Raw genomic sequence first — 144179 nt, forward strand, 5'->3', positions numbered from 1 at the left:
AGATCCTCATGACTAACAAAAACCTTTTTGTAAAATGAGTGCTTCATGGCATTGACTCCCCCTTCACCAAAACCTTATATATTGACCTTCCCCCACTGCCTGTTTGGAGTAGTCTCTCAGAGCTATCTGAGATGCTGCCTCCCAGGCTGCAGTCCTTATTTTGCCCCAAATAAAACTTAACTCACAATTCTCAAGCTGTACATCTTTTTTAGTCAACACAATAAATAAATAAAAGAGAGCCAGAAGGAAAGCAGTGGAAAATACTGAGTAAAAAGTAAAGAGGCCTAGATGACCAGTCAAGGAAACCCTGTATTTGACTATTAGGATTTCCAGGGAGAATTTAGAGAATGAAGAAGGAAATGATGATAGAAATCAAAGAACTTTTATCAAAACTGAGAAAAAAACTTACTTCAAATAGATCCTATTAAGTGCCTAACAAGATGGATTTTTTAAAAAAGGTATAAATACTGAGGATAAAGAAGAAAATCTTAAAACTTCTCTAAAAGGAAAATAAGTCACTCAGAAGGACCAGGAATGAGCCCTAACATCACATTTCTGATCAATTTCACTGATTCCTAGAGAAGTGGAACAAGGCCTTCCAAGTTGTGGGAGAAAATGGTTTTATCCAGTTGTGTATTTTTTAGCCAAACTATGAACTATGGTATGGACCTAATAGAAGCATAAGATATTAAGAAGAGGTGGCAAGAATACACAGAAGAACTGTACAAAAAAAGACCTTCATGACCTAGATAACCACGATGGTGTGATCACTCACCAAGAGCCAGAAATCCTGGAATGTGAAGTCAAGTGGGCCTTAGGAAGCACCACTACGAACAAAGCTAGTGGAAGTGATGGAATTCCAGTAGACCTATTTCAAATCCTGAAAGATGATGCTGTGAAAGTGCTGCACTCAATATGTCAGCAACTTTGGAAAACTCAGCAGTGGCCACAGGACTGGAAAAGGTCAGTTTCCATTCTAATCCCAAAGAAAGGCAATGCCAAAGAATGCTCAAACTACCACACAATTGCACTCATCTCACACGCTAGTAAAGTAATGCTCAAAATTCTCCAAGCCAGGCTTCAGCAATATGTGAACGTGAACTTCCTGATGTTCAAGCTGGTTTTAGAAAAGTCAGAGGAACCAGAGATCAAATTGCCAACATCCGCTGGATCATGGAAAAAGCAAGAAAGTTCCAGAAAAACATCTATTTCTGCTTTATTGACTATGCCAAAGATTTGACTGTGTGGAGCACAATAAACTGTGGAAAATTCTGAAAGAGATGGGAATACCAGACCACCTGACCTGCCTCTTGAGAAACCTGTATGCAGGTCAGGAAGTAACAGTTAGAACTGGACATGGTACAACAGACTGGTTCCAAGTAGGAAAAGGAGTACATCAAGGCTGTATATTGTCACCCTGTTTATGTAACTTATATGCAGAGTACATCATGAGAAACGCTGGGCTGGAAGAAGCACAAGCTGGAATCAAGAGTGCCGGGAGAAATATCAATAACCTCAGATATGCAGATGACACCACCCTTATGGCAGAAAGTAAGGAAGAACTAAAGAGCCTTTTGATGAAAGTGAAAGAGGAGAGTGAAAAAGTTGGCTTAAAGCTCAACATTCAGAAAACTAAGATCATGGCATCTGGTCCCATCACTTCATGGCAAATAGATGGGGAAACGGTGGAAACAGTGGCTGACTTTATTTTTCTGGGCTCCAAAATCAGTGCAGATGGTGACTGCAGCTATGAAATTAAAAGATGCTTACTCCTTGGAAGGAAAGTTATGACCAACCTAGACAGCATATTAAAAAGCAGAGACGTTACTTTGTCAACAAAGGTCCGTCTAGTCAAGGCTATGGTTTTTCCTGTGGTCATGTATGGATGTGAGAGTTGGACTATAAAGAAAGCTGAGCACTTAAGAATGGATGCTTTTGAACTGTGGTTTTGGAGAAGACTCTTGAGAGTCCCTTGGCCTGAAAGGAGGTCCCATCAGTCCATCCTAAAGGAGTTTAGTCCTGGGTGTTCATTGGAAGGACTGATGTTGAAACTGAAACTCCAATACTTTGGCCACCTCATGCGAAGAGTTGACTCATTGGAAAAGACTCTGATGCTGGGAGGGATTGGGGTCAGGAGAAGAAGGGGATGACAGATGGCTGGATGGCATCACCGACTCGATGTCCGACTCAATGGACATGAGTTTGAGTAAACTCCGGGAGTTGGTGATGGACAGGGAAGCCTGGCGTGCTGCAATTCATGGGGCCGCAAAGAGTCAGACACGACTGAGCGACTGAACTGAACTGAACTGAACAGATGAACTATGAGGCTAAACTTAGGATCTTTTTACTCAGATGAGTTTACCTCCCACCGTTTTCTCTGCAAGCTACTTGAAGGTATATTCCAGAGCCCAGGGAAATAAACCCCAAAAGTAGAAGATCTGGAGAACCAAAAGCAGTGGTTTCTGCCCAGGAGAGCAGTGAAATCTCAGAGTGAGTGCTATGCTGCAGAGCTAAAGATTAACCAGCCCAGTATGGAGTAAGAGAACCAGAGCTGAAGAAATACACTATCACCAACACAACATATAATTGAAAGAATGAGGAAACTCTTATTAAAAAAAAAAATCTGATGCAAGAGACAAGGGCAATTTAAAGCTCAAAGATAAACTATAACCATAGGAGAAAAAAAAATCTTGGTCCATACAGAAAGCCAACCAAAGTGTGGCATGATTTTAAGCAGTCGATGGAGCATAAGAAAAGAAAACCAACTGTAAGGGTTGACATCCTTAACCCTGATATTGTTCAGGGGCCAACTGTACAGACTAATCCTGTAAAAAAAATCTTCTATAAAATATGAATAAATTGAATCTGGTATCATCAATAAATATCTTTCCCCATGAAGACAAAGATGTTTTAGCATTAGAAAATCTATTAATGTAACTCACACTTTTAACAGATTAAAACTCTAGCTTTTATCTTAAAAGTTAGGAAGAAAAGATGACATTCTAACTTGATAAACACTATCTAGCAAAATTAAAAAGTCATACTTGACACGTGAGAAAAATACTCTCATTTATGCCTAGAGCAAGTCAAGGTTTCCTGCTCTGCACCATTGTATTAAAAGTTAACAACTACAACCACAAAAGTGTAAGAAATAAGAAAGATTCTAGTGAAAAAAGAATTGACAATTGCTGTTTATAGATGGAATAATTATCACCTAAAACAAAGAATATCTTCACGACCCAGATAATCATGATGGTGTGATCACTCACCTAGAGCCAGACATCCTGGAATGTGAAGTCAAGTGGGCCATAGGAAGTATCACTACCAACAAAGCTAGTGGAGGTGATGGAATTCCAGTTGAGCTATTTCAAATCCTAAAGGATGATGCTGTGAAAGTGCTACACTCAATATGTCAGCAACTTTGGAAAACTCAGCAGTGGCCACAGGACTGGAAAAGGTCAGTTTCCATTCTAATCCCAAAGAAAGGCAATGCCAAAGAATTCTCAAACTACCATACAATTGCACTCATCTCACACACTAGTAAAGTAATGCTCAAAATTCTCCAAGCCAAGCTTCAGCAACACGTGAACCATGAATTTCCAGATGTTCAAGCTGGTTTTAAAAAAGGCAGAGGAACCAGAGATCAAATTGCCAACATCTGCTGGATCATTGAAAAAGCAAGACATTTCCAGAAAAACATCTATTTCTGCTTTATTGACTATGCCAAAACCTTTCACTATGTGGATCACAATAAACTGTGGAAAATTCTGAAAGAGATAGGGATACCATACCACCTGACCTGCCTCTTGAGAAACCTATATGCAGGTCAGGAAGCCACAATTAGAACTGGACACGGAACAACAGACTGGTTCCAAGTAGGAAAAGGAGTACGTCAAGGCTGTATATTGTCACCCTGCTTATTTAACTTATATGCAGAGTACATCATGAGAAACGCTGGGCTGGAAGAAGCACAAGCTGGAATCAAGATTGCCGGGAGAAATATCAATAACCTCAGATATGCAGATGACACCACCCTTATGGCAGAAAGTGAAGAGGAACTAAAGAACCTCTTGATGAAAGTGAAAGAGGAGAGTGAAAAAGTTGGCTTAAAGCTCAACATTCAGAAAACTAAGATCATGGCATCTGGTCCCATCACTTCATGGCAAATAGATGGGGAAACGGTGGAAACAGTGGCTGACTTTATTTTTCTGGGCTCCAAAATCAGTGCAGATGGTGACTGCAGCCATGAAATTAAAAGATGCTTACTCCTTGGAAGGAAAGTTATGACCAACCTAGATAGCATTTTAAAAAGCAGAGACATTACTTTGTCAACAAAGGTCTGTCTAGTCAAGGCTATGGTTTTTCCAGTGGTCATGTATGGGTGTGAGAGTTGGACTGTGAAGAAGGCTGAGCAGTGAAGAATGGATGCTTTGGAAATGTGGTGTTGGAGAAGACTCATGAGAGTCCCTTGGACTGCAAGGAGATCCAACCAGTCCATCCTAAAGGAAATCAGTCCTGGGTGTTCATTGGAAGGACTGATGTTGAAGCTGAAACTCCAATACTTTGGCCACCTGATGTGAAGAGCTGACTCATTTGAAAAGACCCTCATTCTGGGAAAGATTGAGGGCAGGAGGAGAAGGGGACGACAGAGGATGAGATGGCTGGACGGCATCACCGACTCATGGATATGGGTTTGGGTGGACTCTAGGAGTTGGTGTTGGACATGGAGGCCTGGTGTGCTGCAGTTCGTGGGGTCACAAAGAGTCGGACATGACTGAGTGACTGAACTGAACTGAAAATAAAATCCATTAAAACCAAAAATGCAAAAACGTGAGAACTAAAGAATAGTAAGGAGACTGGATACAAGATCAACAATCAAAATTTTAGAAGTGAATAGGACCCTTTGGGGTTCCTGGGCCAGGGAGCCTTTCTGTGTCTCCCATTTCTTGTTTGTGGGGAACAGACTCCTGCCTCTTTGACCTTCCTGAGGGCGGATTGAAACAGTTGTTAATCAGGGAAAGGAGGGATGCAGTGACAAGTGAGAAGCAGCCAAGAAACAATAGTACAGCCTTGGGGCAGGATCCTGGTTCTGCCTCAATATGCATAGCAATATCTCTGAGCTCTTCTGCAGAACTCAAATCCCCCCAAAATGGAAAATGTTAGCATCCTTCATTCCAGTTTAAAGGAACTGGAGAAGCTCATTAGAAGACCACCTGGTGCCAAATTAAAGAAACCACAGAACTTCATTAGATCACCTGAGGCCAGATTAAAGGAGTGCAGGTTCTAACACACCCTAAACCTTGAACCTTGCTATAAGACTTCTCACCAAATCCCTCTAGATTGGGAACATGTGGTTTTGAGAGGAATGAGCTTGCTGTGCTCCCCTTTGCCTGGCAAAGCAATAAAGCGGTTCTTTTCCATTTCATCCAATACCCTGTCTCCAAGATTCGATTTGGCAGGTGCAAAGAGGCTGAGTTTCCAGCCTCATTATGCATCAACAAAAACCTAACTGAAAATACCATTGAAACAAGCTTCTATTCTTGTTATCAATAAAAACTGTTACATACCTAAAGATGAATGGAATATCCATATGAAGAAAATCATAAAGTTTTAGAGAAGAATATTTTTTAAATAGCCAAATAAATGGGAATGTATGTCATGTCTCCAAATGAGAAGAATAAATAGTACAAAGATATCACTTGTAAATATTACTGCTGCATTGACAGCCGTGACTTATGTGAATGCAACTTAAATAGTCCTAGAAGGATGGTTTGAATAGAAAGATTAACTTTAGGGTTGCTTGGAATTGAAAGATAGCAAAATTACAAATGAAATGCAGGGAATGATAAACACTAATTTCAAAATAGTGGTCAATTCTGAGGGAAGGCAAAGAAGGGACTATAGCTAACGGGGTACCCTGCCAGAGGATTCAGTGCTATTGTGAATGTTTTAGTTTTTAAGGTGGGTGCTCAGGACTGTTCTTCTGTGTCTAAAATAGAATAAGGAAGGAGGATTCAAGAGCCCGATGTAAGACCCATCTCCTACCACAGACACAATAAAGCTACAGCTATATATGGAATAATTTCCTTGGAAAGGGACCTGAAAACCAGATGTAGAGCCTCTACAACAAAGTGTAAAAGGACAGAACTGATATGGCAGGAGAGGCAGAGATATACTCTCACCAAGGAAAAACCCACCCCAGCCATGGTGACCCAAGATTGAGAGGGGTTACAAAGATATGGATCTTTCCCCTGAGAAATGGGGTATTGCAATTCTACATTAGATACCTCAGCCCCTAGACCTACACAGGAGAAACAAATCCCCCAAACACGTAACTCTGAAAACCAGTGAGGAATATGACCTGAAAATCTATAGAAGAATAGGGAATGGAAAGCCCACTGATAAAAGGTCCAGGCACAGACTCACCCAACCTCAAAACCAATGCAAAAGCACCATTATTACAGAATGAATTAAAATCAGGTAGGCTGCATGCACTGTAATGCAACAGGTTGTGGTTGGTGGAATACAATATTCAGAAAAAGTAATCTGGGGGACTTCCTTGGTGGTCCCGTGGCTAAGGCTCTGAGCTGCCAGTGCAGGAGGCCTGGGTTCAATCTCCGGTCACAGAGCTAGATCCCACATGCCGCAGCTAAGAGTTTGCATGCCACAACTAAAGATCCTGTATACTGTGACTAAGACCTGGTATAGCCAAATCAAAAAAAAAAGAAAGATATATATATATATATATATCTGTGTTTTGTCAATGTAATGTAAAGGGACTTATCCCTTTATACACAAATATTTTAAATTTATTTGTTATATATATAGCCTATAGATATAAAATTATCTCATGGAAAAAACTAAATTCTGTTAATAATATTTCTGTTCATTGTTAATAATGCTAAAACATGTGGGGAAAATATTCTTATGATGCATCCTATTTAAGCTTCTTATGACAGAAGTAAAGTCTCTGTCAATAGGTTGGTTTGAAAGCCTGGCGTGTGAATGTCTGTAATAGTCAGCAGTGCTGATTAGAGAGCATGGGGCTGGTATGATTTCTGCTTCAGATCTCTCCTCCTCATTTCTTCACATCTCCAGTTAACTTTTGTTAGAGAAAATCCCTAATCCATTATTAAAAGCTGAATGCCAAAACCTGATAGAAGTCTTGAATATGCATTTTTCGGGGATGAAAGATGGCTAAATACGACTCCTGAAAGCATTATAAACACACTGAAGTCACGGTGATTCGCCAAATATTCATGTTTCTATATAAATTCTCTCTGTTAACTCTGTAGGGAAATATACACATTGGGATGATTGTTATTGTCTCTTTATGGGCAATTAAAAATAGTATGTCAGCTCTAACTTATTATATTGATTTACTGCAAAAAGTTTTCCAGGGTTCACTACTTTTTCCCTTAGAAAATCTCTTTGTAAGTGAAGCCAATGCATGTAGTGATGTGAATTTTAAGTATTTTCAATGATGCCTTGTTGGAATATGCCAGTTTTGTTACGCTGGCATGAAAAAAAAAGAAGACTCACTGACAGTTGAGACTAACGCTCAACACAGTTGATTCCTAAAAAGGGAATATAATCCCTTGCTTTTCATGAAAGTGTCTAACTTCATGTACAAAATGTTTTGCAACTATAATTTCACAAATGACAAATTTCCCCTTATAAACTCAACATCAAGTTTCCATGGCAATATTTCCGTGTGTAATCACTAGTATAGTCATTCTTCATTACATGGCCTAGCTGACCACAGGGTATATTCATAGCATTTCAAATTGTGTAAAAGGAATTCCCAAACTGGATAAAATATAAAGAAAGGGTGGGGGAATACTATCTTTGTTCTCCTTTAACTCTAGAAAGAGTTGTCACCCTGCTTATTTAACTTACTTTGCCACCTCATGCGAAGAGTTGACTCATTGGAAAAGACTCTGATGCTGGGATGGATTGCGGGCAGGAGGAGAAGGGGACGACAGAGGATGAGATGGCTGGATGGCATCACCGACTCGATGAACATGAGTTTGAGTGAACTCCGGGAGTTGGTGATGGACAGGGAGGCCTGGCGTGCTGCAATTCATGGGGTCATAAAGAGTCGGACACGACTGAGCGACTGAACTGAACTGAACTGAACTCTAGAAAAGCAAAGAAAGGAAAGGACTTAATTTTTTAAATTGAAGTATAGTTGATTTACAATGTTGTGTTAATTTTTGTTACATTTTTTTTAATATATATTCTTTTCCGTGGTTTATTATAAGATATTGAATGTACTTTATGCTACATGGTAAGACCTTGTTGTTTACCCACATTATATATAAAAGCTTACATCTGCTAACCCCAAACTCCTACTCCATCCCTACCCTCCCCACCTGCCTCCTGGCAACCACAAGTCTGTTCTCTTTGGAGAGGACAAAGTTTTTCATGTTTATTTACCACTTAAATCACTATGGGTGATTAGTTGATACAGAACAATAAGGTACGTTAATCATAGTTGGGTCAAGAATTTCTTCAGGGGGGGACTTCAGGGTTTTAGTTCATCTTTTCAGTTCTGTCTCAGTCTCTTTCCTCTTGGAAATAGCTCAAACAGCATGAGCTGGGTGGGGATGAGTATCAGCCTGAAAAATTAAGAGCTGAAGTGCAGAGAAAGCTCTTGGGATTTAGCGGTTACCTGCTTCAAAGAAAGAAGAAGAGACTGACCAAGGAGAAAAACCGAAGCTTTTATTTTTTTAAGGTTTCCATAGGAGAGTGTGAATCACAATGTAGGTTCTAACCATCTGATATTTTAGATAAATATTACTTTGAACCATATAAAATTGCTTCTATTTGACCATCATCTCATGCATAAAAACTGCAGTTTCATATGATTCAACTGAATGTCTTAAAGTGTAAAATGCTTACTAGAAAACCCAAGTAAATATTTGGGGTCATTACATGTTTATAAGGATTTATATACCAAATCCTTCATCTTAATCTGTTTTGCTTGAAGGCATGGACATTTGGGGCATTTTTACTTCTTATCATTCTGGACAAGTTTGTTTGCATAAGACTGAAAATTAGTTCAAAAATCTCTCCTTCCCTGATCTCCAAACACTTAAGTGCAGTGTCCATTCTGGATTGAAAGGCAGTCTGTCAGAATGATAAAAATCTTAGAAGCACTGAGGTCTATCAATGCTTATTTTTTTCCCAGCAACTATTTTGTGCTAACGAGACAGCAAAACATGCTCATTGTTTCCAATGCAGCCACCACCATTAATCATTTTCATCATTGATTATATGTCACTTTCACCTGCATTTATGTGTTTTTCAGCAAAGAATAAATATATTTCTCAGCGATTTAAAAAGTCCTTGAAAGATGACAAAGTATAGTGACAGGAAACTATTATTACCAAGTCCTTGGGTTTCATTTTTAAATATATCACAAAGCACATCACCATCATTTTATAGGCATGTTTCAGAGCAACCTTATAAACCATGCTCTCAGTTCAGTTCAGTTCAGTCGCTCAGTCGTGTCTGACTCTTTGTGACCCCATGAATCGCAGCACGCCAGGCCTCCCTGTCCATCACCAACTCCCGGAGTTCACTCAGACTCACGTCCATCGAGTCAGTGATGCCATCCAGCCATCTCATCCTCTGTCGTCCCCTTCTCCTCCTGCCCCCAATCCCTCCCAGCATCAGAGTCTTTTCCACTGAGTCAACTCTTTGCATGAGGTGGCCAAAGTACTGGAGTTTCAGCTTCAGCATCATTCCCTCCAAAGAAATCCCAGGGCTGACCGCCTTCAGAATAGACTGGTTGGATCTCCTTGCCGTCCAAGGGACTCTCAAGAGTCTTCTCCAACACCACAGTTCAAAAGCATCAATTCTTTGGCGCTCAGCCTTCTTCACAGTCCAACTCTCATATCCATACATGACCACAGGAAAAACTATAGCCTATGACATTGCAATTCAAAGCACAGGGCTCCTCTAGGACACTGAAAGAGTATGGACCAAAGATGCTCTTGAAAAAGCATTTTCCCTTATTCTTTATTTACTCATCAGTAAAAATTGGATAATAATGCCTTATGTACTTCTACAGATATTGTAATGAAATTCTTGTAATGAATGTATCTGATGAATGATCCATATGGAAATAATCTACAAACTTTATTTATTTATTTGCTTTTTGGCCATACCATGACATATGTGGGATCTCCCCTGACCAGGGATCGAACCCATGGCCCTTGCATTGGAAGTGTGGAATCGACCACTGGACCACCAGGGAAGCCTCTATCTACAAACTTTAAAGCAGGAAATAAAAGTGAAGTTATTTAGGGAAAAGGAAAAGGAAACGTGAAAGGTGTTTAAAAGAAAAAGTGCTCTGAAATTAAGTTAATGGCCAAGCGAGAATGAAAATATGTACTCTATTTTCAGAGAGGAGTAACAACGATGGGGCAAGGCTGGTGCTGGTTTCCTGTGACAACGTTTTCCAGGTTGACAGTGACTGAAACTTCCCTGGTGGTCCAGTGGTTAAGACTCCATGCTTCCACTCCAAGGGGCATGGGTTTGATTCCTGATCAAGGAACTAAGATCCTACATGCCCCTCAGCACAGCCAAAAAAAAATTTTTAATATTAATAGTAATAAAAGAAAGTGACTGTGTTCTTGCATCTGTGAGCAGTGGGGGAGGGGTAGAGGGTAATGGGAAGGTGAGCAGAAGCAGAAAGCAGTGCCTGGTGGCCAGGCTGACCACCAGCAGGACCAGCCAACCTTTGAGATTCAGTTGCACCTTCACCCAAGCTTCTTTGTACTAGTTTGGAAACCTTGAGATCAGTTAGTTCTCCTCTAACTGATTCTGTCAGTTAGAATAGATAGAATCCTCTAACTAGTTCTATCAGATGCAGTTCTCTATCTTCTTTGTCACCTTGCCAAATGTAGGCTCCTCTGTATGTCCTTCCTCTGCCCTGCTCTTACCTGTAGTAAGGGCTTCTTGCTGCAGGTAAGTCTGGGCTTCCTCTCCTGTAACTGCAGTGTGCACTGCTCCTCTCCGATGCAGAGTCCCCCACCTATCTTTTGGGATTTTCACCAAAGCCACTTCCCCTACTTCCTTATTCCAATCAGAGGACACCCTCTGCCTTCTTCCCTTCCTGAAGCCCAGACCTCTTGGTATATTCTTGACAGTCCTTGGCAGATGCTGCACATTCTACTACATCTCAGGGCTGGAGAAGGGATCAGTGTCATTCTTAAGTTCCTCGATCAATTTCCAATCCATTTCTCTCTTCAGAAAGAGGAATGAATGGCAGTTGGGGAGTCAGTCTTTATGGTGGTGCTTCTTCCTTTAATCATCATCTGTGCTATCTACTAACCTTCCACTCACTCCTGAAACTGGAGATTTCTGCTACTGGCACATACTCTCTTTCTTGACCCCCGTCCTGTCATTGTCTTGTCTGTCTTCAATGTCAGCATACACAATCCTAGACTTGAGGCTCATCAGTGACTTAAAAAAATTTTTTTGGTCACACTGAATGGTATGTAAGATATTAGATTCCTAACTAGAGATTGAACTTTTGCCCCTTGTATTAGAATCCTGGAGTCTTAACCATTGGACCACCAGGGAAGTCCCTACTCCAGTGACTTTCTTCCCTCCACTTTATCAATGGCCCTTGGACAGCAAGAGATCAAACCAATAAACCCTAAAGGAAATCAACCCTGTATATTCATTGAAAGGACTGATGCTTAAGCTCCAATACTTTGGCCACCTGATGCCAAGAGCCCATTCATTGGAAAACTCCCTGATGCTGGGAAAGATTGAGGGCAAGAGAAGAAGAGGGTGATAGGGAATGAGACATTTGGTGGCATCATTGATTCTGTGGGAATGAGTTTGAGCAAACTCCAGGAGATAGTGAGGGACAGGGAGGCCTGGTATGCTGCAGTCCATGGGGTCACAAATAGTTGGACATGACTTAGCAACTGAAAAAAAACAACAAGTTTTACAAATTGTCATCACCCAGAGCTTACTGCACCCTTCTGAAATAAATACCCTTCTCTGTAATTACAATGTCCGCCTCCTTTCATTCCTCACCGCCATGTTTCAACTATTTTCAGCCTTTTATCTTATGGAGACCGCTAGTTGCTCAATTCTTCCATTTACATCAGATTTTTAGCACTCTAATACCTTCATTTCCTTCCCTGTGAAAGTGAAAGTTGCTCAGTCATGTCCGACTCTTTGCAACCCCATGGACTGTACAGTCCACAGAAGTCTCCAGGCCGCAATATTGGAGTGGGTAGCCTTTCTCCTTTCCAGGGGATCTTCCCAACCCAGGGATTGAACCCAGGTCTCCCACATTGCAGGTGGATTCTTTACCAGCTGAGCCACAAGGGAAGCCCATTTCCTTCCCTCAGCAGCCTAGATATCATGGTTCATCTTTTAAACTGATCTACGTATGATTCTACTTTTGATCCTCTTGTTTCTTTACCCTTTCCTACAACTGGCAAAATCCTACTTCCACATCACTCAGGAAAAAGACTGCTGTAAAATAATGGCAAAACTGAATGCATTACTGCTGTTCCTGTAAAATCTCTTATCTCAATGGTATTCAAAAAAGGTCTCAATAGTCTCCTTGGCTTCTTCTTCTTTTTTTTTTCCTTTTTTGGATTTGAGACTTGTTTAATTATTATTTTGAGGGGCTTCTATAACTAATTTGCATGTCTTTATTTTTTCATATTCATTTTGTATTGGGGTATAGTTGATTAACAATGTTGTGTTAGTTCTGCTGTACAGCAAAATGATTCAGTTATACATATACATTTATCTATTCTTTTTCTAATTCTTTCTTCCTTGGCTTCTGTAATCAGTTTTCCTTCCTGTTTATTGTTCCCAAAACTCACTGCTCATCATCTTCCAAATCACACATAAACTATCTCACCTTCTACATGGCAGATAAAATAGAAGTCTCCTTCCACTTCCACTAGCTCTTTATGGTGGACATCGTTTATCTTTGCTGCCTAATATCTGTTTTTTATTCTTTTCATGAAAATATCTTGCCAGAGATCCTCAGCCAGGGGGAAGGGACCAAGAGACAAAAAGGTTCTATACAAGGTGAGAATCACAGTGCTGAATGAATGACTGCCCAGAGCATTATAGGAGTTGAAGGCAGAAACTTTAGACACCTAGAGAAGCCCTCCTGCAGGAGCTTGTCCTTAGACGGGGGATGAGAGACAGGAAGGACAGTCGTTTCGGGTAGAGGGATGGATCTGAGCAAAAAGAGGAAGAGTGGAAATGTGTGTGATGCTCCTGAAGGTAGTGAGACCACAGATAGGAAGAATTTGGCCAGGGAATGAAAGGTGCCACAGCCAGAGGGGAAGACAAAGCAAAGTCAGCGTTCCCGCCGAGCAGCCCCACCCCACCCCCAGCTCTGCCTTCCCAACCCATGGCCTCCTCCGGGAATCTCCACTCACTCATCCCACAAATGTTTCTTTCGTACCTACTCCCTGACAGGCACTACATAAGGTACGATTTTTCAGGCCTTCAGCAGTGAAAGTGCAGAGTTCTAACAACTGGATCGCCAGGGAATTCACTCTTACTCATTTCTAAATAGCCAGAATATTGCCTTCTATCTGAAATAGGATAGATATTTAATACAGCTTTTTCTGTTACTTTTGAAAATCATTACTGTGGCGTAATTCACACTTCACGATTCATATTTTTTAAGTGAACAGATCATAACTTTTGCAAAGTACACACCTGTGTAACCACCAATCCAATCAGGACATCAAATATTTCCCTCTCCCCAGAAAATTTCTCTTGACATTTTGCAGTCAATCTGTCTCCCACCACAGGCCATTATCAAGCTGATTACTACCTTAGATTACTTTTGCCTGCTAGCATTTCATATTTATGAAATCATATGGTACACGGTATTTTGTGTCTGACTTCTCCACAGAACATATTGTGTTAGATTCATCCCTGTTGTGTGTATCAGGAATTGATTTATTTTCATTATTTGTATATGTACGTTGTATGAATTTATACAATTTAAACAAGCTGAATAATGGATAAAGCTACAATAAACATTTGAAAACAAACATCGTGGTAATTGTTATCTTTTTCTTCTTTTTGAAGCTCTTTCTTGTTTTTTCAGTTTTATTAAGCTATAATCAACATATATATTATAAGATTTAAGGTATATAATGTATGATTTGATAAACAAATATATCGTGAATGGCTTCCCCCATCCAGTTAATTAACACATTCATCAATCACCTCATGTATTTACCCTTTTTTGGGTGAAAACATTTAAGTTCTGGTGTCTTAGAAAATTTCAACAATACAGTACAGTGTTATCAACTGTAGCTGATGACCATTTTCATCTCTCTTAGATACACTTAGAAAATGAATTGCTAGGTCACATGATAATTTACATGATTAACTTAATGAGAAAATACCATACTTTTGTCCAGCTATAAAGTTGTTTATGTTAGGAAGGCTAGTCTGGTAGTTATAACATCAGGGCTGGAAGTAGAATAGACTTACTACATCTTTGTGAATAAATTAATGAGTAAGTAAAAGAAAAGGAGAGTCCAGTAAAAGATAAGTCTCCTTTTTACAAGTTACCATATACACACACAAGTAAGGTGAGTGTTGATGAGTTTTGGAGGAAGGCTATAGATATTCTGAGCATATAGTTAACAAAACTTTAATTTCTTCATTTTATATGTGAAAAAAATCAAGACCCAGAGATGAGCGATTTTTTCAGGTATTCAGTGACCTGAGTCCATTAGGTCCAGTTCGGCAGAGTTGGGACTGACACCTAGGATGCTGGCGTTTTCGACCAGGTCTACTTCTGTGCTAAGCTGTACTCAACTGTGAATGCGTCCTTTAACAGGTGGGACCTTCTGGAACACGGGGAGTCACTTTTATTTCAGTCTTAGCCCACTGGTTTGAAGTTCTGGAATATTACCAGTCACCATACGACTGAAAAGATTTTACAGCTCTCAGTGACACAAGCACCCTCAGGGCCCACACACTGTGAGCTGTTCAGAACGTTTCCTGGGCTGTCTCTTCTTCCTGCCTAGATGTTCCAAATTGGAACTGTCTCAGCCAAACTGAGATATCCAGTCATTTAGCTGATTCAAACTTGGTAGCTGTGCATTGAATATAATATGTAGAACAGGAATATATTCTATCAGGAAGCTGAAGAGTTCCTTAATATTGTATTTTGTTAGAAGCTCTGAGTTTGGTCTTGTGAAAGATACAAAGATTGGAAAGTTACCTTCTCTGCCAACCAGAGACTTGACAATCAAAAAGAAGACAAATCATAAAACCAGACTGAAGCCTACAAAACCACAAAAATGTTGAAGTAATGTAATCAACTGTCCTTTAAAAACCAATGCAAAATTAAGAACAGAAAGCAAAAAATCCTTTAGATGATCAGAATCGATACAAATATACCTTAGCTTTATATTATAGCCTGTAAAGAGAAAGATCAGAGAGGAAAGAGGAGAGGAAAAAATAGGTTGGAGAAGAATTAAATAGAAAATGTGAAAGAAAGAGGCACTAAGGGAAAAAAATCTGTGTGTCTGGCTACACATAGCTGTGTGGGATTTTGTTTGTTTGGTTGGTTGGTTTTGGGCTGTGCTGGGTCTTCATGGGGGCACAGGGTTCTCTAATTGCTGCGATGCATGTGGGATCTTGGGCCTTCCCAGCTGGTGCCAGTGGTAAAGAATCCCCCGGCTAGTGCAGGAGACGCAAGAGACACAGGGGTGGGGAAGATCCCCTGGAGTAGGAAATGGCAACCCACTCCAGTATTCTTGCCTGGAGAATCCCATGGACAGAGGAGCCTAGCAGAGCACGCACGCACACATAAGGCATCTTAGTTCCCCAGCCATGGATCAAACCAACCTTCCCTGCATCGACAGGCAGATTGTTAACAACTGGACCACCAGAGGAGTCCATCTATTTGTTAAATAAAGCAATAGATCAATGAGTGAACAGTCTGGCACCCACTTTTCTCTTTTCCTGTGTTCACCTTCTATGCTATTGATCATAGTCACGCATGCTTCCTCGGGAACTATTCTTTATCCGTTGTCTCCCCTCTTTCCTCGTTTCTAATCCAGCTTCTCCACCAGCTCCTTCCCTGCAGTAACAATCATGTTCAAGTCTCAAACACACATGTCCACACCCATAACTACACACCCACACACACCCCTTCTACTCTATATGCCCATCAGTGGGCTTCCTTTCCTTCCGTGGAGTCACTTGAACTAATGTTCTGGGCTTATGGATTTCATGTCTCTGTCTCTTTCTCCTTAACTGCGCTAACTCTTGTACCCTTTAAAACCGCACTAGGTAAGGTTCTCAGCAGCTTCTTGGTTAACACTTTTTAAATTTTACTGAAGTATAGTTGATTATAATGCTTCAGGTATACAATAAAGTGATTGTTTTATATGTATATATACATGTATGTGTATGTGTGTATATATCTATGTATACTTTTTCAGATTTTTTTCCTTTAGCACAGTCTTGCTTTTTCTAGAATATATAAGAGGGTATTTTGCTTTGTTTTTCAAGGTTATGGGAGCAGGGAACTTTACTCAATATTCTGTAATAATCTATATAGAAAAGTAACCTGAAAAAGAATGGATATATGTATACATATAACTGAATCACTTTGCTGTGTGCCTGAAATTAACACAATATTGCATTGTTGATTTGCAAACCAAGTATACCCCAATATAAAATTTAAAAATTAAGCTTAAAAACTGATTAACTTGATGGGTAGGGCAGATATTCAAAATTAAAAGTCTAGTAGAGGATCTTTTGGAGAAGGCAATGGCACCCCACTCCAGTACTCTTGCCTGGAAAATCCCATGGACGGAGGAGCCTGGTAGGCTGCAGTCCATGGGGTCGCTAAGAGTCGGACACGACAGCGACTTCACTTTCACTTTTCACTTTCATGCATTGGAGGAGGAAATGGCAACCCACTCCAGTGTTCTTGCCTGGAGAATCCCATGGACAGAGGAGCCAGGTGGGCTGCCGTCTATGGGGTCGCACAGAGTCGGACATGACTGAAGCGACTTAGCAGCAGCAGCAGAGGATCTTTGCCTTCCATGGTAAAACAGCACCTGAAAACTCTTCTTTATATAAGGAAAAATCCTAGAATCCAATAGAACAAATTTACTCTCAAATAAATTACTGTCTAGGGCCCCTGGGGCAGGTCCTTGTGCTGAGAACCAGTTTCCTCACATTGAAAGCAATAACAGATATTTATTGTATAAACAAAGGGTGGTTGACCATCATTCTAAAAATATTTCCCTCTAAATAATATGCTGCCACCTGGGGAAAGTGTAATCACTGCATTTATTCATGAATCAAACAATCAAAGATGTTTGCTGTACATATATCATGTGAAAGAATTATCCTGAGTGCTAGCGAGGGCACAAAGAACTAAGAGACACAGGGATCCCTCCGAAGAAGGTACAGTCCTGCAGGGAGACAGAGTGTACTCATAAAATGAATGACAGTAGGAGGTAAATGTTAGGAATCCAGTGACTCATACAGCTAATGTCTGTAGCATGAATTCAGAGAGAGAGGGAGAGATGGGCTTTTGTGTGTTGAGGAAAGAGACCTGAAAGGAGGATTTGCATGAGGTGTTGAAATAGAGGAAGGTTTATGAGGAAGTGGCCTGGGATATGGAGGAAACTAAAGATTCTGGGATCTAGGGGAGGTCCGGACGCAGCAAACTCAGCAGTGTACCAGGGGAACATTTGTAGACTTCACCTGGAGTCCTAGCCCTAGCGTTCGGTGGGAGTAGGCAGGGAATATCAGTGCGCCCTGAAATTTTTCTGAGTAGATGGGTTCTTGAAAGGTAAAACAGGAAGCTTCAGCATGAAGCCACTCTGTGTGAAAAGCTTCCTGGACGCCAGTTGGCATCTGTGTCTCTGCTGATGACTTGTGTCACATGCAAACACAATAGTTTATGAGGGTATTATCCTGGGCTATCAAGGAGCTTGCAGCTTGAGTGTATCACCTTGGTAGAAATGGGACACAGCAGCCCCAGTGATGGCCAGCAACCTGGGCTGGACACTCCAGGAGGCAAAAAAGTTATTGTCCTGCTCTTTTTCTCTCTCTTTCTTACACTAGGGGCATAACCCCCACATGGTGTATAGGTCTGAAATCATGGACTAACTAAGCCTGGGGGAGTCTGTTTCAAGCTGCCGAGACAAATGACCGATTTTGGAAGGAGTGAATGAGGTGGCTAAAGGCTATTCCCAGCTCACCCACATGTGTGCGCTCTGGGACCCTGGGTGGAAAGTAAGGGGAGGCACTGCCTTCCATGCCGGTGGGACCCGCTTCCAACCTCATTTGGCAGCCAGATTCTTGGACATCATTATAATTTTTGCGTTGCTCTGTTCATTTTTTAAATTTTCTTAAACTTCACCTTCGCCTTGTTTTACTTTCTTACTTTTAAGAAAGTTCTTTCTTCCGGTCCTTTCCCTACTTACCTTTAGTACTTCTGGAAATGAAGTGAAAGAGTTAGTTGCAAAGGACCTTTGGTGACCCCATGGACTGTAGCCAGTCAAGCTCCTACATCCACGGAATTCTCTAGGCAAGTATACCAGAGTGGATTGCCAGTCCCTTCTCCAGGGGATCATCCAGACCCAGGGATCAAACCTGGGTCTCCAGCATTGCAGGTGGATTCTTTACTGTCTAAGCCACCAGGAAAGCCCTGTACTCCTGTAGGGCATGTTGAATAAGAGGTGAGCAGAGATTTGGAGGCACTGTTAGAAGACTGAGGGGAAGGCAGGAAAATTAGAAGCATTCCCCTCACCAAGGGTGGACAGACTCTCACAGGCTTGTGTGGCCTAACGGGACCTAACAAGGACCCTAACGGGAGTCATCTGTCACTTGCTACCCTTCCAGCAGACGCTGAGCCCTATCTGCTCTCTTCTCAGGATGGACGTCTCCCACCACAATGGGGGAGGGTGCAGGGAATGGCAACACCCTTTGCCAAAGATGACAGAGAAGCTCCCTGACACCTGGGCATGGCCCCACCTGGAGTTAGGTGCTCCAGGGCTGGAGCACTGTGGGCATACCTGGTTAGGGATCCATCAATTTTTAAGCTGCACCTTGGGGCATTTTTGTGCTTCATTTGCTTCACCACTTTCTCCCCATACCCTTGACCTTATAAATGCTGCAACCATAAATCTCAAACTTGGAAAGGGCCTTAAATGACACAAGGCTCCCCATTTTTCCTTTCGAATCTGTGATTGTTTGCTTTCTGCTTGAATAGTTATGGCAGGGACGTTTCTAGAAGCGTCTCATCCCATTGATAGTCTCATCATATGATTAGAATGTTCTCTCTTGCAGATGACACCACCTTTATGGCAGAAAGTAAAGAGGAACTTAAAAGCCTCTTGATGAAAGTGAAAGAGGAGAGTAAAAAGTTGGCTTAAAGCTCAACATTCAGAAAATTAAGATCATGGCATCTGGTCCCATCACTTCATGGGAAATAGATGGGGAAACAGTGGAAACAGTTTATTTTTGGGGGGCTCCAAAATTACTGCAGATGGTGACTGCAGCCATGAAATTAAAAGACGCTTACTCCTTGGAAGGAAAGTTATAACCAACCTAGATAGCATATTCAAAAGCAGAGACATTACTTTGCCAACAAAGGTCCATCTAGTCAAGGCTATGGTTTTTCCAGTGGTCATGTATGGATGTGAGAGTTGGACTGTGAAGAAAGCTGAGCACTGAAGAATTGATGCTTTAGAACTGTGGTGTTGGAGAAGACTCTTGAGAGTCCCTTGGACTGCAAGGAGATCCAACCAGTCTATTCTAAAGGAGATCAGTCCTGGGTGTTCTTTGGAAGGACTGATGCTAAAGCTGAAACTCCAGTACTTTGGCCACCTCATGTGAAGAGTTGACTCATTGGAAAAGACTCTGATGCTGGGAGGGATTGGGGGCAGGAGGAGAAGGGGACGACAGAGGATGAGATGGCTGGATGGCATCACCGACTCAATGGACATGGGTTTGGGTGATCTCCGGGAGTTGGTGATGGACAGGGAGGGCTGGTGTGCTGCGATTCATGGGGTCACAAAGAGTCGGACATGACTGAGCGACTGAACTGAACTGACCTCTTGCAATGATTTTAAAATCTTATGCCCTAAATCTTCCACCTGTTAGTCCTAGCTCTGCCATGTGAAGATGTACAAAATAAACTCACATACTGTTTTTTCTCTGCAGGCAGCGATCAGATCATCCTCAATTGTCTTTCCTCTGGGCAAATGACTGGAATATTCCTGCCGTTTCTCCAAGCTGAGTTTCCAGACCCATCACTAGTCAGGCAATCTCACCTGGCTATGTTCCAGGTCACTGAGGTCCTTGTGCTATGTCCCACCTGGACTGTCCAACACCCTCCAGAAGTGAAGGATGTCTACTTCTTCAAGGGCCCACATCAGGAATACAGCCTGGAGCTAGTTGGAGGATGGGGAAGCTTCAACCCATTCTTAAGGCCTGTACCCTGCTGTCAACTCAAATGGGGATTTTTTTTTTGATTGTGATAAAATACACATAACACAAAATTGACCATCTTAGCCAATTTTTTTTTGGCTGCGCCACAAGGCATACAAGATCCTAGTTCCCCATCAGGGATCACACCTGCACCCCCTGCATTTGGAAGTGTGGAGTCTTAACCACTGGGCTGCCAGGATAGTCCCCATCTTAGCCATTTTTGAGTGCAGAGTTCAGTGGCATTAAGTACATTCATATTGTTGTGCAACTGTCACCACCAGCCATCTCCAGAACTTTTTCATCTTGCAAAACTGAAACTCTGAACCCATCACACAGTACCTTGCCATTTCCCTCCCCAGCCCTACCTCCCTCCAGACCCTGACAACTATAAGATTCATTCTACTTTATGTCTCTATGAATTTAACCAGCCTAGGTATCTCACATAAGTGGGATCATATGTTATTTGCCTTTGTGTGATTGATTTATTTCACTTAATAAGTGAAAGTTATTCACTTTCACTGAAATGAAAGAACTTCAAAGTTCTTTTGTATTATACTGTGTGTATAATATAAAGAATTTCATCTCTTTTTAAGGCTGAAAAATATTCTGTTGCCTGTCCAACTACATTTTGCTTATCTGTTCATTCATTGATGAATTCTGCGGTTGCTTTCATCCCTTGGCTATTGTTAACAATGCTAGGAACAAGGGTGTACCTCTTTGAGTTCCTGCTTTTAACTCTTTTGAGTATAAACCCAAAGGTGGAATTGCAAATATTAACATTTTGTGTTTTTTGCTGCTGATTGATTGGGTTTTCCCAACCCTGTGTTTGTGAATTTCACTTTTTGATCCCCTGGTGAAAGACTTTCCTATAGAACTCCTGTCTCTACAAATGGTTCTCATCATCTCAACCTGCTGAGATAATTAAATCCATTCATGTGAACTGTTTGCCACTTATACCTAATTATCATACAGTACAATGATCTTTTGCATCATTTGCTCCTTGTAAGATTGACTTGCAAGCTCTGTACCAAGTGCCAAGTCAAGCTTGTCTCTCACAAAGCTTGCTCACCTGTTTCCAGATTATGTCAATTAACGGGAACACTGACGTAGAAAGCAACCTCCATATGGTGACATACTGCCTCTCTCATTTCCCACCCACTTCACTCTGCCTCCCTGCCCACTTCCCTTTCTACTTTTGCTTCCTTCTTGGGAATCTGCACTCTTCTCTGATGTTTCTTCCACATTCCTCCCACCTCCCTCTTTTTTCCTGCGAAATACTTGGGAGGGCCTCTGGCAGGCTGGGTGGGGGTAGCTCCAGCTTGTATGGTCCCAGGAGGAGGCCAGAAGGGAAAAGGCTTCTCAGCAGTGTGGTACCTAGAAATCATGTGGAGTAGAGGTTTAACAGAAGGGAAAATCCTAACATCACTAAGATCATTAACTAGCTCATCAACTCCAAGAGCCAGAACTATAGGAGCCAGTGCATCCCCTCACCCACCCCCAGCTCTAGGCTCCACCCAACAGATCTCACTCTTCAGGGAAGGTGTCATACCACATGTATGGTAATTTCATTTCTATATGTAGTGTGAAAGCAACAGGTAATTTTGTTTTTTTGGATTTTTTAATTTAACATTTATGTTATTTTAAAATATAGTGGATTTACAATGTGGTGTTAGTTTCAGCTGTCCAGCAAAGTGATTCAGGCTGCTGCTGCTGCTGCTGCTAAGTCGCTTCAGTCGTGTCCGACTCTGTGCGACCCCATAGACAGCAGCCCACCAGGCTCCCCCATCCCTGGGATTCTCCAGGCAAGAACACTGGAGTGGGTTGCCATTTCCTTCTCCAATGCATGAAAGTGAAAAGTGAAAGTGAAGTCGCTCAGTCATGTCCGACTCTAGCGACCCCATGGACTGCAGCCCACCAGGCTCCTCCGCCCATGGGATTTTCTAGGCAAAAGCACTGGAGTGGGGTGCCATTGCCTTCTCCGGTGATTCAGGCTAGCTCGCATAAAACTCAACATTCAAAAAATGAAGATCATAGCCATCCGGTCTCATCACTTCCTGGCAAATAGAAGGGGGAAAAAGTGGAAACTATGACAGATTTTATTTTGGGGGGCTCCAAAATCACTGCAGACAGTGACTGCAGCCACAAAATTAAAAGACACTTGCTCCTTGGAAGAAAAGCTATGACAAATATAGACAGTGTATTTAAAAGCAGAGACATTACTTTGCTGATAAAGGTCTGGTGGTCAAAGCTATGGTTTTTCCAATAGTCATGTATGGGTGTAAGAGCTGGACTATAAAGAAGGCTGAGAGTTGAAGAATTGATGCTTTTGAATTGTGGTGCTAGAGAAGACTCGTGAGAGTCTCCTGGGCTGCAAGGAGATCAAACCAGTCAATCCTAAAGGAAATCAACCCTGAATATTCATTGGAAGGACTGATGCTGAAACTGAAGCGCCAATATTTTGGCCACCTGATGCAAAGAGCCAACTCATTGGAAAAGACCTTGATACTGGGAAAGATTGAGGGCAGGAGAAGGGGGCAACAGAGAATGAGATGGTTGGATAGCATCACTGATTTAATGAACATGAGTTTGAGTAAACTTCAGGAGATAGTAAAGGACAGGGAAGTCTCATGTGCTGCAGTCCATGGGGCTGCAAAGAGTCTGACATGACTTAGCAATTGAACAATTCTTTTTCAGATTCTTTTCCCACATATGTTATTACATAATGTTAAGTAGAGTTCTCCGTGCAGCAAGTCCTTGCTCTTTATCTATTTTATATATGTAATAGTGTGTATCTGTTAACCCCTAAACTCCAGAAAAAAACATAATTTGAAAAGATACATGCACCCCAATGTTCATTGCAGTGAAGACATGGAAGCAATCTAAATGTTCATCGATGGAGAAATGGATAAAGAAGATGTGGTACATACATACAATGGAATATTAATCATAAAACAGGTAGCTTTAAAAATTTTTGTTGTTGATTTCTTTTTGATATGGATCATTTTTAAAGTCTTTATTGCATTTGTTACAACATCGCTTCTGTTTTATGCTTTGCTTTTTGGCCACAAGGGATGTCGGATCTTAGCTCCTGGACCAGGGATTGAACCCACACCCCGTGTACTGGAAGGAGAAGTCCCCACCACTGGACTGCCAGGGAAGTCCCCAGAGAGATGATTTTAAAGTATTAATATTTGGTATCCCGGGCCTGGTTGTTATATGAAACTAGGCAAGAGTCTCAGCCAGATTAGTGAAATATGGGAAAGGAACAGCCAACACATTGGCAGAAAACATCTAATGACAAGTTTTAAAGTTTGGTATCATCCAGATGCATGCTGTCCAGGGTTTTTTATCATTACGTGAAAAGCTCCCCCAAAACTTCATGGCTGAAAACAACACCCACTTCATTACAGCTCATGATTGAAACCAAATTAAGCTGGGGGACTTTTCTGTTGCTGGGGGCACTGACTCCCTGGGTGGTGTTCAGGCAGATGACCAGATCTGGAGGGCTGAGCCAGGCTGCACTCATGTCCCACGCCTCAGTGAGGATGGTGGAAAAGCTGGTTTAACTTGAACTGTCACCTGGAACACCTCCAGCTTGGCAGTTTACCTTGACTAACCTCAAGGTAACAAGACACTTTAAGTGGCGGCTTCAGGCTGCGAGAGAGGGGTGTTCCAGTGAATGATGTCTGAAGCTTGGGCCTTTTATGTGCCAACCTTGAAATCACCGAGCATCATCTTTGTTGATTGAGTCACAAGCCCACACAATTTCAAGAGTAGGAAACACAGAACTCTACCCTTTGACGAGAAAAGGGTCCAAGAATTTGCAACCATGTGTCAAAGCTGGCATACATGTGTGTGTATATTTGAGTGTGCGATGATCAAACCACACTTGTGTTATGCAGTTGTTAACCCCATGTATGCCACAAAATGTAGTGTTCCAAGGGTCCTAGGGACTTCCCTGGTGGTCCAGCTGCTCAGAAGCTCCCAGTGCAGGGGGCCTAGGTTTGATTCTTGGTCAGGGAACTAGATCCCACATGCCACAACTAAGAGTTTGCATGTTGCAACTAAAGATCCCGCATGTTGAAAGTAGGACTGAGGATCCCATGCACAGCAACTAAGACATGGTATGGCCAAATAAATATTTAACAACAACAAAAAAAGGATTCTGTGGATTGGGTTGTTGTTCACTCAGCTGTGTCCAACTCTTTGTGATCCCACGGATTGCAGCACACCAGGCTTCGCTGTCCATCACCATCTCCCAGAACTTGCTCAAACTCACATCCCTTGAGTTGGTGATGCCATCCAACCATCCCATCCTCTGTTGTCCCCTTCCCCACCCGCCTTGAGTCTTTCCCAGCATCAGGGACTTTTCTAATGAGTCAGCTTTTCACATAAGGTGGCCAAAGTATTGGAGCTTCAGCTTTAGCATCAGGCCTTCCAATGAATATTCAGAATTGATTTCCTTTAAGATTGACTGGTTTGATTTCCTTGCAGTCCAAGGGACTCTCAAAAGTCTTCTCCAACACCACAATTCAAAAGCCTCAATTCTCTGGTGCTCAGCCTTCTTTATGAGGAGGAAGAAATCACATCCCCTCGGGGCATTGGCAGTGTTGTGGATGAGGTATGGCATTTAAGCTGGGCACTGAAGGACAGGTACATGCAGTACGTTACAGATGGAGATTGGGGCAGGGACTGTGTGAAATACATGAGCAGAGACATTGAGGCCAAACAAGACAAAGAAACAAAAACCGAGAAAATAATGACACTGGGAGAAAAGCCATCATGATATACAGAAGGACAACGAGTGTGCTGCAGGAGAAGGTGACCTCAGGAGTAAGGAGGTCCCCTGACATGTCACACTGGCAGTGATCGAGAAGAATGGGGTAGGAAGAGCAAGCATTACAAAGCAAGTTGGAGAGCATGTTACAAGATAGTGTAGACTTGAGGTGATATTTTGCAGAGAAAGGAGCTAGCAGACCAGGAGGGAATCAGGTTCTGAAAGAGCAGGGGACTGACTAGGGAGGTCACAGTTCCTGGAGACTGAGGAGCTCAGAGTGGTGGGTTAAAGACTTCACCTTGAAAATAAGCAGGAGCTGTTTTCCTCAGGGGTAAGAGGACAGAGGAGCCTGGAGGACTACAGTCCATGGGGCCACAGAGTCAGACATGACTTAGTTTTTAAACAACAACAAGAGGAAAGAAAAGAAGTGGATTACTGATTAAGACATTTTGAAGTGCAAAGAAGTAAAGGGGAGAGATTGTTTCAATCCTCTGAGTAAAGTAGGAGGTAAAGCTCACTTATTGAAAGCAAAAAAACCAACAATAATAACAATTAAAAAAAACTGATGAGGATGTTAAAGATTTCCATGAAAATTTCTAAGTAAGTGAACACAAAATGTTTTTCATTTTGTTATTTTTTTAAATTTCTTAAAGTAGGCACATAGGAATTCTACTAAATAATTTTGTTTATTTTTAATGTTTCTTTGAATTATAAAAATAGGTTCACTGTCAGGAATTCCCTGGTGGTCCAGTGGTTAGGACTCTGTGCTTTCATTGTTGAGGGTGCAAGTTCAATCCCTGGTCAAGGAACTAAGATCCCGAAAGTCACATAGCACATAGCTTTAAAAAAAAAAAAGTTTTTCTAGAAAATTTGAAAAATAAAAAAATGTCAAAGAAATAAATGTCACCTATATACTCCACAGTTCCACTCATCTCACACGCTAGTAAAGTAATGCTCAAAATTCTCCAAGCCAGGCTTCAGCAATATGTGAACTGTGAACTTCCTGATGTTCAAGCTGGTTTTAGAAAAGGCAGAGGAACCAGAGATCAAATTTCCAACATCCACTGGATCATGGAAAAAGCAAGACAGTTCCAGAAAAACATCTATTTCTGCTTTATTGACTATGCCAAAGCCTTTGACTGTGTGGATCACAATAAACTGTGGAAAATTCTGAAAGAGATAGGGATACCATACCACCTGATCTGCCTCTTGAGAAATTTGTATGCAGGTCAGGAAGCAACAGTTAGAACTGGACATGGAACAACAGACCGGTTCCAAATAGGAAAAGGAGTACGTCAAGGCTGTATATTGTCACCCTGTTTATTTAACTTATATGCAGAGTACATCATGAGAAACGCTGGACTGGAAGAAACACAATCTGGAATCAAGATTGTCGGGAGAAATATCAATAACCTCAGATATGCAGATGACACCACCCTTATGGCAGAAAGTGAAGAGGAACTCAAAAGCCTCTTGATGAAGGTGAAAGTCGAGAGTGAAAAAGTTGGCTTAAAGCTCAACATTCAGAAAACGAAGATCATGGCATCCAGTCCCATCACTTCATGGGAAATAGATGGGGAAACAGTGGAAACAGTGTCAGACTTTATTTTTCTGGGCTCCAAAATCACTGCAGATGGTGATTGCAGCCATGAAATTAAAAGATGCTTACTCCTTGGAAGGAAAGTTATGACCAACCTAGATAGCATATTCAAAAGCAGAGACATTACTTTCCCAACAAAGGTTCGTCGAGTCAAGGCTATGGTTTTTCCTGTGGTCATGTATGGATGTGAGAGTTGGACTGTGAAGAAGGCTGAGCAGTGAAGAATGGATGCTTTGGAACTGTGGTGTTGGAGAAGACTCTTGAGAGTCCCTTGGACTGCAAGGAGATCCAACCAGTCTATTCTGAAGGAGATCAGCCCTGGGATTTCTTTGGAAGGAATGATGCTAAAGCTGAAACTCCAGTACTTTGGCCACCTCATGGGAAGAGTTGACTCATTGGAAAAGACTCTGATGCTGGGAGGGATTGGGGGCAAGAGGAGAAGGGGACGACAGAGGATGAGATGGCTGGATGGCATCACTGACTTGATGGACGTCAGTCTGAGTGAAGTCCGGGAGTTGGTGATGGACAGGGAGGCCTGGAGTGCTGCGGTTCATGGGGTCGCAGAGTCGGACACAACTGAGCAACTGATCTGATCTGATCTGATAATGTATTTAACCATTCCTCTATTTTGGAATAGTTCAGTTGTTCCTGACTCTTCATTACTTCATATATAATATAGATATACATTGTTTATGTATCTATATATAGCCTTGTCTATAAATCTTTGCCTCCCAGGTTATTTTTTTCTTAGGACACATCATGGAGTCAGAGCACATAATTGAAACCTATCTTCAAAGGGCCTTTGTAAAAACGGTACACGGACTTTGACTCTCACCCACAGTAAGGGCGTTCCCTTGAAAAGAAATGCCACTTGGGAAAGCTCAGTTGCTTCTGGTAGTTGGCATACTGGGACCTTTCTTCACTCTTCATGTTTTAAAGAATTAGGATTCAGAAGTGTGACGTCCAAAACTCTGCCGTACTCTTCAGGTTCAAGGTGCCTGCCAACCTTGAGATTCCAGGATGCCGGTATTTTCACCATCATCAGATCGCTCAATCCTTAGGCCAGTAAAAGAAGAGGCAAAGTATCCACCCCAGCACTTGCTTTGTTGTAACTGTGGCTTTGATTAAGAAGAAATAGGTGGGAAAGTGTGTAGCTGGGAACCAGGGGCCTGGGTCCACAGCGCACAGCCCAGAGGTGTACACGCACCCACACACACACCGACACCCACACTGACCTCCAACGCGGAGCCTATAAATGTACACCACCCACACTCCCTCCCTTCGTTCCTCCCACCCCGCCGCGTGCACTCTGGTGCGCCGGGGTGGGTGAACCCCGGCGGGTAGCTGGAGGAGCCCGGGGGCGGGGCGAGAAAGGGCGGGGCTCCTAGAGGCCCGGGGGGCGGAGCCCAGGGCGGACGCTGCCAGGCAGCGCGCGCAGCCCCCAGCTCAGCCTCCAAGTTTGCCCGGCGGTTTGGGGCGACTCTCTGATTACCTGAGCCCGTCACCACGTCAGCGCCACATCATCTGGGCCCTTTCTGTTTGCAAGGAAACAGGAAAAGAAGGGAGGAAAAGCTCTCCAGAGCGGCAAGCCAATCGCGGGCAGCAGGCGCTGCGGGCGGAGCGCGCGCGCGAGCAGCGGGGCGGGCCCGAGGGGGCGGCGGGCATCCGGCGAGCGGCGGTCCGGTGTGCAGCGCGGGCCTTGCGGCAGGGCGGCGGGGAAGATGCTGCAGTCCCTGGCCGGCAGCTCGTGCGTGCGCCTGGTGGAGCGGCACCGCTCGGCCTGGTGCTTCGGCTTCCTGGTGCTCGGCTACCTGCTGTACCTGGTCTTCGGCGCGGTGGTCTTCTCGTCGGTAGAGCTGCCCTATGAGGACCTGCTGCGCCAGGAGCTGCGCAAGCTGAAGCGGCGCTTCCTGGAGGAGCACGAGTGCCTGTCGGAGCCGCAGCTCGAGCAGTTCCTGGGCCGGGTGCTGGAGGCCAGCAACTACGGCGTGTCCGTGCTCAGCAACGCCTCGGGGAACTGGAACTGGGACTTCACCTCCGCGCTCTTCTTCGCCAGCACCGTGCTCTCCACCACAGGTAGGAGGCCCGCCCCGCGCCCCCGACCCCCGATCGGCCCTTCGATCCGCCTGCCCCTTTCCGCCCTCTGTCCCTGTGCTCCTCCGGCGCTGCTCGCGGGGGACCGGCTCCGCGGCGCCGGAAGCCGGCGAGGTGGCCTTAGAACTTGGGGGTGGCCTCCCGGAGCTCTTGGATCGTGGTCCCTAAACCTTCAGCCTGGGCAGCAGCAGGGGTCCCCTCCCTGGGCTGCCTTCTTTGGTTCGCGACACTCTACCTCGAACTGCCCTCTTGGAGTCGTGCAGTCCTGGCGGCCGCGCGGTGAGGCCGGGGCTGATGGAAACTCTCGGGTGCTCCGAGGGCGCTCACCTTCCTCCCGCCCGCGTCTCGGCGGCGGAAGGCTGCCGAACCTTTAACGCGCTGAAGGGTCACTTTCCTGAGGGAGCCTGTCTTTTCATGATACGGTGGTGTTTCGGCTCTTTCCTACGTGGGGGCCCTTTCAGGGTAAGCCGAGTGACATCATTCTGCTCTTCGCAGGTGACCTTTGAGCGCAAAGGCGTATCCGATTTCTTTTCGGAGCGGGAGGAGGGGTGAGGGAAAGGAGCATCCGATAGCCCGTGAGCAGGCAAAATGGGGGCACCCTGATTCAGCAGTTTTGGGGTTTTCCAACTTTTCGTGTCCGAGGCCACCCTTCAACTTCCAAGCACCACCTGGTTCACATGGCTCACCTGGCGGCACATTGGCGAATGGTGGGTGTCCTGGGGGCGGGCGAAGGCCGTCCCTACGCCTCAGGGCGTCGTAACTGTGCCACGTTGGGTGGAGAAGGCTGAGTTGTCCCAGCCATGGCTAAGTGGGGCACGGACACCTAAGGGGAGTTGTTATCCATTGGAATTTGGACCCCGGAAAGTGGTCTCGAGCATCCAGCGCAGATCAGTTCTTTGAACAGTCTGTCTTGGCTTCCACAAGGTCACCGGCTTCCTAGTTGCCAGCGACGTCCTGGAACCTAAAGCCTTGTGATTTCCCTGCCAGGGACGTGTGGTACCCCACCCCCACCTTTACAGGTGAATCAGCTTTCCGTTTCTCGGACTCTTCCTTCTCCCCACCCCCTCTCTGCCTCTCGCGGTTTATTTCTTTATAATCCCCTTGGGCTAAACCCAGCTGATTGTTCTGGTAGTTATTTGGTAATGAATAGTGGTAAGCCATCCAGGTATCCTGTGAAACAGTGATTCAGAAGTGTGGGGTGAATTACTAAACTGACTTGAATTTGCCCTGCAATAAAAAGAAGTAGAATTCTAGTTTGTATTGAGACACTTTTTAAAAGTAGCCTTAAGACAGACCTGTTATGTTACTTTTTAACTTTTCCAGCAGTCCTCTTGAGCTTTTTTTTTTCCCCTCCCCTCCTCGACCAGTTCTGCTTTCTTTGTCTTTCCTGGCTCTGTTCCCCAGAACTCAGGGTGCCTTTCCTTGGAGTATGTGCTAAATTGGGAATCGTTTTTTTCTGTGCAAAAGCAAGTGGTTTCACAGAGCTGCAGAAGATCTACAACTGGGTCACAATGTTGGGTAAATATTATGGAGAATGATGATAACTTTTAGAACTTTCTAAGTAACAGAGTAAGGACAGTGTTATGAGGAAAAGGACAGGTTTGCTGCTCCTGGGCAGCACACTTCATCACTGACACAGCCCATGTATAATCTCAACATCACGGGCACGTAGTTAAATGTCAAATATGTTAGTTTACATCTTGAACAGACTATTATTTCCCAGATTCCCTTCTGTCCCTTTTTTCAATTACTAAAACCCACAGTTCTTGTTAAAAAAAAAGATGGAGAAAGATGTCTTATTATTGGTATTCAAATTGCATTGTAGTTCCTAAGAAAGTATGTATTCAGACAAAACAAGAGTTCATTTAGGAAATCAGTGCAAGGAGCACTTAAGGATAAACTAGATGAAAAAGGATTGCCTCTTGGTTTGTAAAATTAGCAAAGCAATGAATTCTTGTTATTGATAAAATAGAAATTCTTGATTCAAATAGAATTCTATTAAAATGTAGAATTGTATTCTGAATCAGATACTCTTCTCTTGGCTTGTATTGACCCATCCCCTGGTTTTGTATTGACTCATCCTCTGCCATGTTTGATGTTCCATGTGTTTACTGGTTTTGTAGCAGAGGATCAGGTGATTTTTAGTCAATACATTATACTTCCTTACCAGCAAAGTGTTTTCCAGAAAAGTACCAGGCAACTCAAATCAATTGGAATTGTGGTTTATGCTTTTCTTCAGGTAGTTTTTTTTTTTTTTAATTTTTAAAATTTATTTTTTATTTTTGCTGTGCTAGGTCTTTTTTAAGGCACTTGGGCTTGGTTGCCTCATGCCATGTGGGATCTTAGTTCCCTAACCAGGGATTGAACCTGCATCTGCTGCATTGGAAGGCAGATTCTTAATGACTTGGCCATCCCCTAGACATGCTGTAATTTTTTTTTTTTTAACTCTTCCACCATAGTGGATGGCATCTCACAGAGATTATCATTGCCCAGTCAATCAGTGTGGTCAACTCTTGGCCTGGCCAGAATGATAACAATTCCTGTTACAAAAATGTGGTTCTTGGTAGTCATCGTCATAATATGGAACATGAACATTTTATGGCAGAACCTTCTCATCCCAGAAAGCACAAGCTTCCATTTATGGAAAGAAGTGGGTAAAGTCTTCATGGTCTGTTTGGAAGAAGCCTTGAGTTGATAATTCAGTCATGTTCTTTTCATTCTCTTCTCTGCCAAAGACTCTGAATAATTTCCAGAAAATCATTTAACATCTCTTTATTTTTTGATTTAGAAAAAAAAAAAGATATAGCAACGTCCACATAGAAATCATGAGGATGGAAAAAGTACAGTTTCACTTTTTCAAAGGGAAGGAGATGTGGACTTAAGAAATATTCACAATCTAAAAGTTGAGAGTTATGTTTCACTTGGTGGGAATTTTTAGGACTTCAAGCCCAGGAGACAGCATCTCAAGCAACCGTGAGATAACTGCTCTGAGGAGGCAAGAGGGGGAGCCAGGTTATGCAGAAGTTTTGCAACCAAGGGCCTTGAACATCAAAAGATTAATGCTATGAGTTAAAGGAAAACTAGATATCTCAGGTTAAAGAATTTAGTGCTTGTCTAGGTATGGGAAGATGCAAGAGTCTGGGCTCATGGAAATCATGACTTTGATATGTGCCTCATCTATCTCGGGCCAGTACCCTGTACTCCCATCCTGAGTTTCCTCACTAGCTCACGCTCCATGCTGGCTGCAGTGGCTGATGATGTCCTTCTTTACTGTTATAGCAGGGAAAATTCCATTTCTCAGAGGTTATTTTAGACTCAGCTATTTCCCACTTAGAACTTCCCAGGTGGTACAGTGTTAAAAAATCCGCCTGCCAGTGCAGGAGATGCAACAGACAGAGGTTCCATCCTTGGGTCAAGAAGATCCCCAGAAATAGGAAATGGCAACCCACTCCAGTATTCTTGTCTGGGAAATTCCATGGACAGAGGAGCCTGGCGGACTATAGTCCATGGGATCGCAAAGAGTTGAACACGACTGAGTGTGTGCATGCATGTGTTGAGGTGCACGCACCTTTGAGGTGATGCTTGGAGAGTGAGAAGTCACTTTTATTAAAGTTGTCTTTAGTAGCCAGATAAAATGATGATTGATCTCATTCGTTCTTAAGAAGAGTTTGTCATGTCAGTTACTATGATTTGCTTCTTTTTCTTCCAATTTTATTTGTTTATTTATTTGGATGTATCAGGTCTTAGCAGCACATGGGATCTTCTTTTCATCGTGCAGGATCTTTCCCTGCCACCCATGGACTCTCCAGTTGTGGTGTGTGGGTTCAGTAGTGCAGTATTTGGGTTTAGTTGCTCCTCATGTGGAATCTTAGTTCTTTGACCAGGGATCGAACCCCAGTCTCCTGCATGCAAGGCAACTTCTTACCCACTGGACCACCAGGAAAGTCCCACATTTGTTTCTTTATTCATTCCCCTAAACAGGGGTCTATCATGATGGTGGATGATGGAGATGCAGTTTACGACCTTTGCTGCTTTGTGAGCATGGGGCTCACACAATTGCTGAGTCCTCCTTTCTGCCATTGGTAGCATGCTGCCTTATCAGTGTTTACGAAGAGATGTTTTGAAACTTGTATTTAAAGAACTCAGAAAAGGAACTTAATTTACCTTGTTTTACAGTGGCCTTTGTTTTAGCCAGGGTGGTAGCATTGGTATTTTTCAAAAAGAGAAAGACGGAAAAGGTAATAGGAGATACCTGACGGATCCTTAGTCTTCAAATTATTTTCAGAAGGAGAAATGTATTATCACTAACAGCAAATACTTAATTGAGCTTTTAGAATAGAATCAGTTCAGTTCAGTTCAGTCACTCAGTTGTGTCCGACTCTTTGTGACCCCATGAATCGCAGCACGCCAGGCCTCCCTGTCCATCACCAACTCCTGGAGTTCACTCAAACTCATGTCCATCAAGTCGGTGATGCCATCCAGCCATCTCATCCTCTGTCGTCCCCTTCTCCTCCTGCCCCCAATCCCTCCCAGCATCAGAGTCTTTTCCAATGAGTCAACTCTTTGCATGAGGTGGCCAAAGTACTGGAGTTTCAGCTTTAGCATCATTCCTTCCAAATACTCCCAGGGCTGATCTCCTTCAGAACGGACTGGTTGGATCTCCTTGCAGTCCAAGGGACTCTCAAGAGTCTTCTCCAACGCCACAGTTCAAAAGCATCAGTTCTTCGGCGCTCAGCCTTCTTCACAGTCCAACTCTCACCTCCATAGGGATGGGTAAACTGTGACTTCTGGGCCAAGTCTGACCCATCACCTGTTTTTGTGTCTCCTAAGAATGGTTTTTACATTTTCAAACAGCTTTCTAAAAAGTCAAAAGGAAAAAAGTACTTCCTGATCTGCTAAAGTTCTATGAAAATCACATCTCAGTGTCCATAAACAAATTTTACAGATGCACAGGCACACACCCATTTTCTTCTGTATTACAGTTGTTTTCCACCTGCAGTGGCAGAGTTGAGTAGTTGTGACAGAAACCAGAGGGCTTCGGGACATGAAATATTTACTGTCCAACCTTTTGTAGAAAGTTTGCTGCTGCTGCTGCTGCTTAGTTGCTTCAGTCGTGTCCGACTCTGTGCGACCCCATAGACGGCAGCCCACCAGGCTCCCCTGTCCCTGGGATTCTCCAGGCAAGAACACTGGAGTGGGTTGCCATTTCCTTCTCCAGTGCATGAAAGTGAAAAGTGAAAGTGAAGTCACTCAGTCGTGTCTGACTCTTAGTGACCCCATGGACTGTAGCCTACCAGGCTCCTCCGTCCATGGGATTTTCCAGGCAAGAGTACTGGAGTGGGGTGCCATTGCCGAAAGTTTGCTAATACCTGCTTAAAATAATGCTTGGAAGAAACGGTTCAGTCAGAGGAGTTCTAAGTGCCTGACTTCTTTTTAGAAAACTTTCTAGAAGACAGTTTAGCTCTTCAGGTTTCTTTGTGGTTTTTTAAGTGGTTTGCTATATTTAAATTACGTACTGCCACCCACAGCTGCTTCTAGAACAAATGATTATTATAGGATGTCACTAGGTTTGGTCAAATTTGTGACACTTTTTTTAATGGTAACAAAGTTACACTTCCCATTGGGATTACCTTATTTAAAATGTGTGGTGAATCTATATATTTTGTCCAGAGAAGAAATGACAAGGACAGGAATTCCACCAGAAACAAGAAGTAAACTGGCAGTCAGAAGAGAGATCTGACATCCCACACACAGAAGTTTCTGTTCTTTCTTTGCAGGAAAGGCTTTGGCCTTGCTTCTGAGCCTTTACACTAATTCTAACAAGTTAAATGATCTGGTTTTCAAGCCTGTAACAGCTAAAGACAGGAAAGGCACAGCTCTAGGCAAACCTAAGTGAAAGGTCATGAAAAGGTATATACCTTAAAAACCAGGAAAATAAAAGGATCCTGTGTGCCAGGGAGTGTTTCCACGGATTACCTTCTGTGTATTGCCAGGAAGTGATGAGGTGTAGTCATTATACTCACTTTACAGAGGCTGAGGCAGAAGTTTTGCTTGAGTGACGTCTCTAACTAGGTCACAGAGCTAGAAGTGATTGGCCTTGATTTGAATCCAGTGTCCGACTCTTTGGACCCCATGGACTGTAGCCCACCAAGCTCCTCTGTCCATGGAATTCTCTAGGCAAGAATACGCTCACATTGCAGGCAGATTCTTTATCGTCTGAGCCACCAGGGAGGCCCTCTGAATCCAGACGTGTCTGAATTAAGAACTTGAGTTGCACCTGGTATCTGGGCATAGCAGGTTGTTTCCAGATGCATCCGGTTTCCCCAGATTTGGAAGTCGAAGTCATCATCCCCATAGTTCAACGTGTATGTTTAGAGGTAGGGCCTTTAAAGAGGTAATGAAGTTAAAATGAGGAGCCAGTGAGAAGGTGGCTATCTATAAGCCAAGGGAAGTGGCCTCAGAAGAAACCAACTTTGTAGACCCTTTGATCTTGGACTTCCAGCCCCCAGAACTGGGAGCAAATACATTTCTTGGTTTTAATCACCCAGTCTGTGGGACTTTGTTGTGGCGGCCCGAGCAAACTAACATAGAATTACTCAGGTAATTATTTTTTAGTTGCATAAACAGAAATAACACCCCTCCCACAAGGAAATCAACCTTGGATATTCACTGGGAGGACTAAAGCTGAAGCTCCAATACTTTGGCCACCTGTTGTGCAGAGCTGACTCATTGCAAAAGACCCTGATGCTGGGAAAGGTCAAGGGCAGGAGGAGAAGGGGACGACAGAGGATGAGATGGTTGGTCACCATCACCAACTCAATGGACATGAGTTTGAGCAAACTCTGGGAGATAGTGAAGGACAGGGAAGCCTGAAGTGCTACAGTCTATGGGATTGCAATGTGCTGGACATGACTTAGTGACTGAACAGTACAAATATATGAGTACAAAGATAAATAATTTTTAAACTTATTTTTTTATTGAAGGATAATTGCTCTACAGAATGTTGTTGTTTTCTATCAAGCCTCAACATGAATCAGCCATAGGTATACATATACCCACTCCCTTGAACTTCCCTCCCAATCCTACTCCTCTAGGTTGATACAGAGCCCCTGTTTGAGTTTCTTAGCCATACAACAAATTCCTGTTGGCTATCTATTTTACATATGGTAATGTAAGCTTCCAGGTTACTCCTTCCGTACATCTCACCCTCTCCTCCCCTCTCCCCATATCCATATGTCTATTCTCTATCTCTGTTTCTCCACTGCTGCCCTGTAAGTAAATTCTTCAGTACCATTTTTCTAGATTATGTATATATGCCTTAGAATACGATATTTATCTTTCTCTTTCTGACTCACTTCACTCTGTATAATAGGTTCTATGTTCATCCACCTCACTATAACTGACTCAAATGTGTTTCTTATGTGTACCACAACTTCTTTACCCATTCGTCTGTTGATGGGCATCTAGGTTGCTTCCATGTTATAGCTGATGGAAATAGTGGTGCAATGAACAATGGGATATATGTGTCTTTTTCAATTTTGGTTTCCTCAGGGTATATGCCTAGGAGTGGGATTGCTGGGTCATATGGTGGTTTTATCCCTAATTTTTTAAGGAATCTCCATACCATGGTCTTCCATAGTGGCTGTATCAATTTACTTTCCCACCAACAGTGCAAGAGCTTTCCCTTTTCTCCACACCCTCTCCAGCATTTATTGTTTGTAGACTTTTTGATGATGGCCATGCTGACCAGGGTGAGATGATATCTCATTGTAGTTTTGATTTGTATTTCTCTAATAATGAGCGATGTTGAGCATCTTTTCATGCATTTGTTAGCCATCTGTATGTCTTCTTTGGAGAAATGTCTGTTTAGGTCTTTTTCCCACTTTTTGATTGGGTTGTTTGTTTTTCTGTCATTGAGTTATATAAGCTGCTTGTATATTTTGGAAATTAATCCTTTGTCAGTTGTTTCATTTGCTATTATTTTCTCCCATTTTGAGGGTTGTCCTTCCACCTTGCTTATAGTTTCCTTTGTTATGCAAAAGCTTTTAAGTTAAATCAGGTCCCACTTGTTTACTTTTGTTAATGGCACCCCACTCCAGTACTCTTGCCTGGAAAATCCCATGGATGGAGGAGCCTGGTAGGCTGCAATCCATGGGGTCGCTAGGAGTCGGATACGACTGAGCAACTTCACTTTCACTTTTCACTTTCATGCATTGGAGAAGGAAATGGCAACCCACTCCAGTGTTCTTGCCTGGAGAATCCCAGGGACAGGGGAGCCTGGTAGGCTGCTGTCTATGGGGTCACACAGAGTCGGACACGACTGAAGTGACTTAGCAGTAGCAGCAGTAGGAGGTGGATCTTAGAGGATCTTACTTTGATTTGTGTCAGCAAGTGTATTCCTGCCTGCATATTCCTATTAAGAGTTTGTTTCTGGTCTTACATTTAGGTCTTTAATCCATTTTGAGTTTATCTTTGTGTATGGTATTAGGAAGTGTTCTAATTTCATTCTTTTACATGTAGCTGTTCAATTTTTCCAGCACCATTTATTGAAGAGGCTGTCTTTGCCCAAGAGGCTGCTCTTGCCTCCTTTATCAAATATAAGGTATCCATAGTTAAATGAGTTTATTTCTGGGTTTTCTGTCTGGTTCCATTGGTCTATGTTTCTATTTTTGTGCCAGTACCATACTGTCTTGATGACTGTAGCTTTGTAGTATAATCTGAAGTCAGGAAGGTTGATTCCTCCAGCTCCATTCTTCTTTCTCAAGACTGCTTTGGCTACTCCAGGTCTTCTGTGTTTCCATATGAATTGTGAAATTTTTTCTTCTAGTTCTGTGAAAAATGTCATTGGTAATTTGATAGGGGTCACATTGAATCTGTAGATTGTGTTTGGTAGTATAGTCATTTTCACAATATTGATTCTTTCTACCCAGAAACATGGAATATGTTTATGTCATCTTAGATTTCTTTCATTAGTGTTTTATAATTTTCTGTGTACAGTTCTTTTGTCTCTTTAGGTAAGTTTATTCCTATATATTTCTTTTTGTTGCAATGGTGAATGGGATTGATTCTTTAATTTTCCTAAAATCTTTCTGATATTTCTTTCTTAGTATATAGAAATGCAAGTGATTTCTGTGTATTGATTTTGCATCCTACAACTTTTTAAAATTCACTGATTAGCTCTAGTAATTTTCTGATACTATCTTTAGGGTTTTCTATGTACAGTATCATGTCATCTGCAAATAGTAAGAGCTTTACTTCTTTTCCAATCTGGATTCCTTTTATTTCTTTTTCTTCTCTGATGCTGTAGCTAGGACTTCCAGAACTATGTTGAATAATAGTGGTAATAAAATAATAATAAAAGTGGAAACCCTTGTCTTGTTCCTGATCTTAGGGGGAATGTGTTCAGTTTTTCACCATTGAGAATAATTGCTGTAGGCTTATCATCTATGGCCTTTATTATGTTGAGGTAGATTCCTTCTATGCCCATTTTTTGAAGAGTTAATCATAAATGGGTGCTGAATTTTGTCAAAGGCTTTTTCTGCATCTATTGAGATGATCATATGGTTTTTATCTTTCAATTTGTTAATATGGTGTATCACATTGATTGATTTGCATATGTTGAATAATCCTTGCATCCCAGGAATAAACCCAACTTGATCATGATGTATGAGCTTTTTGAAGTGTTGCTGAATTCTGTTTGCTAAAATTTTGATGAGGATTTTTGCATCTATGTTCAACAGTGATATTGGCCTGTAGTTTTCTTTGCTTGTGCTGTCTTTGTCTGGTTTTGGTATCAGGGTGATGGTGGCCTCGTATAATGAGTTTGGATATGTTTCTTCCTCTGTACTTTTTTGAAAGAGTTTTAGAAGGATGGGCATTAGTTCTTCTCTGAGTGTTTGATAGAATTCTCCTGTGAAGCCATCTAATCCTGGGCTTTTGTTTTTTGGGAGATTTTTTTAATCACAGCTTCAATTTCAGTGCTTATAATTAGGTTTTTCATAATTTCTATTTCTTCCTGGTTCAGTCTTGGAAGATTGAATTTTTCTAAGAATCTGTCCATTTCTTCCAGGTTATCCATTTTATTTCCATATAGTTGTTCATAACAGTCTCTCATAATCCTTTGTATTTCTGCATTGTCTGTTGTAACCTCTCCTTTTTCATTTCTAATTTTGTTGATTTGATTCTTCTTTCTTTTGTTCTTGATGACTCTGGTTAAAGGTTTGCCAATTTTGTTTATCTTCTCAAAGAACCAGCTTTTAGTTTTATTAATCTTTACTATTGTCTCTTTCATTTCTTTTCCATTTATTTCTGCTCGGATCTTTATGATTTCTTTCCTTCTACTAATTTTGGGTTTTTTTGTTCTTCTTCCAGTCGTTTTAGGCATAAAGTTAGGCTGTCTATTCAATGTTTTCTCTTGTTTCTTGAGGTAGGATTGTATTGCTATAAACTTCCCTCCTAGAACTGCTTTTGCTGCCTCCCATAGGTTTTGAGTTATCGTGTTTTCTTTGTCATTTGTTTCTAGAAATTTTTTGATTTCCCTTTTTGATTTCTTCAGTAACCTGTTGGTTATTTAGAAACGTATTGTTTAATCTCCATGAGTTTGTGTTTCTCACAGTTTTTTCTTGTAATTGATATCTAGTCTCAAAGCGTTGTGGTGAGAAGATGCTTGGTATGATTTCAACTTTGTTAAATTTACTGAAGTTTGATTTGTGACCCAAGATGTGGTCTATCCCGGAGAATGTTCTGTGTGCACTTGAGAAGAAGGTGTATTTTTCTGCATTTGGATGGAATGTCTTGAAGATATCAGTGAGAGCCATCTCATCTAATGTATCATTTAAGACTTGTGTTTCCTTATTCATTTTCTGTTTTGATGATCTGTCCGTTAGAGTGAGTGGGGTGTTAATGTTGCCTACTATTTTTGTGTTACTGTCAATTTCTCCCTTTATATCTCTTCGTGTCTGTCCTATGTATTGAGGTGCTCCTATGTGGGGTGCATAGATATTTACAATTGTTATGTCTTCCTCTTGGATTGATCCCTTGACCATTATGTAGTGTCTTTCCTTATCTCTGGTAATCTTTATTTTAAGGTCTATCTTGTCTGATATGAGGATTGCTACTCCAGCTTTCTTTTGCTTCCCATTTGCAGGGAATGTATTTTTCCATCCTGTCACTTTCAGTCTATACATGTCTTTAGGTCTGAAGTGGGTTTCTTGTAGACAGCATATATATGAGTCTTTTTTTTTTTTGTATCCATTCAACCAGTCTGTGTCTTTTGGTTGGAGCATTTAATCCATTTACATTTAAAGTAATTGTTGATATATATGTTCCTATTGGCATTTTCTCAATTGTTTGGGGTTGATTTTGTAGATCTTTTTCCTTCTTTTGTATTTCTTGGCTATATAAGTCCCTTTAACATTTGTTGTAAAGCTGGTTTGGTGGTACTGAATTCTCTTAACGTTTGTTTGTCTGGCAAGCTTTTGATTTCTCCATCAATTTCGAATGAGATCCTTGACGGGTACAGTAATCTTAGTTGTAGATTATTCCCTTTCAGGACTTTAAATATATCCTGTCATTCCCTTCTGGCCTGCAGCATTTCTGCTGAAAGATCAGCTGTTATACGTATGGAGTTTCCCTTATATGTTACTTGTTGCTTTTCCCTCTGCTTTTAGTATTCTTTCTTTGTGTTTAGCTTTTGTTAGTTTGGTTAGTATGTGCCTTGGCGTGTTCTCCTTGGACTTATTCTGTATGGGAGCCTTTGCACCTCTTGGACATGATTGGCTATTTTTTTCCATGTTGGGGAAATTTTCAACTATAATTTCTTCAAAAATTTTCTCATACCCTTTTTTTTTCCTCCTCTTCTTCTGGGACCCCTGTAATTGTCCCAGAGGTCTCTGTGACTATCCTCAGTTGTTTTCATTCTTTTTACTTTATTCTGCTCTTCAGAAGTTATTTCTACCATTTTATTTCCAGCTCACTGATTCCTTTTTCTGCTTCAGATATTCTGCTATTAATTCCTTCCAGAGTATTTTTAATTTCAGTAATTGTGTTGTTTGTCTTTGTATGTTTATTCTTTAATTCTTCTAGGTCTTTGTTAATTGATTCTTGTATATTTTCCATTTTGTTTTCAACGTTTTTGATCATCTTTACTACCATGATTCTGAATTTTTTTTCAGGTAGTTTGCCTATTTCCTCTTCGTTTATTTGGACTTCTGTGTTTCTAGTTTGTTCCTTCATTTGTGTAATATTTCTCTGCCTTTTCATTTTATATATATATATTTTTTTTTTTTTTTTTTTTTTAACTTATTGTGTTTGAGGTCTCCTTTTCCCAGGCTTCTAGGTTGAATTCTTACTTTCTTTTGGTATCTGCTGTCCTAAGATTGGTCCAGTGGTTTCGGTAAGCTTCCTATAGGGTGAGATTTGTGCTGAGTTTTTTTGTCTGTTTGTTTTCCCTCTGATGGGCAAGGCTGAGTGAGGGGTAATCCTGTCTGCTGATGACTGGGTTTGTATTTTTGTTTTGTTTGTTGTTTAGGCGAGGCGTCCTGCACAGGGTGATCCTGGTGGTTGGGTGGTGCCGGGTCTTGTATTCACGTGGTTTCCTTAGTGTGAGTTCTCACTATTTGATACTCCCTAGGGTTAGTTCTCTGGTAGTCTAGGGTCTTGGAGTCAGTGCTCCCACTCCAAGGGCTCAGGGCTTGATCTCTGGTCAGGATCAAAGATTCCACAAGTGGTTTGCTATGGCATTAAATGGGATTAAAACAAATACCCCAAAATGAGAAACTAAAGATGAACCTCAGACAAATGGCAGTTACAAAATCAGGCAAATAGTAATTAAAATAATGGAATATACGCATATACATATACACCCATAAGCAAAGTCAAAACAGTCCAACAAAAATAAAGTACAGTAGATTGATGCATTGAACAGAGAAATCAAAAATTATATCTATCAGTTAAGAATAAAACTAACTAAAGCACAAAATGGAAAACAAAACTAAAGCAAGGTGCCAAGTGGGGAATGAAAATAAAACTAACAAATATGTTAAGAGGAAAGGAAAGAAAGAAAAGAAAGAAAGAACAGATGTGCAAAGTTAAACAGAGGTAGATAAAGAAGATTTATATACATTAAAGGTTAACTGCACCAGAAAAGAATAGTAAGAAAAGCAAACAAAGGAATAAATATAGAAAAAATAATAAGAAGTTTAAAACTTTAAAAAGGAGAAAGAAAGAAAGAAAGAAAAAAAGGAAAACTCCACAGAGCTGCAAAAGCCCAACATATAGGCAAAGTTTTATAACTACAATAAAAAAAAAAATGTGACTGCGGGGGAAAAAAAAAAAGCTCAAAAGGTTAATTAGATTTCATAGTGCCAAGAAATTCGACAACTACAACAGAGGGGGAAAGAAAAAGAAAAAAAAAATCCAAAAGAATCTATAGAACACGTACAAACATAGGAATAATAAATGTTTTTCTTGAGTCACTGCTGTCAGAGTCCTTCCCTCGCTGGGAGTCACAGTCCGCCTCACCTCCCCAGGATGCTCGCCAACACTGTGCTGATCTCTGGACCTGCTGTGGGAGCAGCTCAGATTCTAGTCTGGTCCTACTTCTGTGTGTGCTTGCCTCCAGTGTCCACAGCTATCAGAACTAGTGCATTTTCTTTTGTGGGAGCTCTCAATGTCCTTTTATGTATTCCATAGACACAGAGTCTGCCTAGTTGATCGTGTGGATTTAATCTGCAGCTTGTGCAGCTGATGGGAAGGTTTTGGGTCTTCTTCCTTAGCCACACTGCCCCTGAGTTTCAATTGTGGTTTTATTTCCACCTCTACATGTGGGTCATCTACTGGGGTTTGCTTCTGAGGCTGCCCTGGAGGGCTTGGGTCTGCCCCTGTGAGGGCCAGGTGTGGAGGTGGTGCAGCTGCTTGGGTTGCAGGGGTTCTGGCAGCACCAAGTACTCAGGGCTGTTGGCAGCTACAGCAGCAGAAAATAATAGTGTTCTAGAAGGGTATAGGAACCAGTACTGGCCAATGCGCTCCAGTATTCTTGCCTGGAGAACCCCCCTGACAGAGAAGCCTGGCAGGCCACAGTCTACAGGATTGGAACAAGTTGGACACGACCGAAGCAATCCTGTGAGCACAGACTCAAGGGTTTTTTTTGTTGTTGTTGCCTGTGGCAGCTCTGCATGAAGGTGATACAGCTGCTTGGCTTGCAGGGACCCTGGTGGTGCAAAGTGTGCAGGGACATGGACTGCCTCCGCTGCAGGAGTTATGGCCCTTTTTTTGAGCCTCTTGTAGCTGGTGATCAGAAGGCCTCTTTGGCCAGTCTTTCTCTGTAGCTCCCCTCATTCAGACACTTAGAGGGCTCCCTTGCCTGGGGTCCTTCTCTATTGTTCGGCGCATCAGGCCCATAGAGGGGCCCCATGGCTGGGGTCCTACTTTGTAGTTTGGCGCATCAGGCACTTAAAGGGGCAGCCTGGGTGGGGTCCTACTCTGCAGTTCAGTGCTGGCGTGTGGGCTCTGAGAGGCTCTGGTGGTGGCTCATGACTCAGCAGTATTGCCTTGCTTCCATGGCTGCCTGGTTTTCCTCCACAGGCATTTCCCACCACAGTCTCCTCCCTCACATCCCCTTGATCTGTCTCTCTGTGGTCAACAGCAGCGCTAGCCCTGGGATTGCTCCACAATCCATAAACTCCAGCTCCCAGCCCTTGTGCCTTCCAGGGGATCTGCATCCCTATCCAGGGTACGTATGGCTGCGTCAAGGACTGTCTGATTCTCATTCCATTTAGGCTGCCACAGATCAGCTGTTTCACTCTCGGCCTTAAATGGTTCTCCTCTGACTCACACAGTTGCCCCGATGTGGGGATCAGACCCCTGCTTCAGTTCCCCCACCCGCCGAGGGCAGGTCCAGTCCTACTAACACTCCTGTTTCTCCCCCTAGATCCTTCATCCTACTGAGTTTTACATGGTTCTATATATTCTTTCCTCTGGTCAGGTACTCCTGTCTTCTCTCAGCTGGTTTCTGCATGCACTTCTGTGTCTGAAGATGTATTCCTGATGTATCCATGGAGAGATGTACTCCACATCCACCTACTCCTGCACCATCTTGTTCTCCCTCAGAAATAACTTTTAATGTCCTTAGTATTGTGGCCAACATTTTCATATGCTTGGTTTGGACATCCTTGTTTTATATAGAACACAGTCTTGTAATTGATAGAACTGAAATATATTGAATTGATTATTGAAATCTCAAGAGCAATACTATAACGTGCTTAAGAAAGCAGAGATGCGTGTGATAAATTTTAGAAACATTTCCACCCAGTGATGATCAGAGTAGATACCAATGTTTAATGTGTAAACTCAGACCTGTCTATATTACATCAGTCCTTTAGTATTTTTTTTCAAGACTATAAATATGCTGTTATCTGTACCTATTTTATGACATCTGGTTATAAATGACAGTATCTTCAAAGAAATGATGTGTTGCTTTTATGACATAACTGTACGTCTTGGGAAGGATACAATCTTCAATTGTCCCAGGAGCCTCGGCGGAAGTCTGATGCATGTTAGGGCAGGTAGTTTTATGGCACCGCTTGTCAGATGACAGTTGGGGCGGTGCACCTGTTGTGTGTGGAGGAGGAGTGTGCTGGAAGGTTGAAGCAAGTGGGACTGCTGATGCTGAGCTGTTTGGACCCATAACAACGTCCACTTCACATAGGTCGACTCACTACAGTGTGGTTTCAAGCATAGAGACGAATCACCCACAGTCTCTCTTTGGCTGAGTGTCTCTCCCCTGAGTGTCCCAGGGTAGATTTTGTCCTCAAGAGACATCATCTGATCCCAGCTGTGGCCAAATCCATGTCTGCTGTGTCATCACACTGCCTGTTACTGGCGGGAGACAAAGGCTCGCTCTCTCTTGAAAAGCATGCAACTTTGAAGGTGTCTTCTTCACCCTCTGATGTTTCTTTTTCTCTTTGGGACTCAGTTGGTGCTCTGACTTTCTTTGTTTCTTCGAGATGGATTCCTTGTCCTTAGAGTTGGTGGCCACTCTGTGTCAGGGCAGGGCCATGCCCCTAACCTGAGGCTAAAATGGAGAAGCGGGGGAGGTTGTCAGATTACCTGTTCCACATTTTCAACAAATAAAAACTATAGTTTTCCCCCCAAAAATACCATATTTTTGCTTGACTCTCCTGGGTTTCTACTTGCTCTTTTCTGATAAATTCCTTTATTTTTTTAAATTTAAATTTATTTATTCCGATAAATTTCTTTAATCATTTAAGTCAGGATAGTGGAGGTATAATTTATATATTGGAAAGTATATCCTTTTTTAAAAACTGGAGTATAATTGCTTTACAATGTTGTGTTAATTTCTGCTGTACAGCAAAGTGAATCAGCTATATGTATACATATATCCCCTCCCTCTTGGACCTCCATGCCATCCCTTTAGGTCATCACAGAGCACCCAGCTGAGCTTCCTGTGCTGTATATATAGCAGCTTCCCGCTAGCTATCTATTTTACAGACGGTAGTATGTATTTGTCATTTCCAGTCTTCCAGTTTGTCCCACCCTCCCTCTCCCCCCATGACAATATGTCTACATATGAGAAAATATATAAAGTATATACATAGGGCTTCCCTCATAGCTCAGTTGGTAAAGAATCTGCTTGCAATGCAGGAGACCCCGGTTTGATTCCTGAGTCAGGAAGATCCACTGGAGAATGGATAGACTACCCAGTCTAGTATTCTTGGGCTTCTCTGGTGGCTCAGCTGATAAAGAATCCACCTGCAATTCAGGAGACCTGGGTTTGATCCCTGGGTTGGGAAGATCCCCTGGAGAAGGGAAAGGCTACCCACTCCAGTATTCTGGCCTGGAGAATTCCATGAACTGTGGGGTCGCAAAGAGTCAGATATGACTAAGCAACTTTCACTTTCACTTTTAAGTATAGCTGTATGGTGGGAAAATGCATGCAGCTGTATACTTCAAAAGGATATATTTTCCCATTTGTATGGACATGTGACATGGGGGAAAGGGAGGTTGGGAAGAGCTGGAAGTTTAGGATTTTCCCACCAGGGCCTTCCCAAGTGGTGCTAGTAGTGAAGAACCTGCCTGCTATTGCAGGAGACATAAGAGACGTGGGTTCCATCCCTAGGTTGGGAAGATCCCCTGGAGAAGGAAATGGCAACTCACTCCAGTATTCTTGCCTGGGAAATTTCATGGACCAAGGAGCCTGGCGGGGCTACCGGCCACGGGGCCGCAAAGTGCTGGACACTGCTGAAGCAACTTAGCACATACGCATGCCTTTGTTATGCCCGTGTGTGTGAGAGAGAGATGATGATGATTTTCCCACCAACATGATCAAGATACAGAATACATCCATCACCCTACAATTTCTTTACGCCCTTTTGTAGTTTACATTCTCTTACCCTAAGTCAGAAACTGGCAACTGCTTTGCTTTATCTTTTCTAGAATGTCATATAGACGAAATTATATGGTATGCCAAAAAAAGTGCAGCAGCAAAAAAAAGTGCAGCAGGGGTTGGAGGTTTAGAGGGGTTGCATCTGAAAGGGTTGTATGATTTTTCTGCTTGAGCACAAGTCAGACCAGCAGGGCTTGTCTGTTATTTTTTTTAGCTGTGTTCATGTTTCCCTTCTTGATCCTATAAAACAGAATCAATTCTTATATTAAAGAGATTAATTGGGTTCTGTTAGACATGGGTAGTGTTTTTTAATTGGCTTCCATATGCTCAATCCCAGATCAGAGTCTCATTGTTTGCCTTAACTACTTGGGCTCAGGTTGACTTGTTCTGTGAAACCAAAGCCTGCCCTCTGAAGCCTGGGTGGATTGGTAGCCAGTGATGAGATTTAGGCAGAAAGCTTCTAGGGGGCTCAGAGACCCAATTCACACAGTGTCAGTAAAATCCTGACTGGTGGGTGCACAGCAGAGACAACAAAATCACACAGAATTTTAGAAAGTGCTAGTTTTCATTTCTCTTGCGTGTCATGCATAGATTACTCATGAGAATAAGAGTTGGAGTCTCTGATGATAAAGTCTGGCCCTTGATGCTGTGGTGCCTCCGTGAAGCAAGTTAAGCTGTTTAATCAGGTCAGTGCCTCAGCACCCCCTGGTTTATTTGGATCTTCTAAAGCCGAACATGCCTGATTGGTGAGCCCTCTGCTTCCTGGCTCCCAAAACGCCCTGTGTACCACCTGTGTGTGTGTGTGTGAGTGCGTGTACACGTGTAGTAACGTGTACCACCTTCTATCTGAATCTTCCATTCTTCTGTTACAGCACTTACCACCTGGTACTGACATCATTTGTTTTCCTATCTCACCTCCCCCAAGAGCCGTCTTGAGGATAAGCACATTCTCAGTCTCCTTTGCATCCCCAGCCTCAGCAGGTCCTCAGGAAATGGCAGCCCACTCCAGTATTCTTGCCTGGAGACTCCCATGGACAGAGGAGCCTGGCGGGCTACTGACTTAGCAGCAGCATGTGCAATTTAAGGCACACTTCACGCATCAGAGCCCATTTCCTCTTCTGGAAAATGAGGAAGCTTCTAAAGATGTTTCAGGAGACCTTAGATATAATCTTGTTGCCTTAATGGGGAAACAATAGTCCCAAAGTGCTTTAATAACTTTGAAATTATTCATATTATTGACTGTAAAGTTTTACACCATCTGAAAATTGAGAACTGGGTTTTATTCTGTGGTCATATTGAGGACTTCAAGCCTGGGGCACATCTCAGATAACTTTGAGAGACCACTCTGAAGGAGGAACCAGGATATAAGGGAGTTTTTGCAACAAAGACCAGGTGGTCAGAACATCAAGAAGTTACCGTTAATTAAGGAAAACCAGATACCTCAGGTTAAGGAATTTAGCGCTTTTCTTTGTATGGGAAGATGCACAAGTCTGGGCTCATTGAAATCATTCCTTTGATTATGATCTCAATTCTCTGGGGCCAGAATCCTGTGCTTCTCTCAAATCCTGAATCACCTCCAGGGTGCACGGTTGGGCGGCTGTAATTGATGGCTTGATGGCTGCAACAACCTTTGTTTACTGATATATAGCAGGCAACATTTTTTACCCACAATATAAAAGCAGTTGTATTATAATATTGTACCTATTATATTACTGTATCTTGTGTCTACTCAGTGCCCTGTGGAGGGCCTTAGCTTATCTATAGGAAAGACAAGGGGATTCTTCACCCAGAGTTTTTTGTTTCTTGGGTCTTTTTTTTTTTTGGCTGTGCTAGGTCTTTGTTGCAGCTCTCAAGCTTGCTCTAGTGGGAACACGGGTTTAGTTGCTCCGCTGCATGCAGGATCTTAGTTCCCCGACCAGGGATCAAACCCACATCTCCTGTGTGGGGATCTTGCCTTCTTAGATGTGTCCGTCTAGCAGCGGGAGAAATCCAGGAAACAAGATAACTAAAATACGTAGCACTTCTTGTGGGGAAATCCAAGGAGAGCCACCCTGCAGCAGAGGAGACCAGGGTGCATTAGTGTGTGCTCGAGGTGGAGCGGGGTCTAGGAAATGGGGTCTGTGATGAGGAAGCCAAAAAAAAGCCTTACGGAGGAGGTGGCATTTGAGTAAAGAGCCGAAGGAGGTGGGAGGGCATTATACAGCTATTTGGTGAACTGTGTTCCAGGACCAGGTCCCCATGTAGGAGGGGCTGGAAGCCACTGTGACTGGAGCCCAGTGTGCAGGGAGTGATGGGGCACATGATGAAGGATGTCATGTTATTGTTTAATTGCCAAGTCGTGTCCAGCTCTTTTGCATCCCCAGGGACTGGAGTCCGCCAGGCTCTTCTGTCCATGGGATTTCACAGGCAAGAATGCTGGAGTGAGTTGCCATTTCCTTCTCCAGGGGATCTTCCCGACCCATGGATCGGACCCATGTGTTCTGCATTGGCAGGTGGATTCTTGACCACCAAGACACCACAGAAGCCCTGGAGGATGGCACAGGCCACTGCCAAGCCTTGGGCTGTTCCCTCAGCGAGGTGGAGAGCCCTGGGAGATTTTGAGCAAAGGGCGGTGAAAGTTGGTGGTGAGAGTGGTTGGATTCTGTGTATCTATTGATAATAGAACCAAGTGGGTTTGCTGATGGATTGGACATGATTTGTGAGACAGAGTGGTCAAGCGGGACCCCAGGGTTTTGGGTCTGAGCCCCTGACCATATGGAGATGGAAGGAAAGCTGGGGAAGGATCAGGTGTTGGGTAGAGCTCAGATGTTGGCCTGCTGAACTTGAAATCTCTCCTGGTTGTCCAGGGGTCCCCAGGAAGCATGCTCTCACCCTAGCGTGGTGGTCCTAAGGAGAATGTAACTGTGTTTGCTCAGTGGGCTGAGATTTTAGGTTACGTTGGTTTATCTGATGGCAAGAGGTTGTAGACTTGGACGGGGTGGTATCTGAACTTGTCCTTGAAGGAGACAGAGTATCCTAAAATAGAAAAGAGGGAAAAGAACTCAGATTGAAAATGTGAATTCTTTGGGCTGAGTTATCCTTTGATGATTGCATTTAACCTTAGTTTAAACTGTGTACTTCAACCACCAGGCTAGGAAAGAGCATCTAAATTATCATATTGTTTGTTTTTTTAATTTATTTGTTTTCTACTTTAGTATTGCATGTGGGAAAATGAGGGGGAAAGGGCAGAAGGATTTGCTTCATATTTTCTTAAGTTTAACGATAGTATATTTAGTACTTGATAATAGCTCAATGGAAAATTTGTTATATATTTTCAAAGAAGCAACACATACAATGTACAATCTTTAGTACATTTAGTTTTCTTTTAGGAGCAGCTAACATCAAAGTTAGATGATGTTAACCAACGTCAAAGTTAAGATGGTGTTAACTAACATCAAAATTAGATTATGTTAACTAACAGTCAGCTCCCGGTCTTGTTTTTGCTAGTCAAGGCTATGGTTTTTCGAGTAGTCATGCATGGATGTGAGAGTTGGACTATAAAGAAAGCTGAGCATCAAAGAATTGATGCTTTTGAACTGTGGTGATGGAGAAGACTCCTGAGAGTCCCTTGGACTGCAAGGAGACCCAACCAGTCCATCCAAAAGGAAATCAGCCCTGAATATTCATTGGAAGGACTGATGTTGAAGCTGAAACTCCAGTACCTTGGCTACCTGCTGCAAAGAGCTGCTCATTTGAAAAGACCCTGATGCTGGGAAAGATTGAAGGCAGGAGGAGAAGGGGACAACAGAGGATGAGATGGTTGGATAGCATCACCGACTCAATGGACATGAATTTGAGTAAACTCCAGGAGTTGGTGATGGGCAGGGAGGCCTGGCGTGCTGCAGTCCATGGGTTTGCAAAGAGTCGACTGAGCTGAACTGAACTGAACATCAAAGTTACTGTTCTATCAAAGTTACTAGGTCATTTCTGTTTTTAGGAAGTAAATAAGAAAAAAGTGAATTTTTTTTTCCCCACAAGGGATCTAGACATTTTAGGAGTCTATCAGCTTCAAATAAACACATTTTCAGTTTGTAACAGATGGGAAAATTATCATGTGACTCTGAAAACCACAAGTAATTTTCACTTCTTCAGAGTATTTTGTTTTTATGTTTACTGAATTACCACTCCAAATGATCCCATTTGTATAATATAGCTCCCTGCTCATGGCTGATCCTGGTCTAAGTATCCTTTTCTTTTTCTAAAAAAAAAAAATTTTTTTTGATGTCTCCTTCACTTGTGCATAGCAGGAAGGGAAATGGAAAGTTTGAAACTAGAATTAAAAAGTTAAAGCAGTCTTGTAACTAAAATTCTTCAAATATTTGAATACCAGTTGCCAAGGCATTCAATTATTTAAAGACTGGTTAGGTGGATTATGTTAATTAAAGCAGCAGGAGAGGCTGTTCCACAGCTGCCTGGGTGTCAGACGCCCCACTGAGAAGTTCTGGAGCCCCCAGGTCACAACCTACCTGCCCCCAGTGCTGTGACATGAGCCAGGGCAGCAAGATGGAGCCCCGGGCGGTGACACATGCAGCGCCTGCTGGGGTATGCAGAGCCCGACCTCACCCCCACCAAGGGGACCGGAGTCTGCCACCTCCTGTGCCCCACCTCCATGATACATCTTGTGTTTAAAGATGGAGAGAAAGGACAAAACTGAAATTAACAACAGCAACAAAAGTGCAAACTCCTATTAGTTTATGGAACACGATCTACATCTGCATTTGTTCTCGCGGCTCTGGCTGAACACCTGTGACTCGAAAAAATCATCTGAAAGAGGCTAAAAAGACATATTTGGCCCTGAATTTCCTCTCTTACTTCAGTCACAGCTGTGTTTTGTGTGTTGATGATCGCTGGCCATCCCCTGCCCTCTCAGGGCTGTTTCATGCCACCTAGGGCTGGTGGGGGAGAAGGCAATGGCACCCCACTCCAGTACTCTTGCCTGGAAAATCCCATGGATGGAGGAGCCTGGTGGGCTGCAGTCCATGGGGTCGCTAAGAGTCGGACACGACTGAGCAACTTCACTTTCACTTTCCACTTTCACGCATTGGAGAAGGAAATGGCAACCCACTCCAGTGTTCTTGCCTGGAGAATCCCAGGGACGGGGCAGCCTGGTGGGCCGCCATCTATGGGGTCGCACAGAGTCGGTCACGACTGAAGTGACTTAGCAGCAGCAGCAGCAGGGCTGGTGGGGGGAGTATGTGTCCAGGAGTTTTTCTTGCTGACCCTGTGTGACCCTCTCCAGTGTCCACATGGCCACCCAAGGACAGGGGCACCTCTGGGCAGTGTCCCTCCTCGTCACAAGCAGGGCTGGCTTTCCCTTACTAGCCCGGGGAGTGGAGCTGTGGAATAGGATTCTCCTCGGTGATACCAGACTGAATGAATATGACAGAGTATTAGAGCAGTGAGTGAAAAAGTGAGAATCGCAAATTATTTAATACTTTTAGGATTTTTCAGATGTACTGAGTGACTCAATATAGACTTCAGTTCAGTGTTTCTTAAAGTGTTCTTTGAAGAACTTTAAAAAGTGAGCTCAGGGGCTTGAGTGAAAGGTGATGGGATGGGTGGTGCAAAAACCTTGATCCGGAGAACAGAAGGAGTCATCGTTAGCAGGAATCCATTGATGATTTCTCCAGAGGTCAGTTTGTTCTCTGTGCAATGAAGGGGCTAAGCTTCTCCTCCAGCTCTGAAGTCCTATATGGTCCTAGGTCTTGGGAGTGTCTACTGAATGCTTATATACTGCGCCCCACATGTGGAGCCACATACAAATGCTAAAAGTCGGGACTTCTCTGGTGGTCCAGTGGTTAAGACTGCCTTCCAGTGCACAGGGTGCAGCTTCAGTCCCTGGTTGGGCAGCTGAGATCCCACATGCCTTAGGGCCAAAAATCCGGAACATAAACAATAGAAGTCACATGGTAACAAATTCATTAAAGGCTTAAAAAAGATCTTAAATGGTCCACATCACACAAAAAATTCTGAAGAAACAAAAAAGACCTCAAAGGGACAACCACTGGTCTCACAAAGCCTGCAGCCCAGCTATAGAGGCAAAACTCAAACATAAAGTCCTCAGAGAGCCAGACTGGTGTAGACACCTGACTATTGAATTGGGTGGGCCCTGGGGGCATCTGGGCTTTTCCAGTGGCTCAGCTGCAAGGAATCGCCCTGCAATGCAGGAGCCACAGGAGGTGCTGGTTTGATCCCTGGGTTGGGAAGATCCCCTGGAGGAGGGCATGGCAACCTACTCCAGTATGCTGGCCTGGAGAGTTCCATGGACAGAGGCCTGGTGGGCTACAGTCCACAGGGTCACAAAGAGTCAGAGACGACTGAGCAACTTAGCATGCGTGCACAATGGGGGCAACTGCAAGATTTTGCGGAGAACAGGTTGGGCTTAGGTGTTCAGAGAAGCCTTATGTAGGTGACTGAGATGAACAAGCACGTTGTGTGGCCCAGAGGAAAGGGGATCAGAAGGAAAGGCGTTTGTGCTCATGCAGGTGCCCAAAGAGGAACTGAGCCTGGCCTTCAAGAGAGTGTGGGTGGCCAGTCTCTCCCAGTCCAGAGCCATCTGTGGGCAAGGGGCTGAGAAGGACCTGCAGGTGGAGGCAAGAGCCTCAAATGTGAGAAGCCGAGTTTGCTCTGGACTCTGGGGGTTAATAGGGAGCCACTGCGGGTTCCTGTGCCTGTGCTGTGATGAACAGCCTGGTCTGCAGATTGGCTTACAATGGGGGAAGCTAGATGTGGGGACCATGGCTCTGAGGCTTCTGCAGACATTCAGACATAGGTAGGTTGCACTGAAGCAGAGACAGAAGTGTCCAAAGGACCACCAGAGTATGGAGAGTTGCAGGCATGTTGTATCTTCCTGGACCATGGATCGAACTGATATCCCCTGCATTGGCAGGTGAATTCTGGACCCCTGGACCACCATGGAAGTCTGCTCATAAATGCTTGGAGGCAAATGCACCCCTTAGTATACGACTTTAAATTCATGATCTTACTCTGTTTTCTTCCTCATCAGATGTGAGATATATATATATATATATATATATTTTTTTTTTTTTTTTTTAACCACACACGTGATCACATTTGCCAAGTCTACTTTTTCTTGCTGCCGCCTTATTGGAAAGCTGTGAACTCAAGAAATGAGTTCCATGTTGTTCTCGTGGCCAAGATAGTTCCACAGTTCCTAGGTGAGTCTGAAAGAGATTCCCATACATGGAAATGTTAAAAACTAAAGCAAAGTTTATCACATTTTTTTATTCTTTTCAAAGTCTGCCAAGACAAAGTTATGGTTACTAAGGGGGAAAGGGATGGGCGGGGGGAGGATAAACTGAGAGTCTGGGATTAATCTATGCATGCTGCTGCTGCTGCTGCTGCTAAATCGCTTCAGTTGTGTCCGACTCTGTGCAACCCCATAGATGGCAGCCCACCAGGCTCCCCCGTCCCTGGGATTCTCCAGGCAAGAACACTGGAGTGGGTTGCCATTTCCTTCTCCAATGCATGAAAGTGAAAAGTGAAAGTGGAGTTGCTCAGTCGTGTCCGACTCTTCTCGACCCCGTCAACTGCAGCCTACCAGGCTCCTCCGCCCATGGGATTTTCCAGGCAAGAGTACTGGAGTGGGTTGCCATTGCCTTCTCCGCTATGCATGCTACTATATATAAAATAGATAAACAGCAAGGACCTACTGTATAGCACAGGGAATTCTACTCAGTACTCTGTAATGACCTATATGGGAAAAGAATCTAAAAAAGAGAGGATATATGTATATGTATAAACAATTCACTTTGCCAAACAGCAGAAGCTAATACAACATTGTAAACCAACTACAATAAAAATTAATTTTAAAAAAGAATCTGCCATTTAACCCCTGAGGATCCACCCTGGTGCATTTCAGGGTTAGACACCACTTCAGCTGCACCTCCCTACCCCACCCCCCACCCCCACCAGCTCTCCTTTGTCATATGTGCTCTCAGGGCAGTAAGAGCCCAATAGAAAGTCAGTACAGAGCTCTCCTGGGACTTCTCTGGCGGTCCAGTGGTTACAACTCCATGCTCCCAACACAGAGGGCTCGGGTTGGATCCCTGGTTGAGGAACTAAGATCCCACATGCCACGCAGCATGGCCGAAGCACACACACAAAAATAAAAGTCCAGAGCTCTCGTGCAGCAGGTGAGAGGCAAGGCTTGCTTGTTTCCAGAAGACTAAATTAGCATAGGTTAAATATTATTCTTACAATAATGTTACCCTTGCTGCTAAGTCACTTCAGTCGTGTCCGACTCTGTGCGACCCCATAGACGGCAGCCCACCCGGCTCCCCCATCCCCGGGATTCTCCAGGCAAGAACACCAGAGTGGGTTGCCATTTCCTTCTCCAGTGCATGAAAGTGAAAGCTGAAAGTGAAGTCTCTCAGTTGTGTCCAACTCTTAGCGACCCCATGGACTACAGCCCACCAGGCTCCTCCGTCCATGGGATTTTCCAGGCAAGAGTATTGGAGTGGGGTGCCATTGCCTTCTCCGAATGTTACCCTTACTTCCATTCTAATATGCTTTCTTGAATAGGAAAAAAAGTGTTACCTCTGGCCCGGAGAACTTTGCACCATCCAGAGTTTGTTTCGTTTATACTAGTGTTGAGAGTTCAAAATTCTAAAAGACACAATGCTTACTGATTATCAGTGCTTCCTTCCCTGTGTCACCAATTGGATATCACGTCAGGATGTATGCCCATGAGAGTGTGCTGTTCACTGGGTAGCTGATGTCTGTTTAGCTGTAGGGGAAAAGGAGAAGAATCATTGCTGGAAGACATGAAGTTTGATTAGCCCCACCTCATTATGTTTCTTCTTAATGCATAGGCTTTTAAACCCAAAAGTTATCAGCTCAAAAGCAGAAAATACTAACTCTAGCTTGTGCCCTGATACCTTAAAGAGGGTATGCAATGTGTTAACTCTGCGTGAATGTAATTGAATTCCCCCTTGCTTGTACACATGATGGTTTTCAAAGCTACTTTCTCTTTTACCAAAAAGTGCAATAAAGCCACCCATCTTCATCTACCCACTTGGCATGTTTTAGAAGGTGAGCACATTCAGGAACCCAGTGAGACAATTCCTTTGTTTCTGAGTATTTCCAGCCTCCTGTCTTTCCCCCTCACCTGTGCAATGAGTCTGGGCTGGGATCTAGCGATGTGTTCCTGTAGAAGCATCCTCACCCTTCTCACACAGCCTGCTTATTCCTATGTGTGGTCTCATCAAAGGCTGATGTTGTTCAGTTGCTAAGTTGTGTCCAACTCTTTGCCACCCCATGGACTGCAGCACACCAGGCTCCCCATCCTGCACTGTCTCCTAGAGTTTGTTCAAATTCATGTCCACTGAGTTGGTGATACCATCCAACCACCTCATCCTCTGCCACCCCCTTCTCCTGCCCTCAAACGTTCCCAGCATCAGAGTCTTTTCCAGTGAGTTGGCTCTTTGCATCAAGTGGCCAAAGTTTTGGACCTTCAGCTTTAGCATCAGTCCTTCCAGTGAATATTCAGGGTTGATTTCTTTTAGGATGACTGATTTGATCTTCCTACAGTCCAAGGGACTCTCGAGTCTTTTCCAGCACCACAGTTTGAAAGCATCACTTCTTTGGCATGCAGCCTTCTTTATGGTCCAACTCTTATATCCATACATGACTACTGGAAAAACCATGGCTTGGACTATACAGGTTTCATAAAAGGCTGATAGGTTCAGCCTTTTCCCTAGCAGGTAATCTGCATTTCCCCTTCAATGCAGAGGTAGTGAGAGTGTGTCTTCCAGAAGCTTCAGTGACTGATCCTGTCTTCTGGTTTGATGATCCCCTCAGATTCATGCAGAGCCCTGTCCTGGACCCTGGAGAGGGACTGTAGCTCAGCTTGTCTCTGCGCCTGAAGCCCACTCTGACTTCCAGTCCCACAGACCAGTGTCTGCCCCAGATGCCAGGACCCTCGAATCTTGGCACGTGTGCTGCTGTGCTCATTGCAGGAGGAAAGTCTAGCTTTGTGGACTAAGTAGGAACCAGACATTTGAAACAAACTTGAAACACTTAATATGTGTTTTGTCTCCTTAGTTCAGGCCAGGTTCTTTTCGTTCCCCTCAGGCCTCCTGCCAAAGTTAATGATTCCTCTCATGATACGTTCTGCATGAATTCACTTTTACATGGACATACTTGACCTGTTTCCTACTTTTTTCCCCTAAAAATACTATAATTTGAAGCTAATGAGTTTTGACATGCATACAACCCAGTCAGGATGATATCAGGAGAATGTTTTTTAGTGCTATTGACAAGGTAGGATGAGAAGGTCAATTCGTGGACGAGAAGCCTCAAGGGTCCATTTTTTCATAATCCTCCAGTACTGACACTCATCTTTTCTTTTTTAACTGCCTGCAGTCCCTGCTGAGATCCATTGGCAACATTGCTGTGGGCTCTCCTGGCAACGATTTGTCCTCTGTTTGCTGCTTGGACTTCACCAGTGGATCTGGTTTGATGGCCCCGGTAACTACTGCTGCTTGTTGACCACATTCTGCGGGCCGTACACAGAATGTGGCTTGTCTTGCACTTAACTGGGTCCTTCTGCTGTTCCACTTGGTGGTCTTGATCACCTTTCCTGATTATCCTGGGTTTATACCTCATCCCAGAAGCAACTCACTGTTTCATTGTCCTGACCTGCCTGCCAGTTGCTCTCTCTGTCCTCCAGGTTTTCTTCCACACCAGATTCCTTTGCCCTTCAGCTCTCAGAACTTAGCTGTTGGAAGCTTCTCATCTCTTAAAGGCAATGGCACCCCACTCCAGTACTCTTGCCTGGGAAATCCCATGGACGGAGGAGCCTGGTAGGCTGCAGTCCATGGGGTCACGAAGAGTCGGACACGACTGAGCGACTTCACTTTCACTTTTCCCTTTCATGCATTGGAGAAGGAAATGGCAACCCACTCCAGTGTTCTCGCCTGGAGAATCCCAGGGACGGGGGAGGGTCTATGGGGTCGCACAGAGTTGGACACGACTGAAGCGACCTAGCAGCAGCAGCATCTCTTAAAACAGTCTTTGCATTTGAAGATAAGAGCTGGGAGACCATACTGTCTGTTCTTAGAGATATTTTGAAACCTATCTTTCCAGGGTCCAGTGTCTGCCTGTAGCTCAGCGTCAGAGCTTCCTCCTTGGCCTTTACAGAGTTAGCTCTTTCTAACTTTGGTTTGATTCCATGTATCATTTCAGTGGAAAGTCTATTCCTTGCCAGTGAGTGAATTGTATGAAAATAGTTGTGGGATCCTTGAGACACGGGGGTGCAGGGTTGGCGGGTGGGAGGTAGAGAGAAGGTTGTAAGCAATTCAGGTTCATTTTGTGACTCTTAGAAAAATCTGCCCTGTGGTAGAGGGACTTGTCATTTGCATCCTCTGTCAAGTATGAAACAGTAAAAGCACTGTAATGAAAATTAACATTTTAAGAGGAAAACTCCATTTAGAGTATGTATTTTAGGGCTCTTCCCCAGGGCATTCTCATGTAGGTCAGTACATTTTAAAAAGCCAGATTAACATAATGTACTTGGGAAATGTTGATGGCTCATTAAACCTACTGTTTGGAATTCAGAAATATTCTTGAATCTAAGAATATTTACTGCTTTCCTTAAGCTGCCAATTTTATAAGACAATTTGGATGCCCATTTGATCCTTCTCTATAGAAGAACAAAAGTGTACTGCCAATTTATCTAAAATCTTGAATAATACCCTGTAAAATATTAAATTTCCTTAGTGTTTAGGGACAGTCTGAGAAGGAGACACATTTTGGTAGTTTCCAGTGTCTAAAATTCTGTGTTTTGTTTTTTGGGGCATACATTTTTTGTTTATTTTTGTTTGAGGGTGGGAAAGACAATTTGAAATGAAATGAAATCAGATGCACAAGATTTACAAAGAAAATACCCAGCCTCATTAATGGTAGGTGTCAAGGGAGAACCATTTTAGCTTTTTGTACCCGGAAGGAGTTTTAGAATAGTCCAGTACACAGCAAAACAATAGCTCCATTTATTCATTCATTTACTGAGTGTTTGCTGGTACAAGAAATTGTAAAGACCAGTGTTCAGCAGTGACAATGAATTAAATCTGGAGATAGCAAGAAACATAAACACTCAATAAGGATATTTACATTTTTTCCTTTGAAATTTGTATATTGTTTTTCAGTTTTCAGAATTGTTATCACTGTGTTGCCTCCTTAAACCTGGGTTCTGTAGACTTAAAGATGTGAATGTAAATATCCTGTTTAACTGGAAGCAGTTGGGAATGGAGTATGGGACTCAAACCCCAGTGCCCAGACAGTCCTGGGGGCTCTTTGAGAGTGAGGTGTGAGCGCCTGAGTGTCCAGAAGTAGGACTCATGGAATTGTTACGGCCATGCAGTACCTTGTGTATAGTGACTTCAAGTTCCTCCAGTTCTTCTTTGGAAACTTCTGCTAAAGATCCCGTGTTTACCCTTCCTTCAAATCCCTAGTGGCTCAGCTGGTAAAGAATCCACCTGCAATGCAGTGGAGACCCCGGTTCAAATCTTGAGTTGGGAAAATCTTCTGGAGAAGGGATAGGCTACCCACTCCAGTATTCTTGGGCTTCCTTGGTGGCTCAGCTGATAAAGAATTTGTCTGTAATTCGGGAGACCTGGGTTCGATGCCTGGGTTGGGAAGATCCCCCGGAGAAGGGAAAGGCTACCCACTCCATTATTCTGGCCTGGAGAATTTCATGGACTGTATAGTCCATGGAGTCACAAAGAGCTGGACACAACTGAGCAACTTTCACTTTCACACTTTCACTTTGGAATCACTTAATGCAAAGCTGAAAGAAAATCCAGACCATCTCTTGAGCATCTGAGTCTGAAGTGGTCACTTTGTCCAGATGGAACACTTTAAATATTGATAGAAAGAAAGAATTGTTTCTTTCCAAAGTTAAATTGATGTTTCATAACCCTTATTAGTACTTAAGACTCCTATCCTTTGTTCTAATGAGGAAGGAAGAGTGTTTAAATGGAAATGGTTCTCTGACCCAATCTATCCATTGTTTAGGCCAAGTCTTTAAAATGGAATTGTCTTTTGATAGGGGGAGGGGTGAATGCAGCAAAGCACAGAGGATTTTTAGGACAAATAAACTACTCTGTATGACCCTCTAACGATGGACTCATGCCCAAACCATAGAACGTACAGCGCCAAGAGTGAACCCTAATGTAAACCCTGGGTGTAATTTAATGTAAACCCTGGGTGGTGATTTTATGTGAGGGATGATGATGCTCCGGGAGGCTGTGCATGTGTCAGGGCAGGAGGTATGTGAGAATCTTTGTACCTTATGCTCAATTTTTGCTGTGAATCAAAAGCGAACAGCCTTTTAAAAAAATCTTTTTTAAAAAATGGAATTCTCAACAGCTGAAGTAGGTAAACACCCGTATTTTATTCTTTTTCAGGGACCACTTTAATATTCTGTTAATAGCAATTATCAATTTGTGAATGGAAAAATAATCACCTTTCCCATATAAATGGTTTACATATATACCTACTGCGTTGTATATAATATAATACCTACCTGAGGTTGTATTCACCCTGGCATAGCTCAATAAATAATGACACTGTATTGTAAAATAAAAGCCTTATTTAGTGTTCATTCAGGCCACAGATACCTTTTGAGTTCCTGCTGTGAGCCATCCTCTGCTAGGCTTGAAATATGGGGGAGAAACAGAGTAAATACAATCCTTGCCCAAAGGGAACCCAGAGTCTGTCTCCAGGACCGTTAAATTTTGTTGCTTTTCATATTTTTGAGTGGTTGAATAAAAATGGAAAATTTAAGCCAGTAGAACATCACAGCTATGTATTTTTTACTTGACATTTTGAAACATCACATATGATCTGGTTAATAATGTACTAATGAGCCAACAAAACCAGTACCTTGGTTTTTTGTTAAAGATTAATCTATAAATGTGCTTCTGCCAAGTGAAGTATTATTTCATTTGCTCATTTATTCATTCATATGGAACGAAATACCTTTTGGATACCTGCCATGTCCCAGGAACATATTTAGGTGCTGAGGGAACATCAGGGAACAATGTAGACTGAAATTCCTACTGTAGGGTATACAGTCCAGAAAGGATGAATGATAATAACTAATATAAGTGACTTACAAAATTATAAGATATTTTACATGAAATAAGTAAGAAGGAAAAATATAGTAGAGCAGAGAAGGAAGATACAAGGTTTTCATTGAGGAGAAGATTGATATTTTATTTTTTAAATATTCATTTAATTCATTTATTGTGGCTGCACTGGGTCTTGGTTGTGGCCGGCAGGATCTGGTTCCTTATCTAGGGATTGAACTAAGGCCTCCTGCATTGGGAACATGGAGTCTTATACTGGACCACCAGAGAATTCCCAGCATTATTTTACATAAGGTGCCTTGCTGAGGCTCCTCGAATAGGCCACTTTTGAATAAAGACCTGAAGTTGGTGACTACACCAGCCAAATGGATACTAGAGGAAAGACCATTCCAGACAGCCAGGACTGCACATGCAAAGGCCCTGAGTCGGGACTGAGCCTATCATGGAGCTAGGAGGCTGGTCTGGCTGGAGCTAAGTAAAAGTAGGGTGTAGTAGCAGATGAAATTGGAGAGATATGGGAGTCATATTAGGTAGGACCATATGGGCCATAATAAAGACTTGGGTTTTATTGTGAGAGAATGAGGCAAAGAACTGCTGGAGGATTGGAAGCAGGAAAAAACACCACGTGTCTCGTTTCCCAGAATCACCGTACTGCTGTTTGAAGAGCAGAGTGTATGGGGCTGGACAGAGCAGGGAGTCCAGTTGGTGGACCATTACTGTGATCATCAGGAAGATTTTGGTGACTTGGACCATAGTAGTAGAGTGGAGAATGGTGAGACGTGTCCAATCTGGGCATCCTTTAATGATAGAGACATATGTAAGATTTGCTATTAGACTGGATGCATGTGAAAGGGAACACGAAGAGATGAGCATGACTGTAGGGCTTTTGGCCTGGATACAGGGAAGTGGAGTTGCAGCTGCCACCGACAGAGCGGGTAAACCCATGTAGAAGCAAGATGGAGCTCAGCTGTGGAAGTGTTAAGTTTGGATGCCTGTGTAATGGCCACGTGGAGATACTAGTAGGTGGCTGGATGTATGAGTCTGGGCTGTTCCACATTAGAGGTCAGAAAGAGGAGGAATCGAATGAAAGACTCAGAGGTGGTCAGTGACGTCATAGGAAAACCAGGTGATTGCCGTGGCCTGGAGGTCAAGTGATCAGTGATAGAGTTGTTGTGAGGAGGTGAAGGCTGAGACTGGCTGTCGTATTTAGCAATGGCAAGGTCAGTGAGTCGGTGTGGAGCCCAACCTGAGTAAGACTGGAAAGAAAATGAGAGCGTGTCCTTCAGTGGGTGAATGGATAAATCGTGGAACCTCCAGACAATGGAACATGATTCATTACTAAAAAGAAATGAGCTATCGAGGCATGGAGAGACATAGAAGAACCTTCACTACATATTGCTAAGTGAAGGAAGCCAATCTGAAAAGGCCACATACTGTATGATTCCAGCTATAGGACATTTTGGAAAAGATGAAACTATAGAGACAGCAAAAATTAGTGTTCAGGGGATGGGAAAGAGGTGAATAGGTGAAACACAGGATTTTTAGGGCAAGGAGCAGCTATTCTGTATGGTACTATAATGATGGATACATTTATCAAACCCACAGAATGTGCAGCACCAAGAGTGAACCCCAGGGTAAACTCTGGATGTCTGATCATAATGATATGTCAGTGCAGGTCCATCAGTTGTAATAAATACATCACTCTGATAAGGGATGCTGATCACGGGGGAGCTGTGTGGAATCAGGGCATCTATGGGGACTCTCTGTACCTTCTGCTCAAATTTGCTGTGAATGGTCCTGCTCTACAAAGTAAAGTCTATTAAAGAGAGAGAGAACATAGGAATTGGAGGTAGGCGGTGGATAATGGTTTATAGTTTTGCTCCAGAGAGGAGCAGGAAACTGAGCAGTAGCTGGCAGGAAAGTGGAGGATCAGGTGAACGGTTACCTGCTTCTTTTGAGATGAGAGAGCAGCAATGTTTGTGGAAAGAAGGTCCACCTGCTGTGGTGGGTACTGGTAGGTGCATGGGCCTGGGACCTCCTACCTGGGTGGAAAGCTAGCCTCAAAAACAGAAAAATTGGCAGTCATTTTCCAGGTGGGGAAATATGCTTCTGGGTTTTTGTGGGAAGTCTTTTCTGTTGGCTTATGTTTGCTCAGTGGGATGAAAATGTAAGGAGAATGTGAAACAAAAGAACTTAAAAACTCATGCTTAACCAGTGTTTCTGCCTATCTCTCAGTTTTCACCAAGCTAGCCCCCTCAGGTCATTCAAATTAAAATTTCCATTTGGCAATGTTTGTTTATCTTTTCCTGAGCACAGAATTACCAAGCTTGCAAAGGGATCTCTGTGACTGTGGTGTATTTCCCAGGGCTGACCAGCGATGAGATTTCACCTTTCCAAAACCTGCACAGTAGGAATTCTGCTTTATCATTTAGTTAGGAATAGTTAGAATGTAATATTGCTTTGGGAAAATCTGGATTAAAAGTAAATCAATTCAGGACTTCCCTGGTGGTCCAGTGGTTAAGACTCCTCCTGCCAATGCAGAGGACATGGGTTCAATCCCTGCTTCGGGAAGATTCCACATGCTGTGCGACAACCAGGCCCATGTTTCACAACTGCAGAGCCCACGCTGTACAGCCCATGAGCCACAGCTACTGAAGCTCATGAGCCCTGGAGCCAGTGCTCTGCAAGAAGAGAAGCAACTGCAATGAAAAGCCTGTGCACTGCAACTAGAGAATAGCCTCCAATCACCAAAACTAGAAAAAGCCGCACGCAGCAAAGAAGACCCAGTGCAGCCAAAAAGAAAAAATATATATACACAAATACATATTAAATTCAGTCATTTGGGGAACAAGAAATTCATTTTGCATTTTAAATGGTTCTATTTATTGGACTGATTAGAAACAACATTTAAGGCCTTTAAGAGCAGAGATTCTCAGTGGCTACATAGGGAGAGAGAGATACAGTTTGAATACTATTGTATTTTATAATTATTATTTATCATGCTGTTAACCAACTCAAAGTTCATACTACTTACCACACAACAGGGCATTAAATTGAGAGAGAAGTTGTTGGGACAAGGAACATTGACTTTATTTGGAAAGTCAGCGGACTGAGAAGATGGTGACTAGTGTCCCAAAGAACCATGTTGATTAAGTTAGAATTCAGGCTTCCTTTATACCAAAAGGGGGTGAGGTGGCTGATTGGTGCAAACTTCTTGGTGTGGGAATCCTTTGTTCTTGCAGCTATCCACATAGGTCAGGTTGTGATGTTCCTGTAAATCTCCAGCAAGGCAAATTTTGTGTTCTACAACTTTTTATCTCTTTAGAAATGGGGAAGTATTAGCTTTTAAGGGTCAGAGCCTTGGGTTGTCCTGTGTATTTCAGGGTATGAGACAACATCCTTTAACTTGTAGCAAAAGCAGTAGAAGACAAAGGTGAAAGTAAAAAAAAAAAAAAAATCCAGGTCCAAATGGAGTCAGATTTGTTCTTCCCTATTACAATACAGATTACAGAAATTAATGTTTGAGGGAATATTCTGGGCTGTGGAAGAACACAGAGTTATCCCTTCCCTCCCCACCCCATCATGGATTTCTTATCCTAGTTTTGTTTATCCAAAGAGGGCATTGATTTTTCAAATTAATGAAGCCCTGATTTGGATATTCACTCTTACTGTCTTAAACAGTAAAACAAAGCCAAGTTAGCGTCAGATTTGAGGTGCTTAAAAGTGGGGGGACTGCAGACTGCGGTGAATGTGCCCACCCTAAAAGGGAGGCTCTCTGCTTCTCTTTAATGAGGTCATACAAAGATGTGGGTTAGGAAGACAAAGTGACTCTTTCTGTCTTTGTGTTTTATTTAATGGTGTTTCCAAAAAGAAATCTATTGCGGAAATGATGGCTTAGTAGAAGTGAGAATGTTTGCTAAGACAGATGGGCGGAAGCACTGCAGAAGGAACTCTGTGGCGCAGTGCTGTGAATGGTGACAGATTCTGGAGGCTGCTGTGCAGCGGGGCACCGAGACCACCCGCCTCCACCCGCTCCCGGCCTCCCGGGCCTCCTGGCCTCCTCTCCACGAGGCGCTCTGTGCGCTTTCTGGCCGAGCCGCCCTACTGCGCAGGTGCAGGCCGTGGGGACCCAGCTGGTGGGAAGCAGGACATGATGACTATCCCAGCTCTGCTCCGTCGGCTCCATGACTAAGTTGAACCACACTCGGGAAAGTGTTTTATGCCAGGAACTAATATTTTTAGAAAGGGAAGAATTCATGTGATTCTGTCAAGCAGCTTGTCCTTCCTACGTCTGGCTCTGTGCAGTAGCGTATGTGTCCACAGAAATGGCAGATACATCTTCCTGCTCCCTCAGGGTAATTGCCCATAAAACAAATGATGCTTTCATTTGTTTTATGGGAATAAAATAGAAACTTTTGGGGAAAATAAAATAGAAACCCAGTGATGATTAGTTTCCTCTGACCAAAGTCTTCCAAAGTCTTTATGTATTTCACCCAGGTATATATTCACTCAAGACCGTTGACTCTGGGATTGGGCTTCAATCCTGAGGCACCAAAAGCAGAGGTAAATGTGTAGGATTTGAGCTTTTCAGCCACATAACCCTAAATCGAGTTTCCCAGGTGGCACAGTGGTAAAGAATCCACACGCCGGTTCACGAGACGTGGGAGTCGAGGGTTCAATTCCTGGGTCAGGCAGATCCTCTGGAGGAGGAAATGGCAACCCACTCCGGTATTCTTGCCTGGAAAATCCCATGGACAGAGCATCCTGGTGGGCTACAGTCCATTGGGTTGCGGAGTCGGACACAACTGAACGACTGAGCGTGTCATGGGCTTCACGTGCCTACCTCTTTTTTCCTTATATAGAGCATTTCTAACCACTCACTTTTCCCCTAATAATAGTTTTTTGTTTTCAATGTTCTCTTTTGTTTCAATAACTATATCTTTCATAAGACAAGAAGAGTGTAGAGTCGTTCCTGTGTCTCTTTGAACAACCTGTAGCATCTCTGTGTGTTTGGTATATAACAGGTGTGTCATATAGAAAGAACATCACCACCAAAGCACGGTTCCTGACTTTTTTGAGCCATTTATGAGAAGGGTTGATTTTCCACCTTTTATGTTGCTTGGTTGAATCGCTCTCTCCCATTAGATAGCTATACCTTGTATTTTAACACCAAATTGCTTCTCATTTATCTGCCAAGAATATTTAAAGTAGGAGAATCTGAGAGATTATAATCATTCCCTGTGTGTTTGTGTTTAATACTTGATCCTTTTCCCGATAATATCTAGTGGGGGAATCAATGCTTTTTAGACTGTCCAGTGTTTAAAACGGAGAAGGCAATGGCACCCCACTCCAGTATTCTTGCCTGGAAAATCCCATGGGCGGAGGAGCCTAGTAGGCTGCAGTCCGTGGGGTCGCTAGGAGTCGAACACGACTGAGCAACTTCACTTTCACTTTTCACTTTCATGCATTGGAGAAGGAAATGGCAACCCACTCCAGTGTTCTTGCCTGGAGAATCCCAGGGACCGGGGAGCCTGGTGGGCTGCCGTCTATGGGGTCGTACAGAGTCGGACACGACTGAAGTGGCTTTGCAGTGTTTAAAAGAAGAGAGGCAGTCAACTCATGAACTTGGTATTGTGGTTTTGTTACTGACCAGGGGTCTTGGCCTCCTAATCAATAGAAGTTGATCAGAGACCAGACAAATTCAGGCAAGGCTTTATTGGGGCCCCTGCTGAAGCCGGTGGAGGGGGGGAGCAAGAAGAAACAACATGTTCTCTTGTTTGTTCACTCCCCAAAGGACGGTGAGGGTAGGGGTCTCCAGGAGTGTCCAGTGTCCAGGGGTGGAGCTGGAGGGTGACTTAGGTTGTTTGCCCACGCTTAGGTGGTGGTGTGTGCAGGGGGAATGAGAGATACCCAGCTTTTGCTCCCAACCCCTGCTTTTGCTCCTGGCTCCTCAGAAGTGGCAGTTGGGTTTTTGGCCTTTTTGTATCTTGTTGTCCCTGGTTCGCCCTTACTGTGCAGGGTGCAGGCAGCTATTTTTATTCACTTACAGTTTCTTTGTATTCTGTCTCTCGGGGAGCCCAGGAGGCATCTGTCCAGATGCAAGCACTGCACCAAGGCATCCCAGGTCCCAGCCGGTCTCAGTTTGTTCCTGTTCGCTGGGTCGTGGTTTGGGTTTAGTTTTAGTACTCCTAACTTTTATCCTGAAAAATCCTTCCTGAAAAGTACTGAATGCTGGTTCCTTCCTCTAGGTCGCACTCCCCTGACCAGATCCTCTGTGCCACTCTCCCTCTGCCTCATTCTTGCCCTCTGCAGCTGCTGACCTGGGGTTTCAGGGTGGTTGGGGAAAAACTGACTAGAAATTGAGCTCTGGCTGGGGAGGAGTAGGTGATGAGTCGTGCTATTTTTTCACTAGTCTCATTTTTTCAAGGAGGATTTGCAAAAGGGACTGTAAGCTCTCTTTCCAAAGAGAGATCTGAGATAAGAATTCTCTTGTCCAAACAGAAAAACAAGTCTCCCAGGTGTGTGGAAAGCAATAAGGAGAGAAAACCATATGATACTGGTTGGAAGAGTTTTTGATAACATTGGAAATATGCTCCTCTGATAACAAAAAACTTTTTTTGCATCATGAATAGTTTTGAAAAGGTGAGGAAACACTTATAAGAACTACCCATTGTGCAGTATTATCAGTGTGGGCTGAACTCTGAGCCTGATTTATTGGAGGTGAGCAGATAAAGGTGAGGAATAAAGGAGCAATTGGAATGCTCAGTGCTGAACTCTCAGGAACTGTGTGGAAGTCCAACTTGGCTTCTGACCTAGTAGACCCATTCTAGTTCTCATTTCTTCTCCATGGAAAGACAAAACAGGCTTGGAAATCATTAATTAGAGCTAATGAATTGGCTCCAAAAGTTGTTTTCTTATCCAGTGAACTAATATCCCTATGATGGAAATTTGGTAATAGTGTACATACATATTTTAAAATTTTATTTTATTGAACTATGATTGATTTACAATGTTGTGTTAATTTCTGTTGCAGCAAAGTGGTCTAGTTGTGCATATACATTCTTATTCTTTTCCATTACGTTTTATCACAGGATAGTGAGTATAACCTGTGCTGTATAGTAGGACCTGGTTGTTCATCCATCTTATATATAATAGTTTGCATCTGCTCACCCTGAAGTCCCAATTCATCCCTCCCCTACTTCCCTCCTCTGTTTTGGCAACCACAAGTCTGTTCTCTGCATATGTATTTTTAATCTCTGAAAGTACTCTTGTAAATTGCTCTGAAAGAGGTGATTTTCTGGGAAAATGTTGAGAATAAGTGTCAGTTCCATCTCGTGTCTGCCTGGAACAGCCTCTTCTAACTGCTTTCCCCATAAGCAACACCTCTGAAGTTTCAAAGCCTTCATTAGATTGCCTTATGCAAGGCATTGTGCTAGTATTTCAGAATTAGAAGAAATCAAACATATCTTAGAGAAACATGTAGACTGATTATTATAATACAAGTGACTATCAATTAAGATTGCTTTCAGCTTCAGTAAATAAAAATCCCAATTTATAGTGGCTTAAATTGGTGTGTTGGTGGGGGGCGGTGATTTTTCTCCTAGCGTCTGGCAGTGAGCAGTTGGTCTAGCTGGCACTGGTCTAAGCTGTTCAGCAAGGCGGATCCTTCCTGCCTGTCACCCATCACCCTCGGGCCAGGCCCTCAGCATCACAGGATGGCTACCCGCTATTGGTGATAAAGCAGGAACAAAGGTCAGCCAGACCAACTTCCCTCCAGCACATTTCCATGTGGATCTGATTATCCAGAACTATGCTGTGAGGTCACTCCTGGCTTGCAGGGTGATGAGGACAAGAACTGGGTGCCTCTGCCAGCCCCTGGTAGGGACAGTCACGGGGGAAGGGCTGTGTGCCTCGGGGGTTGGCACAGCAATGCTGCAAGCACAGAGCAGAGACAAGGCGTAAGGGGAGAGACCAGAAAGACGAAAGGGAGCAGCCATGTGAAATCAGGCAAGAGTGAAGGGCAGGAGATGTTCTGGGAGCATTTCCAGGTTCTCTTTGATCAGGCCTGAGCAGGCAGTGAGGCTGCACTGATGGGCCCCAGGCATTCACCCCGGGGTCTGAGCCTTCGCCTTTTGCAGTGAGAAATGGCAGCAAGAGGGGTGGCAGAGTGGGAGGAAAGCCACCGAGGGCTCTGGGCACAGAGCAGGGATGATAAGTCCTCCACCTAATGACGACAGAAAAAGCAAGGAGCCGGAGCACTTCTCCCAAAGCCAGGGGCTCTGGGTGCCCCCTGCATGGTGGTGGCAGGCCATGAGTTGGGGATTATTCTCAGGCAGCTGGTGGGTGGACAGTGGAGCCGTCCCCAAGCTGGTTTGAGGGGTGAGCTTTCTGGTTCATTCGTGCATTTGCTGGGTCACAGGTAGTCCAAATCTATTCGCCCCTGGGTGGTTGGGAACCGGCGACTGGTTTTGATGGGGGATATGTTGTTTCCCTATCTATTTGCCATAAAGTGATGAGACTGGATGCCACGATCTTCAGTTTTTGAATGCTGAGTTTTAAGCCAGCTTTTTCACTCTCCTCTCTCACCTTACCTTCATCAAGACTTGTACATTGATGGAATTCATGTCAACCTGAGTTCATAGTTTGACATTGCATTCTAGAGTATAAGGTTTTCTGATGAACTCCTGTTAGCAAACACTTTCCCCAGAGTGGGTTCCCTTTAAGCGCTGCACCTCTGCCCTAGCCGTGCTTCTCTTTCCTTACTGAGTATTCAGGCTGTGATACCTGTCATTCCTTGTTTACAGAATTCCTCTCTTACAGGGGAGGAGGCATGGAGACCCGGACTTTGTATCTCGGTTCGGGCTGCTCATGGGGTCTTGGACCAGCTTGGCAGGAACCGTCATGACTCCTCCACACCCCTCTGCATTGCATGATGTGATGTGGTCAAATTCATATACATCACAGCTCAATGTCAACCCACTCCAGTATTCTTGCCTGGAGAGTTCCATGGACAGAGGAGCCTGGTGGGCTGCAATCCGTAGGATCACAAAGAGTTGGACACAGCTGAGCAACTAGCACACACACATCGCTCACATCATCGTCTGAGTCCACCTGCTCTCCCCAGCCACTCTCAGTGTAGACTGTTTAGACTGCAGAGGGAGAGAATAAGACAACAGAATCATCTGTGCTGTCCCAGTCCCAAAGGAGCTTTCGCAGTTCGAATGTCTTGACAATAAAACTGCCGGCCATATCAGGGATATTCATGGTGCTTTTAAAACACATACGCTGTGAACTCCCATATATAGTCCACAAACGGTTATTCAGTGCTCCCATTCATGGTGCTTTTAAAACACATACGCTGTGAACTCCTATATATAGTCCACAAACGGTTATTCAGTGCTCCCTACTGATCAAGTGGCTCTTCTAGGCACTTAGGCTTGAAATAGTCGATAAGACATCTTAGTTAGTATGTAAATAAGTAAGATGATATTTGGTGCGACGGGAAACTGAGATGGGGTAGTGGCGTCAGAGTGATGAGAAGGGGTGGGACCACGTTAGCGAGGGTGCCCTGAAGCCCTTTCTTGAGGCAGTGGTATTGGTCTGAGACTTGAGTGAAGAAAAGGAGCCGCTCCTGTGATAGACCTTGGACTTTTTGAAGAGGAGACAAAGGCCGGTGTGTCTAGAGGGTAGGATGTTAGGGAAGTGTAGTAGGAAGTTTGATCAGAGAAGTACTCGGGGTTCACATCCCATACAGTCCTGTGAAAGTGTTAGTCGTTCAGTCGTGTCTCTTTGTGACCTCATGGACTATACAGCCTGCCAGGCTCCTCTGTCCATGGGATTCTCCAGGCAAGAATACTGGAGTGGGTTGCCATTTCCTTCTCTAGGGGATCTTCATGACCCAAAGATCTAACCCAGGTCTCCTGCATTGCAGGTGGACTCTACCATCTGGACCACCTGGGAAGTCCATGCAGTCCTATATATCATGGCCGTGAATTTAAGATTGCGCTATATTTCCAGTATTTGCACTGAAAAGTCGTTGGAGGAATTTAATCTGAGGAAAGATGGGATATGGTTTTCATTATAGAAAGGTAACCTTGGGCCTTCCCTCATGGTCCAGTGGCCGAGGCGCTGCACTCCCAATGCAGGGAGCCTGGGTTTGGTCCCTGGTCAGGGAACTAGATCGCACGTGTAGAAACAAAAAGATCCTGAGTGCCACAGCTAGGACCCAGCACAGCCAAATAAATAACCAATACTTTAAAAAAGACAACCTTATAGTACTGAAGTGGGATGAATGGTGGTCCCCAAGTGTACGTCAGCGTCCTCACCCTGGACCCTATCACCTTATTTGGAAGGAGTCCTTGCTGATGTCACTGGGTCACACACCTCACAGGGAGAGCACCTGGATGGGCCCTAACTGCCATGACAGGTGTGCTGATAATGACATAGAAGAGGGGATGAGGAGATGATGCTGAGGGAAGGCCCGATGGAGCTGTAGGCAGACATGGGAGCGACGTGGTCACAGACCTCCAGGAAGCTACCTTCCTGGAGCCCCAGGGCCACCAGAATCTGGGAGAGCAAGGAGGGAGCCTTCCCTGGAGGCTTTGGAGGCTGTACAACCCTGGCAGCATCTTGGTTCCAGACTTCCTGCTCCCAGAACTCTTAAAAAAAGTACTTTTCTGCCGTTTTAAGCCACCAAGTTGGTGGGAACTTGTGAAGGCAGCTACAGGAAAGTAACACAAGTGTCTCACAGCCTTGGCATACATCAGGGGCTGGAGGAGTGGAAGCGTGGGGAGGAGTGGGGGGTGGGTAAAGGGCTCCAGGAGAATAACCACGTGGCGTGCATCAGCAGCAGGGAGGATGATGGAGAGTGTTCTGATGTAGAACCCGTTTTGGAAGTAGAACCAATCAGATTTGCTGATAGATTAGAGGTTGGGGACACAGAAAAAAAGTTCTTAAAAAGATCTCCATGGTGTTTGGCCTGAAGAACCAGATGTCAGTCCTGTTACCTGAAACACGGAAGACTAGACCAGGGGAGGGACTCCCAGGTGGCACTAGCGGTAAAGAACCCCCCTGCAAACGCAAGAGACGAGAGAGACACAGGTTTTGTCCCTGGGCTGGGAAGATCCCCTGGAGGGGGGCATGGCAACCCACTCCAGTATTCTTCCCTGGAGAATCCAATCCCATGGACAGAGCAGCCTGGCGGGCCACAGTTCATAGCGTCACAAAGAGCTGGACACAACTGGAGCGGCTTGGCATGCATGCAGACTAGGGGAGGCACCAATTGGGGCTGGGTTTTTCCGAGTGAGAGGTGATGGTGGGGCAGAGGTGGTTCTGAGTATGACATAATGGAGACATCTTTTTGGATATATTAATTGAGATACCTGTGTCACGTCTCTAAAGATGGGACTTTGAATAGGATGTTAGGCATGAATTTAAAAGCTCAGAATAGATGGGCTAAGTCGCTTCAGTTGTGTCCGACTCTTTGCAACTCCATGAACTGTAGCCCTCCAGGCTCCTCTGTCCGTGGGATTCTCCAGGCAAGAATAACTGGAGTGGGTTGACGTGCCCTTCTCCAGGGGATCTTCCCAACATAGGGATTGAACCCACGTCTCTTATGTCTCCTGCATTAGCAGGTGTTAGCATCTTATGTCTCCTGCATTTCCAGGTGAATTCTTTACCACTGGTGCCACCTGGGAAGTGACCAGAATAGAGGGGAGAACAAGTAAACCTGGGAGTCATTACAATAGTAAAAAACATATACCAACATCTGCACTCCATCCCAGGCCAATTGAAATGAAATCTCTAAGGTATTTAAGAGTTCCCCAGGTGAGGCTAATGTGCAGCCAGGTCGAAGAGCCGTAGGTATAAAGATGGAACTTACAGCCTTGTGTCTGGATGAGCTCATCCAAGACAGAACTGCCTCAAAGATGAGATGCTGCTGATGAGTCATAAGCAGACTTGGCTTATGGCTCTTGGGTGCCCATAGTTTGGGGTTGGTAGTGAGTATAGTTGAGGGCTAAGTCCTGGAGGTCTCAAGTCAGGCAGGCTCACCACAGAAAAGGACCCTGAGGAGGGTCTGTGAGCTGGGAAACATTGAATGGAAGGGAGAAGCCAAGGGAAGAGAGTGTTTCAGGAGGGGTTAGTCAGGGAGTGGGGAGGGGGCTGTCAGCTTGATCCAATGGCAATTAGAGGTTGAGAAACGTGAGAATGAAGCTACTTGGGGATTTTCACAAAATGAAAGACACTGGCGACCTACCTCTTCAAAGGAGACAGACTCATTTGAACACAATGGTTTGGATGGAGCTCATGTTGAACCACAGTTCAAAAGCATCAATTCTTTGGCTTTCTGCCTTCTTTATGGTCCAAATACATCCATATGTAACTACTGGAAAGAATTGATGCTTTTGAACTGTGGTGCTGGAGAAGACTCTTGAGAGTCCCTTGGACTGCAAGGAGATCCAGCCAGTCCATCCCTAAAGGAAATCAGTCCTGAATATTCATTGGAAGGACTAATGCTGATGCTGAAGTTCCAATACTTTGGTTACCTGATGTGAAGAGCTAACTCATTGGAAAAGACCGTGATGCTGGGACAGATTGAAGACAGAAGGAGAAGAGGCTGACAGAGAATGAGACGGTTGCATGGTATCACCGGTTCGATGGACATGAACTTGTGCAGACTCCAGGAGATGATGAGAGACAGGGAGGCCTGGAGTGCTATGGTCCATGGCATCACAAAGAGTCAGATACAACTTGGCAACTGAACGACAACATATTGAACCAGTGGAAAGAAGTGCGTTTTTTTTGTTTCTTTCATGTTTATTTGGCTGCACCAGATCTCAGTTGCAGCATGTGAGATCTAGTTCCCTGACCAGGGATCGAACCCTGGCCCCCTGCATTGGGAGTGTGGAGTCTTAGCCATTGGGCCACCAGGGAAGTCCCAGGAGATCTTAGATTGGGCCCATAGATCTTCCCACTAAACCTGGAGGGAGTGAGGGAGCCTCTGATGGGCTTTTTCCTTCTGTTTTCCCCTCCTAAAATCCAGCTTATTATCTGTGAGCTAGAAAATTCTATTCAAAATGAGTCTGTTGAGCCAAGTATTTCATCATTGGGAATGTGGCACCTGAATCCCCTTATGAATATGTCATCTTTATAAACGGTATGTCATCTGTTTTCGTTCATTTATATCTTTGTATTTTCCATCTGCCTGAGCTACAGAGGGAGCCTCTTTTGGGCCTGGGGGATTGGTGAGCTTTGAGTGATTTCTTTTGAGTGAGATGGTTTGAGCTGAATGAATTCATACCTGAATGTAAATGGAGTTGTCAAACCTCACTGCCTGGAACACAGTCGGAGTTCAGCAAACATTAGTTGAAACTTAGAGCTAAAATCACCTTAAAGGCCATCACAGCTGCCCCACCTGAGGGTGCCCTGAGGGGAGGGCCTCCAAGCTGCCGTGGTGGGTGGGAGAGGCTGACCCTTCATATGCCCCCCACTCCCAATGCCCTTACCCCTCCTCTCCCCTGCTCTGCCCTCAGGGGTCCCACTCCCCTTGATGCTGAGTTGGGAGGGCTGCCATGCCTTTGGTTTCCGCCTTCAATTCCTCTTGTTTCCTTCTGGCACTCAGCGCCCCAAGAATCTGTTCTGCCTCCTGCCCGCACCCTGGTAGTCTCACAGGATGATGAAGTCAGGCCCAGCATGTGTGTTGGAGTGTATTGCGCTTCCTCCAGCCTCAAGGAGATAGCATTTTCCGGAACACTGCTCATCAGTGACAGGTTGGCAGGACCAGGAGGTGCTCCCTGGGCTGTGATCCACCCCCACCCCTGGCCTGGCAGATGGACCTGAGAATTGTGTCCCCCCATCTAGGAGCAGACAGTGGATGTACATGGACCCCTGGAAGCTCGCCTAAGGAAGCCCTAGAATTGAACCCTCCTCCTCATTTCAGCCCCTGCACATCTGAGTTGCCTACAGCCTGGGATTCTGTGCTCTCAAAGAACAATTGGAGGTGTTAACCCCTTTATCTGAGGGTATTAAGGAATTGTTGTTTAGTTGCTAAGTGGTGTCTGACTCTTTGCAAAGCTATGGAGTATAACCCACCAGGCCCCTTTGTCCATGGGATTCTCCAGGCAAGAATACTGGACTAGGTTGCCATTTCCTTCTCCAGGGAACCTTCCCGACCCAGGGATCGAACCTTCATCTCCTGCATTGCGGGCAGATTCTTTACCACTGTGCCACCTGGGAAGCCCAAGAAATTGTTACAGATCTGTTAGCAATTTAAAAAGTACATTTGGCTGTATCTTAACATTTGTGAGTGCCACACCTTGGTGTCATAATTCATCTTCTGGTTCATGTGCTAACTTCCTGCACTGTCCTGTACCAAAGCAAGATTTCAAGGAGTAAAGAAAGATCTAGAATATCCTTCTTGATGTTGTGTAGCTGGAAAACAGTTCTCACACCCACAAGTCAAAGCCCTAACTTTTAAGTGTGTTGTTCCAGGTTATTTTCAACTATTGACAGAATTAGAGTTGCATAATGCATCCTCCATGTGCCCACAAGCCAGCTGTCAGCACACTGACTCTTCCCATTCTTGTCTCCTCCATCCCACATGCCTCCCTCGCCTGCTTTTGAGTTTTCCCAGGCATATTGTGTTGGTAAATTTTGGCCAAGCAATGTTGTGGTGATGTGACTCCAATCTCTGTGGCTTCCAGTAACCAAGGCACATGTTCTTAGTGATCACACGTGGCTTTACTCTGCAACCAAAGCAGCAAGATGAGCCTCACCCTGTGGAAGAGTTCCTGAGGCAGATCCCACACCCACTGGGCCGTGACCCAGAGCTGAGAGAAGCGAGATTTCCTAGAAGGAAAAGTCAGTCATGTTGTCAGACCCTAAGAGGAGTAAAAAGATGTTTTATATTCCCATATCATGGTGTGGTAGTGTTCCTATAAGTTTATCTGTAGTCCAATGGCAGGGAGGTACCATATAAAGTTCCCTGGTTAGGAATGAAAGAAAACTTTGACAAACCTAGACAGCATATTAAAAAGTGAAGACATCACTTTGCCGACAAAGGTCCGTGTAGTCAAAGTTATGGTTTTTCCAGTAGTCCTGTGCAGATATGAGAGTCAGACCGTAAAGAATTCTTTGGCTGCGCACCAAAGAATTAATGCTTTCAAATAGTGGTGTTGGAGGAGACTCTTGAAGAGTCTCTTGGACTGCAAGGAGATCAAATCAGTCTATCCTGGAGAAAATCAACACTGAGTATTCATTGGAAGGACTGATTTTGAAGCTGAAGCGCCAGTATTTTGGCCAACTGATGCTAAGAGCCAACTCATTGGAAAAGACCCTGATGCTGGGAAAGATTGAAGGAGGAGACAACAGAGGATGAGACTGTTGAATGGCATCACCAACTCAGTGGACATGAATGAATTTGGGGAGACTCTAGGAGATAGTGAAGGACAGAGGAACCTGTCATGCTTCAATTCATGGGGTCACAAAGAGTGAGCCACCACTTAGCAACCGAACAACAGCAACAACAACCCCAGGGGAAGTTAGCATTTGAAAGACCCTAGCTTGGAATTCATTCTCCTGAAGAGGTAGCAGCAAGGGCCTAAATATAGACTAGAATCCATGAATCAGCATAAGGGAGACTAGGTGTATTTTCAGGGATAAGATGGATGGTTTTTCATTCTAGTTATGAAGATTGACAAGATGTTTTTTTGCTCTTGCGTGAAGAGGTATAAACATCTCTGTGAATCCAGCAAATGGATATCCTTCACTAAGGCATTCCAGCTCAAGGATTCTGCCCTGTTTAATGCTCTGCCACTTCACGAGGGATCCTGAGGATTCTGTCACCTGATTGGACTAGAAAGTGGTTGATATCTGGCTTCTAAAAGAGTGTGGCATCTACCTCCATGCAACCTTTCAACCTTACTGCTTGTTGCAGTACCTACAGGAAAGGGAACTTAAACTTCCCTAAGCTTGTAACAGGTTGTGTGACTATTTTGTGCCTTTTTTCATTGTAATATACCACCTAGTAGAGAAATTTCATGGGACCTACAGTTCTCACCAACCTTTTTTTCAATTAATTTTTATTGGGATATATTAGATGCTTTACAATGTTATGTTAGTTCCTACTGTACAGCAAAATGAATCAGCTATACATACATCCCTCTTTTTTGGATTTCCTTCCCATTTAGGTCACTACAGAGAAGTAATTCATTGTGGTATACAGTAGGTTCTCATTAGTGATCTGTTTTATGTGTAGTATCTTTAGTGTGTGTGTGTATATATCAATCCCAATCTCCTGATTCATCCCACCCTCTCCTTCTCCCTTAGTATCTTTAGTGTGTGTGTGTATGTATCAATCCCAATCTCCCGATTCATCCCACCCTCTCCTTCTCCCTTAGTATCCATATGTTTGTCTTCTATGTCTGTGTCTGTATTCTTGCTTTGCAAATAAGACCATCTGTACCATGTTTTGCGTTTCCCTGGTGGTTCAGACGGTCAAGAATCTGCCCGTGGTGCTGGAGACATGGGTCAGGAAGATCCCCTGGAGAAGGCAGTGGCAATCCACTCCAGTATTCTTGCCTGGAAAACTCCATGGACAGAGGAGCCTGGTGGGCTCTAGTCCATGGGGTCGTAAAAGAGCTGGACATGACTTGGTGACTCAGCAGCAATACTGTTTTCTAGATTCCATACATATACATTAATATACAATATTTGTTTTTCTGACTTACTTTACTCTGTAGGACAGTTTCTAGGTCCATCCACGACTCTACAAATGACCCAATTTCTTTCCTTTTAATGGCTGAATAGGATTCCATTATATATATGTGCCATCCCTCTTTATCCATCCCTCTGCTGATAGACATTTAGGTTGCTTCCATGTCCTGGCTGTTGTGAATCACATAGTTTTAATCATGGAAATCCAGTAGGATCTACCCGTAAGAATGCGACTGTGGTGAGTGGCCACCTTATTGGGTCTCTTTACAGTGAAGGGAGTGAAAAATTGAGAGGGGCCCTTTGGATTTTTCTGTTGGTGTTGGGGTAATCAGTGTTCTCCCCAGCCACAGAGAGGCCACAAAGTTCCTGTGTATCAGTTTGTTCCCTGAGTGCTCTTGTTAGGTCTTTGGATGTTACCCGGAACTGCTTTAACCACCAGTCTGTAAGATACCTTGAAGGATAGAGGGAAGATTAAAATGTGTGCAGAAGACAGAGGAGAGAATACACATCTTCTAACTAGGATGCCTGGTGGCCAGTCTGGAAGAGTGTACACATTGACAGGATAATTCAGCTAGTTCCTTCAACATGCATAGGAGAGTTTACTCTCTCTGCTTCTTGTATACTGGCAACTGTACTTTGATGTAACCCTCACAACACCTCCTGGAGGTAGGAAGTGTTATTCATATTTGACAAATGAGGAAATGAAGGCGTACAATTTTGCAGGGCCAAACAACTAGTAAGAAGCAAAGCCAGCAAGAATTTCACAGTGTAAAAAAGATATTTGTATTGTGACTCAAAGAAAATCTCAGGAAATTTAACTATATTAAAATAATGTAATTTACCCAGCTCAAATATGACGTGGTTCGACTCCTTGCGACCCCGTGGACTAGCCTGCTAGGCTCCTCTGTCCACAGGATTTCCCAGGCAAGAATAATTGAAGTGGGTTGCCATTTCCTTCTCCAGGGGATCTTCGTGACCCAGGGATTAACCTGCGTCTCCTGCATTGCAGGTGGATTCTTTACGATCTGAGCCACCTGGGAAGCCCAACTATTAAATGGTGTATTTGTCCAGTTTCTTTTATGATTGGATTCTGCATAAGGTGCAAAACATAGGGTACAAATAAAATTAATAATAAACTCCAATATTCTTTTTTTTTTAAGTAAAGCCAGGATTCAACTTTAGGACATCATATTCCTCCGCCCATTCGCTAAGCCCTGCCTTTAGTTTCAGTTCAGTTCAGTCGCTCAATCAGTCCAACTCTTTGCGACCCCATGGACTGCAGCACACCAGACTTCCCTGTCCATCACCAACTCCCAGAGCTTGCTCAAACTCATATCCATTGAGTCAGTCATGCCATCCAACCATCTCATCCTCTGTCGTCCCCTTCTCCTCCTGCCTTCAATCTTTCCCAACATCAGGGTCTTTTCCAATGAGTCATTTCTTTGCATCAGGTGGTCAAAATATTGGAGTTTAAGCTTCAGCATCAGTCCTTCCAATGAATATTCAGGACTGATTTCCTTTAGGATTGACTGGTTTGATCTCCTTGCAGTCCAAGGGACTCTCAAGAGTCTTCACTAAACCACAGTTCCAAAGCATCAATTCTTCGGCGCTCAGCTTTCTTTATGATCCAGCTCTCACATCTATACATGACTACTGAAAAAACCATGGCCTTTAGTTTACACGTGTGATATACCGTAAAGGACTTTTTGTTTGCACCTTCCTCCCTGTGTTCTCAATGTGCAAGAGCCTCTAAGTCTTTAAAGCCTGATGAAAGAGAAAAAGAAGTTTGTTCCAGGAACCTCTGCCTTTAAAAGGTACAGAGATTTTCCTATTAAGGGGAAGTGGACACCTGTGTTTTCCTTACATAAAACCTTAGGACATCACTGCTTAGTCGGATACGACTGAGTGATTAATTAACACTTTTTAGTTCTTCACTGGTAGCTCTGATGATAAAGAATCTGCCTGCAATGCAGGAGACCCTGGCTTGATCCCTGGGGGTCCCCTGAAGAAGAGAATGGTTACCCTCTCCGGTATTCTTGCCTGGCAAATCCCATGGACAGAGGAGTCTAGTGAGCTACATTCCATGGGATTGCAAGCAGTTGGACATGACTTAGGAATTAACACTTTCACACTTTTTTCAAAGGGAGGAGTAGTTTAGTCCAGCAGGTGCCCACAGCTCCCACGCCTTTCTACCATACAACAGTTTAGAACCACTGAGAGTCTGGAGTCAAAGTGAAAGTGCAAGTGACTCAATTGTGTCCAACCCTCTGCAACCCCATGGACTGGGGCCTGCCCAGGCTCCTCTGTCCATGGACTTCTCCAGGCAAGAATATTGAAGTAGGTAGCCGTTTCCTTCTCCAGGGGATCTTCCCAACTCAGGCATCGAACCCAGGTCTCCCGATTGCAGGCAGATTCTTTACTGTCTGAGCCACAGTCTGGAGTCAAGCTTGGGATCAAGTAAGACCAGTGCTGATTACCTGCAGGGCTAGGGGTTGGAAATTCAGAGCCAGGTAAATGGTGTGTTGTCTCCTTGTCATCCAGCACTTTTTCCATTACCTTTTGAGCCTGCCTTCCACAGGGCAAGGTACCCACTTGCCCTGTGGGTAAAAGAAATAGAAATCTGGATGTCTGCACAGCATCCATGCCCGGGGGAAATGCCTACACAGATTTTCAAACCCTGTTGTAAAGGCGCATGACTGGGAAGCCTTTACAGTCTAAGAATTTTAAACCTCAGGGAAGTGATGGCCGCAAGATAATTATGTCAAACCTGAAGGCACACTCCGAGTGGCAGGTGCAAAAATCAATGCTTTGGTGAATAGATCAGAAAGCCTCCTTTAGCATATTGGAAGTTTTGGAAGAACCAGACTCTTGTTCTGATGCTTTCTTTGGTTTTTCTTCATCTTATTGTCTCATTGTCACAAATTTCTAAGACATGGTCAAAATGAGGGAGAGAGGAAACTAACAATAATAAAAAAGACTAACTAGGGACTTCCCTTGTGGTCTAGTGGTTAAGAAACCACCTTCCAGTGAAGGGGACACACCTTCATTCCCTGGTGTAGGAAGATTCTACATGCCAAGGGGCCACTAAACCCACGTGCCACAACTACGGAAGCCCAGTCCCCCAGAGCCTGTGAGCCTCAAAAAAGAAGCCTCCACAATGAGAAGCCTGAGCACATGGCTAGAGAGGAGCCCCTGCTTGCTGCAACTGGAGAAGGCCCTCATGCAGCAACAGAGACTCAGTGCAGCCAAAAATAAATAAGTAAATAATTGAAATAAATAAAAGATCGGTAAACACGTAGTTCAAATCCCGCCTCCCTTTTGCACTTACTGTTAGGACTTTGGTAAACAATTTAATCTCAGAGTTTCTGTTTCTGGTAAAAAAGTATTAGTCACTCAGTCGTGTCTGACTCTTTGCGACCCCATGGACTATAACCCTCTAGGCCCCTTTGGCCATGGAATTCTCCAGGCAAACATACTGGATTGGGTAGCCATTCCCTTCTCCAGGAGATCTTCCTGACCTAGGGATCTTCCTGACCTGGGTCTCCTGCATTGCAGGCAGATTCTGTACCATCTAATCCACCAGGGAAGCCCTGGGTAAAATAGAAACGTACGTGCTTATCTGAAAGATCTGATATAAAGATGAAAGAAGATGATGCTTGTAAAGCAAATGCCTGGGTCAGAACATCCCAAATGTTTTACATTCATTTTCTCTTTGGAACACTCTTCCCAGGACTGCAGGGGAGATGAGAGTTAACAAGGAACAAAAAAGAGGGTATTGTAAAGATTCTGTAATTGTGTGTACTCCCTGGCTCTTTCTACAGATCCCAAGCTCATCTCCTCTTTCCTGTGTCTACTGTGCTAGGTTCTTCCCGGTTTGGTTGCTAGAATAAGTTCAAACTTAGTACTGCTTGTAAGTCAGCCCGATGGGCATGCTTTCCTAGAGCTCAGCTCTGGTTTTGTTCTCCTTCTGTAGGAAGTGTCCTTTTATTGTGCTGCTCTGGCATCTTGGGGCCTTGCTGACCCTGCAGAAACTGCCCCTCTCAGGCTTAGCCAATTCCTAGATGGTAAAAGACCCACCTGTCAGCGTGCTTTCAGATTCCAACCAGCCAATCCAGAACCTCCTTTATCAGGCTGTTGCTCTGAGATCCTGTCCCTCTGCCCTAGTGCCAGGGGGTTACTTAAGAGCTGGACGCCACACAGCTGGGCCCCATGAAAGTATGTCGACTAACCAGTCCTAAGCCTGTTTCCCCTGCCTTGTCTGCTCCCTCCTATCAGAACCCACAGTACAGGGGGCTGCTTGGAATTCTGGGAAAGCTGTACTAAAAACCCAGACTAGTCTTGTAATGATCTTGTATCGGATAATGGGCCATGTGCTCCCTTCTTCTGCCTCTGGTAACCTAACGAGGGCATGGAGTGACAGTGTTCAGCGGATGGCCACTTGAGCAAGCTGGTGTTAGGAAAGGTGTAGAGAGATTATGACCTGATGCTTTTTCACAGGAAACAGGTAGAACTATGATGGTTAGTGAAAAAACTGCCCTTGGCCACTGTTTCCTGGGCAGCACTACTACAGCATGTATTTAACATGTTCCTGCAAGTTTACTGAATGATGGCTGACCAGCACGAGCAGACCTGCTAGCATCTTGACCAAGTAAGGCTCTAGCTGAGTACCAGGTGGAACAGAAGCCAGGCTACAGCCAGGTATCCACCAACTCAGCGAGACTAGTGGAAAGGAGGAGGAACAGTTTGCAAAAGTGTCTGCAGCGTATTTATTCCTCTGAGAAATCATTTTCATGAAGCAGGGCTTCACAAGGTGATCTTGGCTGGTGAGGATGTGCAGAGGTGTGTGGGAGAAGACATTATAAGGATCTGTGTCTTAAAAATAGATTGAGGAACAAATCTGAAAATATGAAAAAGGGAATATGGAAAAGATCATGGTAAATGTGAACTTTAGAGCTAAAAAGACCATTCAAGAAATTTAAAAATTAAAATAAGCAGTGCAAGGGAAAAGAAATGAAATGGTTGGGATCACTTAGATAGAATTCATATTACTAGTGTGAGGGTAAAATGAATAAGCACATGCTTATTTTTTGTATGTTTTAAAATTTCATCAACACATAGTTGATTTGCTGTGTTGTTGTGTTAGTTTCAGTCATGTCCGACTCTCTGCAACCCCATGGACTGCAGCACACCAGTCTTCCCTGTCCTTCACTATCTCCCAGAGTTTGCTCAAACTCATGTCCATTGAGTCAGTGATGCCATCCAACCATCTCATCCTCTGTCACCCCTTTCTCCTCCTACCCTCAATTTTTCCCAGCATCAGGGACTTTTCCAATGAGTCAGCTCCTCACATCAGGTGGCCAAAATACAAGCTTCAAGCATCAGTCCTTCCAATGAATGTTCAGAGTGGATTTCCTTTAGGATTGACTGAAAGTTATTAATGCTTAGAAAAGAAAGCATTCATAATAAGAATCCCTAAATTGGCCAGGTGGCTCAGTAAAAAATTTAAATTGGAAAATTAAACATTTTTGATTGGACAGTTTGGAACAAATGGTCAATAAGAGGGTAGTAAACAGTGAAAAATTGCTTTTTGAAGCAGAGTCATCAGAAAGAAGACAATAGAACAACCATACATGCAATATACTATTTATGACAGAAACCAGCTGGTTTTCTGGAAGTCTATGTCTATGAAGCTAAGTGATTAGAAAAATTTCAGGAACTGTTGGCTACAAACTCATAACAATAATCCTCTGGAGACCTAGAGCTGAAGAGACAGTGGGTGGTTGAAAAGACCTTGGCTTCATTGGTTTCCTTTAAAGTTTCCCAGAGCACTTTTTACAGTGTATAATTTTGATTGAAATGTTCAGCTGACATTTATATTAGCCTCTTAGGAACCGAACTCATCCTCTGGGCCAGGGGCACAGCCTATCTCATTTGACCGGTGTCTCTGCCATTGTGTGTTTATTTGCAGACAGAATGCCAGATGGATTTACCCACATCTAACAGTTAAGGGACTTCCTGGTGGTCCAGGGGTTAAGAATCCACCTTCTGATACAGAGGATGTGGGTCTGATCCTGGTTGGGGAACTAAGATCCCACAGGCCGGGAAGTGAAAAAAAGTTTTAGCAAGTAAGCAGGAATATAGGAGTTCTATTAGACCTTATTCTGTGTTTGTATCACTGATATTAGTGCCACAAAAACAGTACTTTCCAAGGTCACCACTTGTTTGTTATGATTTCATGTTTTCATGTCCTGTTTTTCATTGATGACCATTTATCATAATGGTTCACCCATGTGGCTTCTAAGTTAAATTCAAGAATCTGGGGCTCGCAGTGTGGCTTGTGCTCACATTCTCCAGGCCTTGAGGGTTTACGTGCTGACCTGCCTCTTGACTCTGGCGTCACCCCTGGCTCTGCGCTCCCCTGCCATCTTTGTGTGTGGGTCACACAGTCCTTTGCCTGTCCCTCTGCTTCCAGAGTCTCATCTCATGTTCAGGTCCACAGAATCACTGGGAAAAACCCAGTGAGCTCAGGCGCCTGTCCCTCTGCTTCTAGAGTCTCATCTCATGTTCAGGTCCACAGAATCACTGGGAAAAACCCAGTGAGCTCAGGCGCCTGTCCCTCTCCTTCCAGAGTCTCATCTCATGTTCAGGTCCACAGAATCACTGGGGAAAAACCCAGTGAGCTCAGGCGCCTGTCCCTCTCCTTCTAGAGTCTCATCTCATGTTCAGGTCCACAGAATCACTGGGAAAAACCCAGTGAGCTCAGGCGCCTGTCCCTCTGCTTCCAGAGTCTCATCTCATGTTCAGGTCCACAGAATCACTGGAAAAAACCCAGTGAGCTCAGGCGGCTCACAGTCTAGTAGGAAAGAGATCTGAATAAGCTGAAGTCCAGGATTGCAAATGCAAGTCTTTTTAGGAAACATTGAGATCTCTACCGGGGTTGACTTCAGAGGTGGAGATTCTTCTTGTGTAGTTTTCTTTTTTTTAAAAGTATGTGTCAAGCTAACTTAATGGGAAATGAATATGTTGTACCATACTATAGTAAATAATGTGACTAAATGACAGTATTTTTTTTTCTGTTTTGGCCATGCCACATGGCTTGTGGGAGTTGAACCCTGGCCCTGGGCAGTGAGAACTTGGAGTCCTAACTACTGGATCAAGAGGAAAGTCCTAAGACTATTTTTTATATGGGCAGGGTAATGGTGAGCATCACTTCTCTCAAAAGTATCAGATACATGTGAAGAAACTGCACATTTGTGACTTGCTGTAGTGAATAAAATAGGAGCCCATAGAGGGCCCTGATTCAGGAGGGCCCTGAAATATATAAATACGAAAACAACCAGAAGGCCCTCTATCCAGCACAGTGGGGCCCCAGATTGGATGTTAGCTAGCCTCCTGTCAGGACTATTCTAGTTAAAGTGACAGAAGCCAATAGAAAGCCCAGAGATAAATCCATGCACCTACCGACACCTTATCTTTGACAAAGGAGGCAAGAATATACACTGAAGAAAAGACAATCTCTTTAACAAGTGGTGCTGGGAAAACTGGTCAACCACTTGTAAAAGAATGAAACTAGAACACTTTCTAACACCATACACAAAAACAAACTCAAAATGGATTAAAGATTTAAATGTAAGACCAAAAAATATAAAACTCCTAGAGGAAAACATAGGCAAAACACTCTCTGATGTAAATCATAGCAGGATCCTCTATGACCTACCTCCCAGAGTAATGGAAATAAAAGCAAAAATAAACAAATGGGACTTAATTAAACTTAAAAGCTTTTGCACAATGAAGGACATTATAAGCAAGGTGAAAAGACAGCCTTCAGAATGGGAGAAAATAATAGCAAATGAAGCAACTGACAAAGAATTAATCTCAAAAATATACAAGCAACTCCTACAGCTCAATTCCAGAAAAATAAGCAACCCAATCAAAAAATGGGCCAAAGAACTAAACAGACATTTCTCCAAAGAAGACATACAGATGGCTAACAAACACATGAAAAGATGCTCAACATCATGTATTATCAGAGAAATGCAAATCAAAACCACTGTGAGGTACCATTTCACGCCAGTCAGAATGGCTGTGATCCAAAAGTCTACGAGCAATAAATGCTGGAGAGGGTGCGGAGAAAAGGGAACCCTCTTACACTGTTGGTGGGAATGCAAACTAGTACAGCCGTTATGGAGAACAGTGTGGAGATTCCTTAAAAATCTGGAAATAGAACTGCCATACAACCCAACAATCCCACTGCTGGGCATACACACCGAGGAAACCAGAATTGAAAGAGACACGTGTACCCCAATGTTCATTGAAGCACTGTTTATAATAGCCAGGACATGGAAGCAACCTAGATGTCCATCCGCAGACGAATGGATAAGAAAGCTGTGGTACATATACACAATGGAATATTACTCAGCCATTAAAAAGAATGCGTTTGAATCAGTTCTAATGAGGTGGATGAAACTGGAGCGTATTATACAGAGTGAAGTAAGTCGGAAAGAAAAACAGTACAGTATACTAATGTATATATATGGAATTTAGAAAGATGATAACAATGACCCTATATGCGAGACAGCAAAAGAGACACAGATGTAAAGAACAGATTTTTGGACTATGTGGGAGAAGGCAAGGGTGGGATGATTTGAGAGAATAGCATTGAAACATGTATATTATCATATGTGAAGTAGAGCACCAGTCCAGGTTCAATGCATGAGACAGGGTGCTCAGGGCTGGTGCACTGGGACGACCCTGAGGGATGGGATGGGGAGGGAGGTGGGAGGGGAGTTCAGGATGGGGAACACATGTACACCCATGGCGGATTCATGTCAATGTATGGCAAAAAACACCACGATATTGTAAAGTAATTACCCTTCAATTAAAATACATAAAATAAAGTGACAGAAGCCAATCTGGGCAACTGTCACTTGGGAAACTGCATCAGTTTGACCCCCTATCTCCTACCCTCCCCTACAGGTATAGAATCATAACAGGAAACCCAGACATGGGAATTTCATTCCGGAACCCTGTTTTTTTCTTTTTTTTTAATTAAAAAAATTTTTGGCATATAGTTGATTGATTATTATGTTAGTTTCTGCTATATAGCAAAGCGAATCAATCATGCATATACATATATCCACTCTGTTTTAGATTATTTTCCCATATAGGGGGGACCCTGTTTTTTAAGTTCTTTTTTAAGCAGACCTAGCCATGCTCAATCTATTGTGCCCCAAAATTATATGAAAAATTTAAGGAACACCAAATACGTAAGGTATTGACATTTTGCTAATTACTTCCTAGTTTGTAAAAAATTTTAACATGGTTCCAAGATTTTAAAATATGAGCATTGCTGTATGATTTATCTGGGGATTCAACCAACATAACTTGAGTAAATTATTCACCACTTCATTACAATTCACTGGGGCTGAAGGTTTCCATCTGGTGCATTCAACTGTCTATCGCAAAAAAATTGCTGTGTGCTCAGTAGAGCATTGCAAGTGTAGAGACTGCAGATGAGATGTAAATTTTCCATTGTACTGTCCATTAACAAAAATTATTTGTATATTATTTATTTTAACATATTTATCTATTCATTTGGATGTGCTGGGTCTTAGTTGCAGCATGAGGGATCTTTAGTTGCGGCATGTGGGATCTAATTCCCTGACTGGGGGTTGAACCCAGTCTCTCCACTCTCTCAAGTGTGGAGTCTTAGCCACTGGACCACCAGGGGGGTCCCAGCAAAAATTATTTATGCAAACAGAAGGAGAAACTGGCTTTCAAGAAGCATTGCACTTCAATGATATTTAATCTCTTAGTGGGAACATACTACTGACCGAGATAAGGCATTACCAAAGAGAGCCATCCTAAAGTCTTGGAATGATTATCGCCAATTGCTTGGAGATGACATTTTAGTAAATTTAATAAGATTCTGATAAATAAAACTCTAATTCTGTTGTCATTTAGGAATAAAAATGATAGCCTAAAGTATTTTAAGGCTAGAAATTATTTTTTCCCCCTACTATTACTGAAATCATGTAGTTTATTGAAACAAATGATATACAGAAGAGGTGGGCTGTGTGATATGGGAATGTTACACTTTTGGTGAAGATAATTCATAACAATGCCACCAAACAGTAATAAAATCATGGGCTTCAAGACTTTTTGGTAGTCTAACAGATTTAGCCAATCTTATGTTTTCTCTGCAAAAATGCTACCAAAGTAATCCATCCTTTACAGCCTGTGCTTGATTCCCATTGTCTCCTGGTACGTTCTGTCAGAGGTTCACTACCAAATTTGTGAATCACTTTCCAGTTGCCTTTGTTATGTTAACCACAATTTCATTATCCTATTCTATTTCCAGATCTCTGACCATTAAAATATCCTTTCTCATTAATGCCTGGCCTGGCTCCAATTGGCCCCAATCTCTGTGATGTGAACTGCTTTACTCACAAACTCTTAATTCCTCTAATTTTTTTCCTCAAAAGTAAAGCTTTCACATTTCTCATGCTTCTTTCTTTTGCATGAATATTATTCAGCAAGCTTTCTCCATCCTCCATACTACTCTCTGGAAACCCTAACTGGCTCATCTCCCTCTTTAACCGTGCCTGGAATCAACCGAAGCATTCCAGGAGCAGCTGTGTGTTCGAGGACCAGATAGATTCGGGAACTAATGCTCAGAACAGTGGTTCTCAATCCTTCTGAACGCCTGAGCTTTGGCATCTCTTTACAGAAAAATGCACACGTGTGGAGATGTTCAGTTCAGTTCAGTCACTCAGTCATGTCTGACTCTGCAATCGCAGAGACTGCAGCACGCTAGGCTTCCCTGTCCATCACCAACTCCCAGAGCTTGCTCAAACTCATATCCATTAAGTCTGTGATGCCATCTAACCATCTCCTGTGTTGTCCCCTTCTCCTACCTTCAATCTTTGCATCAGGTGGCCAAAGTATTGGAGCTGCAGCTTCATCATTAGTCCTTCCAATGAATATTCAGGATTAATTTCCTTTAGGATGGACTGGTTGGATCTCCTTGCAGCCCAAGGGACTCTCAAGAGTCTTCTCCAACACCACAGTTTCAAAGCATCAGTTCTTCAGTGCTCACCTTTCTTTATGGTCCAACTCTCCCATCCATACATGACTGCTGGAAAAACCATAGTTTTGACTATATGGACCTTTGTCAGCAAAGTAATGTCTCTGCTTTTTAAAATGCTGTCTAAGTTTGTCATAGCTTTTCTTGCAAGGAGCAAGCATCTTTTAATGTCATGGCCGCAGTCACCATCTGCAGTGATTTTGGAGCCCGCGAAAATAAAGTCTCTCACTGTTCCCATTGTTTCCCCATCTATTTGCCATAAAGTGATGGGACCAGATGCCATGATCATAGTTTTTTGAATGTTGAGTTTTAAGCCAGCTTCTTCACTCTTCTCTTTCACTTTCATTAAGAGGCTGTTTAGTTCCTCTTCACTTTCTGCCATAAGGGTGGTGGAGATGTTCAAACTGATGCAAATTTAGTAGATTCCTCAGACTCCCTATTCATCCATAACCTTCTAGGATTAACCACCCTGACTATTGTGCTGAGGTCATGCATGGGAATAACCAGAGCAGTCTCTTAGAAGCCACATAGACCAGGGCCTCACCTAGAAATTGGTAGAAAGCAGACAATCATGAGGTCTGAAGCTGAAGTTTTTTCTGAGTTCTTTCTAAGCAGGATATATTATAGAAATCAGATTTGAAAACCACTTTTCAGTTGTAACCCCATGAGTGGGGTTTTGTTTTGTTTTGTTTTGTTTATTTTCCCCAGAAGCCAATTTCACAAAAAAAGAAAATTCATTTAGTTGGCTTTTTCCTGAACTGACTTGTTCAGACATGTTAGTCCTTTCAGGATGAAGGCCTTGTGAAATTTTAAAAACAGTTCACTGGCTTCTCTTTTGCTAGCATTTATCAGATGAAGCATCTCTTGACTGGCTTGATTTGGGAATGTCTCAATTCTAGTAGAAAATAAAAGAGAAATATGTTGCGACCACTGGCCCTAATATGTGGATTTTGGGGAATCTGTGGCATCTTGAAACAGAAATGACAAGGGGGAGACGTAGTACAGTTTCTAAATGTGCCATTTAACCAGATAATTGAACGAAATATTTGGGAAGAAGTGCTCAGCCATGTGACACAGCATCCTTTGATGTTCATTTATCTTCCTCTTCCTCTTTCTTTTTTAAAAGTACTGTTTGTTTACTTATGGCTGCGCTGGGTCTTTGTTGCACACGGGCTTTCTCTAGCCTTGCTGAGTGGGGCTGCTCTCTAGTTGCAGTGCAGGGCTTCTCATTGTGGTGCCCTCTCTTGCTGGGGAGCACGGGCCGTAGCACGCATAGGCTTCAGTCCTTGGAGCACGGGGGCTCAGGAGTTGTGGCTCTTGGGCTGTAGAGCACGAGCTCAGTAGTTGTGGCCCACAGGTTTAGCTGCTCCACAGCATATGGCATCTTTGACCAGGGATCAGAGTTGTGTCCTCTGCACTGGCAGGTGGATTCTTAACCACTGGACCACCAGGGAAGTCCTATCTTTCTCTTTTTCCTTGTCTGTACTCTCCTCGAGTCTTCCCTATCTTCCCACTGTCCCCTCATCTGCCTGGTGCTAGTGTTTTGAAAGCAAGTGTGTACTGGCTTTGGATCCTAATGAGGCTCCTTGGGTGGGGGAGTGGAAGGGGAGCAGGCTGGGGAGGGGAACACCCTCCTGGCAAAGTAGGTACCCCTGTCATGAATTTTCCCTGATGGCCCAAGACAGGGTTAGCTCCTTCACACACAGAGCTTCTACTTCAGCCTGGCAGTGAACTCAAAACAAGGCTTGATGCGTCAGGAAGAGCTGGGAAGATTTGATCCAGATCAAATGTATGGCACCCATTGTTGAATTGTACTGCAGGGACAGGATAGAGCTTTTATGTTTGCTTGTTGTTTTTGGCTGTGCTGGATGTTCATTGCATACACAGACTTCTCTAGTTGTGGCACACAGGTTTAGCTGCCTCATGGCATGTGGAATCTTAGCTACTGGTCCAGAGATTGGTCCCCTGCATTGGAATGTGCATTCTTTACCACTGGACTTCCAGGGAAGTCCCAACAGGATAGAGCCTTTGAAGCACCAATCTGAATTTTATCTGGCTTTTCTCTTGGGTGTGAGGGGCATGTGGGTGTGAACAGGAGGCATGTGGTTTGTTTTTTCTATTTTTTGGCCATGCCACAGAGCATGCAAGGTCTTGGTTCCCTAATCGGGGATCGAACCCTTGCCCCCTGCAGTGGAAGCTTGATGTCTTAACCACTGGACTGCCAGGGAAATCCCAGGTGTGTGTGATTTACGAAGGTGTTTTCTACCTCCTCTCCTTGCAGGTTACGGCCACACCGTGCCCCTGTCCGACGGGGGCAAGGCCTTCTGCATCATCTATTCCGTCATCGGCATACCTTTCACCCTTCTGTTCCTGACGGCAGTGGTCCAGCGTGTTACCATCCATGTCACCCGCAGGCCAGTCCTCTACTTCCACGTCCGCTGGGGTTTCTCCAAGCAGGCAGTGGCCATCGTCCACGCGGTCCTCCTCGGTGTGGTCACCGTGTCCTGCTTCTTCTTCATCCCGGCCGCGGTGTTCTCTGTCCTGGAGGATGACTGGAACTTCCTGGAATCCTTTTACTTTTGTTTTATCTCCCTGAGCACCATTGGCCTCGGAGATTATGTTCCCGGGGAGGGTTACAATCAAAAATTCAGAGAGCTCTACAAGATCGGGATCACATGTGAGTATCCGAGTTCACGGACTCTGTCCCAGGGCTCTGTGCTTCCACTCTCCGCCTCGCCTACTCGGTGATCAGAGGCACTCGTCAGAGCCCTAACTGCTTTCCATGGATGAATTTTCCATTTTGCCACCTTCCCATAACTTTCGTTTCATCATGATTCCCTTCAAAATTCTGTATGAAAACGTCTTGTTATTATTGAGAGTTATTTTTCCCAGGCACAGAAAAGTACCTATCAGTTTCTTACTAGTAATGTAATAGTCATTTTATTTTATTTTATTTTTTGTAATAGTCATTTTAAATGACAGTAGAGGACTGCACCTAAGCACACACATAAGAATGCACCACGCAGAATAAGTTGCTACTGAACTTTTTAAATTTTAGCGAAGTTGCTCTACTTTATTAAATATTTTAAGCTCAAGGACACCAGGGCTAGGATAGCCGGTTAAACAATCCATCACGTTCTCTCATTAACCAGGAGAATCATAAAGCAATTGCTTATCTCATTTGTCCATCTGGTTCTTTTTTGAAGTTAAAATATGCTTGCCGCTTTCAGAATTTTTATATGTGTAGGAACAAAACGGTGAATACATTGTTCAATGAAGTTCTTGGTGAAAATAAAAAAAAGAATTTTATACATGGAAAATAGGCATTAAAATTCAGACGTCTAGTGACATTAAACTTTGAAGCAATTTTTTAAAATCCAATATAATACCATGGAAAAGTTAGAGATCCATTCATAGAAAAGTATTTATTTTTGTGTGTTCCTTTCCTGTCCTTTCACACTGCATAAAATTATATTATACTGTACATACAGTTTCCATTTCTGCCTTCCTAAGTATTTTTCAAGACTCAGCTCATGCCACGTCTTCTTGGAAATCATAGTACATACGCAGGCAGTCAGATGTTCTGTCCTGGCCCCGTCCTATGGTCTTAATGACAACAAAATGTGCAGTTGAACTATGCGTATTTTTAGCATTTCCATTAAACCATGCTCACCCAGGACACAGCCTTCACTCATAAGTGCCCAGTGCTTTCAACAGTGCCTGGCTACCATGCAAGTTCAATAAATACTGAATGGTTACCAGGGTGATTTCAAGTTTCCTCTATTACCATATTTATCTTTACTATCCACATATTATTTTACAAGGTGACTGTGCCATCATCTGGGGCTTCCCAGGGGGAGCTAGTGGTAAAGAATCTGTCTGCCAGTGTAGGAAACATAAGACATGCGGATTCGATCCCTGGGCCAGGAAGATACCCTAGAGGAGGGCATCACTCCAGTATTCTGCCTGGAGAATTCCATGGACAGAGGACCCTGGTAGGCTGCAGTCCATGGGGTCACACACAGTCGGATATGACCGAAGCAACTTAGCACGCACGCATGCATACTATCCTCTAGTCCTACTTCTATTGTCAAATATTTAGATTGCTTCCAATCTAAATGTTAGGAGGCATTATAAATTACATTATGACTTGAGGCTTTCTTGATGGCTCAAATGATACAGTCTGCCTGTAGTGCATGAGACCTGGGTTTGATTCCTGGGTTGAGAAGATCCCCTGGAAAAGTGAATGGCAACCCAGTCCAGTATTATTACCTGGAGATTTCCATGGACAGAGGAGCCTAGTGGACTGCAGTCCATGGGGTCATAAGAGTCAGACACAGCTGAGCGTGCACATACAGCACAGCAAACTTACCTAAAAGCCATTTTCTCATTCTGTGTCACCACATACACCTTCACAGTGATCTGAAGACCAGGCGGGTCCTGAGGATGCTCGGTGTCCTGGGCTAGAAGATGACGGGCGGGGAAAACTGGCCCCATTCTGCACCTTTCTCTTCCCACCTTTGGTTCCATTCTGCCCTACAGGGTCCTTACATGGGGGTGTGGACACACTGCCTAGGTAATACAGCCATGTTCCATCAACATCCTCTTACAAACATTTGCCCCTGGGCCTGGGTGCATGTAGGGGTACACACCAGTGATGCAATGCCCTTTCGGAATGGTGGACCCAGGATAGAGACCCTTGCAGGTACCATCACCCCTATGGGGTGGGGACATTGTGCAGAGAATTTCCAAGTTTTAAATACATGAAACATAATCTGGAGTAAGGGTTGGCATGGGGTCCCAGAGGGCAAGCCCCACTGGCCCTGCAGAATCCTCATTCCATAGAAGAGGCATGATCAGAGTGGAAGGGCCTCTATATCCTAAGGCCCAGGTTAGGTCCATCTGCATTGGAAGGCGGATTCTTAACCATTGGACCACCAGGGAAGTCTGGGAAAACAGTACTTTTAAGTTGGTTCCAACATGTTTAAAATCAGTTTTCAGAAAAAAAAAAAAAATTCATCAGAGAAAGGAACAGAAAAGTGAAAACTCTAAGAATAATAGAAGTCCCAATTTCATATCCCAGTGGTAAAATGTTTGAGGAAGATTTTCAGAAAATAAATGAACTTGGGAAGCCAGAATTGGTAGCAAAATAGGAACAAGGAAGTCATTTATGGATGCAAAGTGACAGTTTTCTTAGGCTTTAATAATATAGCATATTTTAGAAATAGCAGTGACATTGTTAGCTGAGCTAATTCACAAATCTCCTTTTCCTTTATTCATTATTTAGTCAAACTCTTCAGTGCTGACAAAAATATCCATAGGATTTCAGACAAAAGCTGTGGAATTATAGCCTATCCACAAACTAACATACCTTTGGAACATTTATTTGTTCCACCCAGTACATCCCCTATGTAGAAATCCTAAAAAAAAAAAACACAGCAAAGTGATCTTTTACATACATGCACGTGTGTGTGTGTGCTAAGTCACTTCCATCGTGTCAGATTCTTTGTGACCCTATTGATTGTAGCCCGCTAGGCTCCTCTGTGCATGGGATTTCCCAGGCAAGAATACTGGAGTGGGTTGCCTTTCCCTCCTTCAGGGTATCTTCCCAACCCAGGGATCGAACTTACGTCTCCTGCATTGGTAGGCGGTTCTTTACCACTAGCACCACCTACCTACATATATATACGTGTGTATACACACACATACACACTTCATTTCTATTGTGGTTTATCACAGAATATTGAATATAGTTCCCTGTGCTGTATAGTAGGACCTTGTTTATCCATCTTGTTGTATATACTAGTTTGCATCTGCGAATCCCAAACTCCCAATCCATCCCTCCCCCAACCCCCCTTCTCCCCCTTGGCAACAAGTCTGTTCTCTATATGGGTCTGTCTATTTTGTAGATAAATTCATTTGTGTCCTATTTTAGATTCCATGTATAAGTGATATATGGTATTTGTCTTTCTTGTTCTGACTTACTTCAGTTTGTGTGATAATCTCTAGGTCCATCTGTGTGGCTGCAAATGAGAGTTTCATTCTTTTTGATAGCTGAGTGGTATCCCATTGTACACATGTGCCACATCTTCTTTATCCATTCATCTGCTGATGAACATTCAGGTTGTTTCCATGTCTTGGCTATTGTGAACAGTGCTCCTATGAACACTGGAGTGCATGCAACTTTGCAAATTATAGTTTTCTCTAGATATAAGCCCAAGAGTGAGATTGCAGGGTTATATGGTAGCCCTGTTTTTAATTATTTGAGGAACCCCCATACCGTTTTCCAGTTGTACCAATTTACATTCTCTCAAACAATGTAGGAGGGTTACCTTTTCTCCTCACCCTCTCCAGCACTTGTTATCTGTAGACGTTTTAATGCTGATGATTCTGACTGGTGTGAGGTGGTACCTCATTGTAGTGTAAATTTGCATTTCTCTAATAATGAGCAATGAGACGCATCTTTTCATGTGCCTGTTGGCTCTCTGTATGTCTTCTTTGGAGATATGTCTCTTTAGGTCTAGAAGGTTAAGTCCCTCTTCATTTTACTCTGGATCATCCCACTTTGAGCCATGGAATTCAAAACATGCCCAGAAATCAGAGGAGGCAATGGATTGAATCATCAGCAGCAAGGTTGTGTCGTGACCAGATCTCACTGAGTCGCTGTCATTTCTCTCACACAGGTTACCTGCTCCTTGGTCTCATTGCAATGTTGGTGGTTCTGGAAACCTTCTGTGAGCTCCACGAACTGAAGAAGTTCAGAAAAATGTTCTACGTGAAGAAGGACAAGGAAGAGGATCAAATGCACATCATAGAACACGACCAGCTGTCCTTCTCCTCCATCACGGACCAAGCGGCGGGGGTGCAGGAGGACCAGAAGCAGAACGAGCCCTTTGTGTCTCCCCAGCCACCCGCCTTGGCCGATGGCGCCTCAGACCACTAGGGTAGGGCTTTGCTGGGCCGTGCCCGGGCACGGGCTCAGGGCGGTGGGAGGAAGCTTCTCTTGTTCATTTTGATGAGGTTGTAAAAGCAGTACTTTTTGTAAAATGGAACAAAAGAAGCTTTTATTCCAGAAGACTGTCTAAAATATGAGAAAATGGCATCTGTACCTGTAATTCATATGTGACAGAATTATCACGGCTTTACTAACAGGAGAAGAAGAATACTTGAAGCAGGGTACCATTGTGGATAGAAACAGATTTTATACTTTTCACTGGGAACTTTGGGGTTTGCATTTAAATCGTTTAGCTGATAGTTAAATAGTGACATTTATATTTAAAGCAAAAAAAAAAGGCATAGAGATGTGTTTTATAAATAAGTTTATGTGTACTGGTTTGCATGTACCCATCCAAAAATCATTATTTTTGTAGACTCTTAAGTTAAACCTGCTATTTATAATGACTAGATAACCATTAACTGTACATACAAATATAAATATGTTTATATTCTGTACATACGGTTTAGGTCACCAGTTCCTGGTATACTTCTTAACCCAAGATTGTAGAGATTTTCCCTTTTGATTTCTCTTTATACTGAAGAATCAGAAGTTGCTGCAATAAAATAAGTGGAATAACACACTTATCTGTGAATTACTTTAGTATTCTGTTACAATAAATATTTCTGCTCACTTGGAATAGCTTGATCTCAAATGTGTACAATGTTTGTAAACATTTCTCTGGAGGTAAACAGGTAACGAAGCATATGATTTTGTTAAAAAGTTAGGATACTCTATTTTGAAAGTACGTGATGATTTGCAGTCAGCTAATACTAAAGCATCGGAGAAGGCGATGGCACCCCACTCCAGTACTCTTGCCTGGAAAATCCCATGGACGGAGGAGCCTGGTAGGCTGCAATCCATGGGGTCGCTAAGAGTTGGACACAACTGAGCGACTTCACTTTCACTTTTCACTTTCATGCATTGGAGAAGGAAATGGCAACCCACTCCAGTGTTCTTGCCTGGAGAGTCCCAGGGACAGGGGAGCCTGGTGGGCTGCCGTCTCTGGGGTTGCACAGAGTCGGACACGACTCAAGTGACTTAGCAGTAGTAGTAGCAATACTAAAGCATAGGACCCAAACACAGAAACCCCAAATGAACATATTCTGTCAGATTAGTCTGAGAGGTTTTTTTAGTTTATAAGCTGAAATAAGTAAAAATCGTAGCTGGTTGCAATCTTACACTTTAATATATCAAGAAAAGGTTCCCCCACATAGATAATATATATGCACTCCTTTGTAGAAACCATACAGGCAGCATTCAAATGCTGTACGCAATCCAAAAACAGGGCGCTATTAGGATTTTTTTCCTCATCTTTTCGCTGAGGCATGCAGGCATGTTAGTTCCCTGACCTAGGATAGAACTCATGCCCCCTGCAGTGAAAGCATGGTGTCTTAACCACTGGACCACTAGGGAAGACCCTGCTAGGAATTTTAGAAGAGAAAATTAGGCCTTGTATGATAATGAATGCTCAGTGACCTGCTAACCAAGTCCCGTCTCCCATCAGAGCTGCCCAGGAGGTGGTACTTGAAGTGTTGGTAAAAGTCAGCATTCTGCCGGTGAACAACTGAGCAGTGCCGGTGAACATCCATGCCATGGGGCTACCTTGGCAAGCTCTCTACTGCCTCCTTAGCCATCAAACATTCTATCCCCTGACTTAGAACAAGGGCCTTCTTTATAGTATAAAATCCCGTCTCAGCAACAAAGCCACAAGAAGGAATGACATCCCCTCTGTAGCGCCTGGGACCCCAGCTCCTGTGATGGGGAGCTGTCCTCAGTGGGTCCTTTCTAGTGTTTAATTCAAAACATGTCCTCCTGTCCCTCTGACCTGGGTTGTGCTGCCCTGTTAGCATGTTTCTGCCTATGTTCCTGGCTGGCTGTCTCCACAGTGGGAGACTGCTCACATTGGTTAGGTAATTGGTAAAGGGAGGAACTAGAGACTCCTTAGAGGATACATGCTTCATGGGCAGGCCCGAATTTGAGAAGTTCATGGGATCAGAATGCTTGGTACCATGCAAAGATGCTAAAGAATATAAATTGGAAAAAAGGTAGATCATACCCACGGAATGCCATTACATTTTAGTCCAAGCAGAAAACTGATGGGCCACCACTGCTTGACTCTAATCTGAGAGGGGAGTGCAAAATACAAAAAACAAGGAAGAACCTGAAGGGAAAATTCTGAGTCTGGGTGTCAATAAGCAGTTGAATGTAATACTTCACTTTCAAAGCTTCTGTGAATCCGCAAAGAATATACTTACTAGGCCTTAATACCCTTCACATTGTTTTTATATTTTAGTATTTGTTTGCTTCCCTGGTGGCTCAGATTGTAAAGAATCTGCCTGCAATGCGGGAGACCTGAGTTCGATCCCTGGGTCAGGAAGATCCCTGGAGAAGGGTATGGCAATGCACTCCAGTATTCTTCCATGGAGAATTCCATGGACAGAGGAGCCCAGCAGTCTACAGTTCTTGGGGTCGCAGAGTCAAACACAGCTGAGTGACTAACAGGCAGTATTTATTTATTTATCTGGCTGTGTCACGTCTTGGTTGCAGCACACAAGATCTTGGCTGCATCACGAGGGATCTTATTTGCTGTGCACAGACTCTAGTTGTGGCTCGAGCTCAGGAGTTGTGGTGCATGGGCTTAGTTGCTTCCTTGCAAGGGGGATCTTAGTTGCCTAACTAGGGATTGAATCCACATCCCCTGCATTGCACGGTGGGCTCTTAACCACTGAACCACCAAGGAAGCTTCCTGTTTTTGTTGTTTTTAATGTGAAGCATAAGGTTTAAAAATGGAGCAGGTTTTGCCTCCCTGTCAGATATGAAATGTAAGGGGAAATATATTCCCCGGACTTTATTTCTGTCACTGGCCGGGGGACAGATGATGCACTGGGCTTCTGAGGGAGGGGGAAGCTCTGTCCTGGAGAACAGAAGCAGGATCCCCTGGGCAGGGGGTAAGGAAGTGGGAAGCTGGGCAGAGAGGCTCCTTCAGAATTGTCATTGGAACCTTCTGGTTGGAGATGAGTGACTGTGAAGTTGAAGGTCAAAGAAGGTGGATTCTGAAAAAAAGAAAAGAATCGAAGCATGAAAGAGTATAAACTGAAGGACTGAAGTCCTGGGCAGTATTTGAGACTGAGTTCTTAAGAATCCCACAGAACGCCCTGAGGATAGAGATATGGCAGAAATCATTGTCCTTTGTTGTGTGTGAATTTAAAGTCACACGTGTCCAGTAGGTATGTTGATTTTGGAGCAGCAGATACACTGAACATGAGGACAGAACTGTGTCTCAGAAAAATAGCTGCCCAGAAATCAAAGGGACTAGAGACCAAACCTTCTCCTGTGGCTCAGCGGTAAAGAATAAACTTGCAATGCAGGAAAGACAGGAGAATTGGGTTCGATCCCTGGGTGAGGAAGATCTCCTGGAGAAGGGAATGGCAACCCACTCCAGTATTCTGGCCTGGAGAATCCATGCACAGAGGAGCCTGGTGGGCTACAGTCCATGGAATCAGACACAATTGAAGTGATTTTGCACTCACATAGACCAAGGCATTAGAGTCTCCAAAAGAATCTTTTTTTTTTTTTTGGCATGGATAAAAGTATTTTATTTTATTTTTTTCTTGTTTTTCTCTTTATTTTTTTTATTTTAATTGGAGGCTAATTACTTTACAATATTGTATTGGTTTTGCCATACATTGACATGAATCTGCTATGGGTGTACATGTGTTCCCTATCCTGAACCCCCCTCCCACCATCCTCCCCATCCCATCCCCCTGGGTCATCCCAGTGCACCAGCCCCAACCATCCTGTATCATGCATTGAACCTGGACTGGCGATTTGTTTCACATATGATAATATGCATGTTTCAATGCCATTCTCCCAAATCATCCCACCCTCTCCCTCTCCCACAGAGTCCAAAAGACTGTTCTATACATGTGTGTCTCTTTTGCTGTCTCGCATACAGTGTTATCGTTACCATCTTTCTAAATTTCATATATATGCATTAGTATACTGTATTGGTGTTTTTCTTTCTGGCTTACTTCACTCTGTATAATAGGCTCCAGGTTCATCCACCTCAGAACTGATTCAAATGTATTCCTTTTAATGGCTGAGTAATATTCCATTGTGTATATGTACCACAGCTTTCTTATCCATTCATCTGCTGATGGACATCTAGGTTGCTTCCATGTCCTGGCTATTATAAACAGTGCTGTGATGAACACTGGGGTACACGTGTCTCTTTCAGTTCTGGTTTCCTCGGTGTGTATGCCCAGCAGTGGGATTGCTGGGTCGTATGGCAGTTCTATTTCCAGTTTTTTAAGGAATCTCCACACTGTTCTCCATAGTGGCTGTACTAGTTTGCATTCCCACAGAGTAAGAGGATTCCCTTTTCTCCACACCCTCTCCAACATTATTGCTTGTAGGCTTTTGGATAGCAGCCATTCTGACTGGCATGAAATGGTACCTCATTGTGGTTTTGATTTGCATTTCTCTGATAATGAGTGATGTTGAGCATCTTTCATGTGTTTGTTAGCCATCTGTCTTCTTTGGAGAAATGTCTGTTTAGTTCTTTGGCCCATTTTTTGATTGGGTCATTTATTTTTCTGGAATTGAGCTGCAGAAGTTGCTTGTATATTTTTGAGATTAGTTGTTTGTCAGTTGCTTCATTTGCTATTATTTTCTCCCAGTCTGAAGGCTGTATTTTCACCTTGCTTATAGTTTGTTTTGTTGTGCAGAAGCTTTTAATTTTAATTAGGTCCCATTTGTTTATTTTTACTTTTATTTCCAATATTCTGGGAGGTGGGTCATAGAGGATCCTGCTGAGATTTACATCGGAGAGTATTTTGCCTATGTTCTCCTCTAGTTTTATAGTTTCTGGTCTTACATTTAGTCTTTAATCCATTTTGAGTTTATTTTTGTGTATGTGTTATGTGTATGTGTTTAGAAAGTGTGCTAGTTTCATCCTTTTACAAGTGTTTGACTAGTTTTCCCAGCACCACTTGTTAAAGAGATTGTCTTTTCTCCATTGTATATTCTTGCCTCCTTTGTCAAAGATAAGGTGTCCATAGGTGTGTGGAATATCTCTGGGCTTTCTATTTTGTTCCATTGATCTATATTTCTGTCTTTGTGCCAGTACCATACTGTCTTGATGACTGTGGCTTTGTAGTAGAGCCTGAAGTCAGGCAGGTTGATTCCTCCAGTTCCATTCTTCTTTCTCAAGATTGCTTTGGCTATTCAAGGTTTTTTATATTTCCATACAAATTGTGAAATTATTTGTTCTAGTTCTGTGAAAAATACCGTTGGTAGCTTGATAGGGATTGCATTGAATCTATAGATTGCTTTGGGTAATATACTCATTTTCACTGTATTGATTCTTCCAATCCATGAACATGGTATATTTCTCCATCTATTAGTGTCCTCTTTGATTTCTTTCACCAGTGTTTTATAGTTTTCTATGTATAGGTCTTAAGTTTCTTTAGGTAGATATATTCCTAAGTATTTTATTCTTTTCGTTGTAATGGTGAATGGAATTGTTTCCTTAATTTCTCTATTTTCTCATTATTAGTGTATAGGAATGCAAGGGATTTCTGTGTGTTGATTTTATATCCTGGAACTTTACTATATTCATTGATTAGCTCTAGTCATTTTCTGGTGGAATCTTTAGAGTTTTCTATGTAGAGGATCATGTCATCTGCAAACAGTGAGAGTTTAACTTCTTCTTTTCCAATTTGGATTCCTTTTATTTCTTTTTCTGCTCTGATTGCTATGGCCAAAACTTCCAAAACTATTTTGAATAGTAGTGGTGAGAGTGGGCATCATTGTCTTTTCCTGACTTTAAGGGAAATGCTTTTAATTTTTCACCATTGAGGATAATGTTTGCTGTGGGTTTGTCATATGCAGCTTTTATTATGTTGAGGTATGCCCCTTCTATGCCTGCTTTCTGGAGGGTTTTTATCATAAATGGATGGTGAATTTTGTCACAGGCTTTCTCTGCATCTATTGAGATAATCATATGGCTTTTATTTTTCAATTTGTTAATGTGGTGTATTACATTGATTGATTTGTGGATATTGCAGAATCCTTGCATCCCTGGGATAAAGCCCACTTGGTCATGATGTATGATGTTTTTAATATGTTGTTGGATTCTGATTGCTAGATTTTTGTTAAGGATTTTGCATCTCTGTTCATCAGTGATATTGGCCTGTAGTTTTCTTTTTTTGTGGCATCTTCTTTTTCAGGTTTTGGTATTAGGGTGATGGTGGCCTCATAGAATGAGTTTGGAAGTTTACCTTCCTCTGCAATTTTCTGGAAGAATTTGAGTAGGATAAGTGTTAGCTCTTCTCTAAATTTTTGGTAGAATTCAGCTGTGAAACCGTCTGGACCTGGGCTTTTGTTTGCTGGAAGATTTCTGATTACAGTTTCAATTTCCGTGCTTGTGATGGGTCTGTTAAGATTTTCTCTTTCTTCCTGGTTCAGTTTTGAAAGTTGTACTTTTCTAAGAATTTTAAAAAGAAACATATGGGACAGATAAAGTTTGGCCCAGACTGTACTGATGAGTGGCTTCAGGGAAAAAATGCTTGCAAATGCCTGGAAAACAGTCATGCTCACATTTCCTACAGACCAGCTTTACGTGCCTTTTGGGAAATGAATGAGGAGATATTTACGAATCTGGTCAAGAAATGATAACTGAAACAGTCCATGCAAAACATTTTTAACCCTTTACAACTATCAATAGCACACTGGTTTCTTACTAAAAGCAGCTATTATTTGCTCCAAATAAGAATTCATTTTAAATTGGCACAAGTGTGCATTGGAGGGTGATCTCTTACTCTGAATTCGATGAGTAGACTTTCCCACTTGTGTGTCATGGTACATCCACTTGGAGATCTGCTGCTAAATCTTCCATGCTGAGGAGAGCTGTGATGTCCTGATATCCTCAATTCAGGAAGGCAATCTTTTGGGGGTGTACTTTCATAAATGTGTACATAGTCAAGCAGATTTAAAAACAACCCTTAGGAAGCTGAAACTGAAATAATACAATAGTTACTATTTACTTTATTCAAATGTACCCAGTAAGATTGCAGATCTGTCTCTTTAATACATTTAAACTTTTCCCCCTAAGTGATTTATTATTTTCCAAGAATTTTATTTATGAATATTTGGTACATCAAAGGCTTCTCTGTGAGGTGAAACATGGGATTGTTTGCTAAAGACTACATTCCAGTATCTCACTTGTCTCACTTGTACTGTCAGATGTATCCCAACTGTAATATGTACTGTCAGAAAACCTCAGCTTTCTAAAATGCAATAATGAACCCAGAAGCAAAAATGATTTTAAGTATTTTCCCAGCCTGGCAGTCAAGTACACTTCCTAAGTTCCCTCTTCACTTCCCTCCAAGTGTATACTTACTTTACACACAGGTCTGATAAAATTACTTCACTGTTTTCCCAACCCACTGAAAATAAAGCAGCATCTTGCTTCCCAATAGTTCACAGATTTTGTGTTAGCATACTTTCCATGTTATAATTTTTGCTGGTTCACTACAAAAAGAAAATTAAAACTCTCAAGATGCAAATTGGCAATAATGACCGTGTAATTGCTTGGACAGCCTTAAATTAGCAGTTTCTCTGGTCCTGTAAAAGCATTCTGTCTTTGGTCTCCTGCACGCTACACCTGGGAAGAAGCATTTACTTCCTGGTAGTTCAGTGGTAAAGAATCTGCCTACCACTGTAGGAGACTCACATTCAACCCCTGGTCTGAGAAAATCCCCTGAAGAAGGGAATGGCTACCCACTCCAGTATTCTTGCTATGGACAGAGGAGGCTGGTGGGCACAGTCTATGGGGTCACAAAGAGATGGACACGACTGAGTGAACAACAACAACTCTTAGGAGGGCCACTTAGCAGGAAAAATGGTCAGACATTCCAGGAATTCGACAGTTTCTCTGCTGTTCATAGCAAGTTGTATTAATAAAAATCTGCTTGGCGCTTGTGTGAGGTTTGTGGCTCTGAGTGCATTACTGCTCTAGCTGAGAACCTCGTGTTAATTGCTGGTAAGACAAGCAAAGAGAGCAGGCTGCTGGGAGCTCAACACCGGCGACAGACCTGGATTAAGAAGAAAAGACCTGCCTTCTACAGCCTTTACAGGCTGAGCAAATAGCTCCTGGGATGGTACAATATTTTTTATTAATGTTGCTTCAATCACACAATTCTCATTAACAATGTTAACTGTGTTTAATATGGTCTGTTTAAGGAGATAAAGGAAAATGTATTCCCATACAAAATGATTAGAATGAGTTTTTAAGAGGCTTGTTTTTCAAGTGATTATTCCCACTATCTAGGAAATTCACTTAGACTAAGGATCCAACATGAAATATGAAAGTCAGCATGGTAACAAATGCATAGCTTTGCTGTCATTGACATGTGAAGATGAGATCACTGCTAACATCTTCTGTAAGTAAATTACATATCTGGGTTCAATCCCTGGGTTGGGAAGATCCCCTGGAGGAGGGCATGGCAACCCACTCCAGTGTTCTTGCCTACAGAATCCCATGGACGGAGGAGCCTGGAAGGCTGCAGTCCTTGGGGTCGCTGAGGGTTGGACACGACTGAGTGACTTCACTTTCACTTTTCACTTTCATGCATTGGAGAAGGAAATGGCAACCCACTCCAGTGTTCTTGCCTGAAGAATCTCAGGGATGGGGGAGCCTGGTGGGCTGCATAGCTCCAGACAAAATTAGAATTTGGAAAGATATATGCACCCCTATGTCCATAGCAGCACTATTTACAACAACCAAGGTAGGGAAACAACCTAAATGTCCATCAATAGATGAATGCATAAAGAAGGCATGGTACATATATACAGTAGAATATTACTTAGTTATAAAAAGTAATGAAATCATGCCATGTGCATAAATATGGGTGGGCCTGGAGATTATCATATTAAGTGAAATAAACCAGACAGAGAAAGGCAAATACTACATAATATCACTTGTATATGGGATCTAAAATATGACACAAATGCACTTGTCTATGAAACAGAAACAGACTCACAGACACAGAGAACAGACCTGTGGTTGCCAAGGAGGGGGAGGGGAGGGGAGGGGAGGATTGCGAGTTTGGGATTAGCAGATGCAAACTACTATATACGGGATGGATAAACAACAATATCCCATTGTATAACAGAGGAAGCTATATTCAGTTCCACAACAGAAAAGAATATGAAAAAGAATGTATGTGTATAACTGAATCACTTTGCTTGTCATCAGAAATTAATGCAACATTGTAAATCAACTATACTTTAATAAAATTTACTTTAGTAATAATACTTTAATAAAATTTAAACAATCTAGTGTCTTGGCAAGTCAAAATAAACTTAGAATTCTGTGTCCAGAAAAATGAAATAGAGGTACTTTCCCCCACTCCTCCCATTAATTCAACCCTGCTGCTGCTGCTAAGTCGCTTGAGTCGTGTCAGACTCTGTGCGACCCCAGAGACGGCAGCCCACCAGTCTCCCCTGTCCCTGGGATTCTCCAGGCAAGAAGACTGGAGTGGGTTGCCATTTCCTTCTCCAATGCATGAAAGTGAAAAGTGAAAGTGAAGTTGCTCAGTCATGTCGGACTCTTAGCGACCCCATGGACTACAGCCTACCAGGCTCCTCCATCCATGGGATTTTCCAGGCAAGAGTACTGGAGTGGGGTGCCATTGCCTTCTCCAATTCAACCCTGCACATAATGTATAAAACAAACACAAGAAGACTCTGAGAAGTGGAGCCAGCTATGGAGCTTCACCAACCAAATACCATAGGAAAAAAAAAAAAAAAAAATATATATATATATATATAAACTGTGGTCCCACCTCTTCCATGCCATACATGCCAGCAAAGACAGAGTGCAGAACCTAAACTTCTATCCTCGCCAGGCTATAACAAGGCATCCCATGTCCTCACTCAGGTATTGTCAGAAAAGGCCAAGCAGGGGCTACAGACTGCTCACCAAACAGAAACGAGCCTCCACTTCTGCCCAGTCACCCTGCCACACACACAGGATTGGCAGACTTAAGACACTTCTGTTCTTCAGTGTCGGGAAGTAGCACTCCACAGACATTTTCAGATTTGTACACAGTATGAGCCTTCTGAGAAAAACCTACTGGCAACGTGGGTCATGATGCTTGAACAGCCAACATGCTTTGAAACTGAGAGCATATGTATTGCTCTGTGCTTAGTCACTCTGTCGTGAGTACTGAAGTGGGTCGCCATGCCCTCCTCCAGGGGATTTTCCCAACTCAGGGATCAAGCCCAGAACTCCCACACTGCAGGCAGATTCTTTACCGTCTGAGGTACCAGGGAAGCCCAAGAATACTGGAGTAGGGAGCCTATCCCTTACTCCGGGGGAACTTTCCAATCCAGGAATTGAACTGGGTTTCTCCTGCACTGCAGATGGCTTCTTTACCAGCTTAGCTACAAGGGAAGCCAAACAAAGAGCTGAACTCTTCATTGAAGTCCCCCCCACCGACCAAAGTATTTGTGGGTAGAGCCTTAGGAAGGGACTGGACCCACAAATCACAAGACTGGGCTGTGAAGCAAGATGGTTCAGCCCAGAGATGCTACGAGGGGGAGGAATTTAAAGTCTTCTCTCATCTGGAGACATTTGAAAAGTGAAAGTGTTAGTTGCTCAGTTGTGTCAGACTCTTTGCAACCCCATAGATTGCAGCTCACCAGGCTCCTCTGTCCATGGAGTTCTCCAGGCAAGAATACTAGAGTGGGTTGCCATTTCCTTCTCCAGGGCATCTTCCCGACACAGGGATCGAACCCAAGTCTCCTGCATTATAGGTAGAATCTTTACTGTCTGTGCCACCAGGAAAGCCCTGGAACGCGTAGCTATTCCTTCTCCAGGATATCTTCTTGATCCAGGGATGGAACCTGCATCTCCTGCATTGCAGGCAGACTCTTTACTGTCTGAGCCACCAGGGAAGCCCCCTGGAGACGTGTGCTTACATTCAAAAAGGTGAAAAAAAAAAAAAAGCTGGGGGAATCTCCTCTCCCCAGAGAGTATTTATTTGCAATGCAAAGCAAAGGCTTTTCTAGCTCTTTCCCTCTCTTCTTCCTCTCCCAACTTTCTTACCTTCACTTACCTTGCCCAGAGAAAAAAAGGACTGATGCCCCAGCCACCGCACCACCACACAGATGCTCTGAGTTTCATAGTTCGGGGGTTCCTCTCCTGTGGTTCAATCCTGCGTGTGCAGGTGCATCATGGGAAGCTGGTCCTGCTACGGTGCTCTGTGAGCAACAATCTGTCCTGTGACCCAGAGACCTCGTGTTTCCTGTTCTGATAAATAAAGATATAAAAACTTAACAGACTGGTTCTTTTGCAAGGCAAGTCTCACCTTCTGACAGCAATGCTTTTTCTAATGTCTTATTTCCTTTTTTCCAAAGTTGAGGGTTAGCAATCCAGTTCTCTAGCAGGTGGCATGTTCTCATTGATCACGCCTTGCAGACCTCCTCCTTCCTCCCGTTTCTTTGAAGCTCTGACACACTTTGTGATTCATCCCACACAACGGATCTGCCCCTAGAGAGTCTTGTTATGGATACAGAGACATCCTATTAGGGGGTCCTGCTGTTCCTACAGAAACAACTTAGTATTTGACATCCCCCTCAAAACTGTCATTTCTTCTTTTGTTTACTTCTTTTAAATATTTAGGGAGAGTATATGCCTGCTGTTGAGAGAGAAAGAACATGCCATGTAAACCTTCTACTCTATCTTTTTAAAAAATTACTTTATTTATTCACTTTGGCTGTGCTGGGTCTTTGTTGCTGTGCATGGGCTTCTCTTGTTGTGGAGCACAGGGTCTCTGGCACTGGGGCTTCAGTAGGTGCAATTCCCAGGATCTAGAGCTCTGGGCTTAGATCTGGTAGTTATGCCTAGTAGGCTTAGTTGCTCTGAGGGATGTGGAATCTTCTCGAACCAGGGATCAAACCCATCCATTGGCAGGTGGAGTTTTAACCATTAGACCACCAGGGAAGTCCTCAACTCTATAGCTTATCAATAAAGTTCCAGATCCCCTGCAGGACATGCCACCATATTACTATTGAATATGCACCTGTATGAATGAATGGGTCTTACGCTTCACATTCAGCCCTCTAACTTCACTTTTACTGCCATTTCAAGTTCTACTTGTTTCCTGTTTTATTTACTGACCTTGTAGGCACCAGCTCGGTGCCCATTTGTCTTGACTGCAGTCAGCTGCTGTTCTAATAGCCTCATTCTGCTAAAGTGCCAGCCTTCACCCCAGTGCTTGTGCTGGTGCCAGGCATAACTCTGTCCCTGCTGTTTCTAATTTTCTCTTCCTTCCTCCTTTTTTCTGCCCTGCCACCTGCTACGTACCAATATGGCATTCACTTCTAGACTCTTCTGTTGTTTCAAAACTGCTCGCATGAGTCACTCTATTCCATCACAACCTTTTCTCTTATCTTCTTCCCCTCCATGGCTTGGCAACATCTCACACTCTGTCTTCCTTTTTCTCCCAGATGGATTTTTATATTTTGCTATTAAGTGATTTTGTCAGGCCATTGAACAGGAGCCATGGCTAATCCTGCCTTATTTCTAGTGTCTGGCAGAAGTGAGCTGAATATATGCCCAAGACAGGTGAGCTATGAGGGGAGTAGAAACTTCTTTTTACTTTACTTATTGATTGGCTGAGTCTTAGTTGCTGCACATGGGCTTTCTCTAGTTTCAGTGAGAGGGGGCCACGCTGTAGTTGTGGTGCCCATGCTTCTCATTGCTGTGGCGGAGCTCAGGCTCTAGGCGTGCAGGCTTCAGTGCTTGCAGCACATGGGCTCAGAAATTGTGGTTCACAGGCTTAGCTGCTCCATGGGGTCATCCCAGATCAGGGACCAAACACATGTCCTCTCATTGGAAGGTGGATTCTTAACGACTGGAACACCAGGGAACTCCCAGAAACTTCTTAATGCTTTGTTTATAGGCAGTTAAAACGTGGAAGTGAGGTTAGGGAACTAACATTTATTTTACAACACATTATGTCTTGAGTTCTTACAATGCAGCAGGCACAAGTCTAGGCATTTGGGACATATCAATGAACAGAAGACAAAAATACCAATACTTGCCCCTCAGAGAGCTTACTTTAAGAGCATGCTTACTCTGCACTAGGTCCCATTTAGAGAATTACATACATTATCTCATTTTATCCTCTCAGCAACCCCATAAGCCAGGTACCAAGCCCAGAGTGGCATTGGCAGTGTTCTTTGATTGTCCGAGTCTTTGTTCTCTCATCTGTGATAAGTGGCCCATGCCTGTCTCGTAAAGTAAATACTAGGTGAGGGCACTAAAATTATTGAGCACCTACTGTGTGCTTGGCATTTTTTCCTAGTTACTTTGTAAGCTTTTCCTCACCAACTCTACATCAAGTTTTAGGTTTAAAAAAATCTCAGTTATCAGAATAATAGAATAACCTGTCTAAAGTCACATCACTACTAAGTGACAGAGATGAACTCAAAGCAACTCCTGTCAGATTATGTATGCTTACTCAGAAATAATTCAGGGGTAGAGATGGAGGAGGAGGGATAAATTAGGAATTTGCTCGAGTAGTGAGATATAGTAGTGTGTACTATATCTTATACAAACTGTACTATATTATGTGTACTACATAAAATATATAAACAAAAAGTCCTACTGGGCAGCACAGGGAAATATATTCAACACACTGTAATAAACCTTAATGGAAAGGAATATGAAAATATACATGTGTGTGAGTGCTCAGTCACTTCAGTCATGTCCAACTCTTTGCAACCCATGGACTGCAGCCCACCAGGTTCCTCTGTCCATGGTGCTCTCCAGGCAAGAATACAAGAGTGGGTTGCCATTCCCTTCTTCAGGGGATCTTCCCAACCCAGGGATCAAACCTGAGTCTCCTGCATTACAGGTGGATTTTTTACTGCTGAGTCATGAGTGAAGCCTATATATATATATATATATATATATATATATATATATATATATATAACAAAATCATTTTGCTATACAGCAGAAATTAACATACCATTGTAAATCAACTATACTTCAATTTTTAAAAGCACAGCATTCAGGTGGGAAGTTATTGGTTTATCAACTATCTTTTATGTAAAAAGTAACAATGCAGTGCAAGGTAGATTTGTTGCTGTTCAGTTGCTCACTGGACTTTGCAACCCCATGGACTGCAGCACACCAGGCTTCCCTGTCCACCACCAACACCTGGAGCTTGCTCAAACTCATGTCCACTGAGTCAGTGATGCCATCCAACCATCTCATCCTCTGTTGTCTCCTTCTCTTCTTGCCTTCAATTTTTCCCAGCATCGGGGTCTTTTCCGATGAGTTGCCTCTTCGCATCAAGTGGCCAAAGTATCAGAGCTTCAACTTCAGCATCAGTCCTTCCAATGCACACCCAGGACTGATCTCCTTTAGGATGGACTGGTTGGATCTCCTTGCAGTCCAAGGGACTCTCAAGAGTCTTGTCCAACACCACAGTTCAAAAGCATCAATTCTTCGGCGCTCAACTTTATTTATGGTCCAATTCTCACATCTATACATGACTACTGGAAAAACCATAGCTTTGACTAGATGGACCTTTGTCAGCAAAGTAATGTCTCTGCTTTTTAATATGCTATCTAGATTGTTCATGGCTTTTCTTCCCAGGAGCAAGCGTCTTTTAATTTCATGGCTACAATCACCATCTGCAGTGATTTTTATTTTGGAGCCCAAGAAAATAAAGCCTCTCACTGTTTCCATTGTTTCTCCATCTATTTGCCATGAAGTGATGGGACCAGATCATTCTTTTTGAATTTTGGGTTTTAAGCTAGCTTTTTCACTTTCCTCTCTCTCATTCATCAAGAGGCTCTTTAGTTGCTCTTTGCTTTCTGCCATAAGGGTGGTGTCATCTGCATATCTGAGGTTATTGATATTTCTCCTGGCAATCTTGATTCCAGCTTGTGCTTCATCCAGTCTGGCATTTCTCATGATGTACTCTGCATAGAAGTTAAATAAGCAGGGTGACAACATATAGCCTTGATGTACTTCTTTCCCGATTTGGAACCAGTCCATTGTTCCATGTCTGGTTCTGACTGTTGCTTCTTGACCTGCATACAGATTTCTCAGGAGGCAGGTAAGGTGGTCTGGCATTCCCCTCTCTTGAAGAATGTTCAATAGTTTGTTGTGACCCACACAGACAAAGGTTTTAACATAGTCAACGAAGCAGAAATAGATGTTTTTCTGGAATTCTCTTGCTCTATCGGTGATCCAGTGGATATTGGCAATTTGATCTCTGGTTCCTTTGCCTTTTCTAAATCTATCTTGAACATCTGGAAATTCTCAGTTCATGTACTGTTGAAGCCTAACTTGGAGAATTGGGAACATTACTTTGCTAGCATGTAAAATGAGTTCAATTGCACGGCAGCTTGCAGAAATAAAGTTCCTGCCATAAATAACTTTACAACCTATTGGGGAGATAAGTTTCATCCAACTGTTACAATTAAAGCAAATTTTGAGACTATGGAAAGTAAGATAGAATCCAGATAAGTTGATTTGGGACACATGGAGATTTGTCTTCCATTCTGGGACTGATGCATCTCAGTTTTAGGGACCCTCAAGACATTTAATAGTTGATGGCCACAGAGCAATTCGACATGTGGTTGTAGATCTCAGACAGGAGAACCAGGCAGAGCTGTGGCTATGGGCATTGGAGCTGTGAGGTGGGTGGAATGGTCCCGGACAATTCTGTAGAGTAGTAAGAAAAGATGCTGGCTAGGACAGGAGAATCCAAGGGACAGCAGCATTCAAGGCAGCAGTCTTCAAACTTAATGGTGCACAAAAATTACTTCAGGTATTGTTTCCCAAACTCTCTCACCTCTTGGCATTCAGAGAAATGATCCTATTGATAAGAAACCTGGAATCAATGAATGAAGCCATTCTTGTAGGAGGATAACCAGCCCAGAGCCTGTGACTTTCTTTGCCACTAGCCCTAGAAAGCTGGGGGGAGGGGGAGCTACATCTCATTTAATTCATCTGTGGTTCACTGGTTGGGAAGTTCTGATGGACAATGTATGCTAAAAACTCAGATTCTCAACCTATGTCCCCTGCAGTTCTGGTTTAGTAGATCCGGGGCTCTAGATTTTCCATTAGCACCTGCCTTGAGTCTGATTCAGGTAGGCTGATGATCTTCCTTTAAGAGATATAATTCTCTTAGGATCACAAGGAAGAGGGATGGCTAATTCTCTGAGAAGCAGTGTCCAAAAAAATGGGGAAAAACAGATAGAGGGATGTGGTATTGTGAGCCAAGCAAAGAGTGTTCCAAAATACAAGGAGAGGCCAAGAGTTATGATGCTGCCAAGAAGCCTGGGAAGGTATGAGCTGAAAGGATGCACTCAGTTAAGAGTAAAGGGAAGGGATTGTAAGCTTAGAGAGCTTGGAGGAACAGTGAGCAGAACACAGAATAAAGAAATAGAGCCAGGGACTTCCCTGGCAGTCCAGTGGTTAAGACTATGTCTTCCAATGCAAGTGCTGTAGGTTCCAACCCTGGTCAGGGAATTAAGGTCCCACATGCCTTAGGATGTGGCCCAAAAAACAGTAGACAGTACTAGTGGAGGGAGGTATAAGTTTGAGGAAAGATTTTTTTTAACTGCTTTTAAAAGATGTAAGACACTTGAACACCTTCAATATTTGAGAAGGAACCAGTAAAAGGGAGGAGGTTATCACTTATGAGAATGATGGGATAATTTGATCTCTCCAAGTCTCTGAGGGAGATGAGAGGTGGGAAGGTTGAAGGAGCATAATTTCAGAGAACAGCTGTAATCATTTCAAGAGAGCTGTTCAAAGTTGTACTTTTCCCCAAATGTATAATCATCAGAATTACTAAGGAATATAGAAAAAAATTAAATTTCTCTCATTCTCCCCACTCCTGGAGAGTCTAATTTAATAAATATGAAGATTTCAATATAATAAAAACATAATAGCCATATTCTTTAAAAGCCCACTAAGGAAGTCTGATAATTAGTCAGGCTCTAAAACTACTGACAATGTTCATTAACTCATAAAAGATCACTTTCTCTTAGTCCTTCCCAGAAAATAAAAACTGAGCACTTCACTGGGATGAAAACAAAATATCCTGGGTTTGAGTATTTGGAGGTTGAGAGTAGGTTCAGTTAATCTTTGTCCAAATAGCTTGCAAAGACCAAGGCTCATCTCTTTTCAAAACTTAGTAATAGCTTTTCATTATCTGAGATGCCGCTGACCTTGAGTATGCTTGTATGTTGTCATTTATAGTGGTGGGAATATAAGAAATTAGAAAAGTCTGTTTCAGAAAGTAGAGGATGCAGATGAACTTACCCTTAAGTTCACTTTAGAAACACAAATAGGGCATAGAGTTTGGACAATGACAATACAGAAATCAGAGCCAAGGGCTTGAACAACTGGGACAAAGAACCAGGACTGAGATTGCAGATACCTGGTTCAATTTACAGTTCTGAAGTATCTGCATGTGTCATTCGGAGCCAGACATCAGTTTTCTGATCTATATAATTATAGGTAATAGTTCCAGTCCCTAAATGCCTTTTGGAAAGGTCCTAGAGTTAAAATGACATAATAGATGCAATGGCACTTGGTATAAACATACCATATAGACACAATTATTGCACTGGCCAATGACCTCAATGAAAAATGTATCACTCTAAATAGTTTGTCTGAAAAATTGGGCTATAAATCGTGAAGGAACTTGGCTTCCTACGTGACACACCAATTCCATTTACTTCCTATTAGAATGAAAATAATGTAGCCGTATTTTCTGGCACTTTAAAAGTTTACTGATTATGGTGCCATGATACATGGATGATATAAAAATATGTGTAAAACAGCAATGTTAACCTTACTCAATGTTTTAAGCTATCAATTTCGAAGATCCCTAATTTCCCAATACACATGGAACAAAAGCCTTTTTTTATAAGCCTTGAGTTTTAAATGGGTATTAAATCCCCTTTTAACCCTCCTCCTCTTAGTTGCCACTTAAATATATGAGAGGTCTAAAATGGACGTCTTGTCAACCCCAAAGCCTCTCCTATCTCAGCAGAGGGCACCATTATCATCCCTTGCTGCTTAAACCCCAAACCGAAGATTTATCCTTTTACCTCCTGAAACCTCATACCTTTTTCTCCTTCAATTCACTAGCTACAAACATATCAGATTCTTTTCAGCTGCTCAAACAAGACAAACCTTTTTTCACACCTAGGCTTTTGAATTGACACGTTCCATTGATGCCAAGGCATATATTTTAACACATTTTAATATCTCTGGAATCAAAATGTGTTTTACATCAATGAGTGTTTACAATGAAAATTACATTGCCACTTTTCTTTCTTAGAGGTACAATGCATGCATGCATGTTCAGTCACTTCAGTTGTATCTGATTCTTTGCGACTCTATGGACTGTAGCCTGCCAGGCTCCTCTGCCCATGGGATTCTCCAGGCAAGAACTCTGGAGTGGGTTGCCATGCCCTCCTCCAGGGGATCTCCCTGATCCAGGGATTGAACTCACATACCTTATGTCTCCTGCATTGGCAGGCAGTTTCTTTACCCCTATTTCCCCCTGGGAAGCCAAAAGTACAATCAGTTCAGTTCAGTTCAGTCGTTCAGTCGTGTCTGACTCTTTGAGACCCCATGAATCGCAGCACGCCAGCCCTCCCTGTCCATCACCAACTCCCAGAGTCCACTCAGACTCACGTCCATCGAGTCAGTGATGCCATCCAGCCATCTCATCCTCTGTTGTCCCCTTCTCCTCCTGCCCCTAATCCCTCCCAGCATCAGAGTCTTTTCCAGTGAGTCAACTCTTCGCATGAGGTGGCCAAAGTACTGGAGTTTCAGCTTTAGCATCATTCCTTCCAAAGAAATCCCAGGGCTGATCTCCTTCAGAATGGACTGGTTGGATCTCCTTGCAGTCCAAGGGACTCTCAAGAGTCTTCTCCAACACCACAGTTCAAAAGCATCAATTCTTCGGCGCTCAGCCTTCTTCGTGGTGTCTTAAATCCAATCAAAAAACAAAAGCATCAGTGCCCTCCTCTTCCCCCAGATCCTGTGCTCTGGCTCAGTCCTAGCCTCTTGTTACAACTCCAGCTAACTCACCTCCTGCTCAGACAGATGCTTTGAGCCATTTTCCCTGAAATTCTCCTCCACCTCCCATCCCATCACAAGTTCACTTCCATTGCAAGGGGCCCAAGTTTCATCCCTGGCCGGGGAACTAGATGCCATGTGCCACAACTAAGACCTGGCACAGCCAAATAAGTATTATTTTTAATTTACTATTTGAAATGTCTCTATCTTTAAATCCATCGTTGGGATGAAGGACAAGGGAGTCTCAATTCCAAGGTTTGGGTAGCAGCATGGGTGAGAAAAGATTTCCTCCTCTAATTTTGTGGTATTTTGACAGAGAAGAACAAACCTGACTCCACATTGAATCCAGTCCTTTAGCTCTAACCCTTCTGTTCTGTTGCCTATACTTAGTTATGCTGGCTCAGCACATTTGTAAAAGAATGTTGCCTATAGCCTGAAATATACCTAATAGCTCTTTTTCAACTGCTCTGCCTCCCAAGTTTGACCTTTAAAGGTAGCAAAAATACTTTTCCATTCAATAGAGATAAAAAGTTCAATAGAGAAAATAACAGAAATATAACAGAAAATAACAGCCTTGAAGGTATACAGGAACTTCCTGACCAGAGGTACATGGACAGCTGCAAGAACAAAGGATTCAGGCACCAAGAAATCTGCAATGAAAAGTCATACTTCCTTCCCTTTAGTATAAAAGAAACCTGAACTCTAACTCAGGTCAGATGGTGCTTTGGGACAGCTCTCTGCCATCTTCTCTGTCTTCTGGCTTTCTGAGTATAGTCACTATTTCTGGCCCCAATAACCTGTTTCTTAGTGTGTTCGCAGCTGTACTAGAAATACTAGCTTGAACTCAGTAACAATGTGTTAGTGTAAAGAAAAAATGTTGCTCACCGTTCCAGTTCTACAAGGATCAAGCCATTACAGCTGCCCACTGACACTGCACCCTGGGGCGAATTCAAGATAGAAAACACAGGAAACTCTGTGCTTTGGATAAGTGGGCCCCTGGTACTTAAGATGCATATTTAAGGAAGAATTTCAATGGCCTTAGATCCTTGCATCTTTCTATATGTAGAAAAGACTAAAAACATTAAGCTGATGTATCTGTTCTTTGTTTTAGCAGTAATCTTTTATATATATAAAATCTTTTATACATATAAAATCTTTTGTATATACATATACAAATCTCACATATAAAAATATGACCATATATATATATACTAGCTTCTCCCCTACCTCTGCAGAACAGTTCCTCAACCATATAAGAGAACTGTCTCCCAAGCTATAGTCCTCAGTAAGATCTCTGAATAAAACTGAATCTCACTGCTCTATTTTTTTTCTTACATGTTTTTAAATTCTGTAACAATTTTGATGACAATGAAGGGATCCAGAGCATCTTTCCCACCATCTGAACTCCACGAAGACCTGGAGCCTTGGTGCCAGAAAGGGCCCTCATGCCTATCTTCTTGGCAAGCTCAGATGAATTTGGTTGAGTCTCTCTCTCGATTCTCCCATGATTGGTTAATAATCCTGAATTTTTTTCAGTGGTGGATAAACTCCTCTCTGTGAGGGTTAGATTTTCTTTGTGCTTATGTTCCAAAAGGGGTACCTGTATCCGCCAGCTGGGAGACACCGGGAGAGTTTGCTCAGCTGAGAGGCACTGAGGTGGTGGGTTGGGTGATACAGTAGGAGGCTGACCTGACATCTTTCATCAGTTCAGCTACCTTAATGGAGTTTATTGGAATAAAAGTGAAGATGCCATAGGAGAGGGCTTCCCTGGTGGCTCAGGGTAGAGAATTTGCCTGCAATGCAGAAGACCTGGGTTCGATCCTTGAATCTGGAAGATTCCCTAGAGAAGGAAATGGTTACCCATTCAGTATTCTTGTCTGGGAAATCCCATGGACAGAGGAGACTACAGTCCATAGAGTCACAAAGAGTTGGACATGACTGAGTGACACACACACACACACACACACACACTACTATAGGATAGCTCTTAGTTCCAAAGGTAGGGGACACTGCTCCTGCTAGCTGGTAACGGCTTTCTCAGGCAACTAAGAAATTTACAGGAGTGGTGGCAGCGAGTCCTCACACAGGGCAGTGGCCCCACGGAGAAAACCAGTCATTGCTTTAAAGAAGTGCGCCCGCCTGGGGACAAACACGGGCTTGGTCATCCAGGGCTCCGGAGTGTGCATGGTCTTATCAGACTGCCTGAGGGAGAAACAGAGATCAGAAAAAAAAAGAAAAAAAAAAGAGAGAGCTGACATGACTCTATAGTGACACCTAGAGGAGTTAAGCTCAAAACAGCACACTGGCTCACCACAAAATTTCGTTAGCAATTTTATTCTGTTTATAAACCAACCCTAAAGGGAGAATAGAGATTCCAAAACAGAGAAACAAGGGTTGCCAGATAACCTCTGACAACACCCCAGATGCATGCATGTTCGGGTTCAGTTGCTCACTTGTATCCAACTCTTGTGACCCCATAAACTGTAGCCCATCAGGCTTCTCTGTCCATGGAATTCTCCAGGCAAGAATACTGGAATGGGTTGCCATTCCTTTCTCCAGGGGATCTTCCCTACCTGGGGATCAAACCCCGAGTCTCCAACATTGCAGATTCTTTACCAGCTGAGCCACCCGGAAAGCGCCACATCCCAGACCAGTTTATGGAATTTACACTAGCAAGTACTTACTGGATTTGGAACTAAAGAAATCTCGCCCTAAAAATGGCCAAGATGAGAGTCTTTTGACATCCCCAAACTAGTTTTTTGTGTGCAATTACAGAAAACCAGACTGATAAAACATCGGTTCAAAATTCTGACCCTAAGCGAACAAAAGTTCTTCTAGGAGCATGCCTTTGAGATGTAAATATCCTACCAAAGCTCTCAGAAACTCTTAACTTCCTCTTATCTAGACTACCTATGGGCTTCCCTGCTAGCTCAGTTGGTAAAGAACCCACCTGCAATGCGGGACACCTGAGTTCCATCCCTGGGTTAGGAAGATCCCCTGGAAAAGGGAAAGGCTACCCACTTTACAGTATTCTGTTCTGGAGAATTCCATGATCTGTGTAGTCCATGGGGTCCCAAAGAGTTGGACACAACTGAGCAACTTTCACTCAGACCAGCTCCAATTTCTGAGACTGAGAAGAAAAAAAATAGAGAGAGAAAAGATCTTTTTAAATTCAAATGAGTAAGGTTAACTTAATTCAACTATTATTTTTAAACTAGCAAGTTTTCTATTGTGATACCTAATTCATTACTATATTTTTTTAATTTATTTTATTTTTAATTGGAGATAACTACTTTACAATATTGTATTGGTTTCAGCTGTACACCAACATGAATCAGCTATAGGTATACATATGTCCCTCCCTCCTGAAGCTCCCTCTTACCTCCCAGCCCATCTCTCCCTTCTAGGCTGTCACAGAGCACCTGATTTGTGTTCCTGGCACCATATAGTAAATTCCCACTGGCTATCTACCTATTTTATGGGTTTCCCAGGTGGTAAAGAACCCACCTGCCAATTCAGGAGACATAAGAGACATGGGTTTGATCCCTGGGTGGGTAAGATCCCCTGGAGAAGGGCATGGCAACCCATTCCAGTATTCATGCCTGGAGAATGTCATGGAAAGAGGAGCCTGGTGGGCTACAGTCCATAGGTGTCAGGAAGCACTTAACAGGAGGCTTCCTGTGTGCTGTTTTGAATCTGTCAGAGGAGAGGCAAGCCTCTCCCAGGGGCTGAGGAATCCAGGCATTTCCTTTGTTAGTTTTTCTATACAGTGATAAGTACCCTCTTCCTTTTTATGAACCATATGGTAAAAGTGATTATTTACAACTCTCTCTCTAATACGGATCGCCTATGTTTTGTAAGTCTGGAATTTTAATCTTTATCTTTGCTGAGAATAACTACAGTATACATGCCCACACCATGTTGATTAAAACATCTTTGCTCCATCAGAGCTTTGGTCCCCTTGTCTTTCCCTCTCTCTCTCCCTCTCTCTCTCTCCCTCTCTCTCTCTCCCTCTCTCTCTTTTTCAGACTGATCCCCTGGAGCACAGAGGCTCTCTAAGTTCACTTTCCTGCCCAGGCTTCTAAGACCCTCTCGAGAAGGCTTTCTGCACCTTCACCCCATTGAGAGGGCCCCTGAGGCCTTCGTGAACACAGCAAGCCCCGTGCAGGGGCTTTATTGGCTTTCTGCGTAAACCATGGACTATCAGCCTCTTTCTCTCTCCTTTCCTTTCTTGTTGGTCAACTCCGGACCACCAGGTTCCAGTCCATTAAAGGACCTTAACATGTAGGGTCACAAAACATCAGATACAAATGAAGCACAGCACATTTGTTTTGCATATGGTAATGTATATGTTTCAGTGCTACTCTCTCAAATCACCCAACCCTCTCCTTTCCCCACTGTGTCCAAGTCTGTTCTTTATGTCTGCATCTCCCATGCTGCCCTGAAAATAGATTCATCAGTACCATTTTTCTAGATTTAATATATATGCGTTCAGTCAGTTCAGTTCAGTCGCTCAGTCATGTCCGACTCTTTGTGACCCCATGGACTGCAGCATGCCAGGCTTCCTTGCCCATCACCAACTCCCGGAGCTTGCTCAAACTCATGTCCATTGATCAAGTTGGTGATGCCATCCAACCATTTCATCCTCTGTCGTTCTCTTCTCCTTCTGCCTTCAGTCTTTCTCAGAATCAGGGTCTTTTTCAATGAGTCAGTTCTTTGCATCAGAGGGCCAAAGTATTGGAGTTTCAGTTTCAGCAGCAGTCCTTCCAATGAATATTCAGGACTGATTTCCCTTAGGATTGACTGGTTTGATCTCCTTGCAGTCCAAGGGACTCTCAAGAGTCACCTCCAACACCACTGTTCAAAAACATCAATTCTTTGGTGCTCAGCTTTCTTTATGGTCCAGCTCTCACATTCATACATGACTACTGGAAACACCATAGCTATGACTAGATGGACCTTGTAAGCAAAGTATGTCTCTGCTTTTTAATATGCTGTTTACGTTGGTCATAGCTTTTTTCCAAGGAGAAAACGTCTTTTACTTTCATGGCTACAGTCATCATCTGCAGTGATTTTGGAGCCTCTCACTGTTTCCATTGTTTCCCCATCTATTTGCCATGAAGTGATGGGACCAGATGCCATGATCTTCATTTTTTGAATGTTGAGTTTTAAGCCAGCTTTTCCACTCTCCTCTTTCACTTTCATCAAGAGGCTATTCATTTCCTCTTCAGTTTCCGCCATAAGGGTGGTGTCATCTGCATATCTGAGGTTATTGATATTTCTCCCAGCAATCTTGATTCCAGTTTGTACTTCATCCAACCTGGCATTTCCCATGATGTACTCTGCATATAAGTTAAATAAGCAGGGTAACAATATACAGCCTTGATATGCTCCTTTCCCAATTTGGAACCAGTCCGTTGTTCTATGTCTTGTTCTGTTGCTTCTTGACCTGCATACAGATTTCTCAGGAGGCAGGTAAAGTGGTCTGGTATTCCCATCTCTTGAAGAATTTCCAGCAGTTTGTTGTGATCCACACAGTCAAAGGCTTTGGTGTAGTCAATGAAGCAGAAGTAGATGCGTTGCTAAGTTGCTTCAGTCGTGTCTGACTCTCTACAACCCCATAGATGGCAGCCCACTAGGCTCCTCTGTCCCTGGGATTCTCCAGGCAAGAATACTGGAGTGGGTTGCCATTTCCTTCTCTAATGCATAGAAGTGAAAAGTGAAAGTGAAGTCGCTGAGTCGTGCCCGACTCTTAGTGACCCCATGGGCTGGAGCCTACCAGGCTCCTCTGTCCATGGGATTTTCCAGGCAAGAGTACTGGAGTGGGGTGCCATTGCCTTCTCCGTGATGTGTTACTATATGGCATTTGTCTTTCTCTTTCTGACTTACTTCATTCTGTGTAATGGTTTCTAGGTTCATCCACCTCATTAGAACTGACTCAAATGTGTTCCTTTTTTATAGCTGAGTAATATTCCATTGTATATTTGTACCACATCTTCTTTATCCATTCATCTGTCAATGGACATCTAAGTTGCTTCCATATCCTCCTATTGTAAACAGTACTGCAATGAACATTGGGGTACATGTGAATGACTACATTTTTAAATAAAGCTAAAAGATTTATGGTAGTGTTTATTTATATTCTTTGTGGATGTTTTAGATAAGACATATTCCACCTTTGGAATGTATTTCCAAAATTAATTTGTAAAAGAACTCAATTTGATTGGCTTAAAGAAAATTAGAACTTCTCTGATGGCTCAGTAGGTAAAGAATCTCCCTGCAGTGCAGGAGACACAGGATTTGATCCCTTGGCCAGGAAGATCCCCCGAAAAAGGAAATGGCAACCCACTCCAGCATTCTTGCCTGGGAAATCCCATGGATAGAGGAGCCTGGCAGGCTACAGTCCAAAGGGCTTCAAAGAGTTGGACGTGACTGAGCAACTAAGCTCACAAAGAAAATTAAGTGTTTATATAACTTCTTAAAAATAAAAATTTACAAAAAATGTAACTTAAATGAATTTCAGTTTCATGTGATATGGAAATATTCAGTTTAAATTAATATTTGGTATCAAAGTTAGTTTAAATTTATTGATTTAGTTAATACAAACATGTTAAACTCATCAATGCTTTTATTGTACCTAGGTTTATTAGAAATCAAATATTTGATCATATTTGTAATAAAAATAACAGAGATTCTGTAATCTCTGTTACAAAATTTATCATCAAGAAAATGAACTTGGTATGATGAAATTTTTATAAGTAAATTAAATATAAATAAAATTTTTAGGTAAGCTCTTTAGGAATAATTATGTTTCATGGCATGTCTACTTCAAAATAGTTGCCCCAGATTTTGAGTAATTTGAAGCTTTAAAGTTTTGCTAAATTAAGTTAGATGATGAAAATTTATTGCTTTTCTAGATCATTCCTGAGAAACAGGGGCCTGACTACAAGGCAAAGTGTCCAGAACCTATAAAGTGGGACCAGTCCTTGTGTAGACCACAATTAAATGAGTGGACTAGAGCTGAAGGCAGAAAATCTAGGAAGGAAAGGAGTATTCCTGTCTTTAGACAGAGGGAAGGTGAGATGGGTGGCAATGAGGTCTCTTTATAAAGTTAGCAAAGGTGATGATGCAATGGTACATGTCCTTACTCCAAGGTACATGAAGATGTCTCATCCTCAAAAGAAAAATGAGGAACTTTCCTGGTGGCCCAGTGGCTAAGACTCTGTGCTTCCAATGCCAGGGGCCCAGGTTCAATCCCTGGTCAGAGAACTAGATTCTGCATCCCGCAACTGAGAGTTTCGAATGCCACAACTAAAGATCCTGCATGCTGCAGCCAAGACTGATGCTCCCACGTGTCACAATGAAGATGAAAAATCCCATCTGCTGCAACTAAGACCTGGAGCAGCCAAATAAATAAATAAGAATAATAATCAGTTTCCAAATTCCTTAGAGTGAAAACTCTTAGGAGACAAGGCTGCATGCCTCTCATCCTTGCTGCTTTATCCTGGGGGGTGGAGTCAGCCCTCCCCATTCTCCTGTGTGCAACAAGCCACAAGGACAGCTAGGAGCATCCAAGGCTCCCAGGCTGCAGGAGCTGCTCCCAGCACAGAGCTGCATGCTTCTTGTCTGGCTGGCCTGTTTCCCTCTGAGTCATTCTGAGTCCTGTGAAATGTGTACATAAGTCACATTTGAAAAGAAAATGTCCTGGGAATCGTGCCACATGTGAAGTCAAGCAAATGGTGCCGAGCCTGTGTGAGTGACCTGGGAAGGCTGACCTTCGGCCAGTGACACCCCAGGTTGACTCTTCATCCATTCGCACCCCAACCCTCGGAGGCCCACAGCTGAGAAGTGCTGATTCTCACCCCCTGGGGCCCTGTGTCAAGGGTTTCCAGGTCTTGGATTTTCTTAACAAAACCACATGCCAGCACTGCCTGCTCTAAGTAGAGGAAAGCGATTCAAGCCTGATTTGTTTGTTTTTCAGGTAACGACATTTCTTCCCACCCCCTGAGGTATTCCGACTCAGTCCTCCACTCTCGTTTACTCTAACACTTAAAGTAAGTGTTTTTTGCTTTTTACTTTAAAGTAAATCATTTGAAGTTTTGCTCTGACATTTAAAGTAAAATGATGTCAGACTCATAGACACAGAGGACAAACTTGTGTTTGCCAAGGGGGAGGAGGTTGAGGGAGGGATGGACTGGGAGTTTGGGATTAGCAGATGCAAACGATTACGTTACATAGAGGAAGCATAAACAGCAGGGTCCTACTGTATAGCACAGAGAACTATATTCAATATCCTATGATAAACCATAATGAAAAAGAAAATTTTAAAAAGAATGTAGATATGTATATGAGTCACATTGCTGTACAGCAGAAATTAATATAACATTGTAAATCAACTACACTTCAATAAAAAATAAATAAAATATAATTTGTAAATGAAAAAAATTTTTAGAAATGAAGACAAAAAAAAAATTTGATTTTGTCCAAACAGAAGCCCAGGATGGAAAAGGAAAAGAGTCTTCTTGACCAAAAGCTTCACTTGAGGCTTGGCAGGGATGTGACAGTCTAGGCTCTGGCCTAGAAGCTGGAAGCTGTGCTTTTACATAAAATTAAATGAAGAATCTTCTCCTTGTAGCTGAATCACCAGCTTCTGCTAGCAGAAGCAGAGGGAGGCTGGCAGTGCTGGGAAGAGGGCTTCCCAGGTGGTGCTAGTGGTTAAAGAACCTGTCTGCCAATGCAGGAGGTTTAAGAGACACAACAGGTTCGATCCCTGGGTTGGAAAGATCCCCTGGAGGAAGGCATGGCAACCCACTCCAGTATTCTTGCCTGGAGAATCCTATGGACAGAGGAGCCTGGCGGGACACAGTCCATGGGGTCGCAAAGAGTTGGACACAACTGAAGAGACTTTAGCACACACAGTGCTTGCTGGGAGGACTCCTGCTTCCTCTGAGACCCTTCACTTGGTCCTTAGCTCTGTGCTCCTGGAAGCCCAGACAAACTCTCCTGCTGCTTACAGTGGTCCTACATGCTTACAGAAGGAGCCAGTAGTGCTGCAGACCCAATAAAATCTTTCATTACATGGACCAAAAAAACCCCTTCAAATTCCTGACTCCCTTGTCACAGGGCTTCTACAACCCAGGAGCCACTGGGCAGTCAGATCAGTTCAGTTCAGTTCAGTGTCTCAGTCATGTCCAACTCTTTGAAACCCCATGAACTGTAGCACACCAGGCCTCCCTGTCCATCACCAACTCCTGGAGTTTACTCAAACCCATGTCCATTGAGTCAGTGATGCCATCCAACCATCTCATCTTCTATCGTCCCCTGTCTCCTCCTGATTTCAATCTTTCCCAGCACAAGGGTCTTTTCAAAAGAGTCAGCTCTTTACATCAGGTAGCCAAAGTACTGGAGTTTGAGCTTCAGCAGCAGTCCTTCCAATGAATATTCAGAACTGATTTCCTTTAGGATGGTTGGATCTCCTTGCAGTCCAAGGGACTCTCAAGAGTCTACTCCAACACCACAGTTCAAAAGCATCAATTCTTCAGCAGCTTAGCTTTCTTTAGCTCTCACATCCATACATGACTACTGGAAAAACCATAGCCTTGACTAGACGGGCCTTTGTTGGCCAAGTAATGTCTCTGCTTTTTAATGTGCTGTCTAGGTTGCTCATGGCTTTTCTTCCAAGGAGTAAGCATCTCTTAATTTCATGGCTGCAGTCACCATCTTCAGTGATTTTGGAGCCCCCCCAAAATAAAGTTTGTCACTGTTTCCACCGTGTCCCCATCTATTAGCCATGAAGTGACTGGACCAGATGCCTTGATCTTAGTTTTCTGAATGTAGTTTTCAACCAACTTTTTCACTCTCTTCTTTCACTGTCATCAAGAGGCTCTTTAGTTCTTCTTTATTTTCTGCCATAAGGTGGTGTCATCTGCATATCTGAGGTTATTGATATTTCTCCCGGCAATCTGGATTCCAGCTTGTGCTTCCTCCAGCCCAGCATTTCTCATGATGTACTCTGCATATGTTAAATAAGCAGGGTGACAATATAAAGCCTTGACATACTCCTTTCCTGATTTGGAACCAGTCTGTTGTTCCATGTCCAGTTCTAACTGTTGCTTCCTGACCTGCATACAGGTTTCTCAAGAGGTAGGTCAGGTGGTCTGGTATTCCCATCTCTTTCAGAATTTTCCACAGTTTATTGTGATCCACACAGTCAAAGGCTTTGGCATTGTCAATAAAGCTGAAGTAGATGTTTTTCTGGAATGCTCTTGCTTTTTTGATGATCCAATGGATGTTGGCAATTTGATTTCTGGTTCCTTTGTCTTTTCTAAATCCAGCTTGAACATCTGGAAGTTCACAGTTCACATATTGCTGAAGCCTGGCTTGGAGAATTTTGAGCATTACTTTACTAGCATGTGAGATGAGTGCAGTTGTGTGGTAGTTTGAGCATTCTTTGGCCTTGCCTCTCTTTGGAACTGGAATGAAAACTGAGCTTTTCCAGTCCTGTGGCCACTGCTGAGTTTTCCAGATTTGCTGGAGTATTGAGTGCAGCACTTTCACAGCATCATCTTTTAGGATTTGAAATATCTCAACTGGAATTCACTGGCCAGTGCTCACTGGGCAGTGTTGCTGGCCAAAACCTTGGCTTTCTCTGTCCACTGAAGCCAAATAAAAAAATACGGAAACAGAGTTTGGAGGAAATAGAAAGGTGGTTTTAGTTCTCAGCCAGCAGAGAGGGGAACACAGTAGGCTCATGCCTCAAAAACTGTGTGCTGCCCTCTTCAGCGCCCCCAGCTGCATGAAGAGTCTGGGGGACTTTATATAAGATGGGGGCTTGAAGTCAGGAGTCAGTGATGAGGAACAAAGGTGTTTGGATCTTGACAAAAACAGTTATAGGCTGGGCATCAGTAACTCAGTAACTGAGTCCGTTACTGGCAGTTTGGTGGCTCAGCGACCTTCTTTCTGACCTGTAACTACAAGGGAAAGGGTGTTGTAAGGGTAAACACCAGATACAGGATATATTTAGCCTAGAGTCAAAGCATCACTACCAACAAAGCTAGCGGAGGTGATGGAATTCCAGCTGAGCTATTTCAAATTCTAAAGGATGATGGTGTGAAAGTGCTGCACTCAATATGCCAGCAAATTTGGAAAACTCAGCAGTGGCCACAGGACTGGAAAAGGTCAGTTTTCATTCCAATCCCAAAGAAAGGCAATGCCAAAGAATGCTCAAACTACCACACAATTGCACTCATCTCACACGCTAGCAAAGTAATGCTCAAAATTCTCCAAGCCAGGCTTCAGCAATACGTGAACCATGAACTTCCAGATGTTCAAGCTGGATTTAGAAAAGACAAAGGAACCAGAAATCAAATTGCCAACATCCATTGGATCATCAAAAAAGCAAGAGCATTCCAGAAAAACATCTACTTCAGCTTTATTGACAATGCCAAAGCCTTTGACTGTGTGGATCACAATAAACTGTGGAAAATTCTGAAAGAGATGGGAATACCAGACCTGCCTCTTGAGAAACCTGTATACAGGTCAGGAAGAAACAGTTAGAACTGGACTTGGAACAACAGATTGGTTCCAAATCAGGAAAGGAGTATGTCAAGGCTTTATATTGTCACCCTGCTTATTTAACTTATATGCAGAGTACATCATGAGAAATGCTGGGCTGGAGGAAGCACAAGCTGGAATCAAGATTGCCGGGAGAAATATCAATAACCTCAGATATGCAGATGACACCACCCTTATAGTAGAAAGTGAAGAGGAACTAAAAAGCCTCTCGATGAAAATGAAAGAAGACAGTGAAAAAGTTGGCTTAAAGCTCAACATTCAGAAAACGAAGATCATGGCATCTGGTCCCATCGCTTCATGGCAAATAGATGGGGAAACAGTGGAAACAGTGGCTGACTTTATTTTTCTGGGCTCCAAAATCACTGCAGATGGTGACTGCAGCCATGAAATTAAAAGACGCTTGCTGCTTGCAAGGAAAGTTATGACCAACCTAGACAGCATATTGAAAAGCAGAGACATTACTTGGCCAACAACGGTCTGTCTAGTCAAGGCTATGCTTTTGCAGTGGTCATGTATAAATGTGACAGTTGAACTATAAAGAAAGCTGAGGGCAGAAGAACTGATGCTTTTGAACTATGGTGTTGGAGAAGACTCTTGAGAGTCCCTTGGACTGCAAGGAGATCCAACCAGTCCATCCTAAAGGAGATTAGTCCTGGGTGTTCATTTGAGGGAGTGATGTTGAAGCTGAAACTCCAATAGTTTGGCTACCTGATGTGAAGAGCTGACTCATTTGAAAAGACCCTGATGCTGGGAAAGATTAAGGGCAGGAGGAGAAGGGGAGGACAGAGGATGAGATGGTTGGATGGAATCACCGACTCAATGGGCATGGGTTTGGGTGGACTCCAGGAGTTGGTGATGGACAGGGAGGCCTGGCATGCTGCGGTTCATGGGGTTGCAAAGAGTCGGACAAGTCTGAGTGACTGAACTGAACTGAACTGAACAAAGGAAAATTAGCTGTGAATTGTAGCTGCTGCAGAGCTGAAACGTTTTAGTTGCTTATTTGTGTCTGATTCTTTGTGACCCCATGGACTGTAGCCCGCCAGGCTCTTCTTTCCATGGGGTTTTTCAGACAAGAATACTGGAGTGAGTTGCCATTCCCTTCTACAGGAGATCAAACCGACCTAGGGATTGAGCTGACCCAGGGATCGAACCCAGGTTTCCTGGATTGCAGAGAGTTTCTTTACCGTCTGAGCTAGCAGGGAAGCCAGGGCAGAAAAGCAAACTTACTTACAGACATGCAGAGTTAGGAGCAGTTAAAGTAAAAAATAAAGGAATGTTCAGGCCTGCTCACTGTTCTTTTTATCTTCTTTGTTCTCAATAAAGGAAAGAAAACATCTCTTTCCTCTTTTTTTCCTCTCCACTGCAAAAGCAGGACATCAAAAAGCCTGTGTTTACCACTACTTCCCAGGCAGAGTGGTCCCTTGAAGTCAGTTTCTGATCTGCTTAAACCCTGGATTCCCAGTAATAAATCATACTGTTACCATTTTAATTAAGTCATATGAGAATGAGTCATTTCTCTGCAAACTCATCAGTCCCCTATGTCAGCAGGCAGATGGCAGGAGAAGGGCTGTCCACAGGCACAGAGCGCTGACTGATAAAGGGCTTCTTGTTTAATGATGAAGGGGACCCAGGAGAGTCAGGCTTATAATGGTTGAGTAAAAGAGGCCTGTCCGTGCCTCAGTGACTGGTCGAGGTGACCAGGTAAGTGCCCTGCTCTTCCAGCAGCCGCTCTGCAGCTGTGAGTCAAGGTCACCCTGCAAACCGAGATGTCCTTGGGAAAGGAAGCAGAAACTCTGAACAGCTCCATCAGTCACTTGCACCTCCTGTTCTGTTTTTTGTTGTATTTTTGATAGGCTCTGAGATCAGAAAAATAAGAAAGTTGGAGTTGTGTAAGGGAAGGGTCTTGCCCTTGACAAAGAAGCAGAGGTGATCACAGAACCAGCCAGACAGCCTGTGAGGCCGGACAGAGTGTGGGGAGCACCTGGCCAGATGCCTGGGGGAACAGGCTGGCATTTCGGTGACTGCTCACACATTGGCAGAACTGTGCGTCAGGTCACAAGTCTAACGGCCTCACAGGTGCCCCCGCCAGGAGTCCAGTGGAACAGGTAAGCCCCTGCTCGTGTGCAGGCCAGCTGCCTCTCTGATCGTGGTCCTCTCCTGTCCTGAAGAGGATCCCAGTGTTGCCCTTGGAATCTTCCATGAATCTCCCGTTACTCTGGCTGTTGTTCCCAGACCAGACAATACCTCCCCACAGGTCTCTTCTCAGAGCCCTGGCCCTCCTTGTTCCCCAACATTAAAGTGAAAATTTTAAGATGTTTCCATCTAGCTCAGGAAACCTCAGGGCTTCACAGGCCCTGGTGAGAAATGGAATATCTCCTGCCATATCAGGAAACAAAGATGCCTTAGTCATCAGCGATTGCAGCCCTCCAGTGTAAGCCAGTGAGCCCCGAGGACACTCAACAAGAAAAAGAATACCCGTCAACTAGCAGCCATCAAAATACCGTCACTCCCTGTGGTAAGCCCTGAGGAAACTCAGGACGCCAAAACACAGGATACTGGCCCCAGATAGCTGCGGTGCATATCAAAGGAATGATTTCCCTGAGTCCAGAATCTTTCATCTTCCCATACACAGAAATGCACTAAACTCCTTAACTTGAGATACTATCTGGTTTTCCTTTAATTTATAATAATCTTTTGATGTTCAGACTACCTGCCCTTTGTTGCAAAACTTCTATATAACTTGGTTCCTGCCCTCGCCTCCTCTGAGCATTTCTCTCGCAGTCACTTGAGATGCTACCTCTCAGGCTTAAGTCCTAAAAGTGAACGTAACTCTCAACTTTTTGGTTGTGAATGTTTTTTAAGTCCATGCTGGCTCAGGAGGCTCAGGCCTAGAGCACAGGCTGCCTAGCCTCACCCTCACTGATTTTTCTCTCAAGCCCTCCTGAAGTGCACTGCTCACCTGTCATAATCCCTGATAGCAGATGCCTAGACATAGCAAAGGATAGATCCATCACTCCCCCTGGGCTCTTGAACCCGGGCTGAATCTGTGGCTGTGCTCAGGTATACCGGGAGCCAGAAACATATCCAAAGATCCTTCTCTCACACAGGACACAACTATTGCCTCCAGGATGGAAAGCTTGGCTTGCATAAACCCAGTCTCCCTTCTGAGTCCTGAGTTCCCAAATGTCTTTCCCCCTCTGTCCAAAGAGGAGGAAAACTTCCTCCAGGAATTTCCCTATTGAAACCTTACATGAAGAGACCAGCTCTCGGTCCTGAAGAAATGACTTTCCACCACTTGGAAACAAAGTACTGGAGGTCTCCGGGTAATAATGTACCAATGGAATGATACTATTTGGAAAACAGAAGTTTGCTTTAGGGATAACACTCTTACTTAAACCTGGTTCAGATGGAAAATTCTTCCCTGAAGTTGATTACATAAGTACAGAAAAAATATTTGATAAGGAAATAAAATACAATTAGAAATGTATATATACATATAATTTTTAATATATATTAATGGTTTCAATTAAGATGCTAAATAAGAAACTTTCCTCATGATCTGTTTGTATTCTAATTCTTTCTTTAAAATCTTAAGTCCTTCAAAATTTTTAAATTTAGTTTAATTATTTAAAAAATAAATTTCAGTTAAGTCACTCAGTCATGTCCAACTCTGCGACCTCATGGACTGCAGCACGCCAGGCTTCCTTGTCCATCACCAACTCCCGGAGCTTACTCAAACTCATGTGCATTGAGTCAGTGATGCCATCCAACCATCTACTTCATCCTCTGTCGTCCCCTTCTTCTCCCACCTTCAATCATTCCCAGCATCAGGGTCTTTTCCAATGAGTCAGTTCTTCACATCAGGTGGCCAAACTATTGGAGTTTTCAGCTTCAGCAACAGTCCTCCCAATGAATATTCAGGACTGATTTCCTTTAGGATTGACTGGTTTGATCTCCTTGAAGTCTAAGGGACTCTCAAGAGTCTTCTCCAACACCACAATTCAAAAGCATCAATTCTTCAGTGCTCAGTTTTCTTTATAGTCCAACTCTCACATCCATACGTGACTACTGGAAACACCATAGCTTTGACTAGATGGACCTTAGTTGGCAAAGTAATGTCTCTGCTTTTTAATATTCTATCTAGGTTGGACATAGCTTTTCTTCCAAGGAGTAAGCATCTTTTAATTTCATGGCTGCAGTCACAATCTGCAGTGATTTTGGAGCCTAAGAAAATAAAGTCTCTCACTGTTTCCACTGTTTCCCCATCTATTTGCCATGAAGTAATGGGACTAGATGCCACAATCTTAGTTTTCTGAATGTTGAGTTTTAAGCCAACTTTTTCACTCTCCTCTTTCACTTTCATCAAGAGGCTCTTTAGTTCCTCTTCAGTTTCTGCCATAAGGCTGGTGTCATCTGCATATCTGAGGTTATTGATATTTCTCCCAGCAATCTTGATTCCAGCTTGTGCTTCCTCCAGCCCGGCATTTCCCATGATGTACTCTGTGTATAAGTTAAATAAGCAGGGTGACAATATACAGCCTTGACGTACTCCTTTCCCAATTTGGAACCAGTCCGTTGTTCCGTGTTGCTCCATGTTCTATTGCTTCCTGACCTGCATACAGGTTTCTCAGGAGGCAGGTCAGGTGGTCTTGTATTCCCATCTCCTTAAGAATTTTCCACAGTTTGTTGTGATCCACACAGTCAAAGGCTTTGACTTAGTCAATAAAGCAGAAGTAGATGGTTTTCTGGAAATCTCTTGCTTATTCAATGATCCAGTGGATGTTGGCAATTTGATCTCTGGTTTCTTTGCCTTTTCTAAATCCAGCTTGAACATCTGGAAATTCACAGTTCACATATTGCTGAAGCCTGGCTTGGAGAATTTGAGCATTACTTTGCTAGCGTGTGAGATGAGTGCAATTGTGCAGTAGTTTGAGCATAGTTTGGCATTGCTTTTCTTTGGGAATGGAATGAAAACTGAGTTTTTCCAGTCCTGTGGCCACTGCTGAGTTTTCTAAATTTGCTGGTATACTGAGTGCAATGCAATATACTTTAACGGCATCATCTTTTAGAATTTGAAATAGCTCAACTGGAATTTCATCACTTCCACTAGCTTTGTTCGTCGTGATGCTTCCTAAGGCCCACTTGACTTCACATTCCAAAGTGAGTGATCACACGATTGTGGTTATCCGGGTCATGAAGATCTTTTCTGTATAGTCCTTCTGTGTATTCTTGCCACCTCTTCATAATATCTCCTGCTTCTGTTAGGTCCATACTATTTCTGTCCTTTATTGTGCCCATCTTTGCATGAAATATTCCCTTGGTATCTCTAATTTTCTTGAAGAGATCTCTAGTCTTTCCCATTCTGTTGTTTTCCTCTATTTCTTTGCATTGATCACTGACGAAGGCTTTCTTATCTCTCCTTGCTATTCTTTGGAACTCTGCATTCAAATGGTATATCTTTTCTCCTCTGCCTTTAGATTCTCTTCTTTTTTCAGCTATTTGTAAGACCTTCTCAGACAACCATTTTGCCTTTTTGCATTTCTTTTTCTTGTGGATGATCTTGATCACCACCTCCTGTACAATGTCATGAACCTCCATCCATAGTTTTTCAGGCACTCTGTCTATCAGATCTAATCCCTCTAATCTGCTTGTCACTTCCACTGTATAATTGTAAGGGATTTCATTTAGGTCATACCTGTATGATCTGGTGGCTTTCCCTACTTTCTTCAATTTAAGTCTGAATTTGTCAATAAGGAGTTCATGATCTGAACTATAGTCAGCTTCCGGTCTTGTTTTTGCTGACTGTATAGAGCTTCTCCATCTTCAGCTGCAAAGAATATAACCAATTTGATTTTGGTATTGACCATCTAGTGATGTCCATGTGTGGAGTCTTCACTTGTGTTGTTAGACAAGGGTGTTTGCTATGACCAGTGCATTCTCTTGGCAAACTCTGTTAGCCTTTACCCTGCATTGTTTTGTACTCCATGGCCAAATTTTCCTGTTACTCCAGGTATCTCTTGACTTCCTACTTTTGCTTCCAGTCTCCTATAATGAAAAGGACATTTTTTTTGGTGTTAGTTCTAGAAGGTCTTGTAGGTTTTCATAAAACCATTTAACTTCAGCTTCTTCAGCATTACTTGTCGGGGCATAGACTTGGATACTGAGTGGTTTGCCTTGGAAATGAACAGAGATCATTCTGTCATTTTTGAGATTGCATCCAAGTACTGCACTTCTGACTCTTTTGTTGACTATGATGGCTACTCCATTTCTTCTAAGGGATTCTTGCCCACAATAGTAGATACAATGGTCATCTTTGTTAAATTCACCCATTCCAGTCCATTTTCATTCACTGATTCCTGAAACGTTGATCACTCTTGCCGTCTCCTGTTTGACCACTTCCAATTTGCCTTGATTCATGGACCTAACATTCCAGGTTCCTATGCAGTATTGCTCTGTACAGCACCAGACTTTACTTTCATCACCAGTCACATCCACAGGTGAGTGTTGTTTTTGCTTTGGCTCCATCTCTTCATTCTTTCTGGAGTTATTTCTCCACTGATCTCCAGTAGCATATTTGGTACCTACTGACCTGGGGAATTCTCTTTCAGCATCCTATCTTTTTGCCTTTTCATACTGTTCATGGGGTTCTCAAGGCGAGAACACTGAAGTGATTTGCCATTCCCTTCTCCAGTGGACCACGTTTTGCCAGAACTCTCCACCATGACTCATCCATCTAGGGTGGCCCTACATTGCATGGCTCATAGTTTCATTGAGTTAGACAAGGCTGTGGTCCTTGTGATCATTTTGGTTAGTTTTCTGTGATTGTGGTTTTCATTCTGTCTAAAAATGGATTTAGCTTTCCCCCAAAAAAAGTGTTTTTGTTTTTTGTTTTAGCTTGAAGTGTTCTGGGCTTCCTATTTTTATAGCACTTCAAAATTAAAACTTAAAAAGTAACATGCTAGAGTTGAAAACCCCAAAATAGATATGCCTTGATATTATATCATAATAATGTGGCATTCTCAAAGCTCATTCATTAAGTGTCTATAAATTTCCTAGAATGTATGACTTTAGAAAGCAAAACTGTTTAAGCGAAACCTCAGAGATTTCATAGCTTTCTTATAAACTTTAATAATTTCCTGTACAAGACATGAATTTGGAGTAGAACACAGTAGGGCAAGAGGCATCCATTTGGCTGCAGTAATTCTGGGAGCCCTCTGGAACTTTCTGTCCAAAGATTGCGGCCAAAGTAGTATTATCCTGAAGCTACCAATTAGGATTTTGGCTCTCTAATTCTCCAGTTTCCTGGCTGTGGCAGACTTAGCAGTTATTTGGGGTGTTGTTCTGTGGGTCTTGCTGGCAATTCTGTAAGAACTTTGCTCCCTGTATTAAGCCCCTTTTGATTAAAATCCCTGGAGTGGTTTGGAATCTCCTTCTGACTAATGCAAAGCTAATCCTTCCCTTTATATCACAAAGTAGATATTATTTCCCCCATTTTATAGGGGAGGGATGTAAGGTTTCCTGATCATTTATTTCAGTGAGTTATTCCTACTTCTCTTACCCTCTTGGCTTAAGGAAAAATAATTATATGAAGAAATGTGGCTTCTCCCATGTGAGAAGCATGGGATGTACTTAATCATAGATAAGAAAATACGTGAGATGCTTATTAAATAAACTGAAGAAGGCAGTCTTGGACTTCCTCTTTATTAATCTTCAGGTCTACATATTTGTAAGATAATCATACCTGCCAAAACCCATGATGCAGGAATTGTTTTTGTTATATGTTGATGCAGAGCAATTATACATGCCGTGGGCTATGAGAATGCATCTCACAAATCTCCAGTCACAGGGAGTTTAATTGGGCAAAGAATGTGGTTACTGTGCCCTAAAATCTATCACTGATAGGTCTGGCCTGAAGCCATGATGCTCAGTCAATGACTGAGAGCAGCAGGGTCAATAAGCAGGGCATTTCCAGGAGCCCCTTGATACTCTGACATCTGATTTGAGTACTTCCTCATGGTCCAACCGAACCTTTCTCAGATGGAACCATCCTACCACACTCTCTTCTCTCCTTCACTCAGCATTAGATTTGCATTATGGACCAGCAATTTTCCTGGACTTCCACAGGTCCCTCCCATTTCCCCTCATGTGTATAGCTCCTAGTAAATTCATTGGTGTTTAATCCCACTGTGGCATCAGCTTCTCAGAGCACCTGCACTAACACATATACTCAATACCAAAAGGAATACAATCTCATTCTCTGCAGTTGACCCCTAGGAATAAAGACACATTTCTAGGATAAACTATATATTATAGTCCGGCAGAGGATGAGATGGTTAGATAGCATCATTGACTCAACAGACATGAGTTTGAACAAACTCCTGGAGATGGTGAAGGACATGGAAGCCTGGAGTGCTTCAGTCCATGGGGTCACAAAGTCAAGACACGACTGAGTGACTGAACAACAACAAATGTTTTAATACTTGTAAGAGGTATCTTAAAATGCCTTTATAAGCATATACTTGGCACCAGGTACTGGTATAAATTTTTTTTTTTAATATTTCTAGTGAGGTCATAATTTCACTAAAGCTGAAATTGTATAGGCAACATATACATGTTAATTTTGGTCTTTCTATTGAGCCCTACCTACCAAGTAGAAATAAAAATTTAACTTTATTCATATTTTAAAAGTTAGACTGATCTGACAATTTGCGTCATCCCATTAGTGCCACATTTCTCTTGAATTAAAAAAAAAAAAAACAATGGTTTCTCTGACAGCTTCTCCCATTCCCCGCCTCCAGTCCTGAAATGGTGGCCAGGCACACAGAGAGGATGTCACAAGGGAGCCTGCAGAGGAGGCAGAGGCTCTGGGTTCCCAGTTCCTCGCTTTCTGGTCTCTCTCTGCTTGCTCAGAATCCCACGGGGCCAGTAGTGACTGGCTTGGTTTCCACCGATGCGAGTCCCTGTCACATCCTCCATTCAGCCCGTAAGTCTGACAGTCCGTTGCCAGTACCTCCCTCGGAGTTCACCTGGCGCTGCCACAGCTGGCATCATGATCGGACCCTGGGTCTCATCTCAGTGTCCACACTGTGTGGGGATTAAGGGTGGCTGCAGCAGATAGTACTTCCAAAGTGACATGGCCATGCCCTGGTAGAAGAGGTAGGACTTTCAGGGTTTGAGTGGGAGGCAGGAGCATCAATACCTCCAATCCCACCCTTTGTGAAAGTTTTAAAAACTAATTTACTTATTTAATTTCTTTGTCTGCATCAGGTCTTAGTTGAGGCACATGGAGTCTTTGCTGCATCATGGGGGATCCTTTGTTGCCATGCACAGATTCTCTAGCTGTGGCTCACAGGTTTAATTGTTCTGGGTCATGTGGGATCTTAGTTCCTGGACCAGGGATTGAACCTCATCCCCTGCCTTGCGAGGCAGATTCTTAACCACTGGACCACCAGGGAAGTCCTCCTCCATGTAAGTTTCACCTTCCTAAAACTCCTCTCCCTGTTGCCCCACACCTCCTGCTCATGTACCCCCACACACACATAGTTGACCAAACCTCTGAGGGGTGATGTCTACTTTCATCCTCCTTTGCTCCTTTCTTCCCCCATGTCCCCAAGCTTTCTCTCATGTCATATCCTTTCCAGACTTGAGATATTCCACTAAGCCTTAATGGAGAGTGGGGAGCCCCAACTTCAAGATGTACATTGTGGGGAAGTAGGATGCAGAGTGTACAGTCTGCTTTCACAGGTCAGTACAGAGGTAGAGTGTATTTGGAACTGGTAGCTCCCGTCCCTCACTTTGTCCAACAGCCTCCCGGTTCTACAGCTCCCTATTATATCAGGGGATAGTCTTCACAGAAGCTCAGCTGGAGTCTATTCTTCCATCAGTGAGTGAGAAAACCATGTAATGCCCTGAAATGAATCTCCTGCCACTTAGGATAGCAATAGTGGATTCTGTTATCTGCTGCTGAACACTGACGAAATCAACACATGGAAATTGCTTAGTTGTCTGTCTTTCTCATTTCGCTATGGAGTTCCTTAAAGACAAGGGCAGAGATTTCATTTCGGTAGCATCACTGATGAGCACCACACCTGGGCTCTAGTAGGAACAAGGAGGAGTTCTTCCTAAGGACGAGATACCATGGGGATGTGGATCACAGTCAACCAGCAGCTTTGTTGAGAGTCATAAACTTTTCATTCTTCATTCAAGGCCACCAGGATCACTGGGCTTCTCATTCATAGCTTCTCATTCTTATTTATTTTTATTAAAGTATAGCTGAAATCAGTATAATACTTTTCACCTGAGTGATTAGTCAAATCGGATTTTAGATCACTTATAAAAATATTTGAAGAAAATTCTGTGAAGAAGGGAGTGGCAATCAACTCCAGTATTCTTGGTGGAGAATTCTCTGAACAGAGGAGCCTGTGGGCTAGTCCATGGGGTTGCAAAAGAGTCGGACATGACTGAGCCACCAACTAACAATAGCAACATAGCTGATTTACAATGTTGTGTTATTTTCAGGTGTACGGCAAAGTGATTCAGTTATACATACACGTATATATATTTCAGATTCTTAACCTTTAGGTTATTACAGAATATTGAGTATAGTTCCCTATACAATTGGTCTTTGTTGGTTACCTGCTTTACATATAGTGCCTTAGCATTTTATCATTTACTGTTTTTGTTCTAGCCATTATCTTCTGGGTAAAAAGCCAATAAACTATATTATTTCCATGATATGCTATTTGCTTACCATATTTCCTTGAATTTGTGAATTTGTGATGTTTTGTTTTCTGCTTTATTGTCTATGCCAAAGCCTTTGACTATGTGGATCACAATAAACTGTGGAAAATTCTGAAAGAGATGGGAATACCACATCACCTGACCTGCCTCTTGAGAAACCTATATGCAGATCAGGAAGCAACAGTTAGAACTGGACATGGAACAACAGATTGGTTCCAAATAGGAAAAGGAGTACGTCAAGGCTGTATATTGTCACCCTGCTTATTTAACTTCTATGCAGAGTACATCATGAGAAATGCTGGGCTGGAGGAAGCACAAGCTGGAATCAAGATTGCCAGGAGAAATATCAATAACCTCAGATATGCAGATGACATCACCTTTATGGCAGAAAGTGAAGAAGCACTAAAGAGCCTCTTGATGAAAGTGAAAGAGGAGAGTGAAAAAGTTGGCTTAAAACCCAACATTCAGAAAACTAAGATCGTGGCATCCGGTCCCATCACTTCATGGCAAATAGATGGGGACACAGTGGAAACAGTGAGAGACTTTATTTTTGGGGGGCTCCAAAATTACTGCAGATGGTGACTGCAGCCATGAAATTAAAAGGTGCTTACTCCTTGGAAGGAAAGTTACGACCAACCTAGATAGCATATTAAAAAGCAGAGACATTACTTTGCCGACAAAGGTCCGTCTAGTCAAGGCTATGGTTTTTCCAGTAGTCATGTATGGATGTGAGAGTTGGACTATAAAGAAAGCTGAGCACAGAAGAATTGATGCTTTTGAACTATGGTGATCAAACCAGTCAATCCTAAAGGAAATCACTCCTGAATATTCATTGGAAGGATTGCTGCTGAAACTCCAATAGTTTGGCCACCTGATGTGAAGAACTGACTCATTTGAAAAGACCCTGATGCTGGGAAAGATTGAAGGCAGGAGGAGACAGGGGACGACAGAGGATGAGATGGTTGGATGGCATCACCGACTCAGTGGGCATGAGATTGAGTAAACTCCAGGAGTTGGTGATGGACAGGGAAGCCTGGTGTGCTGCAGTCCATGGGGTCACAAAGAGTCAGACACGAATGAGCAACTGAACTGACTGACGGGTTTTCCAGTATGGTGCTTTTTTTCCCCAGGATGTAAGAGTTGGACTATAAATAAAGCTGAGTGCCGAAGGACAGGTGCCTTTGAAGTGTGGTGTTGGAGTAGACTCTTGAGAGTCCCTTGGACTGCAAGGAGATCAAATCAGTCAATCCTAAAGAAATAGTCATTGGAAGGACTGATGCTGAAGCTGAAACTCCAATATTTTGGCCATCAGATGTGAAGAACTGACTCATTGGAAAAGATCCTGATTCTGGGAAAGATTGAAGGCAGAAGGAGAAGGGGATGACAGAGGATAAGATGGTTGGATGGCATCACCGACTGGATGGACATGAGTTTGAGCAAGCTCCGGGAAGCCTGGCATGCTGCAGTCCATGGGGTTGCAAAGAGTGGGGCATGACTGAGCAACTGAACTGAACTGAGGGTGCTTTAAATAGATATGCTATTTATATGAATTTCTTTTGTCTTTTGTGGGTTTTTCAGCTTATCCAAAAGTGATTTTATGACAGTTGTATCAAATGTTAATCTTTTTTGTAAGAAATGTCAAACTCAGATGAACGAACATGGTAAGCATTTCATAAGGTGTAAGAATCTTTATGGAAACAGTCTGATACATTCTGGATTGTTGTTACTATCAAATGAAATTGTCCTCAAATTTTCTTTGAAGAAGACAGTTACTTTGGGGAAGCTCTAGGGACTTGTTTTCTCTGTCTCTTTTTCTCTCTTTAAATATTTATTTATTTGGCTGCAGCAATTCTTAGTTGCGGCACGTGGGATCTAGTTCCCTGACCAGGGATTGAACCCAGATACACAGCACTGGGGTAGTGCAGAGTCTTAGCCATTGGGTCACCAGAGAAGTCCCAGGATTTTCTCTCTATTGGTGATAGATACAAGGGTCAGTCTTCTAGATGGTGGTTGAATATAACGTGTACAACATTTCATCTTGAAGAAGAACATTTATTTGTTCTAAAACTCTATTCACAACAATCCTGTAACTTTAATGCTAAATCACTAGCTTTTAATCAAGACCAAATCCTCTGCTCAGAAGGCAGTATTAAATCACCTTTCATGCTGCAATTTCAGATTTCTCCATTGTGTTGGGATTAAACCCATGTTACTATGCTAATGGATTTAAAGATTTTAGAAGAGGGAGAGAAAAAAGGGAAAACATATTACGAAATTATTAATAACTTCTTGGTCTCCTTGACTACACAATTCATGGTGCTAATTTCCTGACTACAAGAACAGTTGTTGCAAAACCGATCTTATCGACACGTGCATGCCCGCGTGTCAGTCTCGGTTGTGTCTGACTCTTTGCAGCCCCATGGCCCCACCAGGCTCCTCTGTCCATGGAATTTTCCAGGCAAGAGTAGTGGAGTGGGTTGTCGTTTCATACCTGCATACTGTTAAGGAGAATGACCGAGTTTGTTATGTTTCTGTAGAGGAATTGATTATATGTGTGTCAAATTACACATATGCTTTACACACTCAGTCATGGAACGTCCACAGCCTTTTCCCATCCTTCCCTCTGTGAGTTCCTCTTCCCTGCCCACTTCATCTTCCTTGCTTCCTTCTTTTTACTTTTAATCTTATTTTTTATTACAAAATGTGGTTTTACTAAGCCCCCTTCAGATCCTCAAACTAAGCAAATGAAATTTTGTCATCTTTATATTTTGCCTACTCTCTGCCATTGATCAACAAAAGATTTTATAAAAAGGCATATTTGCATATATATTGAAAACTAAACCCATAGAAGTGTGCACAGTGGAAAAAAAACAAGTTTTTTCTTCATGCCCCCTTATACTTTCTCAGTATTGCTTACTAGAAATACCATTATTAACTTTAAAAATATATATTGCATATGTATATGTATTCATATGAATGTCTATGTATATTATATGTAAGGATTAGACATATATGTGCGTGTATATGTATATATAGGTAAGGAAATAGATTTCTATTGTGCGTGTGTGTTTGTATAGATAGATACACATACAGATTTAGATCTATATATGTGTGTGTAAGGATTGATGTATATTTTAAAGTTAATAATGATTGTTATTACATAGCCTTGATGTTTTCATCTAAATTATAGTTTGGACTGCTTTTAATTCTTCTTAGTATCATTGTATAGATAGACCATAATATGGGCTTCTACTTTCTTTTATTAGGTGTTTTTTCCTGTTTTCAAGATTCATTTGTTTGTTACTGCAAAGTATTAATCATTTTTAGCTATCAAATTATGCTTGATTGTATTTATTGTTAATTCATTGCCTAGGTTAGATCATGGTTAATTGTCACCTATTATTTTGAGTTCTGCAGAGATTATGCTTTGTTCTTTACACGCAGTGGACTGTATTGAATAGAAATTCTATCACTTACTAGGTAAGTAACTTGTTTGATACTAGTGAAATCAAATCTATAAATTCTGTAATGATGTTATCTTAGAAAGACCCTTGATTTGTGAAGGATATTATCTAGGTTGAAATTTGTTGTTGCTGTTTTTCAGTTACTGAGTTGTGTCTGACTCTTTGCAGCCCCATGACTGCAGCTCACCAGGCTCCTCTGTCCTCCACTGTCTCCTGTAGTTTGCTCAGATTCATGTGCGTTGACTCAGTGATGTTATCTAACAGTCTCATCCTCTGCCTCCCTCTTCTCCTTTTGCCTTCAATCTTTCTCAGCATTGGAGTCTTTTCCAATGAGTCAGCTCTTCAGCGTTTTGGCCAAAGTATTGGAGCTTCAGCTTCAACATCAGTCCGTCCAGTGAATATTCAGGACTGATTTCCTATGGGATTGACTGGTTGGATCTCCTTGCAGGCCAAGGGACACTCAAGAGTCTTCTCCAACACCACAATTCAAAAGCATCAGCTCTTTGGTGCTCAGCCTTCTTAATGGTCCAACTCTCACATCTGTACATGACTGCTGGAAAAACCATAGCTTTGACTATACAAACTTTTGTTGGCAAAATGATGTCTCTACTTTTAAATAGCTGTCTAGGTTTGTCATAACTTTCCTTCCAAAGATAAGCATCTTTTAATTTCATGGCTGCAGTCACCATCTGCAGTGATTTTGAAACCCAAGAAAAGAATATTTGTCACTGCTTCCACTTTTTCCCCTTCTATTTGCCATGAACTGATGGGACTGGATGCCATGATCTTAGCTTTTTGAATGTTGAATTTCAAGCCAGATTTTTCACTCTCCTCTTTTACCCTCATCAAGAGGCTCTTTAGTTCATCTTCACTTTCTGCCGTTAGAGTGATATCATCAGCATATCTGAGGTTGTTGATATTTCTCCCAGCAAACTTGATTCCAGCTTGTGAGTCATCCAGCCTTGCATTTTTGCATGATGTACTCTGCATATAAAGTAAATAAGCAGGGTGACAATATACAGTCTTGATATTCTTCTTTCCAATTTTGAACCAGTCAACCAGTCAACTCTAACAGTCCAACTCTAACTGTTGCTTCTTGACCTGCATACAGATTTCTCAGGAGATAAGTAAGGTGACAGGTAAGGCTGAAATTGTACAACATCACTATTTTTTAGCTTGTATGTCAATGTGCTTTCAAATGTAATAAACCAGTTTGGAGAGTACCTTCTATTTCCTGTATGCTGGCTAAACAGACAGGAGGAGGAGACCCACATCCACATGCATCATGTTTGAGTTTTTTTACGACAATGTCATTTGCCACAATAGACTCTTTTTTTCTTTTCTCCCAGCCCACCACCTTTCCCAACCCAACTATCAGATGTGGGAAATAGGAGGAAGAAGCTGTTACGCTTAAGAAGATGAGGGCTTTCTAGGTATATCAGCTCAAATAATGCAAGCTTCTGTGCAAGCAGATCCCAATGCCAGAGATTTACCACAGTGGAATTTAATTTGTACTGCTGTCAGTTCAGTGTGTGTGGAGGGGGTGACTTTCCACACAGTGACTAAAGATTTGGTTCCTTCCATTTCGTGACTTTAGAGTCCTTTAGTTCTGGCCAGAAGACAGCAGTAGTATTTTAAAGAATGTCCGATGTTGTTTCAAAGTCGGTAGAAGCTGAACAATCAGCAGATTGCTGGAGAGGGAAGAATGAAAGCAAGGCTGGCTGTTACGTGAGATGAATATTCAGTGTCACCATGCTCTGGCGAGCTGACCTTCACCGTGGGGTTCTCTGCAGGAAGGTGAATTTTTCCTTACAGATAGTGGTTGGTGAACACTGCCCACTCTGAGACTCTCCTTTTCCCATGATTCCATTGCTAACCAACTCCTTCTGACTCACACATTTTTCTTCCTAGCATAAGCCTGCCATATCCAGGAGGCTGCAGGCCATACTGATTCAGGATGGAGTTCTAAGCAGTGCCCTAGAGCAAGCCCTAGTTCCTCTGCCAACCCCACCCCCCTCCAACAGTGAGGGCCCCTGCACAGTGCTCACTTTGAGTACCTGGAGAATACGGCTCACACTTTAAACTTAACAAGATTCATCACTGAAACAATTCTAAAGAATGCAGAGAAGATGGAGACATACAACAAAGAAGCTTCAATGACTCTTATATCTTGTAGATGATGTATGTATCCACAACACATCAATATGTCTCATGAGCCTATTCAGGGCTGGATCATTAAGGTTCCCATTTCCAGAATCACATCCCCTCCCTTCAGTCAAGGTATTCATGTAACTTTTAAAAAGTGCTAATTTGTTTATTTCTTTATTTATTGTTTATCTATATTCCTACTTGTTTTTCCTCTCGTATTATTTTGATGTAAATCATTTCATCTGTGAATATGTCAGTGTGTATCTCTAAAAGATAAGGATCTATTTTAAAACATTTTTCCTGGAGTACAGTTGATTTATAATATTGTGTTAGTTTCTGCTGCACAGCAAAGTGAGTCAGTTATACACATACATATATCCACTCTTTTTAGATTCTTTTCCATATAGGCCATTACACACTATTGAGTAGAACCTGTATAGCAGGTTGGTTCTTCTGCGTTGTTTATTTTATATATGGTAGTGTGTATCTGTCAATCCCAGTCTCCCAATTTATCCCTCCCACTCTTATCCCCTGGTAAACCATAAGTTTGTTTTCTACATCTGCAGTTCTACTTCTGTAAACAAGTTTATTTGTGCCCTTTTTTAAGATTCCACATATAAGCAGTATCACATGATATTAATCTTTGTCTGACTTCCTCCACTCAGTATGACGCTCTCTAGGTCCGTCCATGTTGCTGCCAATGGCATTCTTTCTTTCTTTTTAAGGCTGAGTAATATTCCATTGTATACATGTACCACATTTTCTTCATCCATCCCTCTGTTGATGGACATTTAGGTTGCTTCCATGTCCTGGCTATTGTAAATAGTGCTGCAATGAACACTGAGGTGCATGTATCTTTTCAAATTATGGTTTTCTGGGGGTATGGATCATATGGTAGCTCTATTTTTAGTTTTTTTAATGAGCCTTCATACTATTCTCCCTAGTAGATGTACCGATTTACATTCCCACGAACAGTGAAAAATGGTTTCCTATTCGCCACACCCTCTCCAGAATTTACTGTTTGTGGATTTTTGGATGATTGCCATTCTGACCATTATTCTGAGTTGATACTTTATTGTAGTTTTGATTTGCATTTCTCTAATTATTAGCAATATTGAATGTATTTTCATGTGTCTGTGGGCCATCTGAAGGTTTACTCGAAACCCATTTTTAACATCTCCACAATACCATTATCACATCTAAAATATTACTAATAACATTACCAAGTATCCAGTAGGTATTAAAGTCTCCAATTATCTCATAAATGTCACGAATTTTTTTTACAGTTTTTTGAATCTGGATCTGATTGGTTCATCAATTACAATTAGTTGATTTATCTTTTAAGTGTAACCCCTATGTTTCTTTTTTCCTTGTTATTTATTTGTTGAAAAAGTCTGAATTCAATTTTTTAAATTTTTAAATGCTTTTGCATTTGACTTTCCGTAGGGTTCCAAAAGCCTTAGCTCTCAGAGCCCTTTGGTCTCTTTAACAGGAGCCCATGTTTCTCTACCTCGGGATAAGAGGTTGGTTTCTAAGGCTTCAGACACCTCACCGTTGCCCACTTCTCCCCACCATCCCTCGCCCACTCCCTGTCCAAGTGACACAGAAGACATTCACTATTAGTCATCATTAAGGATGATTTATTGTAACATTTTGTAAGGTGTTCTATGCCAAGCAAACAAAAACTCTGCAAATGTTTCTGGTAGGAAATTAAGTAGTTTTGTGAGAAATGGTTGGGTTAAAGAGAGCCATTTTCCATGAAGTGAATGCATGGCATTTATGAAATAATAGAGAAAATATATATTGG

At 42.9% G+C, this 144179-nt stretch overlaps 1 protein-coding gene across 1 annotated transcript; it reads left to right on the forward strand.

Moving 5' to 3' along the window:
• The first annotated feature begins 28559 nt into the window (after positions 1-28559).
• KCNK1 (potassium two pore domain channel subfamily K member 1) lies at positions 28560-95891 on the forward strand. The gene is given in 3 exon segments (NM_001075207.1): positions 28560-28943; positions 90596-90991; positions 94998-95891. Coding segments are annotated over 3 exon segments (1011 nt in total). The 5' UTR covers positions 28560-28588; the 3' UTR covers positions 95258-95891.
• The last annotated feature ends 48288 nt before the right edge of the window (positions 95892-144179 follow it).

This window comes from Bos taurus, chromosome 28, assembly GCF_002263795.3.
Source record: "Bos taurus isolate L1 Dominette 01449 registration number 42190680 breed Hereford chromosome 28, ARS-UCD2.0, whole genome shotgun sequence".
Taxonomy (NCBI): Eukaryota; Metazoa; Chordata; class Mammalia; order Artiodactyla; family Bovidae; genus Bos; species Bos taurus.